This window comes from Neolamprologus brichardi, chromosome 23 (genome assembly GCF_056152115.1).
Source record: "Neolamprologus brichardi isolate AB-2024 chromosome 23, ASM5615211v1, whole genome shotgun sequence".
NCBI classification, from domain to species: domain Eukaryota; kingdom Metazoa; phylum Chordata; class Actinopteri; order Cichliformes; family Cichlidae; genus Neolamprologus; species Neolamprologus brichardi.
The window spans coordinates 18,671,448-18,813,920 of NC_142125.1; the positions used below are offsets into that span (position 1 = coordinate 18,671,448).

A 142,473-nucleotide genomic window follows, 5' to 3' on the forward strand; every position below is an offset into this window, starting at 1 on the left:
TATCATCATCATCATCATCATCACCATCGTCGTCGTCATCAGGGAGCTGTGGTTTTATGGTCTCATAATTGTTTCTTGCTAATCTGTAATGTACAACAGCAATAATGTTTCAGTAAGCTTTAATAGCTACTTTAGAATGTTTTATTTTGCTTTATTGTATTTCTTTATTATATGGGCAGCACGGTGGCATGGTGGTTAGCACTGTTGCCGCACAGCAAGAAGGTCCTGAGTTCAATTCCACCATCAGGCCGGGGTCTTTCTGTGTGGAGGTTGCATGTTCTCCCCGTGTTTGTGTGGGTTCTCTCCGGGTACTCCGGCTTCCTCCCACTGTCCAAAGACATGCAGCTTGTGGGCATAGGTTAATTGGATAATCCAAATTGCCACTAAGTGTGAATGTGCGAGTAAATGACAGTGCGAATGGTTGTCTGTCCCTGTGTGTTGGCCCAGCGACAGACTGGCGACCTGTCCAGGGTGTACCCCGCCTCTCGCCCTATGACAGCTGGGATAGGTCCAGCGCCCCCCGCGACCCTGAAAAGGATAAGCGGAAGCGAATGGATGGATGGATGGATTGTATTTCTTTATTATGTCATTATTAAAAACAGTATTTGTATAGAGACGAGCACATCTCAGACTTTCTTTCTGAAGTTCAGCAGATTTTTGTTTTATGGAGCTCTGATTGAAGCTATGCAACAGTCATCCTAATGTTTACACATCAGATTGTTTTATCGTGATTAAATTATTTTTGAATAGTGAAAAAATAAAGCAAGGCTGTAATAGTTACATTAAAGTTGTGAGTCAACTTTGTTTATTTTTGTTACTTTTGCAGTAACAGTACTGATGTTGGACTGCATGTTAGTCAAAACATAAAGATGTCATAATGATTTTCACAGTAGTCATGCAATAACATTACAGTCAGGTGGCATGACAATAAAGATACCAGTGAGTGTCATTTCTTTATTTTAAATGAACTAATGCAAGAAATAAAGGTGTGGTGCAAAACATGGTGCATATTTAGATTTTCTGAAATACATGTGAAAATCAAATCAGTTTACAGACATCATTTTTAATCATGTAAATGTACAAAATGTGATTTTGACTGTAAACAGTTTATAAAAATGTAAAACTTGAAGTCTGTCTTTAAAAAATATTGCACTAAAATTTCACACAACTCTTACATTTTTTGATGTGGGAATTATAAATATATAACAACAATGAGTGGTTTTATTATCATATACATATTAAGAGAGAGTATGTCATCACACAGCACTGAGCAGGTTAAATGAGATTAATATTGTTTAGCACTGCAGAGTGGGTTGTCTGTTAACATTATAATTTGAGCACGCCTCAAATCATAATCTATAGTTCAGTCTATGCACACACATCTGGACAGCAACACAGTTTTTGTAGTTTTGTCTCAGTGGATTTTAATTCAGGCAATTATTATGAAATTGAAATGTCATCTTTTAGCTTGAATTCTAGGGTTTTAACAGAAATGTTGTACTAACTATTCAGGATTTAGAGCCATTTTTTATACATATTGTCCCATTTTCAGGCTCAAAAGTCACTGGACACGTATAAAGGCTGTTTTAATTCCTCCCTTGAGATGCTTACGTGCTCTCTTGGATGAGATGTTGGGTTAGATGTTGTGAAAATGTTTTTCTTAACCATGGAAATAATTTTGTCATCATGCACTTTTCCTGTCTTCTGTGATCTTTCAGGCCTTTTTGCTGAGCTGGCAGTCCTTCTTTTTAAGAATGAACCAGACTGTTGATTTGGCTTTTAGAGTTAACTATAGCTAACTATGGCTTATTCACATTCACATGAAATTGCTTTTTGGTCAGTTGTTCAAATAATTTTGAGCCTTTTGGAATATGGACTGTTCATAAAAATGCCCATTTGTACAGTGTGTTTGGTTTCTGTGTGAGCTGTGGGCTCAACTAATGCATCACACATATATTTCTTGTTCCATGGATTTAGCCCAGGAGGTAGCGCAGGCATCTATTAATCTGAAAGTTGGTGACTGCTCCAGTCTGGATGCCAATTATTCTTGGGCAAGCTACTAACACCAAGTCGCTCTTTGATGCATCTATTGGAGTTTGCATGTGTGTGAGTGTTAGATAGAAAGCACTTAAATAGAAAAAAAGTGCTTGTATAAACAGTGGTTAATGGGACATGTTGTATAAAACACTCTGATGCCCCATGAGATTAGAAAAGTGCTAGATCAGTCCATTTACCCACTGTTAGACATTAGTCCCATGAGAGTTTCTGTTAGTGTTGACAAAATCTCTTCCTTTTCATTTCCTTAGTGACTATCATCAAATTATTTCAAATCATGTTTAATTCTACCAAATTAAACAAATATATCTATAATAATTTTACAGTTTTATAGTACAACCCCATTTCCACAAAACTTTTGACGCTGTGGAAAATATAATAAAAACAGAATGCAATCATCTGCAAATCTGCTAAACCCATATTTTATTCACAACAGAACGTCACATGTTTCTACTGACATATTTTACTATATCATGAAAAATATGAACCTAATACAAACAAATGAATCTCAGCTGTAAAGTTGGAGCAGCACAAACTGTGTTTGGTATTGTCACAGGAATTTGCATGTATTTGGTTGATGATGTTAGATTATAGAAATATCTGTGAATAAATAACATTAAATTCACTTTGAAGTGATTTTCACACTGCTTTATTAAGCTATGGGAGAATACCAGAGATAAACACACTGAGTAACCTTTAATGTTTAGGTGTGTGCAATTGAAAGTTTCAGATCTGTAATGTGCAGCTGTCATGTCAGAAATAAACAGCAGTATTGACATCGCACTGAGCAACAATATAGTGTTAAGCTGAGCTGATAGATTTCTTGTCCTGCTTTTTTATATGTGATGATTAAATCCCAGTTGTATTTGCAGCACAAGTGTTAAATCTTACTATTTATTTATATGTTCTTTATACTACTGTGTTTGCAGTAGGAAGTGCTCAATCAGTTAATTTCGTACAGGAGAACAGATGCTACCTTTCAGGTGAGCATACACAAACCCTGAATCAGAAAGCCTGACTTACCCAAAAAGTTAATATCCTTATCTAACAGGATGAGGCTGAATTTAAAAACACAAAGGGGTGAACTTAGGGAGGCAGCTTTATTGCGCTGTGGAAAAAATTGAATACAGGATATAAGAAACAAAATCCAAAACTAGTAAAGAAGAAGACTGGAAACAAAAAGGTTGGAACCGGGGCTGTATCCCAATTCAGGGTCTGCAGCCTTAAAGTACGCAGCCTCAACGGTCCTCAAGGGCCGCATACTCAAAGACCGCTAAGGCCGGAAGTGCGAGGCTTGCGAAATGGGACGGTCTAGCCTCCGTCGCGCTGCCCAGGTTGCCAAGCAACCATGATAGCTGGAAACGTGTGGTTGACAGAAATAAAGGAGAACATATTTTGTTTGATTGTTTGTTTCTACATGAGCTTTGTGTGATTTAATAAGTATCTGAGGCTGAGACCACAGAACTGTAAAACATGATTGCTGGGCTTCATTTCTGTACTGAACGGTCATTTAAGATTAGTTAGTAAATAACAAATAGTTAATGTTGTTCATGAGACTAAAGTCAGTGTAAATATGAGATGGCCAATATTGTAGTTATTATACTAATCATTATAAGTTATTACAGCAGTGAGTTTGAACTCTCAAAACAAATCACTTCTATTGTCACATCACATGTGCAGGTACACTGGTACAGCACATGTGGATGAAATCTGTGTCAAACACTGAGCTTCAGTAAAGATTCAAGTTGCAGCTATTCATATGTCCTATCACCTTAAATCTTCACTCAAAGACAAGTATCTTTGACAGTGTATATATAGATGTATTATATATAAGAGACAAATGTTGTTCCTTCAGTATGTTGGCATTACTACATTTGGCTCAATGCTTACACATATGTGTAAAAAGCAAATGTACGAGCTGTGATAACTGTGTCTGATAGAATGAAGAGTAGACTGATATATAAAATATTCCTTTATTGGGTGAGAAAATCAGACCATGTCATAACTGCTTTAAGTCATACAGAATAGATATCAGAGCCTTAAACAGGCTGACTTCTGCTAAATGGGCCAAACTGGGCAGAAAGTCTACAAACACATAAATCCTTATAGAATATGATGTAACACTATAGATCAACTTACCTCAGAATATATAAAGCATATAAACAATTACAGCAATATGATGCAACAAACACAGCAGTGCTACTGATCCAAAATACTCAAAGCTTCATAGAACTGAAACAAACATTTATTTTTAGCTCCATTCTGCTGCTGATACATACTTTAGGTTTCTGAATATTAAACTTGTTTCTGCCTTTCATAGTGTGTAACTTGAAGGCCCTGAGTACTTTCTCCCACACTGAAAACACTGGAATGATTATTAGGAATTATTTTATCATTACCTAATAAGACTGATTCAGGACAGACAATTAGTTATGCTAAACTTTTCTAGCAGTCCTTCACAAACAGGGAACAGTCTGTCTATTCTCTCCATCTGTCAGCTGCTGCTGGCTCTTCCTCCTCCTCTTCCTCACACACTGCTGAGTTTGTCCTGGTGGATCATCAGGGGTGCAAAGCCTCACAGATGATGTGCAGCAGTGGGTCCCTCAGTCTGTCCTCACTCTGGACACTTGCAGTTGTCACACATGGAAATCAAATGTGTGATAAGCTGCAGGATTCAAACACAAGTGTAACTTATAAATACATGTTCATACTTTTATTACACAATCAGAGAGAAAGAAACAGAGAGAGAGTGCAGGACAGACAGACAGGTGACAGTCTCAGGTGTATACACTGCTACAAAACAGCACAAAAGAAGGAGGATTTAGTGTTTGTGTTATTACGAGTGCTAAACAAAAAGAGTTCCCAGCTGGTACAGTGGACACATGTGTGACTCCTGTGATTAAAGCATCTTTCTTTCAGCTTAACGAGTGAACCGTCAGCTCGTTCAAACACTCATTAAAGTCCGTTTGGCTCGACACCACCGAACAGAGGCAGCAATATAACAATCCTGCTTGTGCCGTGATATTCAGAACTGCAAACCGAGCAGCATCACTGACTTTCAGCTTGTTGTGTTTGTGGATATATGACTGACTTTAATTATCCATAAAATCATCATATTCTCTGTAAGATTAAGGTCGACTATTGTATTATTATATTTTAAAGGCTTTAAAAGCAAGTAAAAGCTGAACGTACAAACATCGCTAATGTCACATAACTTTGCCACATGTGGCCAACAGTAATGTTTTAATGTTCCTCATTATTAAACGTTTGCACATAAATAAGTGACATAATATTCAGTACTTACTTTTCACAGTTTACTCTTCGGCCGCTCCCTTCTGCCGTCTGCGGCAAAATTATCCACGCCGACTGCCGCGCTATGAATTGTGGGATATGTTGGGCCGTGAAGTCTACACCGCCAAAGCCTTAAAATTCAGGGAAATGAAGGACGCATTTGAGGGCCGCATTTCGAGCAGCCTTTGAATTGGGATAGCCGTCGGCGCGCCACTGTGATGTAATCGGCCTTAAAATGCGGCCTTTAAGGCTGCAGACCCTGAATTGGGATACAACCCGAAAGTTGCGAGGAAACCGAGGAACACGGAGAAACACACAGCTAGTGGGACGACATGACAACGGGCCGAGGGAAACAGAGGACTCAAATACACAAAGGATAAGGAGGGAATGAGGAACAGGAGGGAAACACGGCTGGGACTAATCAGACACAATGAGACAGGAAGGAAGCAAAACTGAAGACAGGACAAAGCACTATCAAAATAAAACAGGAAACATACATAAACTCAGACTCAAGACATGCAAGCACAGTGACTTGGGAGACAATAATAAACATGGAAACAGTACTTAACATGCATGGTGGCAAAAAAGTGAAACAGACTAGATAAAAATAAGAAACTCAAAACCAGAAATACAAGTGACTAAATTAGGAACACTACTGGAACAAGTAGGACAAACAAGGAAACTGAACCATAAATAATACTAAATCCCACATTATAAATGAAATCAGAAAAACACAAATACTGGGTCACTGATGCAGTATCATGAAATTTACTTCTTTATAAATCTGAATAACAATGTTATACTTACGGTTATTAAACGAAGAGGTATCATATAAAGATTATGAGATGAACTAAACTTCAGAGAAACATAACATACAAAAAAAAAGAATCCTGGGATAATCATAGATTCCATTTTTCAATAACTGAAGTTTCCATCATCATTTAAAACATCAACTGATTGAATCCATGAATCTGAAACATGTTTTTGACTGTGAGAGACAGACATGTACTGACTGAAATGTTCAACAAGACTATTCATACTAAACTACACACAGACACACTGAAGAACCAAATGAGACCGTAAATCCAGGATAAAGAGGTTCAGTGAATGTGGTGTTGAAGGTGTGGAGGTGGATCAGAGTGTCAGAGACTCTGTAGAAGGACAGAGTGCCAGCAGGATGATCCACATACACTGCTACTCTCTTAGAGACAGAGGAGGAATGGGATGAATGAGAAATAGATGTTTTTTGCTTATTGTGCCACACAGAGTAACCACAATAATCAGAGCAGCTCAGACTCCAGGACTGATCATTTTTTCCAAACACACAGCCTGTCCTCCCCTTCCTTCTGATTGTTCTGTAACTCACTGATATGAAAACTCCTCCTCTCCACTCGACCTCCCAGTAACAGCGACCAGTCAGACCATTTCTATACAGCAGTTGAGGACAGATGCAATCAAATCTGTCTGGATGATCAGGATATGGAAGACCCTCCCACACAAATATCACCTTCCCGTTGTTGTCAGACAGTTTGAGATTTCTGTGCACTGTGTTTGTGTCGATTGTGAGTCGACAGGAATCTGATGGAGAGAACAAACACAATCCAGCTGCAGTTATTGATCCATCCTCTGTTCATTGATTGACACTTTGATGATGACTCCTGACATCAGAGATGTGAATGAATGATGTGACAGTTTGAAGATGGTTGAATGTGTGCTGCTTTGTTTTCATGAATCACATTAAAAGCACACTTACACTTCCTCAGGCCTGGTCTCAACCATCGGACTCCAGCAGGCTCCACCCTGAAAGGAGGAGGGGGTCAGGCCAGCACAGTCTCTTTCAGCATGCACACATGGACACTACATCGCTCTCATACACATACAGATAGACACTGATAAAGGAGCAGTCCAACATATTTATAAAAATTGCAGACTGAGCAGACATTTTGACTTTTTTGTTGTAAGCATGTTATTTACTTTAGTCTTCAGTTTGTGTGAAAAGTATTAAAAAAAAAAATAATCCCCAAAATGAACTCACGGTGATGTGGTCTGAAAGGTACATATTATGGGCAGCACAGCTTCACCATATAGATTCAGCACGGCCTTATAGATTCAAAATTATTATAATTCATTTATATCAAAGTACTGATACATTTTTGTTTGTTTCATAAAATAGTTTGTTTAATAAATAAGTCCATAATTTATAAAACAAACAAATAGACTAAACAAGTGATTTAACCAGTGATTAAATTAATATCAGTTCAACTGAATGATTTTTTAGAGTCCCAGTCATGACAACAGCTGCCTGTAGGCACTTTAGTTGCTAAATAAAAAACAATCACACAATCCTTGATGAGCATTTTTAGAAAGAAGCACTCCACCTTAAGAGCAAACAAATTTGGCCAACGTTACACTGCACGAGCCAGCATGTCTGTGATGGTTGTGTGAAGCATCTTCTTGGAGGGTCACACATCCACATGTTTTTATTTATTTATTAAGAACTAGGGTATGTAAACTTTGAATTTGGGTCATGTTGGTATTTTCTGTCTTCAGTAAGATTTTTAAAACAGGCAAACACAGTTGTTTAATAAATGGCTTCACCCAACCAGTAACTATGAGTGAAAGATAAGTGCTCCCTTATTCTTTTAAGGGAGCACAGTTTCAACAGTAACAGTCAGAAACAGCAGCATAGCAGTGCAATACATTTTAATTAGATGAAGTCAAATGCTGATGCTTAATTATTTCATGTGACTAATATGTTAGTTTACTCTTTTGATGGAGCTCATACATGTTTTATGTCCAAATATGATACACATCGAGCAATGAGGCAAGTGTACCAGAGGGAATAAAGGACAGAAAGAACTGTCATCTATTACTGTTATATCAGAGACAGGCTGTGGCTGCAAAAGACTTACCTAAGTCTTATACCTAAGAGTGTGGAGTCCCCAGGATGGATCCTTCAGTATAGCGGACAGCTGCTTTACTTGTTCCTGTCCTGGATGATTGTAGATCCCTCAGATAAGAAGGGTTGGAGCTCAGAGCTGAGACGAGAGAACCACAAGCTTTGTCTGTGATCAAACAACCTGACAACCTGCAGACACCAAGCATGACAGCTAATCTTCCAGAACAGCAGTGCAGTTAAAAAGAAACTGCACTAAACCACTACATTTTTATATATATATATATATATATATATATATATGTATATATATATATATATACTACAATGTTGACCAGAAGATGGCACTAAATTAAAACACAGATGATCATTTAGGTTACTATAAATCACTGAGAAAAAACATTAAAATCTAAATGTTTTATCATAGTCAATGATATGATAAACAATGAAATATAATAGTTCAAATAAAAGTAGAATAGTTAAAATGAAAGTAAAAAATAAATTTATGCTAAACTTAAACTAAGTTGGAACCTATTTTTAGCCTTTAACCAAATTTAAGTAAAAATTGGAATAATTTGTGACAATACATTATGGTGGAAAGAAGGAGAAAATTTATGAAAAATCCTAAAAACTGTCTGTCTAACAATCATAAAAATGAAGCTAACGAAAGTGGTTATTAGTAATAAAAAAAAAAGTAGAATCCTGACCTGAGTGTTTCTAGTTTACAGTGAAGACTTTCTAACCCAGAAGACAACACTTTCACTCCTGATTTTGCCAGATCATTGTTACTCAAGTCCAGCTCAATTAGACTACAGAACTGGGAACTGAGAATGGAGGATATAATTTCACAGCTTCTCTGTGATAGGTCACAGCCACTCAGTCTGGAAAGACAACAAAGCACCAAAAAATAAAAGATAATTCTTGTACATGCAAAGTCTTTACTGGCCTACTCTGAATAAATAAAGTGCTAAAAATGAAATGCTTAACTCTTTCCAGTAAATGTATATATGAGTTTGTTAGTCTCATCAAGTTGTCTAATAACCAGACTTTATAGATCTTAATAATAAAAAACATGAATATACATCTGTAAAACATCAAACATTAAATTCAAAGTCTGGAAAGTTTTCTTTTTAAATATCTACTAATTGCCTTCTCACATCAAATTGCAAAATACATTATCTGACCTGATAGTTTTCAGTGTAATGTGTGGATGCTTCAGTCCAGCAGATATAGAGTTTCCTGATTGATCTGTGAGCCATTTCCTGTCTGTGTCAGAAGACCTTGTAGGAGGGTCTGATTGGACTGCAGTGAAAGACCCAGGAGGAAGCGAAGAAACAAGTCCAGTAAACCATTTGGACTCTGTAAGGCCTTTTTGACAGCACTCTCATAGAATTGAGACCCTGTATGTTGTCTTGTTTCAAAGTTCCTGGAGGTGTTTTGTTGTTCTTCCAGCAGATTGACTCCAGTGTTGATGAAGGTCAGATGGACATGAAGAGCAGCCAGAAACTCCTGAACACTCAGATGGATATATATATATATGAGCTCAGTGTTGTGGAAATCCAGAGGAAGTCGGCACTCATCCAGACCATCAAAGATAAACAAAACCTGGAAGTCCTCAAAGTTGCAGATTCTTACTTCTCTGATTTCACTAAAGAAGAGATTAACAAGGTCCACCAAACTAAACCTTTTCTCTTTAAGGACATTCAGCTCTCTGAAAGCAAATGGAAATATGAACTGAAAGTTCTGGTTAGCTTTTTTTTCAGCCCAGTCTAGCGTGAACTTCTGTGTTAAGACTGTTTTCCCAATCCCAGCCACTCCCTTTGTCAGGACTGTTCTGATTGGTTTATCTCTTCCAGGTGGGACTTTAAAGATGTCTTCTTGTCTAATTGTTGTTTCTTTTTTGTGTAGTTTCCTGGATGCTGTTTCAATCTGTCTGATCTCATGTTTGGCATTCACATTTCCAGTCCCTCCCTCTGTGATGTAGAGCTCAGTGTAGATCTGATTCAGAAGGGTTGGATTTCCCGTTTTAGCGATCCCCTCAAACACACACCCAAATTTCTTCTTTAGGTGAGATTTAAGCTCATATTGATAACGTCGAGCAAAGATTTCTGAAAACATAAAATAAATAACCTAAATACATGAATTATTATATAGTCAACATCTCATTCCTCTAAAGAGTGAACATATGTTTGTCTAGCTCTTGAGATATTTGTTGCATTTATCCAGCAGCTGCAATCTTGAGAAAAACCCTCTTACTGTTTTGCAGACTATCAGCAAGTTCCTCTTGCTTAATTTTCCTCAGGAAGTGCAGTGTAATCTTCACAAAAGCCTCTCTGCTGTTTTCCCTCTGCTCTTTAACCTCAGCCTCCAGCATCTCTTCATCCTTGCTCTGACTTTCTAAGTATTCTGGAAAATCTGCATGTAAAACCTCCTGTAGTTCCTTCAGTTGTTTCCTCACAAAAGAGATGATGTTGTCCTCTACGAGCTGGAACAAAATGCCACACGAATGATACAATAAATTGAAATAATTGAGCCAAACATCAGATCCATGTTGTACACACTAACAATCCACTGGTCTGCAAACTGCAGCATGGAGATGACTGTGAACAAAATATATGTAAAACTGGTTATACATGTACAGACCATAAATATTGACTCCAAGTGTGTTTGACACTGATGTGCAGATTGCCCACTGGGTACCTCTGAGCTCTCCTGGTCCAAGCTATGGAGGAATCAAAATAAACCTATCACATAGGTAACAAAAATTCTAGGAGTGGCCAAATCAATAATCTGATTTTTTTTTTTTTAAAGAGAATGAATTCAATCACCACTTAAGCATTATCAAAAGAAAACAACAACACTGAATCTAACAAAGTCAAGAACACTCTTAAAGAGGTAGGAGTATAATTGGCACTCCCAAGCCCAATCTTTGCCAAATCAAACATGTGCTCATCAAGATTGTGATTTCTATACCGGACTGGTCAGGACCTGGGTTAACAAACAACTCTGCTGATTAACAGGGTAACAGTAGAAACTGCCGGTATTGGCTAACGGCAAAAAAGGGGGAGAAGGGAAAGGCATATTCAGATGCAGTGAGAGAGAAGGAAAGTAACAATATGGGCTTTAAATGGTGGGTCACAATTGGTAAACAAAGCAAATTGGTTGAGCGAAAGAAGGGACATAGAAATGTTGTTGTTTGTGGAAGGACAGCAAGGCCAGGGGCGTTGGAGGTGGATTCAAACTGTTGTTCAAAGGTGTAGAAATGAAACACAATGAAGTAGGAGGAAGGAAAAGTATGTGAATAGTGCTGTGTAGGTCAAAAGAATGTCAGACAGGACCTAAGGAGCTTGGAAAGAAAAAGGTCACGAGTTTAACACCAGTAATCAACGGGTGATGTTGAGTGTTTTTAGTGGGCATGCCCCACAGGTTGTTCCGAAATGTCATTCGGAAGAGAACGGCAAATTATGAAGTAAGCTAGGTGAAATGCAGCAAAAGAAAACTTAACAAAATTTATTTGCTTTCTATATCTTAACAAAGTCAGCATGCTTCTGCTTACTTTACAGAATTAGCCTGTCCATCTTTAAAATCAGTAGGCTGTTTCCTTGAATTATTGCTCTTAAAGGAGACATAGCTGGGTTCATCTTTATATTCATGTCCAGATGCGTCTGGTCTTTGATGAATCCTGACAGAAGAAAAGTTATTAAATTCCGCAAATCTTTACTTGCACATAAAACCTTAAAATGTGTATTTGAAGTTCAAATGAGTTAATACCAATAACAACTTACATTTTACCAAAGGAACTTTTTTGTCTGAAATTAATCACAGCTTCCTTTGAATCACTGCTTTTTAAGGACACACAGCTGGGTTCAGGTCCAGGTTGGTTCCTGTGAATAATGATGGAGAGTGATGTGAGTGCTGAGCTGTGGCACGGAGAAGAGTCGTGGACAGTTAGAGATGGTCATCTCACCTCTGAGCTTTGGTCTGGCTCTCATGTTCCCCACACAGAGAGGTTTTAGATGGAGGGACTCCCTCCTCTCTGTCCTCACACTGATCCATGCTGCTGAATTCACATCAGCTCATACACACTTTCTACCTTCACCTGCAGAGGAAACACAAATCATTCATGTGCACATCAACTGATATCCTCCTTTCCATCATGTGTGCTGTCCAATTTCAGCTGCTTCTTTCCTGCTTCATCTCAGTGTCAGCTGAATGCAGTCAGACAGCAGTGTGAGGCAGAGGAAGCTGCCATCAGCTGCTCTACTTCTACTATCAGTCCACTAGATGGAGCCATGAAGCACACACTGAAATACACTGAGTCACTGTAACTGGAAGCTTCAGTTCATTAATAATCATTTAGTTTAACACATCTAAACAGGATTTTAAAACAGTTTGGATGATCCATAATTCAGAGAGGATCAGTAGTATTTAAGGTAAAGTGAAGAACTGGATATTACTGTTTGAATATGTGATGATTATAATTATTGTGACTACAAGAAAACAATGATTAGAATAAAATAGGCTCAAGTTTGTTTAGATGATAGGGTGCAGCTGTAGATCACAAGAATAGGACAGGATTTGTGAATGTGTGTGTTTTAGGTTGGTTTAGCTATAAATAAATATAAATATAGCTATAAGCCTGGGTGTGTGTAATTGTAGAGAGAGAGGAATTTATTGACAGTGGGGGTCTGCCTGTTATATAAGGAAATAGGAAGCCACAGTTGGAGGGTGCTAGAAATGTGTGGAACAGCTAGGAAAGAGAGAAGTAGTTCGTTACCCTTCAGCCTGAGGTGCAGAGGGTACGGCATACCCCCACACATCCTGTTTTATAGGGGCCTGAGCATTGGTGTCACACACAGACACGCACACTCACACACACACATAGTGCTATGTATATTCATATATCATCATTTAGGAAAGTTGTTTTGAATATTGTAGATGACCATTAGAAAATAAACACCAAGTCTAAATGTAAGGACCTGCTGGACTGTCCCTCAGATCTGCTTGTAGGTTGCAAGATCTCCCTCTGCGCAGAGGTAGATCAAAGCATTAGGGTGTTTGTAACTTCAGAGTGATTTTTTTTAGCTGGGTGATAAAAGGACCAGCAGTATAGAGTGAAGATTACAACATTATCTACCCAATGTACAAGTTTTAGTTTAAAATTTTATTAATCATGGTAAACTAAGGTTCACACGTGTTTCTCTAAATTGTGTTTTTATATTAAGTAACAATTATTTTATCTTTTGCCTGAAGATATTGGATAGGAAGTCATACATTTCGTTCTTACACATTAGACCAATGACATCAGTATTTGCAGAAATATATGGAGGTGACTGACAAGTTTCCATGTTACCATGGCAACGTGTTTCACTTCCTTTGGTTGCATTTGTATCTGTCAGAAAAAAAGAGAAGAGAGAAGACAGGAAACTGCTGCCAGCAGCATCTTTGCAACCGTGGTTTGCATTTTTACCATGTGACGTCACATGTCTAGGATGAGTTTTAGTAAAACAGGCTGACACAGGAGAAATCAGTGTCAGCTTTGTGCATTCATCCCAGTCTTTGCTGTTTCTTCTGTGATATATGCAAGCTTACATACATACATATATACATTATATTATTAAGATTAAATATGTCTAATATTTTTGCTTCAATGTAATAAAAAATTTAATAACTTCTTTTTGACCTATGGAACAAAAGTCTTTACTGCCAGATGTAGCAGGTGTAAATCCTCAGTAACAACCCACCAGGCTGGGCAATGAGTACACAGTGACAGTCAGAAGACTAGAACCTTTAATGGTAATACATACAAATTATTATCAGTTATTATCATTATTATCAAATTATTATTATTAAGCTTTCAAATGTTGGAGCAGGATCAAATAAAGTCCATTATAAATGTGTACTACTCAAAGAAAGAATTAAAGCTTTCTGTTAATAGAGCAGGAGCGGGAATGGTTTTACAGGTGGAGGGCACTAACATTTTTCCCTCTTCATCTTTTCTGTCTGTCTTGTCATTAGTTTTGCTTTGGCTAAGGTCATTGTCCCTACTGGCACCAAGAGGTGATACCAGAATGTTTGCTGTAAAGTCTCGAGAGCATCAAGGAGATTCCAGGAGACAGTCACTCTGGTAGAGCTGGACGGGGCCATAAAAGGTCCTGAGCCATCAGCAGTATCTGTTCTTTTGTGCAAGGAGGAACAGGATGAGCACTGTCAGAGTCTTACAAAACATCCTCCAAGAGTCCACTGGTGTAAATGACCGAACAATTAGAAACAGACTTCACGAAGGTGAAGATCTTGTGGTGAAGGTCGAGATCCTCTACTGGGCCCTGTACTCACTGCCCAGCACCACAGCACCAGCCTGATTGTCATTTGCTGTGGAGTACTAGAATTAGCAGGTCCACCACTGGCACCCTGTGTTTTTTACAGATGAGAGCAGGTTCATCCTGAGCATGTGTGACAGCTGTGAAAGGCTCTAAAAAAGCAGTGGAGAATGTCATGCTGCCTGTAACATGTCAGCATGTCCGGTTTAGTGTTGAGTCAGTGATGGTCTGAGGACACAAATTGATGGAGGGATACACAGACTTCTACAGGCTGGGCAACTACACCCTGACTCCCATTAGGTATCAGGATGAAATCCCCAGACCCATGTCCTACCTGACAGTGGTGGAGAGGGTCCTGGGTTCCTCCTGATGAAAAATGTGGCGAGAGTATGCAGGCAGTTCCTGGAGGATGAAGGAACTGACAGCACTGACTGGCCCCCAAGCTTGCCTAATCTGAATCCAACAGAACAACTCTGGGACATTATGTTTGAGTCCATCTGATTCCACTACGTTTTTCCCTCAGACTGCTGAAAAGGTCAGTGATGCCCTTCTCCAGAACTGTGATAAGATCCCTCTGTACAGCCTCCACCCTCTTGTCAGGAACACACCCAGACATTATCAGGGTGGCATACAAGCACATGACGTCCATACAGACAACTGAATACCATTTTGGGTTGGTGCCATTAAATTTCATCAAAATGGACTCACCTCTCAGAAAATTTTCACTTTGGTTTTCTGAGTGTCTTTGAATTCATTAGGTTTATTATTTTCATTCCCATCAAACGACATGGCCTCTTTTCATTCCAACCACATTACCCATTCAATATCAGTACAAATATCCACTGTGTCCTTTTTCCCCACTGACATCTAATGTCAGTTGGGAAGTGTTCATTTTTTGAGCAGTTACATGTTCACTCTGTTCTAGGAAGAAATCAGCAGAAATACATAAATAAAATGTCATCTTTTGCAGAGCTATACATGATTTTATCATTTCTCCAATAAACAGAAATTTTGAGCTCTTAATAATTAGGAATAAAAACCCTTAAAGGTAGGTGTGGTGGAAGACACCAAAATGAAAGCATTGCTCTCATCTTAACAAGTGTTCTCAGACAAATGTAGTAAAAGTAAAAATACTGTTCATTTGGAACAGCTCCTGTCTATAGTTTAGTCATTGAATTATAGAAGGTGTACTTTGAGTTGAAGTAACTGTAGCAGAAAAAAAGAAGTATTCAAAGTTACTCGAAGAGAGCAGTGAAGAAAAAATATTGAGTTAACTTTCAGCACTTTCGGGTCCAGGATAAGATCAAATTTGTAAAGCCAGTTTCAAAATAAAAGACAAAAATCCTCACGGTAAAAATATTCAAATAGGAATTCAAATATAGTTAATAAGTAGGTAAGTTCCTTGGCTCACATACAAAGAAGCGCACACAGATAAAACTGTGGCTGACACATTTACCTGCTGGCCTCCTTCATTCACTCGGAGTCTGTCACTGTGAGCTATGAGCGGTAGAGTTGTGCTGGAACTAAACTGCACACAGCTGATGTCATCCAGGAAAACATTACAGACTGCCTCACTCACCTTCACACGGAGCTTCATATGGAAACGATCAACTGATACGAAATACAGGAAAGTGAAATGAAACTTTAATGAGGAAGGAAACACTCAGAGATGCGTTTAAGGCCAATCAGAATCGACAAAATCAACATCTGATCACTTTATAGTTTTAATCTTTTTGGGGAGAGAAATGTTTTTGACGCATATATCAATGTTTGTCTTACGGTGTAATTTTTTGTCACTTAAACGTCAAACACACAGGCCTATTTTTTTTTTAACTTGAAGGATTAATTTCTTCAGTGCTTAAAACATTGATTTTTTGAAGTCTGACAGTTTACTGTTGTTTTGTCTGAGCTGCATCCTTGATTAAGTTCTGAACTGAAGCAGGTTTTTGGGGAGCAGCGAAGCTTCACAGGGAGCGAAATAAATGCAGGACGTCCTACATATTTAATGAAAGCCAGTCATTTATATCAGAATGTAGTTCAAAGTTTTACCAGCAGAGAGCGACAACTCACCAATTTAGAGTCAAACTCGTTCACAGTTGATATTAGTTTTACTAGAGCTTCAGTGAACGTTCATCGTATTTTAAACAGATAATTGAGAGAGATGATGATGATGATGAAACACTAACGCGCCATTTGTGGTGTTGCAGAGCTGTGGGACTGTACTTGTGGTCATTATGGGATGATTCCTCTGGTTTGAGCAAAAAGATTTTAACGCTGGAAATCCATCAGCTCACTTTAACAGACAGTGGCTCGATTTACTAACAGTCAGCACCAGAGAAACAAACATGTTCAGGCATTAAAAAACTACGGTTGGGATTTTCAAGTGGTGTAGTGTCATTTTTGTGACTGAGAGGCATGGTCACAGCAAGTCTTTTTATGGCAGACCTATAATGTATTTCACATTTTACATTAATAATAATATTTGTGGCATGCAGTAAATTTAACACTGAAAAACCATGTGTGATTTTAGTTGTGGGATTTGTGATGGTTTGAGTGTTTATCTGGATTCACGGGGAAAGGTCAGATAAATATAAATGGGATGGGTGTATGACTCAAAGATGTGAGTGTAGTGCTAAAACTTTGTCTCTGTCCTGCAACTCTTCACAAAAGGGGTTCTTTTCTCAGCAGTGCACACAGAGTGATTTTCATATAGTTTATCCCCCACCCCCCACCCCCCCTCCAATCAGAGCTATGCAGACCATATTGAAATGCAACTGTTAATATGACTGTGGCAGATTTTAAGAAGAACCTGTAGCCTCACACAGCCTACAGAAAAAAAGAGCAAAACCCTTGTTTACCTACATTACACAGCATCAGTATGTTCATTAACATACAGAGTTTCAAACATGAAGACCACATGTTCTGGTAAACTGTTTCAAAACAATCAACAAAAACACTTTTGCTGTAGCCTATAGTTTTAAATCTCTTTATATTCCATTACAGATGCTACTGTTACTTACCCCAAACATTAGGCAATGTTATACTACTACTATTATCTACTACTGCTACTATTACTACTGTAAAATAAAAGGCAGTATAATAAATAAACAAACAAGATGGGAGACAAAATAAAACTATATGTATTAACAGTGTATAAAGAAATTTCATAAAGACAAAATAACGACGAAATAGTCTTTAGCCCAGAATTGTGAAATTATTTTCTTACAGCATTAAAACTAATTAAATTAAAATAAATACAAAATGAAGGTAAACACAACAAACATAAACAGAGCAGTGTACAGCACCTGGTTTGAAAGTCGACCTTTTCCAAGATTTTAAAGTCTAAAAGACCCTTATTATTATTATAAGGTCTGTACATTATACATATATAATATAGGCAGCTGTTGTTGTGATTTGGCACTATATAAATAAAAGTGAAATGAAAAGTTCAGTGACACTCATCTCACCCTGGGTTGTTGTTCAAACTTGGTTCTGTCAGTTTTCATTCCAAAATCATATTTCACAATCTTCATTAGTTTTAAGGTTAAACAGTATTCATGGAACCAGTGAGATTTCTGTCCATGCTTCTGGTCTACAGCATGCACAGAAAGGCTGATGAGTTCAACTTCACCCCATAACCAAACCCAGGATAAAGAGTTTCAGTGAAAGTGGTGTTGAAGGTGTGGAGGTGGATCAGAGTGTCAGAGGAGACTCTGTAGAAGGACAGAGTGCCAGCAGGATGATCCACATACACTGCTACTCTGTGAGAAACATCAGATAATGACGTTACTGTAATGGGAGTCCCGCTGTTGTTGTGCCAGGCGCTATACCCTCCATCAGTGCAGGTCAGACACCAGGACTGCTCATTGCCTCCAAATTTTGAGGCATCACTGTCTCCATTCCTTCCGATCCCTCTGTAGCTTACTGCAATATAAACCTTTCCAACCCATTCGACCTCCCAGTAACAGCGACCAGTCACACCATTTTCACACAGCACCTGAGGCCAGTAATCAAATCTCTCTGGGTGGTCAGGATACGGGTGCTCCTTTCTCAGGTCTGTCACTTTTTTGTTGCTTTCGGATAATTTGAGGAATTTGTGAGCTGTGTTTGGGTCCAGCGTGAATTCACAGAAATCTACCAAAAAGAGCATAAAAAGCTTTGGTTAATATTGTCTAAAGTTTCCTGTTTTTCATGTATATCTATATTTAAACTGCATTAAGTTGATTTTTGGCTAAGTCTATTTTTTTTTTAGTAAGTGATGTTTCCATCTGGGGTAAAACTACCTCCTCCAGTGTGTTGTAGCCTGCCACTGGGAACGTTTGAGGACATGTCGGTGGACTCATATTTGATATGACATGAGAAAATACTTAAGGGAAACAAGCTCAATATATGCAGTACTGAAAACTGCAAATGGTTTGAAAAGAATCAAGACTTTCAAGATCAAAACTCTAAATCAAAAAGGTTTGTGATCCATCCCCTCCATGTATGAATTAAAAGAACGGGACTTAACATTCAGCCCTGATGTGGTTGATGAAGCACAAATCATACAATATATAAAATGCTTGTTTTAATGTTGCATTAAAGCAGATGGGCGATCGTGGCTCAAGAGTTGGGAGTTCGCCTTGTGATCGGAAGGTTGCCGGTTTGAGCCCCGGCTCAGAGAGTCTCGGTCGTTGTGTCCTTGGGCAAAACACTTCACCCGTTGCCTACTGGTGGTGGTCAGAGGGCCCGGTGGCGCCAGTCTCCGGCAGCCTCGTCTGATTGGGACTAGTAAAGCGCTATACAAATACAGGCCATTTACCATTATACAGTAACATTTACTATGCAAGAATGCACAAAATGCTATATCATGATGAATAAGAGAAAGTAATTCAAAAGAAAAACTATGAATCATTGAAAGTGGGGGAGAGAGCTCAACAAGGGAAGTATAAACATAGTACATTAGAAAAAACAAAAAAAAAGCACTTACACTTCCTCAGACTTGATTTTAACCACTTGATTCCAACTGGGTCAGCTCTGCAAGATATGGAAGGAGAAATTATTATCTTCCTTTGTTACGTCGCAAATACTTCTAAACACTAAGATGCAAATAAAGTTAAATAAAGCAAAACACCAAATATAGAAAGATTGTTGTAATATTTGTGAAGTATCCCTTTGGTAAACACAACTAAGAGCAAATAGTCTGCAAAAGAAATCTTTGCATATCACAGAACTACTGAAAATCCTAATCCTAGTTAAGTTTGCATGTAGATGCGGATGAGGACTTGTTCATGTTTTTAATCAGGGTGATTGCTGACCTGAGATTTTCTATTCTCCAGTGTGGATCATTCAACTCAGCAGCCAAAAGTTTCACTCCTGTGTCTCCAGGGTGATTGTAGGACAGGTCGACCTCTCTCAGATGGGAGGAGGGGTTGGAGTTCAGAGCTGAGGCCAGAGCAATACACCCTTCATGCATGATCATGCAGCCTGTCAACCTGCAAACGCAAAACTACCATTAACTAGGATATATAAGATTTTATGAGATAAGACATATTATACTTCTTTTATCCTGGGTGTTGGAAAAGGGTGTCACAGGAGCCAATGCATTAAACAAAATCTATTAAAAAAGGCCATAAATGAAGTAGAATAACACAATTAAATAAAAGCAATTTAAAATAGCCCAGTAAGGTAAAAACTTATAGAGTGAAAAGAACAAGCTGCAAAGTGAAATAAAATTAAATTTAAATAATAATAAAATGAAACAACACTGCAATCTGTGAATCTTAGAGAAAGAGTTCCATTGCCTGTGCAGCAACTGTTGCAGATTGAGGTTATTCTATATTATATTACATATTATCCACACCCATTTGGATTACCTCTGAATCTGCTGATGGACAAACCCAAACAGTGTATTCAAACTGAAAAGAGCATTTCCCATCACTAGCAGACTTTTAGATGCTCCAGAATCACTGTGGACAAATACTGGGTAACCTAGTCACCTTTGCAAGTCTACTGGGCAAGACACTAAACCCCAAATTGCCTTCTCTGATCAAACAATCGTCACCCAGCTGTACAATAAAGATAAATACACACACACACACACACACACTTTTTTGTTTCTTTTTCTTTTTCTTGTTTTTTTTTTAAAATGTCATCATGCATATGACTAAACCAAATAGATTTTCTTAAATTGAGATTTTGGAAAACAAATATGAGGTGCAATGACAATAAAAAAAAGTAAATACATAAATGTTCATTTTTAAAGCAACTCAGTAAAACAGAAGATATTGAACTGACCTAAGAGTTTCCAGGGCGCAATGTGGACTTTCCAGACCTCTGGACAGTGCCTTCACTCCTTCGTCCTGCAGGTCATTGTTACTTAAGTCCAGCTCTCTGAGTCTACAGGATGGAGAGCTGAGAATTGTGGACAGAGCGTCACAACTTTGCTCTGTAAGGTTACAGCCACTCAGTCTGGAAAAACATGTGAGAATAAATAAACACATATTTAAAAGAAAAGGGGGAAAAAATCTGGTTTTAACAACTATCACATGAACCAAAATACCCAAACCAATATCTGTACCCACTTACAGAGCTTTCTTAGAGGCCTTGACCACTGGTAGCAGCCTCAGAAGTGCAACCTCAGAAGCAGAGTATTTCTTCAGGTCAAACACATCCAGATCTTCTTCTGATGACAGTAAGATGAAGACCAGAGCTGACCACTGAGCAGAAGATAGTTTATCTGTGGAGAGACTTCCTGATCTCAGGGACTTTTGGATCTCTTCCACTAGAGAACGATCATTCAGTTCATTCAGACAGTGGAACAGGTTGATGCTTTTCTCTGGACAAGGGATTTCCTCGATCTTCATCTTGATGTACTGGACAGTTTCCTCTTTGGTCTGTGAGCCACTTCCTGGTTGTGTCAGCAGACCTCGAAGGAGTATCTGATTGCTCTGCAGTGACAGACCGAAAAGGAATCGAAGAAACAAGTCCAGGTGCCCATTTGGACTCTCTAAAGCCTTATCCACACCACACTGGTAAAAAACTTTTTCTCTTTGGAAAGTTGATTGTTGTTCTTCCATCAGATTGATACCAGACTTAATAAAGGTCAGATGGACATGAAGAGCAGCCAGAAACTCCTGAACACTAAGATGGACGAAGCAGAACACCTTGTCCTGGTACAGTCCTCTCTCCTCTCTAAAGATCTGTGTGAACACTCCTGAGTACACTGAGGCTTCTTTAATATCGATGCCACACTCTGTCAGGTCTGATTCATAGAACATCAGATTTCCTTTCTGCAGCTCATTAAAAGCCAGTTTTCCTAGAGACTCAATCATCTTCCTGCTCTCTGGACTCCAGTGTTTATCTGGTTCAGATTTACTATATTGATTATACTTAATGTTGCTCAGTTTTGTTTGAACCACCAGGAAGTGAATGTACATCTCAGTCAAGTTCTTGGGCAGCTCTCCTCTCTCTCTGGTTTTTAGCACATCCTCCAGAACTGTAGCAGTGATCCAGCAGAAGACTGGGATGTGGCACATGATGTGAATACTTCGTGATGTCTTCATATGTGAGAGAACTTTATCAGCTAGCTTGTCATCTGGGAACCTCTTCTTGAAGTACTGTTCCTTCTGAAGGTCAGTGAACCCTCTGACCTCTGTCAGAATGTTAACACAGTCAGAAGGAATCTGATTGGCTGCTGCAGGTCGTGTGGTTATCCAGAGGTGAACAGAAGGAAGCAGTTTCCCTCTTATAAGGTTTGTCAGCAGCACTTCCACTGAGGTGGACTTTCTAGGGTCAGTTAGGATGTCTGCATTGTGAAAGTCCAGAGGAAGTCGGCACTCATCCAGACCATCAAAGATGAACACAACCTGGAAGTCTTCAAAGCTGCAGATTCCTGCATCTTTGGTTTCAGTAAAGAAGTGATGAACAAGTTCCACCAAGCTGAACCTTTCCTCTTTCAGCACATTCAGCTCTCTGAAAGTGAATGGAAATATGAACTGGATGTCCTGGTTGGCTTTGCCTTCAGCCCAGTCCAGAATGAACTTCTGTGTTAACACTGTTTTCCCAATGCCAGCCACTCCTTTTGTCAGCACTATTTTTGGTTCCTCTTTTCCAGGCAAGCCTTTAAAAATATCTTCTTGTCTAATTGTTGCTTCTGGTCTGTCTGGTTTTCTGGAATTTTTTTCAATCTGTCTGACCTCATGTTCATCATTGACCTCTGCAGTCCCCCCCTCTGTGATGTAGAGCTCTGTGTAGATCTGATTCAAAAAGGTTGGATTTCCTGCTTTAGCGATCCCCTCAAACACACACTGGAACTTCTTTTTCAGAGTAGATTTGAGATTCTGTTGGCACATGGAAGGAGATTCTGAAAGAACAAAGAACACCCTGTACTTAAAGAGAACTTACATCATAATACTGACACGCAAAATCTTTTACTCTTGGCTGACGCAGAATAATTGTCATTTTGAGTCTTGTTGAAGTGCAAATAAAATCAGCCTTTCATTACAAAAAAAACAACAAAAACTTGGCATAAATGAAGCATGTGACTTCATTTAAGTACATTGGCACCATTTTTTTTTTTTTTACAAATGGTGCCAATGTACCATTTGTAAAAACAAAAAACAAAAACGTAATTCTACTTAAAAGAAGTCTGTTGGTGTTATTAGCTTGCTTGGATGGTGAGGTACATTTGAAAATCTAATCTATTTAGGCTAAAGCCAGCCAAAAGCGAAGCTTGATGCTGGGAGGAGGGAGCCCAAAGCCAGAGACGGTCAGAAACAGAAAGCAGACAAAGCACAGGTCCATAGTAACTGATCAAATATGTACAGCATTTGGTGGAAATCTAGCAAAGGTAGCATAAACTAGTTATAAACTATTTATGCTGAACAAGTCTCTGTTTAAGCCTTTAGAGAAATATCCTTACTGCACTGCAAACAGTCAGCGAGCCTCTCCTTCTTCATTCTTCTCAGGAAGTGCAGTGTGATCTTCAGAAATGCTTCTCTACTTCTCTTCCTCTCCTCTTCATCCTCACCCTCCAACAACTCATCAACCTCTCTTTGACTCTCTAAGCATTGTGGGTAATCTGGATTCAGAACCTTCTGTATCTTTTTCAGCTCACTCTTCACAAATGCGATGATGTTGTCCTCCAGCAGCTAGAACACAATACTGTGTGAATATCCAATCAAACTGAAATCATCAAGCCAATCAGATTCATGTTGTAAACACTAACAACGTGCTGGTCTACAAGTGCAGCATAAAAATGACTGAACCATATAGATGCAAGAATAGCTGTTGTGCATGTACAGACCATAAATATGGAGTCCAGGTGTGTTTGATGATCCTGGGCAGACCGGCCTTTAGGAGCTCCTGAGGTCTGCTGGTCCACGCTGTGAAGAAATCATGAACAATTAGAGACAGGCACAATGTAAGGATCCCTGAAGTCATAATTATAAACTGAACATGAAATAAACATGTAGCAAACTTTGACTTCACTTAAGCAAATGTGCAGTGGGGCTTTATAAATTTAGACTCTAAAGTCCATGTTTAAAAGGAACAATTATTAGTTGGGTTTTTACAAGTGTTTGCACCCAAACAACTTACAATTGTTACATTTATGCAGACCAGCATGTTCCAAAAATGAAATGTACAATTTCACGTTTAATTTAAACTTATGTGAAATAACTAAAGACCTTACTACATTTAATGTGAAAGTATAATCCCTTGTTACTTTCATAAAAAAGTTTATTAAAATTGCATTGTTAAAAAAGAAAAATACATGAAAAAATGAATGGTGATAAAAACTTATTTAATTTTTAGTAGTTTAGGAAGAATCTTGATGCATGTACAGTCACTCCTGGTAAGTAAATCCCAAAAAGTTGAGTCTGTTCGTCTGGACGTAGCACTTTCAGTGAGAGAGACATTTTTATCACTCATCCAATGACTGAAGAAGTCACTCGGATGAGTAATGAAACTTTTCTGCTGCTGAAAGCGCTACGTCCAGATGAAGAGAATCAACCTTATGGGAGTTTAGCAAGTAATTTCAGCCAGTCCTTAAAACGCCTTTTTACTTTCTCACACTTAAATAATTTTTTATCAATTCTCAATTACAAACTTACATTATCTTATTAAAAAACCTTGAATATGTAAGCACTTATTTACAATATTTATACACTGAATTCATACATTTAAATGAATGTAGACTGCTAAGAGAGATTGGAATAATAATATTGTTTAGTAACTGTTAACAGTTCACTATAATGCATAAAAATAATAATAATAAATTTCATTTAAAAGCTCCTCTCAAGACACACAAGGACACTTAACAACAGACTAAAATACATAGTAGAACAAAATGAAGAACAATAAAAAAAAAAGACAAGAAAATAAACAATATGTTTACAGTGAATATGCAGACTTGAACAGATAGATTTTGAGTTGAGATTCAAACTGAGGGAGAGAACCAGTGTTTCTTAAATCCGGGGGTAGAGAGTTCCACAGCCTGGGTTCTACATTTCGTTGTACTATTGTACTAAGTATGACTGTGCAATGACAATAAAGACTTATCTTATCTTGCATAGTGTCCATCTGTGACGTTTAATGTTTTAAAGCATGTATAAGAGAGAAGATGGAGTGACCCCGATGTAATACACTGTTAACCTTTGTGTCCCAGCTCTCTCATTGGTTAATATAGTTTTTAATCTGGCTACTTTCACTTTTACTTACTAGTGTGACTGGATTTAGAAAAAAATACCACAACTTACAACAACTTGGGTAAAATACAACAATTTACTCTCTATTTATTGGTATTCTATGCATCGTGGGTCTAAAGGTAAAGAACACTAAGTCTCTTAGCTGCCAGAAAATTTGATAACAAAATTATTATTTCTTTATTATACCAACTAATAAAAATGAACATTACACCATGGGCCGAGGCTTTTGGTTCCTGTTTTTCTTGTCTTTAACTATTATTCTAGCTGAAACACTGCTTCCCGATCTTTGTCTCAACTAAGTGTTAGTGTTTTCTGTGTTTCCCCACCATAGTCATTATGTTTAGAGTTAAGAGTTAAATAAGACAGAAAAAATTACATCATAATTTATTTTCCTGTTGGAAATGTAAATGATTAAATTTAACGCTTGTAGTTAATATATTTATTATAGTTTTTTATTATAGTTTTTTTAATTTAATTTTTTGTTTATAATTAAGTATAGTTTCAGTTAGTTTCCACACTAGTTTTTGTTTCAGTTAAGTTTTTATTCTTGTAAATGTTTAGTTGTATTTGAGGTCTTATTGATTTCAGTGTTTCAGTCTTTTTAATCAGTCTTGTAAGGAGGACACACATCAGAGGGAAAATTACCAAAAATCAGTACAGGTGTTAAAAAAAAATTAAAACGTTTTAAAAGCAGTTTACTCACACAGACATCTAGAGTCTCGATAAACATATACATCCATGCCATCAGGCAAGTTTTAGTAATGTTTTTTTCAACCACACTAATAGACACTAAAACTAAGGATATTTCTTTATATATATATTTAATTTTATTTTAGTTTTAAACAATTTTTCAAAAGTCTAGTTTTTATTGTTTTCTTAGTTAAATAAAATATTTTTTCATGTCTAGTTTTATTTATTTTTATTTTATTTTAGTAAAATATAATAAACTTGTGTATAACATTCACGTTTTTATTGTAAACAGTAAAACAGCTTTTGACTTCATTATAAATAACTATACATTTAGAATTATTTATAGGTTACTATAAACTGTTACACATTATATAAAAAGTAAGGTATTGTTTCTTAATTTGATAAACATACACTTTATAACTACACTGTTACCTGGCGTCCACATATGTGGACATCACATTTTGGGTTATTTAGACCAAAATACTCAATTTTGCTCTATAAGGGCCTGATATCCACTTACGAGGACATTATACTGCTACTGTTCTATCAAAATTTTAAACGAATATCCTCATATGTAGCTCTTATTTTTCTTAAAAACAAAAATAAGATAAAAAAAAAAGATCTGGTAATTCTTTGTATTTACGTTAATCGTGCCCCGATATGCCCAACTATCAAAGAGAAATTAAAAGTGCATGCCGTGGAAGAGTTCGGGTCTTAGGAGGTTAAACGTATTTTACTGTGTCTGCAGGTCAGAACTGAAACAGTTTGAAGACCTCACCTCAGACTGGGATCAGGACAGCAGACTCCTGGTTTAAACAGCAGAGGGTCAGACTTTGACTCGTTGCTCTTAAAGGACAAACAGCTGAGTTTAGACTCAGCCTCTGATGATCTGTGATGGATCCTGTTAGAAGACAACCAAAGAGCATTACCCGTGATGCTTTACTGAGCTTCCTGTATTGTATTAACTATCATTAGTCAAGAAATCAACACTTAAGAAACAGTAAAGCTGATCAGGATGTCTTGAGCTAAAACGTGAATGTTAGAAATAGCTTGCCTGTGCTCAGCACAGCAAAGGCCTTCTTTAAAAGGGAGCGGTTCGGCCTTTGACTCATTACTCTTCAAAGACAAACAGCTGACTCCAGAATCTGCTTCAAGAGAAACTGACCTCTGGTAAACCCTGGAAGAGACCAGAAGATAACTGGAAAGACAGCAACCATCACTATCTGATTGTCTCTCAAGTAGCTGACAAGAAAATACATACAGTGGGGCAAAAAAGTATTTAGTCAGCCACCGATTGTGCAAGTTCCCCCACTTAAAATGATGACAGAGGTCAGTAATTTGCACCAGAGGTACACTTCAACTGTGAGAGACAGAATGTGAAAAAAAAAATCCATGAATTCACATGGTAGGATTTGTAAAGAATTTATTCGTAAATCAGGGTGGAAAATAAGTATTTGGTCAATAACAAAAATACAACTCAATACTTTGTAACATAACCTTTGTTGGCAATAACAGAGGTCAAACGTTTACTATAGGTCTTTACCAGGTTTGCACACACAGTAGCTGGTATTTTGGCCCATTCCTCCATGCAGATCTTCTCAAGAGCAGTGATGTTTTGGGGCTGTCGCCGAGCAACACGGACTTTCAACTCCCGCCACAGATTTTCTATGGGGTTGAGGTCTGGAGACTGGCTAGGCCACTCCAGGACTTTCAAATGCTTCTTACGGAGCCACTCCTTTGTTGCCCGGGCGGTGTGTTTTGGATCATTGTCATGTTGGAAGACCCAGCCTCGTTTCATCGTCAAAGTTCTCACTGATGGAAGGAGGTTTTGGCTCAAAATCTCACGATACTTGGCCCCATTCATTCTGTCCTTAACACGGATCAGTCGTCCTGTCCCCTTGGCAGAAAAACAGCCCCATAGCATGATGTTTCCACCCCCATGCTTCACAGTAGGTATGGTGTTCTTGGGATGCAACTCAGTATTCTTCTTCCTCCAAACACGACGAGTTGAGTTTATACCAAAAAGTTCTACTTTGGTTTCATCTGACCACATGACATTCTCCCAATCCTCTGCTGCATCATCCATGTGCTCTCTGGCAAACTTCAGACGGGCCTGGACATGCACTGGCTTCAGCAGCGGAACACGTCTGGCACTGCGGGATTTGATTCCCTGCCGTTGTAGTGTGTTACTGATGGTGACCTTTGTTACTTTGGTCCCAGCTCTCTGCAGGTCATTCACCAGGTCCCCCCGTGTGGTTCTGGGATCTTTGCTCACCGTTCTCATGATCATTTTGACCCCACGGGATGAGATCTTGCGTGGAGCCCCAGATCGAGGGAGATTATCAGTGGTCTTGTATGTCTTCCATTTTCTGATGATTGCTCCCACAGTTGATTTTTTCACACCAAGCTGCTTGCCTATTGTAGATTCACTCTTCCCAGTCTGGTGCAGGTCTACAATTCTTTTCCTGGTGTCCTTCGAAAGCTCTTTGGTCTTGGCCATGGCGGAGTTTGGAGTCTGACTGGTTGAGGCTGTGGACAGGTGTCTTTTATACAGATGATGAGGTCAAACAGGTGCCATTCATACAGGTAACAAGTGGGGGACAGAAAAGCTTCTTACAGAAGACGTTACAGGTCTGTGAGAGCCAGGGATTTTCCTTGTTTGAGGTGACCAAATACTTATTTTCCACCCTGATTTACGAATAAATTCTTTACAAATCCTACCATGTGAATTCATGGATTTTTTTTCACATTCTGTCTCTCACAGTTGAAGTGTACCTCTGGTGCAAATTACTGACCTCTGTCATCATTTTAAGTGGGGGAACTTGCACAATCGGTGGCTGACTAAATACTTTTTTGCCCCACTGTAAAAGATAGAAGTAACTAAGTAACTAGTTCAGTGAGTAGTGCTTCATCGCAGCTCTGAGTTACTTCTACTGCACTGGATTTGATCTTGATCTTAATTATCATCTGAAGACAGCACTTTGTGATAGTTTTTATTCAAGCAAACAAGGAATCAGCAGATCAATTATAAATCCACGATGAAATAATCATCAGTTACAGTCTGGAGTGAAACAAGGAAAAACAGCTCTGAAAAGAAAATGCTTTGTGAACACTGAAACATACAAAATAAAGCAATGTTTCTACTGTAGGACCACATACACATCAGTGAAGTCTTCTGTAAAAGATTCTGTGTGGAGTTAAAAACAAGTTACCGTTCATTATACAGAAATGCATAATGCTGACTTACATCATGTTTTCAGAAGGTTGTCTGTCAAACACAATGGGCGGACTCATGGTGGCTCCTCATGGACCTGCAGATCATCATTCTGAGAAATGATGGTGACAAAAAACAAAATGTCATGAACGCACTAATCCGACTGTCTCCATGTCACAGACATATGTAAGCTGCAGCGTTCATAATGCTTTTCATTCAGAAATATTCAGCTCATTACGTCCATAGATGTCACTGATGGTGATGGTAACAGGAAACTGCAGGATGTTAGTCTGAACCAGATAACCAGCTGTTATATATCTATTACACACATGTTGCATTAGAGCTCATGTGTTCTCCATGTTATTTCACCCAAGCTCTCCTCATAATTTCCTAAAAAATCTTATCAAGCTTATCTTGTTGCTCTGTGTGCAGTTTAATATTTTTAATCATGTTTTTAATGGAATTAGTGTCAGTAAATGTAACTGAGTTATAACCTTCATCACTCAGGCCACTCACACACGGACTTTTCGTGTCTTTTCTTTGCACTTTCTCAGAGCACTTTGCAACTATTTTGTTTTCCAAAGTTCGCCTTTCTTTTATTTTTTCGATACATTTCTCTTAATTTAATAACTATATTTCTCTCCTGATTTCCATTTATTCCCACTGTCTACTAGTAGTTTTATATTCTTGCACAGTTGGTGTGGCGCATCTACACTTTCGTTCTACATGTAAAATGACAAGAAAGGGCTCTTCTCTTGTATTTATAGGAAGCAGGAGGCAAACGTTCAGAATTTCATCATCCTGGATAAGCCCCGTGTGTTTTCCCCGCGGGCCGTCACGGGGCTTCCCCGCCCACCTCAGTGAAAACAGATCAGCGGATGTGGGCGTGAGACACTCGGTGAATTTAACAGGTGTGTTTTGTTTCAGAGAACTCGGACACCTTCAACTGCGGCTGCGCAGACTCACCTGTCCAGTCCGTTCACAACCATTTCCGGTGAGCAACCGAAACTGAACAGAGAGAGCGAGAGAGAGCCGTCTGTAGACACTGAAAACACGAAACAAGCCAAACGGAGCCCACGCACCGCGGGGCAGGTAATAGTAATAATACAGTAACAGTAACAGTAATAATATATAATATTGTGGACGCACAAAAACGGTCACTTAACATTATAATCACACCTCTGATCGCGGCCACTTACCTGCCTTTAAAAAGCTTCCCGTTGCGGGGATTCAGTCATTACAACGAGTATCGTCCCGGAAGCCCACTCACAAAACTCAGCAAAGATCGCGAATCCACCCTGTATGTTCATCCACTCTTCCTCTTAGTCCCTCCCACCAGAGCTCTGAGTGGAGGAGGCGGAGGAAGCGAAATAAAGAGGGAGGATTGTTAACTACAGCGTGGACAGTTTTGTTTGCTGTATTTTACGAGCTCAGGTGTGACACGACGTGTTTCATATTTACAGCCGCTTTAAACAGAATTCATAACATGAAGCATTGTGACATCAGGTGAGCTGTTTAAAGACTTTTCCTTCCTCTGTTCTGCCATATTGTGGAAGTAAAAACACTTCTAAAGGGTACAACTGTGCATCCTTCATAATGGCGTCATCTCCCACTGTGACACATTTTAGGACCCGAGACATCCTTCATCATGCTGTGCTGAGACTGACTTCTGCAACAGCATGCTCATCCTTTTGTTCTTTGTGCACACTGCCACGCATCCATATAGTTTTTATGCATCAGATATTTCCTGATAAGTGAACATCTTTTTGAGTTGCTTATAGTTTATCTTCTCAGTTACCACCCCATGTTGCTTACAGTGTCTTGTTCAGTGTTTTGGCCAGGCAGTGACCTCTGACACCTCAAAAGTCAATCATTTTCAGCTATTTATTAATAAGTGACTTTTATGTATATATATGCCTGTTTATTGTGCCATTCTTAGTTAGTGTATTGTCTGTCTTTGTTAATGTTTGTTTATAATGGAGCACTGTAACAAAAAATAATTTCCCCTAGGGATCAATAAAGTATTCTGATTCTGATTCTGATAACACTATAACCGTGATTTGTGATAAAACTGCTGCTGCCCTTTGGAATTTGTTTGGCAGGTTGTTTCCATAAAAATGGATGAAAATCGCCAGAGTTGCTGTCTGGGCATATCTGATACTGCAGGTGGGGTCACAGGGTTTCCGTCACTGTTACCAGGATTGTGTCGTACATAAGTACCACCATTAGAAGGACTTAAAGATGAGGGGCAGCCTGATCAGAATCTGGTTAGAGAGACAAAGCTGTTGTGATGTTTTGCTTGTGTATGGTTTGTTGAGTATTGAGTTATGCATTTGTTATGTGTGTATTTAACCAGATGATGTCAATCCTTTTGATTTTCTGATGTAAAATTAGCCCTTCGAGCCATGTTCACCAGGTTAAAAAGAACAACGTGAAAATAATTCTTGAAGTGAACTTGTGTGAATGAGGATTTCTCCAATCTAAACTATGCTGCTGGCTCTGGATTGAATGAAGCTGACTGACTGTTGTTCAGGCTGAAACTGAAACTGAAGTGGAGTGGGGCAGGCTAAGAAATAGTAACGCTAGTGCCTCTGCTGTTCCTTTGATGTTTGGTGCCTTTGTTTTGTGAAAAGCAATGCGGTATATTTTTTTCTACTTGGGACAGAGAATAGAGATCAATCTGATGGTCACTGCATGGTACTCGATCCTGGGTTCTTCTGTGATTTCGGTCTCAATGTTTATACTGTGACAGAATTAAAGCAACCAGTGAAGTGATGTTTTCTCGTTTATACCAGAAAATTAATCTGGATCTGTTCTGATAATTGTTGAATCATGTTCCAATCATCTGCATGTTGAAACTCTTAACTGTTTTGAAGTTTTTATTTTATCATCTCTGGCTGTAATCAGATTATTTGAAGTTTTCGTATTGTTGTCCCGCTAAAACAAACAGTGGGAACCTTTCAGCGATTGCTGATATTTACCAGACAAATCAATATTTTGAGTAAACAGTCTGCAGACTGATCAGTGAGGAAGAGTCTGCAGCTGCAGCCACAGATAAATAGAGAAAAAGAGACATCCAAACAGCTGATCTTTGTCATATGACACCATTTTATTGAAAAATTTAACAAGTAATAAGCTGATATAAATTCACCTTCAGTATATAAAGAAATGCAATAATAAGTGAGTGAGAAAAATGATCTGGAATTACAATTACAACATCAATTAATTAAAAATCTTAACATATTATTTTCACTGTTACTCTTTCAATCACAGAAACCAGCCAGAATAAGAAGTGGAGAAGTGTTCGGCTGGATTAATTACTTAAACCTCAGAAAGAATGAGTAGAAACAATTTATTTCATTGGAGGAAAATAAATATCGGCCATTCTAATGCAAATGTGTAAAATATTCACAGATTTTTAAAGAAAGAAAAAAGCCCTCCACTTAGGTTCAGGCAAGTTTGGGTTGAACTTGTATGGATATGTCCCTAGTTACCCCGGGTGGAGTTACATATTTGGTGATATTAGTCATTTGTGCACTTTATTTAAAAGATAACATTAGATTAAGAGACTAAAAGTTAAACATTGGGGCAAGGTAACTGTGAGTAACCTTAACTGTCATTTCTTTTCTTTTCTTTTTTGTTCATATAAAATTGATCCCTGGTTCTTTATAAACAACCGAGTCAACAGGCTGTTAAAGGCAACCGAAGGTCTCAGTTTTAAGATGTTTTCTAATTTGTTCAGATTTTGGCTAAAAAACATAACACAGCATTTTGTTTTAAACACCAAGATGCTATAAAAAAAACAGGTGCGGTGTAAAAAACAAGAAACATTGTCTACAACTGCAAAAAATGTAAACATAATTTGTAACATAATAATAATTTCCTGGTTATTTATACATCACAAACAGGTTACAGCATAGTTATCATTTAAGTATTGTAAGAGTGAGTATGAATAAAAATAGGGTGAACGAAAACATCTTTAGGTAATAATGTGTGAATGTCTCTCAGCAGTTTTTAAATTTGTCTTAATCCAGGAATCTGAAAATGTGTGTTTAAGTGAAACAGACAGATATTTACAGACTTAACTGTACTCTGATACAGATTCAACTGAGTATATTTTTACTTTATATTTATTTATATTAAACTACACACAGACTCACTGAGGCTCTATCCCAGAGTGTAAATCCAGGATAAAGAGGTTCAGTGAATGTGGTGTTGAAGGTGTGGAGGTGGATCAGAGTGTCAGTGGAGACTCTGTAGAAGGACAGAGTGCCAGCAGAAAGGTCCACATACACTGCTACTCTGTTAGACACAGAGGAGGAGGAGGAGGAGATATGTGTTTTTTTGTTATTGTAAGAGACACAGTAAGGATTACTTTCAGAGAACCACAAACTCCAGGAATGATCATTCCATCCAAATGCACCAGTATTATTTCTTCCTTTCCTTTTGATTTTGCTGTAACTTACAGATAGATCAGAATATCCTCTCCACTCAACCTCCCAGTAGCAGCGACCCCTCAAGGGATCACGACACAGAAACTGAGGCCGTTCAAATCTTTCTGGATGATCAGGATATGACTGAAATGGTCGTCCACGTGTCACCTTCCTGTTGTTGTCAGACAGATGAAGTTCTCTGCTAATTGTGTTCATGTCAATTGTAAGTTCACAGGCATCTGATGGAGGGAACAAACATAATAAACATCTGTTCATTGATTGACTCCTGACATCAGAGATGTGAATGAGTGATGTGACAGTTTGAAGATGGTTGAATGTGTGCTGCTTTCTTTTTTTCATGAACATTAAAAACACACTTACACTTCTTCAGACCTGGTTTCAACCATCGGACTCCAGCAGGCTCCACCCTGAAAGGAGGAGGGGGGTCAGACCAGCACAGTCTCTTTCAGCATGCACACATGGAGATTACATCGCTCTCATACACATGCTGTTAGACAGTGATGGCAGAAGAGCACAGCATTTGAACTAATCCAGACTAGTTAACCAAATGTTTTCACATACATCTTTTCTTATTTGTTGTACTGACCCATGGCAGATATATTCTCTGTCACTTTGGTGACAGAAAATTTAAACGTAGCACAAAAAGTGAGGAAATTTGTATTTAAATGATTATTTCCTTGTTATACAATGCTTCTTGGCAGTAAATCTTGTATGGAAAACCATTTGATTTCCCCTTAAATGGTACCATATTTGTGCCATAAGAAAAAGGTATTTGTGGGTTAAGGAGGAGAATTGAGGTTGCACCCATAAATGGCCTGCCCAAGGATATTTGGCATGCAGCCAGGAGGCAGCCTGGGATCGAACCACCGACCTTCTGATTAGTGGCTGACCTGCTCTGCCACCTGAGCTACAGCCACCCATAAAAACTTGCCAAATCTTCTTTGAGGATTTGGCAAGTTTTGCAGCATGAATTTGTTGCGGCAGCTCTCTCTATACCTCAAAGTGTCAAGACTCCAGTGTGAATCCTTCACTCCAGAAGACAGAAGCTTTACTGCTGAGTATCCTGGATGATTGTAGCTCAAATCCAGTTCTCTGAGATGGAAGGGGTTGGAGCTCAGAGCCAAAGCCAAATCATTACTTCCTTCTTCTGTGATCAAACAACCTGAAAGCCTGCAGACACATAAACCAATTCATATCACAGGTTCTCTGAAAGAATTGTTTTCTTCTGTGAATAATATAAGAGAAAACTGTTTCCAACATATAATTAAACAGTCACTGAGGAAGGGAGTTGGTGAGTTAGAAATGACTGTGAATTTATGTTTTGTAGATGATCATCTGTGTTACAGTTAAGACACATTAATGCTTTGAGCAAAATTCTACAGCCACTAAACAATGCTTATATGCTGCTTCAAAATTTAGTTATACTGACATCTAACATATATAAAGTTTAATTGCCTGCTAACTCGGTTTTGTGGACGCGTATGAGCCTCTGAATTGTATTGGTAACAATTCTTAGTGGTTAATTTTCTCAAACAACATTACCTTAGAATTTCCAATGTACATTGTGGACTCTTCAGTCCAGCAGAAAGCATCTTTACTCCTGAGTCCTTCAGGTCATTGTTGCTCAGGTCCAGCTCTTTTAAAGATGTGGGATGTATTCCAAGAATTGAGGAAAGTGCCTCACAGCTTCTCTCTGAGAGGTTGCACATACTTAATCTGAAAAAAATACAATAATATAAATATGTAGACACTTGTTTTAGCTACGTCTTAGAAACAAATGAATTTAATAGTAAAAACAATGTCTCTCTCACTCTCTCTAATATCCACATACAAACATACACATCCGACCTTAATGTTTCCAGTGTACAGTGCTGACTCTTCAGTTCAGCAAACAGCATCTTTGCTCCTGAATCCATTAGGTTGTTGTTACTTAGGTCAAGCTCTCTCAGACTGGAGGACTGGGATCTAAGAACTGAGGACAGAGCTTCACAGCTTCTCTCTGAAAGGTTACAGTTGCTCAGTCTGAAGAAACATAAATATGGAAAGAAATATAAAGAAACGTGTATATCTGGTTGAAAATGTGGTAGAATATTAAAAAACAAACAAACAAGTGATATAAACTTATTAATTTATATAAAAGACTTTAGACTGAATAAGACTATAAATTGGAACCCGCCAGTGTAGCACTGCCTACTTCCAGTATCCAATCAGGCCATGCTGTGTATTTAGTTGTGTATTGTGTAATGAAGTTTTTCTTTATCTAGAAGAGCTAGATTTGTTATTTTTTTATATATATTGTAAATAATGTTTTGTTTTTGTAGAGATTGATCTGGTAGCTGTAGGGGTGGAAAGCCTTTTTCTTTTAAAGCCTTTTTCTCCCTTAGGTTTAGGTTAGGAAGACAGGTCAGAGGCCTTTCTTTTCTTTCACTTCTTGTGATAGGTACATATGTTTGCTGAGTTTCCTTTCTAGAATGTTTTGTTTATTGTTTTTGCAATGCCCACCCTGATTTCTATGGCTAAAGGGAAATAAAATGTCCTGTGTTTGAAATTACAAGTCCTGCTGTACCTTTCCTCGGGGAGCAGGGGAGCCATCTGCATGTTGCGCTTTGGGTTTCCCCTAGGCCAGGGCTTAACATGATTTAACTCAAACCTTGATGATAATGATGTCCAGTGCCTTAATTTTCATAAAAGAACTAGTATATTCATTAATGAATATATTGTAGTATATGTGTACATACATAGCTTTGTTGGAGGCTTTGACCACTGGCAACAATCTCAGAAGAACCTCCTCTGAAGCAGAGTAACTCTTCAGATCAAACACTTCAAGAGCTTCTTCTGATGACAGTAACATGAAGACCAGAGTTGACCACTGAGCAGGAGACAGTTTATCTGTGGAAAAACGTTGTGAACTCAACGATTGTTGGATCTTCTTCACCAGAGAACGATCGTTCAGTTCATTCAGACAATGGAACAAATTGATGCTTTTCTCTGTAGACAGATTCCTACTGAGCCTCATTTTTATATACTGAGCTGCTTTTCTATTGGTCTGTGAGCTACTTCCAGTCAGTGTCAACAAACATTGTGACAGAATTTGATTTGTCCGTGAGCTATTTGATGTCTGTGCCAACAGTCCTTGCAGAAGACTTTGATTATTATGAAGCGAAAGACCCAGAAGAAAGCGGAGGAACAAGTCCAGATGTCCATTTTGGCTCTGCAAGGCCTTGTTCACGGCACTCTGGTAGAAATGTTTCTTTCCAGGTTTTCTTGTTTTAAATTTCTGGGAGGCTTTTTGATTTTCTTCCATCAGATTGACTCCAGACTTCACAAATGTCAGGTGAACATGAAGAGCAGCCAGAAACTCCTGAACACTCAGATGGACAAAGCAGAACACCTTGTCCTGGTACAGTCCTCTCTCCTCTTTAAAGATCTGTGTGAACACTCCTGAGTACACCGAGGCTGCTCTGATATCGATGCCACACTCTGTCAGGTCTGATTCATAGAAGATCAGGTTTCCTTTCTGCAGCTGATCAAAAGCCAGTTTTCCCAGAGACTCAACCATCTTCCTGCTCTCTGGACTCCAGTGTGGATCTGTCTCAGCTCCTCCATCATACTTGACCTTCTTCACTTTGGCCTGAACCACCAGGAAGTGGATGTACATCTGAGTTAGGGTCTTGGGCAGCTCTCCTCTCTCTCTGGTTTTTAGAACATCCTCCAGAACTGTAGCAGTGATCCAGCAGAAGACTGGGATGTGGCACATGATGTGGAGGCTTCGTGATGTCTTGATGTGGGAGATGATCCTGCTGGCCAGTCGCTCGTCTGTGGATCTCTTTCTGAAGTACTCCTCCTTCTGTGGGTCAGTGAACCCCCTGACCTCTGTCACCATGTCAATGCAATTAGCAGGGATCTGATTGGCTGCTGCAGGTCGTGTGGTTATCCAGAGGCGAGCAGTAGGAAGCAGATCACCTCTGATGAGATTTGTCAGCAGCACATCTATTGAGGTGGACTTTCTAGGGTCAGTTAGGATTTCTGTATTGTAGAAGTCCAGAGGAAGTCGACACTCATCCAGACCATCAAAAATAAAGACAACCTTGAAATCTTCAAAGCTACAGATTCTTGCTTCTTTGGTTTCAGTAAAGAAATAATGAACAAGTTCCATCAAGCTGAAGTTTCCCTCTTTTAGCACATTCAGCTCTCTGAAAGTGAATGGAAACATGAACTGGATGTCCTGGTTGGCTTTTTCTTCAGCCCAATCCACAGTTACCTTCTGAGTTAAGATTGTTTTCCCAATACCAGCCACCCCTGTTGTCAGCATTGCTCTGATTGGTTTCTCTCTTCCAGGTGAGGTTTGAAAGATGTCTTCTTGTCTGATTGTTGTTTCTTCTCTGTCTGGTTTCCTGGCTCTTATTTCAATCTGTCTAACTTCATGTTCTTGATTGACCTCTGTAGTCCCTCCCTTTGTGATGTAGAGCTCTGTGTAGATCTGATTGAGAAGGGTTGGGTTTCTTGCTTTAGCGATCCCCTCAAAGACACACTGGAACTTCCTCTTCAGCTTAGATTTTAGGTTATGCTGATAAAGTGGAGCAAACATTTCTGAAAAATACACAACAAATAAGTCAAATAAATGAATTATAGTACTTAAATAATTCCAACATCCCATTCCTCAAGATAATTATTATCATAAATATACAGTCCTGTGAAAAACTGTGTAAAGTGCTTCAGTGCTTCGGTCCACTTGAGAGTTGAATTTTACTGAGCCATTGTATTTGATTTGCTGTTGCCCTTGTCTATGGCCCAATTGTGGCCAAGTTTTAGCTTCTGGACAGTTATCATCATTTTGAGAATTTGTCTCTAGAATAACTTTTTATAAAGAGGAGTTCATGGCTAATTTAACGACTGCAAGGTGCCCAGGTCTGTGTTTCACAGTTGGTATGAGGCATTTGTGCTCCTGTACTGTGTTTAGTTTTCTCTAAACACAAACTGTGCCTTATGACCAAACTTTATTATTATTGTCTGTCCAAAGGACATCAGGCTTAATTTTTACTAATATTTGCATGCAAACATTCCTATCCTATGCAAACAATGGGTTCTCACACAAAATTACCATGGGATCTATTCAATTCAATTCAATTTTATTTATATAGCACCAAATCACTACAGCAGTCGCCTCAAGGCGCTTTATATTGTACAGTAGATCATACAATAATACGATCTACTGTTGTACTCTATTGTTTCAGAGCCTCTGCCTAATAATATCTAACGTGCATACTAGTCTATTTTTTTTGGTATATTTTGTTCTCATTGCCATGTGTATGTTTGTGCAACTGTGCAATCTGTAGAGAATTTAAACACTGTCTGCATACTGACCCACTCACATTTCTTATATAACAAAACACATTACGGTGAAGCAGAGAAACTGATGATGATTTTTCTAAGAGAAAAGCCTGCACTTCTAAGGCAAAAAATAAAGAAAAATTCTCACTATGGAGAACTGAATAGTACTGTCCATGTTCCAATGAGGAAGCCAGAAGAGATGCTGTTTTCCAAAGTGTTTCCATGGAAGTGATGACTGTTTAAAAAAATTCTACAAAAAAATTATAATTAGAGTATTGTGGCAGAGGTGTGGTCCCTGGCTCAGCTGCAGTGGAGGAGTGAACAAATATATAAATATAAGTGGAAATATATATTTTTTAAATATACTTGGGCTCAAATAACACATGTGCTGAATATAGGTTTCCCCAAGACATTCACTCTGACTTGAGTAAAAAAAAAAAAACTGGAATCAGTGTTCATATGAAAAAGGCTAACAGATTACAAGAAAAACAATAAAACATGTGGAGGTCTGATCTGTCAGCTTCAGATGAGAAACTTACTGCAATGAAAAAAAATCCAGATTCACTGGTATTCATGGGATCAGTGCCAAGAAATTATTCTGTAAGTGACAACATCCACAGTGTGCTTCAAACTCAACGCTAAACCCTCCAGGTTGCGCTGGATGCCACCACCTGATGTCCCCAACAGAACAACATCATCTGCAAAAAGAGGAGATGAAATTCTGAGGCTATCAAAGTGGAATCCTTCTGCCATCTGGCTATGTCTAGAAATTCTGCGCATAAGAATTCTGAACAGGATTCAAGTGACAAAAGGACGGCCGCTGGAGTCCGACCCACTCTGGGAACAAGTTCACCTTATTGCTGGCAATGCAGAACAAGTTCATGTAACTGTTATATGGGGAATGAATGGCTTGTAGCAACAAGCCAGACACTCAATACACCTGAGCTACTCCCCACAGGATACTCCAAGGGATGCAGTCAAATGCCTTCTTTAATTCCACAAAACACGAATGGCAAACTTCTACTTACCATCAAATATCCTCAGGAGGATAAAGAGCTGGTCTAGTGTTCTCTGACCAGGTTGAAAACAACATTGTTCTTCCTTTATTTGAGACTCAACTAACCTCTTCAGCGCCCTGGCATAGACATTCACAGCGATGCTGAGAAGTCTGATCCCCTCTTCCAAAGAGACTGTTTCATTATCCCAGGACATTACTAATGACATTCACACCACTAGATCAGATAATTTCTCCCACTCAATCAAAATCTCCTCACCAATAGTTCAGCCTTTTCCTGTTAGCAAGGCACCTCAAAGTCCGCCATTCCCTTCGCCTGTTCATTCTGCTCAGGTGAGGGCAGTTAATGTTCAGCTATTGCCTGTTCCTGTGCCAGCTCCTAGCTGTGACCCAGTCTACCTCCACAACCGTTCCTGTTTCTCGGGTGGGGATGACTGGTGTTCAGCCACCTTCTGTGCCTGTCCCAGCGCAGAGGGGTGAGGGCAGCCAGAATCAAGGCTGACCTCCCTAGAGGCTCGGAAGAGCTAGCCTCTCCACGTGCCAGTCTACCACTTCATCCACCTCCTCATCCATCTTTTCACACCGTAGCTCAATCCCTGGTTAAGTTAACAGACCTATTCCCAGCTCAAGCACCCGGTTTATTATCTCAGGCTGCAGCACTGTCACCATCTCTAACACAACCATGAGCTCAGCCATTAACCTCACCAACAGTAACACAGTCACTTGTAGCTCAGTCTCCCGTCCCCCAGACGCCTGTAGCTCAGTCTCCAGCCAGTCAGTTCAATCTCCTCCTGTCCTGTCACCTGCAGTCCAGTCTCCTTCTGTCCCACCACCTGTAGCCCAGTCTCCTCCTGTCCTCCCGTCACCTGTAGCCCAGTCTCTTCCTGTCCTCCAGTCACCTGTGGCTATGTCTGTCGCCCAGTCTCCTGTATTCCAGTCAGTCAGGTCTGTAGTCCACTCTCTCGTAGCTCAGTCGCCCGTTGCCCAATCTCCTATCCAGTCTCTGGCCTAGTCACTCATTCATCCCCTTGTTCAGTTCTTCAGGCAAAGGTTTCCGCCCCTGCTGGCCCTGCACCGCCAGCTCCCACATCGTCGCCTGCAGCTGCTCCGCCACCACTGGCTCCCACGCCGTCGCCTGCAGCTGCCCTGTCGCTATCTGGTCATGTTTCTTCTAGTCCGGCAATTCCCACGCCACCTCCTCGCCCACATCTGATTTGACGTTGGCGGCCACCTTGCAGGCCGCTGACTGGACCTTGTCGCCGGCGTGGTCGGCCTCTGGATCTGCTAAGTTGCCACCGCTGCCTTCCCTGTGGCCGCCCACCTGAACTGTTCATGTTTGGACTCTGTCTCTTCGTCTTGGACCCCCTCTGCCCAACCCGGTCTGGTGTATTTTCTTTGGGCCGCCGGGTACCGGCCTTTGAAAGGGGGGGTACTTCACCATGCCAGCCTTCTGTCTCAGTGTCATTAGTTCTACTTTCTGTTTCATTATGTTCAGCAGTGTTTTCACTGGTCCCCAATCATCATCATTAGCCAGTGTACTTAAGGACTGGAGCCCTTCTCAGGAAGGAAACAGGAAGGGGGGGGGGGGGGGGGGGGGTTGTAGGACACTGGTGCAGCAGGGAAGCCTCGGAGACTCCAAAAATAAGTGTGCACATTTTAAAGAAAAAGATTTTTAACCTGGCCTGGTTTTGCTTTTAAAATAATCTGAGGATGTTGGAGGGAGGACTCATTTTAATTGGGATTTGTGTGGATCTGCTTGGAGAAAAAACACTGGATTGGAGACTCTCTGTGCCCATGAAAAGGAAACTGGACAAGTTTTAGGGAAATTTCAGCTAGAGAGTGGAAGCCCCAGGATTTGATGTGGAGACCCAACCTCGAATGACACCTTTCTGAGGAAGATGCAGGATTGATATGTTTTTGGCTGCTTGTTCTTCCAAGTGACCACCTTTCCCCTGTTTGTAACCAGGCTAACAACCCTGACTGTGGTGGCTTTGGGCCTTGGATTCCTGGCCAGAGTTGTCTTCAGCCAGTAGTTTGACTCTGAGGAAAAAAATCTTGTGTACCCATTGCAGTGTGCGTGTGGTGGTTCCTTACTGGTCAATATTAGAGCTACTACTTTCTTGCACGGCAGCCATTTGGGGCCTTACGTAACATGACTGTATAAATTTTATAGGACATCCACTCTTGTTAAGACTCTGGCAACGTCTTAAAACAAACCTGAATGCTCCAGCAATAAGTATGATCATTTTTCACAGGACTGCATAGATTCTTTTGCAAACTTTCTTTATCACATTTATGGAGCAGTTTAAATATTGAGAGAAATCTTCTTACTGCTCTGCAAACAGTCAGCCAGATCCTCCTGCTTCATTCTCCTCAGGAAGTGCAGTGTGATTTTCACAAATGCCTCTCTGCTGCTGTTCCTCTGCTCTTGATTCTCAGTGTCCAACACCTCCTCATCCTCATTCTGACGCTCTAGGTTTTGCCCGTAACCGGGATTCAGAACCTCCTGGATCTTCTTCAACTCATTCTTCACAAAAGTGATAATGTTTTCCTCCAGCAGCTGGAACACAACACTGCATTAATAAACCAGTTAGACTGAAATTGTGGGCCACAATATAAGATCCATGAAACACTGACATTGCACTGGTCTACAAATAGCATCATGTAGATGACTGTGAACAGAATAGATGTAAAAGTACAGTAGTTGTTGTACATGTACAGACCATAAATATGGAGTCCAGGTGTTTTTGACACTGCTGCTGGGCAGAATGACCACTGGGAACCACTGAGGTCTTTGTGTCCACTCTGTGGAGAAATCATGATTAGTTCAAAGTGTATGTAGTAACTGATATTTTGACAAAACATTGAAGCAAGTGACTCCCTGTGGTTGTAATAACCCCACAGAAATAGTTTCCACTCCCGCTGAGATCACTTTTTTTGACTCTTGTTGCTCCACATTGATTTCCTGGTTTTAACAGTTACTGTGTTAGATCGGTTAATGATAATACAGAATTTAAAAAAAATTACAATTTAAAAAATCACATGTGTGTATATTTCTAAACTCTGTACTTTATCAGCTATAATAGGACTAAATATTAAAGCCATTATTTAGAGAGGTCAAGTTTAATGAGGGGACTCAACCTCTTTGACACATCAGACTTGCATACACTCCAGTTCATTTACTGTGTGCCCCTAGAACAGCACATCACCCAGAAAACCAGAGATGCATTCCTGCACTCCGAGGTTCTGTACTTGTAAATATATTTAATGGTCAATAAAATTATTATTAATATTTATTACTGATAATTCATTATTTAACATAATTTTTGATTGATTATTTAAAAACAAACCTAGCTGCAGTTGAAAGGACAGGCATTACTACTTATGTTTGATCAGAAAGACTAAGGTATTATTATTATTATTATTATTGTTGTTGTTGTTGTTGTTGTTGTTGTTATTATTATTATTATTATTATTCACTCAAATGTGTGTAAAAAGAGTTGAACATTTATTAAAAAAAAACAAATTACCTCACTGCTGGAGAATGCTGTTGTCTAAAATCTTCACCAATACCTTTTGAGAAGTTGCTTTTTAAAGACACACAGCTGGGTTCAGGTATAGGCCAAGGCTCAAGTCTAAGTTGGTTCCTGTGAATAATGATGGAGCAGTGATGTGAGTGCTGAGCTATGACATGGAGAAGACTCATGGACAGTCAGAGGTGGTCATCTCACACATCAGAACTACAAATGCTACTGCAGTTACACTGTGATTCATCAATGTGAGAGGCACTCCTGCACTCAAGTCCTTGACATTATAATATTTATTATTCACTATCATTATAGCTGGAAGATTTTTTTTTTCTTTTTAAAAAACTGAGTGTGTTGTGTCAAAATATGTTGATTATTTCGTTGTTTACAGCTTCTGGGAGTGAAGTGTGTTCTGCCACTGTTGAAAGGACAGACAACACAACTTATGTTTGTTAAGAAAGGCTAAGGTATTCTTATTAAAACAAAAACAACCTTTAACACAGACTGTGTAACACATGAACACAAAAATGTATGTGTGAAAAAGAGTAAAGACATTTACAGGTTACCTTTCTGGTGGAGAATGTTGTCCCATAAAATCTTCACCAATACCTTTTGAGAAGTTGCTCTTTAAGGACACACAGCTGGGTTCAGCTCCATGTTGGTTCCTGTGAATAATGAAGTTTAAGTGATGTGAGTGCTGAGCTGGGACATGGGAAAAGTCATGGACAGTTAGAGATGGTCATCTCACCTCTGAGCTTTGGTCTGGCTCTCATGTTCCCCACACAGAGAGGTTTTAGATGGAGGGACTCCCTCCTCTCTGTCCTCACACTGATCCATGCTGCTGAATTCACGTCAGCTCACACACACTTTTCACCTTCACCTTCCGAGGAAACACAAATCATTCATGTGCAAATCAACTGAAATCCTCCTTTCCATCATGTGTGCTGTCCAAATATCAGCTGCTTCTTTTCTGCTTCATCTCAGTGTCAGCTGAATGCAGTCAGACAGCAGTGTGAGGCAGAGGAAGCTGCCATCAGCTGCTCTACTTCTGCTATCAGCCCATTAGATGGAGCCATGAAGCTACTTTGACTGAATATTTTAATTTCCTCCTCATCACCTGAACCCCTAATTCGATAATCAGAAGGAAAAAAATGAAAAGCTGTACAGTAATGAGTTACCAGAACTTTTTTTTAAAAAAGTACGCAAACTCATTGCCTCGAAAAAACAAAGTTATGCTTACTTAGGATAGATCATTTAGGGCAACTTGAAGTGTCTGAGAAAAAGAGTAAATTTGATTTGTATGTAGATGTAGACCTCTCAACAACAGTAATACTCACCATCAAGAAACTGACTCAGAGCTGCAATTGGTAAACTTACCAGAGAAATTTCACAAGCAGACAGTGGTGGAAATCTAACTTCCAGCCCAGCAAGCAGATGTATTTGAACTTTTTAAAACAGATATTATTTAAAAGCTTGAATGAATGAATTGCTATGGGGAGATGTTGATCAGTAGGAAAATATGTAAAACATAAAAATACAGTTAGAAGTCAAAAGTCAAAAATTCCAAAGCCGTCCAGCAGGTAGGATTAGTCTTTGCTGGGCTGATTCAGTACCCTGGGCCTAATGCTTGACACCCCTGACTTAGAGGGAACCAGCAGGGGGCTCTCAGCGATTCCTGTTAAATATTCTCCATGAATTATGGAGAATATTTAACAGGAATGAACTATGATCCTTCATAAAACAATCTCATCATCAACATGAAATACAGGATTTTTATAGTTTTACAGTTTGATGGTGAGCTTGTTCAGAGTCCATCTTACTAAACATCACATTACAGTCAGACGTTCTCTGCTCGGATCTGATGTGACGTGCACACTCAGACACATTTCATGATGCTGTTAACAACCTGTTGTTGCCTGATAAAGAAAAACACAAGCTGTCTGTCTGATGTGATGTGAGGGGGAAAAGCTCTTCTTACATGGATTGGTTTGAAAAGCTCTAAATTGGATATCAAAGACTTTTTTGATAAAGGAATTTTGTGTATTGTTTTTATTGATTTCATCCAATACAAGATGTATCAGAGATGTAATGAGTCTCAATCTGTTCCCCAAACAAACAAACATTAACAAAGAGCAGCAGCTCTGTGATGAAGAAGAAATCTCAGAGACAAATGAATCAAAGTTGCACTTACTCAGCTTGTTCCTATGAACTTCACTCTGCAGCTCTCTGCTGCCTGGACCAGCTTTCTATTGAAAAACAGAAAATGCTCTGCTTTTCTTCTGTGATCGCTCCTCTGCGTCAGGAGACTTCTGCCAAATAAAACACTTCAAACCACTAAAGAATCCTAATCTGCAGCTCACATGTCAAAGATTAGCTTCACACTGAAATGACTTTAATGCCATCAATAATTAACCTGCAGCTGCTATGTGTTAGAGATACAATATCTCTAACAGTGCCAGCACCCACACTCTGTGCTCTATTTGGAATATCAAGGCTGCCCATCCCGTGACACAGAGCTACGTTTTTGTCCTCTATTGCATTAAATTTAGTACTTTTTTGTTTTCCCTGCCCCAAAATAATTTAAACATTTTTCTGGCATGAAATTCAGAATTTGAAAAGTTCAAATGCGAAATTAGAATTAATTAAAACTGACACTGAATGAAATGTCTTATTTGAAAAATGTAATTTAAATAATTTTTTGTTTTGTTTTTATTTTGTGCAGAAACCTTTAAGGTCACCAGTTTAGACAATTCAGAGGAAACAGTGGCAAACAAATTTAAGATGCAACCGAAACATTACAAATAATGAAAACACAGTTCACAAACAAAACACTGAATAAATTATCAGCAATAAAATGACCACATAAACAATAAATTATAAGCAGAAGACAATGCAGAAAAGTTGCACCACACGCTGCTCAAAACAAGGATAAACATGACAATCAATCAATATAAAATGTAACATATGTCTGTGAAGGTTCTCAATCATCCAGGTCATCGTAGTCAAAGGAGCTTGCAAAGAAAAGCGTCTGGACTTCTTTAAGTTGCTTGAAGACGTTTCGCCTCTCATCCGAGAAGCTTCTTCAGTTCTAAGGTCAAATGGTGGAGAGTCCCAGATTTAAGCGCAGTGGGAGCTTCCCCCCACAGAGGGACAAAAGGACCCCCTGATGATCCTCTAATCGCCTGAGCCAAGGTGTGAAAATGGATGTGGGTCCCAATCAGCCAGGGTTTCGGGTGAGCTCATTGTGAAACCTGGCCCCACCCTATCATGTGATTTCCTGAGGTCAGATAGCCCAGGATGTGAGTAGGCATTAAGGCGTCTGGGGAGGGAACTCAAAACTGGATTATAGATGGCAGAGAGTTGGTGTCGTAAACCACCGCCTCTGTTCAAAGACGGTCTCTCACAGTGGACATAGATGGCTTCTTTCACTCCTCTTTCAAACCATCTGTCCTCTCTGTCCAAAATGTGAACATTGGCATCCTCGAAAGAGTGTCCTTTGTCCTTAAGATGCAGATGGACTGCTGAGTCTTGTCCTGTGGAGGTGGCTCTTCTATGTTATGCCATGCGCTTGTGAAGTGGCTGTTTGGTCTCTCCAATGTAGAGGTCTGGCCATTCCTCGCTGCACTGTACAGCATACACCACATTGTTAAGTCTGTGTTTTAGAGTTTTGTCTTTCGGGTGAACCAGTTTTGGTCTGAGCGTGTTGCTGGGTCTGAAATGCACCGGGATGTCATGCTTGGAGAAAACTCTCCTGAGTTTTTCTGATACACCGGCTACATAGGGGATGACAATGTTGTTACGTCTGTCGTTCTTATCCTCCCTCGCTGGTGTCTGATCTTCTTTTCTGTGCCTCTTTGCTGACTTTAAGAACGCCCATTTAGGATAGCCGCACGTTTTGAGTGCTTCCTTTACATGTGTGTGTTCCTTCTTTTTTCCTTCAGGCTTAGAGGGAACATGTTCTGCCCGGTGGTGTAGGGTCCTAATTACTCTAAGTTTGTGTTCCAGAGGGTGATGGGAGTCAAAGAGGAGGTACTGGTCCGTGTGTGTGGGCTTCCAGTAAACTTCGATGTTGAGGTTTCCATTCCATTGTCCTGTCCAGGAAAGGCAAACAGTTATCCTTTGTGTCTTCCCTGGTGAACTTGATGTTCTTATCCACAGCGTTAATGTGCGCAGTGAAGGATTCCACTTCTTGTGTCTTGATTTTGACCCAGGTGTCGTCTACATATCTGTACCAGTGGCTGGGTACTCTTCCTTTGAAAGAGCCAAGAGCCTTCCTTTCCACTTCCTCCATGTAAAGGATGGCTACAATAGGTGACACGGGGGAGCCCATGGCGCAGCCATGTTTTTGTCTGTAGAAGCCTTTGTTGTATTTGTAACATGCTCATAAAAAATTTGTAACATAAAAAATTAAGAAATGACAAAAAATACTATATGAGTGTCATCACAAGTAAATCAAGACAGAACTGCATGAAGTTAGTAAGAAGCATCTTTGTGATAATCTGAACAAACGGATAAATGAGACTTGACATGATCTGATTTGTGTCCTCGGACTGGTGCTCTGGTCAGGAGCTCAGAGGCTAAGGTAGGATTTAGCAAGACTTGAAGCAAAAGCGTTTGTCTTACAGCACTCACAGAGAGCTTTCATTGGATACAATGCTGATGGAGGCGGCACTTAGAGGCTTTTACATCTAAAGACGTAATTCAAGATTCAAAGCGTTTATTGTCATTTGTACAAGAAAAGCATTTCTCTGTGTAATTTGTATTTTAAAAAAAAATAAAGCAAGGGGGAAAAGGTGTTCTTTAAGTGACTGAAAGCAATGGGAAATACACAAAATGTAACTACAGTTCAACACATCCATATGTAAAATAAAGCTTCAAATAAGAATTTTTTAATGACTATTTTAACATGTTTCAGTCAAAGTAAAGTGAAGAATAAGAGTTTATTCTATCTATTCACTGCAACTGAGAAATACTTACCTCTTTAAGATTTATGGAGCCTCATTTTTTCAAAGGGACAGAAAAGGTGACAGAGAGAAGTAAGACAAGTAAGTAAGATAAGATAGGAGAGAACAGAGAGGAGAGCCGGAAGGGGGGCGCCCGATCTGGCTTCCCACACCTCCCCGCTGGATCAGGCTGTACGCTCTACCTCCCCACTGCCTCCCAGAAAAGGGAAGAAGAGCAGAGGGGAGAAGAGCGGAACTTTTTTTTTTTCCTATTCTTTCATTCCTCCTTTTAGTTTGACTACCATGAGATTAACTGCACAGTCTCCAGGAGGCCCTGAGACAGCTGTACCAGTCAACACGCAAAACTTCTAATGTTATGTTTTACTCTGTTGCGGGAGGCCCACCACAGGTCGATCAATCCTGGGCATGTGTATCGCCGTTAGTTGACTGCCTTAGCTGCCCAAGTGATGTCAGCCCTTTTTAGCCATAGCCAGTAACTGGTCCTCTCAGCAGTGTTAGCCAATTCTCTTATAGCCTGCCATTGTGCCTGTCTTTTGATCCCAATCTTTCTGAGCAGTTTTGCTGTTGTACTGCCAACAAATCCGCCGCACTTCCACCAGGCGCACCTTGATCTTCCGATCTTCCAGCCTCTATCCTCTGCCTCAGCTGCCAAGTTGGTATACTGCAGCTTTTTACGCTCAAATACTTCCTCAATTACTTCCTCCCATGGTACAGTCAGCTCAATAACGTACAGAAGTTTTTGGGAGTTAGACCAAAGAACAAGGTCTGGTCGCAGAGTAGTTGTTACGATCTCTGTGGGAAAAATTAGCCTCTGATCCAAGTCCTCTGATCCCTGGCAACCTTCAGCGGGCCCAGGTCTGGGTTTGACGAGCTCGTCCTCAGCTTGTCTCCTTCCCGGACAAATGCTGATAAAAACGGACGCTCCTCTTGGTTCGTGGAAGGTTGAGCGTTGATGGATTTTCTTTTGCGCTTTCTCAGCTAGACACCTGAAACCTGGTTGTGTCTCCATGTGTATCTGCCCTGAGTAAGGCTCGTCCTACAACCAACCAAGATGTGCTTGAGTGTGGCTGGGACTGTACACAGGGGGCAGGATGGGTCCTTTCTGAACCACAGCTGCAGATTTATTGGGGAAAGCAGCACATCGCATGTCGCTCGGATGATTAAACTTAGTCTGTTAGACTCCATGCCCCAGATAGGATAGGGATAGGCAATGCCAGTATCCCGTCGCTGCTGAGGAATTTGGGAAGTCCGAGCCACTTCTTAATGTAGGAGCTCACTAGCCTCTCTAGTCGATTGGCATGATTGAGCAAGACCTTGTACATTGTCAATGGCCACAGTAGTCTGGGTAATAACCCGAACTGGAAGTACCAGAGCTTCAGTTTCCCTGGGAGTGCAGTGTTGTTAATCCGCTTGAGGTCATTAGCCAAGTTATGCCTTAGTTGTTCTAGTTGTTCTGCATTATACCACCATCCCAGGCTCTTCATGGGCTTCTGTAATACTGTTGGAATTGGTTCTCCACTGATATAAAATTGCTCGGCTGTCAGTTTTCCTTTTACAATGGAGATGCTGCGAGATTTACTTGGCTTAAACTCCATTCTTGCCCATTTGATGTTTTCCTGGAGCTTCTGTAGCAATTCAATTCAATTCAATTCAATTCAATTCAATTTATATAGCGCCAAATCACAACAAAAGTCGCCTCAAGGCGCTTCATAGATACAGAGAAAAACCCAACAATCATATGACCCCCTATGAGCAAGCACTTTGGCGACAGTGGGAAGGAAAAACTCCCTTTTAACAGGAAGAAACCTCCGGCAGAGCCAGGCTCAGGGAGGGGCAGCCATCTGCTGCGACCGGTTGGGGTGAGAGAAGGAAGACAGGATAAAAGACATGCTGTGGAAGAGAGACAGAGGTTAATAACCGATATGATTCAATGCAGAGAGGTCTATTAACACATAGTGAGTGAGAAAGGTGAATGGAAAGGAAAAACTCAATGCATCATGGGAATCCCCGGCAGCCTACATCTATTGCAGCATAACTAAGGGAGGATTCAGGGTCACCTGGTCCAGCCCTAACTATATGCTTTAGCAAAAAGGAAAGTTTTAAGCCTAATCTTAAAAGTAGAGATAGTGTCTGTCTCCCGAATCCAAACTGGAAGCTGGTTCCACAGAAGAGGGGCCTGAAAACTGAAGGCTCTCCCTCCCATTCTACTTTTAAATACTCTAGGAACAACAAGTAGGCCTGCAGAGCGAGAGCGAAGTGCTCTAATAGGGTGATATGGTACTACAAGGTCATTAAGATAAGATGGGGCCTGATTATTTAAGACCTTGTATGTGAGGAGCAGGATTTTGAATTCAATTCTGGATTTAACAGGAAGCCAATGAAGGGAAGCCAAAACAGGAGAAATATGGGGTATATGGGGTATAAATATAGTACTACAGTTGCCTGCTAGTACTAGGCAACTGTACTAGCAGTTGCCTAGTAGAGGACCTGGTAGAGGACCCGAGCTCGCCCGCAGGGATGAGAGGGCTTTTTTTTTTTTTCATAAATGTATGTATGTATCTATAAAATGAAAGTGATGTTAAAGTTATTGTGTCATTCATAAATACTATTGCAGTCATGAAGTGCACCATGTTAAATAACCTGGCCACATTGGGTAAAACCACTCTGACAGTACACAACACTGCATACATTGTTCAGAACAGCGAGTATAAAAAGCCCGTAACCTGGCTGTTCTAGTGACAGCGACTCATTAAGAAAGTGTATCTATTACTGCCTCCTGATAGTCGCTGTCAATAAGTACAATTTTTCATATACCGACAAGAATCATTTTCTTTCTTTCTTGACTGCCAACTCAGTCTCGTAGAGTACTGCTACTCTACGAGACTGAGTATACGAGTAAGAGGAGAGGTTTCTCTGTTGTTGTGCCAAGCAGAGCAACCTTTATCAGATATGCTGAGACACCAGGACTGATCATTAAATCCAAATTCAATTTAATTTCTAATATCTCAGTGCCCCTTTCTTGGGATTATTCTGTAACTCACTGAAATGTGAACATGTCCACTTTCCTCAACCTCCCAGTAATAGCAACCAGTCAGACCATCTCTACACAACACCTCGGGGCACCATTTATCAAATCTGTTCATTGATTGACACTTTGATGATGACTCCTGACATCAGAGATGTGAATGAGTGATGTGACAGTTTGAAGATGGTTGAATGTGAGCTGCTTTGTTTTCATGAATCACATTAAAAACACACTTACACTTCCTCAGACCTGGTCTCAACCATCAGACTCCAGCAGGCTCCACCCTGAAAGGAGGAGGGGGGTCAGACCAGCACAGTGTCTTTTATTATGGAAACATGCACATTACACATCTTTCACAAATAAAAATGTCTATACATACATGTACACTTTTAGTTCATAATGTTAACACGTTTATTCATGGAAATGTGAATTACAGTTCTATTGTTCTTCTTTGAATTTTATGTTCACAGCAGCACAATCTCAGATTTAGTTTTCTGTTTTTGGTTAATCTAAATTCATCACAAGTCTTAGTGCTAAACTAAAATGACATAGTTCTCCTTTAACAATAGTGAGCTGTCCAAACTAAAAAGCGGCTGGTTATAATTGGGGTTCCTGATATTTCTGCTACAAATGGAGCTCCTGTATACCCTTTATATTTATTTATCTGAGGCCTGAGAATCACCCTTTTATATAGCCTTTTATATTTATTTAGCCATGCTCCTCTTCTCTGAATATTTCAATATTCATATACTGAAAAATATTGAAAATATACATATATTCATATATGAATATTTCTTCTCTGAATATTTCTCTGAATAGTTCATTTCTGTTCAACAGCTCGTCTGGAAGTGCTAACATCTGCTGCTCATTCAATGCATAATCAAATCTGACCTGGAACATGCTCAGGGTACAAACATCTGTAGCAACATACACTAAGTTCTGAAATATTTTAATTGTGGTACTACTTTGGCAAAAATCAAATTAAAAAATTCAAAGGCTAAAACGAATGGTACTGAGGGTAATGAACTCTATGGTAAAAGAAAAAAGGGTAAAATTTTACCCAGACAGTATGGGACAGTATAGAAAGGTTTCTTTCACCCTCTCAAGGCAGGTGTTGCAGATTTGCAACAGTTAAAAGCTAACAACCTGATTACCCCACATACATATTTTATGAGGTTTTTTTACTCAGAAGTACCACTGCAGGTATTCTTTTGTGCATTAGCAACAATAACTTAATTTGAGCCTGAGAGGGTTAAAGTTGAAGACCATAAAATGATGTTTTCTATTTGATTACACTTATAACTTAATTCATTCATCAAAAGACATGGTGACATTAAAGTTTGGACGGTACAGAGAGAAATAATGAGACAAGACGCTATTTACACTAAACTGAACACAGAGAAGCTGAGGAATCAAGAGAGATCGAAAACCCTGATGTTGTTCTGAACACAAACCCAAATCCAGGATAAAGAGGTTCAGTGAAAGTGGTGTTGAAGGTGTGGAGGTGGATCAGAGTGTCAGAGGAGACTCTGTAGAAGGACAGAGTGCCAGCAGGACAGTCCAGATACACTGCTACTCTGCCAGACCAACAATAGGAAGAGCAGATGAACGTTTCTCTATTGTTGTGCCAAGCAAAGCAACCTCGTTTAGAGAAGCTGAGACACCAGGACTGATCGTTAAATCCAAATTCAATGTCATTTCTTTCATCTCTGTGCCCTTTTCTTGGGATTCTTTCATAACTCACTGATATGTGAACCTGTCCATTTTTCTCGACTTCCCAGTAACAGCGACCAGTCAGACCTTCTCTACACAGCACCTGGGGGCACCATTCATCAAATCTGTCTGGATGATCAGGATATGGCTGCTCCTCCTTAACATATGTCACCTTCCTGTTGTTGTCAGACAGCTTAAGATTCTTGTGTACTGTGTTTGTGTTGATTGTGAGTTGACAGGAATCTGATGGAGAGAACAAACACAATCCAGTTCCAGTTATTGATCCATCATCTGTTCATTGATTGTCTGTGAAGGTTCTCAGTCATCCAGGTCATCGTAGTCAAAGGAGCTTGCAAAGAAAAGCGTCTGGACTTCTTTAAGTTACTTGAAGACGTTTCACCTCTCATCCGAGAGGCTTCTTCAGTTCTAAGGTCAAATGGTGGAGAGTCCCAGATATAAGCCTGGTGGGAGTGTCCCCCCACAGAGGGACAAAGGACCCCCTGATGATCCTCTAATCGCCTGAGCCAAGGTGTGGAACTGGGTGTGGGTCCCAATCAGCCAGAGTTTCGGGTGAGTTCATTGTGAAACCTGGCCCCACCTTATCATGCGAATTCCTGAGGTCAGATGGCCCAGGGTGTGAGTGGGCCTTAAGGCGTCTGGGAAGGGATCTCAAAACTGGATTATAGATGGCAGAGAGTTGGTGTCGTAAACCACCGCCTCTGTTCAAAGATGGTCGCTCACAGTGGACATAGATGGCTTCTTTCACTCCTCTTTCAAACCATCTGTCCTCTCTGTCCAAAATGTGAACATTGGCATCCTCGAAAGAGTGTCCTTTATCCTTAAGATGCAGATGGACAGCTGAATCTTGTCCAGTGGAGGTGGCTCTTCTGTGTTGTGCCATGCGCTTGTGAAGTGGCTGTTTGGTCTCTCCAATGTAGAGGTCTGGGCATTCCTCGCTGCACTGTACAGCATACACCACATTGTTAAGTCTGTGTTTTGGCGTTTTGTCTTTCGGGTGAACCAGTTTTTGTCTGAGTGTGTTGCTGGGTCTGAAGTACACCGGGATGTCATGCTTGGAGAAAACTAAATGGGCATTCTTAAAGTCAGCAAAGAGGCACAGAAAAGAAGATCAGACACCAGCGAGGGAGGATAAGAAGGACAGACGCAACAACATTGTCATCCCCTATGTAGCCGGTGTATCAGAGAAACTCAGGAGGGTTTTCTCCAAGCATGACATCCCGGTGTACTTCAGACCCAGCAACACACTCAGACAAAAACTGGTTCACCCGAAAGACAAAACGCCAAAACACAGACTTAACAATGTGGTGTATGCTGTACAGTGCAGCGAGGAATGCCCAGACCTCTACATTGGAGAGACCAAACAGCCACTTCACAAGCGCATGGCACAACACAGAAGAGCCACCTCCACTGGACAAGATTCAGCTGTCCATCTGCATCTTAAGGATAAAGGACACTCTTTCGAGGATGCCAATGTTCACATTTTGGACAGAGAGGACAGATGGTTTGAAAGAGGAGTGAAAGAAGCCATCTATGTCCACTGTGAGCGACCATCTTTGAACAGAGGCGGTGGTTTACGACACCAACTCTCTGCCATCTATAATCCAGTTTTGAGATCCCTTCCCAGACGCCTTAAGGCCCACTCACACCCTGGGCCATCTGACCTCAGGAATTCGCATGATAAGGTGGGGCCAGGTTTCACAATGAACTCACCCGAAACTCTGGCTGATTGGGACCCACACCCAGTTCCACACCTTGGCTCAGGCGATTAGAGGATCATCAGGGGGTCCTTTGTCCCTCTGTGGGGGGACACTCCCACCAGGCTTATATCTGGGACTCTCCACCATTTGACCTTAGAACTGAAGAAGCCTCTCGGATGAGAGGTGAAACGTCTTCAAGTAACTTAAAGAGGTCCAGACGCTTTTCTTTGCAAGCTCCTTTGACTGTTCATTGATTGACACTTTGATGATGACTCCTGACATCAGATATGTGACTGAGTGATGTGACAGTTTGAAGATGGTTGAATGTGTGCTGCTTTGTTTTCATGAATCACATTAAAAACACACTTACACTTCCTCAGACCTGGTGTCAACCATTGTTCTCCTGAAGGCTCCACCCTGAGAGAAGGAGGGGGTTACATCCTGCACATTACATCGCTCTTTTACACACAAGGACAGACACACACATCTGTCTAAACTAAACAATGACAAAGATGTTCCTGCAGCTGCTACACACAAATATATCCAATTTATGTTCACTGCCTCTTGTAAGAGGAAAAATGCTCCTAACATCAGTGATTAACAGATCAGTCAAAATTTCACAATAGTCCAATAAACAGATCCACAGTGAGACATATTTTCAATCACTCCTCCCTCTATTAGAAATTGTCTGTGGGTGTAGCAGTCCTCTCCATACCTGAGAGTGTCCAGACTCCAGTCTGGATTCTCCAGTCCAGAAGACAAGAGCTTCACTGCTGACTCTCCCAGATGATTGTAGCTCAGGTCGAGTGCTCTCAGATGTGAGGGGTTGGACGTTAGAGCTGAGGCCAGAGAATCAGAGCCTTCTTTTGCGATCAGACAGCCTGATAGACTACAGACACACACAACATATATGAAAGAAACTCTCAGGGAATTGCTGTGTGCTGTGAAATAATATGACATATTGAAATAAGAAGAGCAATAACTGAAACAGGGAGCTAGCAGCTATCATGTCATAGTATTCTAAATATCAGTATATATATATCAGTCTATATCTGTCATTTGTGTGTTCATCTTTAAAGCCATTTCTTGTGCTGTTTCCAGATTTGATTCCACCTATTCAAATCTGTCATTGAGTTGGTTCTTATTAAGCATTTGAAGAGAGGAGGTCCCCCCGCTTACACCAATTACATGTGAGAGAGGGTAAAAGGACTCAACATCCAGCCTTGTATGTTTAAAATGATACAGAATGCTATGAATAAATTATCTTAATCCGTGGTGCTAGTTTCAGTCGTTATGCAAATGTACTGTTCATAAGGTAGGAGAAACCTTCAATCAGCTGAGACTAAAGAAGTCACTTGGGTGAGTGATGAAATGTTTCTCCCACTGAAAACACTATGTCTTCATCTTAATCAAAAATATAACCAAAGTCTAATAATATGATTAATGAGCAATACAGTTTATAATGTCTGCTCCAATGTCTGGATTTTGTGTGTAGACATGATCCAGCTTCTGCCTTGTGAAAAGAAAAAATGTGTCTCCAGCCCATCATTATATATGAATCTGAATGAGAAAAAAGGTATTAAGTATGTTGTGATTGTTAAACACAGAACCATAACTCATATATGAGTTTGCTGACAGTTGATCATACTTAACTGCTTGATTGCTTCTCACTGAGAGAGAGAGAGAGAGAGAGAGAGAGAGAGAGAGAGAGAGTGTGTGTGTGTGTGTGACATTGAGAAGCCGGGAATGAGCTAATAAAATAAACTCTAGTAAGTATATTTACTATTACTACAGTTATCTATATATTATAATTGACAAGCACAGAGTTTTGAAATGATTCCTATGTATTTGAATTTAAAAAAGAATTATGTTAAAACTGATTTTCATATGAGGATGAGTTGATGATAAATTTAACTCAAGTATCAGAAGAAATCAGCATTCGTAGTAGGCCAATTAACTTAGTATAACTCAGGTGATTTAATTATTGTTTAAAAATCTGATTAAATTAATCCCAAATTAGTTAGTAGCTCTTACAGGTTAGTCCAGGCTTTTAAAAGTTACAGACCCCTGTGGCTTAGTTTACCAAGTCACTAAAATAAAACCAGTCATATTCCTAGAGCACTGATCTAGACGGGAGCTGTCATTGATATGTGTTGCTGGGGAATCTTCCTTGAGCTACAAGGGTTCCTCAGAGATAAGACGGATAGACATCCAGAATAGATGCAGTTAGAACTGAGCAAATCCCCTCATCTGTTGGCTCCATCTAAGCTCTGCACTCCCAACTGGATAATGCTCATAGGATCAGAGACTAGACTTTATAAACAGAGAGCCAAGGCAGATTTCGTGTACTGGGGTTCTGGTTTCACAGATCAACATAGTTCACTTGATATCCTTCCCTAGTCCATCCAGCATGTGAACACTAGAATATTATGAAAATACTTTTTTGTAATTTAATGTGGTATGGTAAACTTATATGTATTCTATAGTGAAAGCGAAACATTTCAAGCCTTTGTTTTAACATTGATAATTGTAGCTTATAGCACATGATAATCAGAAATCTCAACTATGGTCATATTACAGTAAAAAAGTATTCAAACATTGTATAAGCAGTCTAGGTCAGTAACACCCAACCACAGTCATGGAGAACAGTGTTGATAGTTGACAGTTGTGCAGACTATGATGATTAACACCTTCAACAAAAGGTATAAAAATACAGACTAGCTCAAGGCTGCTATCAAATCACAGTTGGCTTTAGTAACACCAGACAAAGGTTTTCTTAGAGCTGTGGTTCATTAAACCAAAATATTGACCCGATGATGAAAAGTAAAATCATCAAACTTATTATATTTTTATGAGGACAAAGTGAATATCTAAAAGAACGTCACCGAAGTGTCATTCAGAAGTAAAAGTCTAAAAATATTTGATCATCACAGGTCAAACATTTAAATGTATTGAAGGGTGAAGTGTTTGACAAGAGTATTACTAAAAAGTTTTTTAACTCTTTAAGACCTACCATAGAACTAAGTCCACCAGAGCTTACTTTATATTTTTACATGCTGTAGTGCCATTTTTGTTGCTATACATCAATATCAACTGTTATAATAATATGTTTGCATTAAGTCCATAGTAACTACATAAATTGCAAAAAAGTGCAATAAACTACAAATAATTTGAAAATCGTTTTTGTTTTTTTTACATATATTTCTACTTGGAGAAATTTTAAGAGGTTTATCCCTCAAAACTTTATATACAAAGAAGTTGCAAAAATAGTTTACAACAACAGGAAATTTATTTTGAGTGTCTTCATAGTTTTATTTTTGAGATACAACAATTTTTATATATTGCAGAAAAAAACTAAAAACAATCCTATGATGCAAATTTGCAAAGAAAACAGCATGTGCATCAAAATAAACTACTTAAAGCAGTGCAATTTGAGTTCTAAGCATCCCAGAAACTATTCAGAAAAGCATGAAGTCAAACATGACTTTAAAAAAAAAAACAGTATAGGCTTTTAAGGCCTACAAGTAAAAAACTACATTTTCTGCGAAAATGACGTCACTTCCGGTTTTGGGCAGGTAATGGGGGACATGCGATCGTTCACGCTGATGTCTATTTTAATGTAGGAAGTGTTACGAGCTGATTGCATTGGCAAAGTGTGTTTCTGGAATATTATATTTTTCTTCCTGCAAGAGCTTTTTATGCAATTTTTGCAAAGCTATATGTGGAAGGAAACCGTGACCTAGGACAAGCTGATGGCATAAGATGTAAGTACAACTCCTCTGGTTTCATGTGCAAAAAAATAGTATTGCGCTAGCTTACGTGGTTCCGGGTTCTACAGATATTTAAAAATAGTTACACAAAACGGAGCGTGCCCGCTCCGACTGGCTTTAAAGGGTTAAATGTGAATTCACAGTCACAAGCAAGAAGCAAAAGCAGAGGAAAATAATATAAAATCTTAATAAAACTAATATCCAAAATAAAGAAGGATATGCAACAATTAATTTGCAAATCATACAGTCTTACAAATTCACCTACATGTTATGAGTTGTAACAGATATATGAATACTGACCTGAGACTTTCCAATATACAATGTGAACTCTTCAGTCCAGAAGCCAGCAGCTTCACTCCTGAATCCTGCAAGTTGTTGTTACTCAGGTTAAGTTCTTTGAGATTAGAGGACAGGGAGCTGAGAACTGAGGACAGACCTTCACAGCTTCTCACTGACAGGTTACAGATATTCAGTCTGCAAAATGTAAAAAATAAAATAAAATAAGAGAAAATGGAAATAAGAAAATGTGTAGTAAATTATTAAATACTCTCCACTGTCCACTAAGAAAGTATGTATTGTAAAGAAACACCACTGTTAACTTACAGAGCTTTGCAGGAGGCTTTGGTCACTGGCAGCAGCCTCAAAAGAGCCTCCTCTGAAGCAGAGTATTTCTTCAGGTCAAACACATTCAGATCTTCTTCTGATGACAGTAAGATAAAGACCAGAGCTGACCACTGAGCAGGAGACAGTTTATCTGTAGAGAGACTTCCTGAACTCAGGGCCTGTTGGATCTCCTCCACTAGAGAATGATCATTCAGTTCATTCAGACAGTGGAACAGGTTGATGCTTTTCTCTGCAGACAGATTCTGACTGATCTTCTCTTTGATGTACAGGATATTTTCCTGCTTGGTCTGTGAGCCACAACCTATCTGTGTCAAAAGACCTCGTAGGAGAGTCTGGTTTTCTTTCAGTGAGAGACCAAGAAGGAAGCGGAGTAACAAGTCCAGGTGTCCATTTGGACTCTTTAAAGTCTTGTCCACAGCACTCACAAAGAATTGTGTCTCTGCAAATTCTCTTGTTTCACACTTCTGGGAGATTTGATCTTCCAGCAGATTGATAGCAGACTTAATAAAGGTCAGATGGACATGAAGAGCAGCCAGAAACTCCTGAACACTTAGATGAACAAAGCAGAACACCTTGTCCTGGTACAGTCCTCTCTCCTCTTTAAAGATCTGTGTGAACACTCCTGAGTACACTGAGGCTGCTCTGATATCGATGCCATACTCTGTCAGGTCTGATTCATAGAAGATCAGGTTTCCTTTCTGCAGCTGCTCAAAAGACAGTTTTCCCAAAGACTCAATCATCTTCCTGCTCTCTGGACTCCAGTGTGGATCTGTCTCAACTCCTCCATCATACTTGACCTTCTTCACTTTGGCCTGAACCACCAGGAAGTGGATGTACATCTCAGTCAAGTTCTTAGGCAACTCTCTCCTCTTTTTGGTTTTCAGCACATCCTCCAGAACTGTAGCAGTGATCCAGCAGAAGACTGGGATGTGGCACATGATGTGGAGGCTTCGTGATGTCTTGATATGGGAGATAATTTTGCTGGCCTGTTCTTCTCTGAATCTCTTCTTGAAGTACTCCTCCTTCTGTTGTTCAGTGAACCCTCTAACCTCTGTCACCATGTCAATACACTCAGGATAGATCTGATTGGCTGCTGCAGGTCGTGTGGTTATCCAGATTCGAGCAGATGGAACCAGCTTACCTCTGATGAGGTTTGTGAGCAGCACACCCACTGCAGTGGGCTCTGTAACATCAGTCAGGGTCTCTGTGTAGTGGAAGTCCAGAGGAAGTCGACATTCATCCAGACCATCAAAGATGAACACAACCTGGAAGTCTTCAAAGCTGCAGATTCCTGCTTCTTTGGTTTCAGTAAAGAAGTGATGAACAAGTTCCACCAGGCTGAACTTTTTCTCTTTCAATAAATTCAGCTCTCTGAAAGTGAATGGAAACATGAATTGGATGTCCTGATTGGCTTTTTCAGCAGCCCAATCTAGTGTGTACTTCTGCGTTAAGAATGTTTTTCCAATGCCTGCCACTCCCTTTGTCAGGACTGTTCTGATTGGCTTATCTCTTCCAGGTGGGACTTTAAAGATGTCTTCTTGTCTAATTGTTGTCTCTGGTCTGTCTGATTTCCTGGATGCTGTTTCAATCTGTCTAATCTCATGTTCTTGGTTGACCTCTGCAGTCCCTCCCTCTGTGATGTAGAGCTCTGTGTAGATCTGATTCAGAAGGGTTGGGTTTCCTTCTTTAGGAATTCCCTCAAACACACACTGGAACTTTTTCTTCAGGTTAGATTTAAGTTTAATCTGACACATGATGGGGAATCCTAAAAGAATAGAGAAACAACATTTATGTAATATAAATAATAATAGTAATAATAATAAAATGGTCTACCACTTATTATATCTTTAGAGAAATCCTCTTACTATTCTCCAGACGTTGAGCCAGCACCTCCTGCTTCATTATTCTCAGGAAGTTCACTGTGATCCTAAGAAATGCCTCGCTGCTGCTCTTCCTCTCCATCTCATGGTCACCCTGCAACAACTCCTCTGCCTGACTCTTTATGTAATCTGGACTCAGAACCTTCTGGATTTTTCTCAGTTCATTCTTCACAAAAGCATTGAGGTTCTCCTCCAGCAGCTGGAAAACATTATTTGAATGCTACATTCACATTCAGACTGAAATCATTGAGAAACATCAGCCATGGATCAGATATATGTTGGACATACTTTTAATGTAATGGTCTAGTTCTTTCTTTATTGCCCTTTATATTGAAGCAAGCAAGTATTAGCCATGATTGCTTTTTACACAATTATAACAGTATCTGCTGATACAACATATGTTTTATGCCTCTCCGGTGAAGTGATTCTCCTGACCGGACTTACCGGCTACCTTGTTTTTCTCCTAAGTGAAAAGGGACATGGCGAATCAGCACTGGTGTGCTGGAAAAAGAACAGAACCTTGATATTCTCTGAAGTTCTGGTTATATTCACAATCCAAAGCTCTAAAAAAGGATAACTAAATATTTAAGTAAGTTGTTAATAGATTATACGAACAATAACCACATAATCGATGTGTGGTTATCATGGATTATATTACCTGGTAAAGTATTTAGAAAGATGAGACAACTAGGATTTCGATTCATTAATTGTTTTGCATATAATAACATTTACAACCACTTATAATTTAACAACATTACATAAATCAGTCAATGGTTACTTATTATTATTAACTTACAAAATATTGGCAAGATATTTTATCATCCAGATGAGCAACATAGGATTGGAATGATCAGCTGACTTTATCCACCTCATTTTGTTACATTAGACACCTTGAAATGTGTCCATACTAGCAAAAAGAGCATTAGCTAACGTCAGCCAGAAGAAAGCCACGTCAGTCAAATTCCTGGTAGCCCACACCCAGTCTTCAATCGATAAAACTTGCTTTCTTCCTGCTAAAGTTAGTTAACATTAGCTTAACTGAAAGTGCAAATAAACTTTCTCCTAGTTTTAATCTAATTCAATCTGTTTGTAGTCCTTATGTGGAGTTTCTGGCTGAATAAAGTTCCATCAGGAGCTAAATCAAATTATTAAGTTTTTCTTTTGAATTTTATTCTTTGTGAAAAATTGAAAAACTTACAATGAAATGAATAGAAAAAAAACAAGTAATTGTAAACGTACAGACCTTAAATATGGAGTCCAGGTGTTTTTTATCCTGCGGGATAGTTGGACCAGTGGGAACATCTGACCTGGTGATACTGTAAAGAAAATTTCAAGAATTGGCTTCATTCAGTTTTATGCTTGGCAAATGATTTTTACACATTTTGCCCATACAAGTATACAGGTTATATATATATATATTGTGTTGCTGCCACCAAATTCAAAATGAGCAACTGTTCTTGTTCAAATGACACATTTTTGTCATTTAAACTTTGATATATTTTCTATTTTCTGTGTAAATGTGTAAATTAACAACTACTGTATAATAAAATGGTTAAAAATCCATAAAAGTGGCATCACACTTGTTATAAATTCGAATCACTTAAACTAAACCATCATTCTTCAGTAATAAACAAAGCCAACTAAGTATCGATCCTAAGATGTCAATCAGCTACTCAGCAGGTGGAATATAAGGCAGCTTTGCTAACCAGCACATTTCTGCAGCACTAAGATGCTGAACTACAAACAAGACAGAGAAGGCTAATAATACAAATAAATATGCAGGAATTACCTGAGAAAACACTCAAACTTAACGCAGACGAACACAAGGCTAAAAAATAGCACAAGAATCTATGTATTATAGACCCTGCCAAAACAACTAATGGAAATAAACAGCCAGAAACCACAAGATATAAAGGAGAAACATAACAATTGAATGTAACAATTAAAAAAACTAGATAACAAACAGAACTTTAAATAATAAGCAAGAATTCATTACAAAACCTCACAACTCTGGATCAAAGACCCAGGATTAGGAAAAATGTTTTTTTTAAGTTATGATTGTGACAAAAAGTAAGTGGTGCTAAAAAAAACAGAACCATTGTGCAATAATTAGTTAATTAATTAAATAAATATCATCTTGGAGAGGCAGAGTTTCTCTGAAATAAAAATGGGCAGAGTTTACTGGTCTGCAACAAAATGCATCTACAAATTACTGAACAGTTTCAGAATAATGTTCCTCAATGTAAATTTGTGAAGTCTGTGACTATCTCATCATCTACTGCATCATCAAAGGGTGCCAATTGAAGATCATCACTTGTTTCATTGGCAGATTTATTTCACTTATTTCAAGCAAGAATATCTTGTACTAAGTGAAAAAACTGCCAATGGAACAAGTGAAAATTCTCCAGGTCCAAGATGCACTGTCTAAAACAAGTTCCTATATCTAACTTAAATGTTACTCTCCAGCTGACTTTCTTATTTTAAGTGTAATGAGATTATTTTGACTAGAAATTAGACAAATATACTAAGATTTTAAGTTTTTGCAGTGTAGGCATGACATGAAAATCACTGGATGAGCTAAGGAACACTTCCCCATGGCATACGCAAATGCAGGTTAAAGCTTTTTCATGCAAAAAAATAAGTAAGAAGTGAGAATAATCCAGAAATAGCACTGCTTTCTCCGGGCCAAAGCTTATTTAAAATGGACTGAGGAAAAGTGGAAAACTGTTCTGTCATCAGACAAAAGGAAATTTGAAATTCTTTTTGGAAGACATGGATCTTTCATCCCCCAGACTAAAGAGGGGGAAAAACATGCAGCTTGGTTTCAGTTTGACAGCCTGGGCCTCTGATGTGTGGGCGTGCACTGGTGCCTATGGAACTCGCAGCTTGCAAATCTTAAAGGCACCATCAATGCTAAACGGCTTTAGAGGAGCCTGAATGTAGAGCTGGCCTACCTGCAGTCCAGATCTTCAACCAACTAAAACCTTTGGTGCATCATAAAATGAAAAATATGACAAAGAAGACCTGGGACAGTGAAAATACCATATCAAACAAGAATGGGACACCATTGCTCTCCCAAAGGTCCAGCAATTGGTCCCAGATGTTTATGGACTGTTGTGTAAAGAAGAGAGAGTTCTACACAGTGGCAACCTTGTTCCACTGGGCTGTGCTGCTGCCATCAAATTCAAAATGAGCTACTGCTCTTCTTAAAATGGTACATTGTCTTATTTAAAGATTTTATATGTTTTCTGTATTCAATTGTAAATAAGATGTGGATTTATGAGATTTGAAAATGATCAAATACTAATTTTATGTACATTTACACAGCATCTTTAATGCAGTTAACTCTTTATTAACTTGGTTTTTCTGAGCTTTTCTTTTTTTCAACATGTTCGTAAATCTGTTTTTCATTTCAAACACACACTAGACTCATAAACTCCGTCATCAGCAGTAAAAATTTCCTCCTGTTATAGTTTTGTCTTCTTTGACTCACTAAAAACAAAAACCCATCAAGCTGAGCTCATGTTGAAAAATTGACATATTCCTTTGTTAGACATTTCGGAGCTCTGTATGTGGAGCAAAGCTCATGTTTACCTCTCCGCAGTACAGGGCTGTCCTTTAAATTCAATGACCCATTCAGCCGAGGCAGTGCTCTTCAAGGACACATTGCTAGTTTCAGGACTGGGGTCAGATCCAGCTGTAGTCCTAACTGTATTTCTGTAAATAAAGACGGTGCGTTGATTTGAGGGCTCAGCAGTGCCATGGAGGTCAGAGAGTTTGTGGCAGTTGGTCAACATGGTCAACTCACATCTGAGCTCTAGTCTCGCTCTCATCCTGCTTTCTAATAACATCAATATGATGTTCAACTGAGGCAGCAATCTTCAAGGAGATGTAGCTGTGCTCAGGTTCATGTTCAAAATACAGAGTTTTTAACAGTTTACATAGTATGGAGGAAGCTAACAAGAAATGCATTCTTCCTACACTAACAACTTTCTTTGTTTGCAGTAGTTTGTACTCATTTGATGACGACAAAAAATGCTCAGCTGATGATTCCTGCCCTCTTTGCTCCTCCTCTGATGGTTACCCTTGAATCTGAGATCATGTTGTGCCTTCAGTTTGGGGCCGGTGCTGGTTCACATGGTTCACACAAGGGCTGCCACAAACGATTATTTTGATAGTCAACTAGTCACTGATTATTTTTGCGATTACTCGACTAATCAGATCCATTGGACATAAAATGTACAGGATATTGCACCAGCATGCATCTGCTCTTATATAACTATCATTAGCTTAGTGTTTAAAGTGTTTAAGGTATGTGCTAACCAAAACTAAAGATAAGATGATGGTTTATTAAACTTTTAATGAAATTTACAGATTGTCTTGGTGGAGTTTAATAAACTCAGCCGTCTGCTCCTTGCTATCTAAAATATGACAGGACACTGGAGTAAATTCTCTACCATCTCACACTTCTGTTTAATTGGTTTTCTGGTTGACGTTTATTCAACTGTGTGAAAACTATAACTTTAATCTCAGCTAAACCGATTTACTCAGGAACAAACAAAACACTAGCAATAGCAATAGCATTTTTAAGTTATCTAAGTGACTTATACTGTATCATGTTAAACCTGAGTAGCGAAAGACCGCGGACGGTTTGAAAACGATGTGCCGGGAGTTGAACCTTGACCTCCCGGCCAGCTCGTCTATGAAAACGTCAGATCACTTTTGCAAATGTGTGATGTCTTGATAAATTGAGCAAATATTTGAAGTTTACACAGCTACATTCTCGCCTGAAAATATCTGAAAACTTTATTTTGCGACCAAGAAAGAGTAATAACAGTAACATTAAAACTAAGTAGCTGCCGCCATTGTTGGAAACGGGAATTGACTGAGCCGCGCTATGAATTCTGGGATAGGTTGTGTCACGAATGATACACCCGACCAATCCTTCAAATCTGGGGAAATTAAGGACGCATTTGCCTGCCGCATTTGGAGAAGTCTACGAGTTTGGACAGCCTTTGTCACGTTGCTGTAACGTAATCGGCCTACAAATTAACGGGAACAGGAACCATTCAGATTCTGTGGGTAGCTGTTTTAGATGATTTACCTCTTCAATTCTTCAATAACTGTGTTTGTATCTTTTTAAAAAATGTTCTTAAATATTTTAAATTGTATTTGTCATTTTAAACTTGTGGTAAACTATTAAACTCTGTCATGTAAATAAGACCCAAAAAAGCCCATGTTCATGTTTACCTCCCTGCAGCAGGGGGTTGTTGTTTAAATTCAATGTGGCGTTCAACTGAGGCATCACTCTTTAAGGACACACAGCTGGGTTCAGCTCCAGATTGGTTCCTGTGAATAATGATGGAGCAGTGATGTGAGTGCTGAGCTGTGACATGGAGAAGAGTCATGGACAGTTAGAGATGGTCATCTCACCTCTGAGCTGTGGTCTGGCTCTCATGTTCCCCACACAGAGTGGTTTTAGAGGGGGGGACTCCCTCCTCTCTGTCCTCACACTGATCCATGCTGCTGAATTCACATCCACATCAGCTCACACACACTTTCTACCTTTACCTGCAGAGGAAACACAAATCATTCCAGAACATACAGGATGCATTCACTGACACGAGTATCTAGTTCTAATCTGACCCTCTGTGTTTGAATGAAGTGTCTAATGTTCTAAACTGACCAGCCTTTAGGGTCAGTGGGTTATAAATCCCTCCAACAGTGAGTAACTAAAATCTGTGAACATGCATCACCTGTTTTTGACTGATAAGGAGGAAACTTCAAAAACAGATACCCCACCCTACATTAAGAAACCAGTACACATGTAGACACCCGTCCCAGAGTGTGACAGTTTTCAGGTCGGATTTAAACTGGACCAGTGGATCACTTTGACTGGAAAATTCAGTCAATCCAGCAAATATTTTCAAACACTTCAGCTGATTGGTGAAGAAAGTAAAGTGTTTAAAAAAGACAGATGTTACAGTTCATACAGAGTAAGACACTGATTAAAAACAACAAAAAAAATGCAAACTGCAAGTCATGTTTCCTTCCAAAGGTTGTGTTTAGGATAATCTTTCCACCAGTAACAATCTGCTTTCATGAGCATTACAGACTATTTCTTAATTTACGTCTTCCAGCTGCTGAAAATGGTGAACCTGGTCACTACTGTTATTAATGGGCATGTAGTAGGCACAGAGTGGACCCATTAATTAATCATTTCCTCTAACCTTTACATTTTGTTTCTATTTCATACCTTCACAGTGTAATCCAGGATAATTTCGACCCAGGCAAGGTTTCCCACATCATGTCTGCAACAAATCTTGAGCTATAGATTTTTATGTATAAATAGCATGTCTGACATTATTACAAGAAGAAAGAAGGGAGACTGTACAACACTTTGTTTAGAAGGAAAAAAATATCTACTATCCCATAATATCATGCCCTGTTTCACCTAAGACATGAAAACATGTAAGGCATAATAATTTAAATGAAAAATGTATGTGAAAATAAGGAATGACCATTTGACCTTTACCTTCACTGTTAGGTCAAAGTTCACTTTGTCAAAGTTCGAGGTCAAAGGTTACCTTGATTTTTTTTAACCATATTGAGTAATATAGCATATGAAAGGCCATTGAAAGGGCTGTAAAACACTATTTTTTTCAATATGACGCCCTACCACGTCACAATGACGTCATGACATGGTGACGCCATCCTACTGTAATTAAAAACATTATTAAACATCATTTTACTTTTGCCCTCCTGTATAGAGCGCTTCTGAGGTCCACCTAAGTAATAACCAGCATTCAGTAGTGATGTGCGATACCACTGATTTCCTTTCCAATCTGATACCAAGTAATATTCAGGGTGGTATCGACGATACTGATCCGATACTGATACTTTGTACAAAAACGTATTTTATTTATTGTATCTCAAATTATAGCATCATAATGATTACAGGACATCAGATTACTTGTTCTTATCACTTAATAATGCAGAGTTATCATGTAGAAATTAAAAAACTGAAGTTGTGCCTATTTGAACACCTTGCCTGCCTGCAGCACGAAAGGACTCCGTGAGAGACGTCTGTCCATCTCCTCCTCTTCAGTTCGCCTCAACATACGCTCGTCATATTCTGTGATATGATTTACTCTGAGGTGTTTGACAAGGTTAGTGATGTTGCCAGAACCATACATGCCAACCCTTCCGATTTTTCCGGGAGAATCCCGAATTTCAGTGCCCCTCCCGAAAATCTCCCGGAGCCACCATTCTCCCGAATTTCTCCCGATTTTCCACCCGGACAACAAAATAGAAAAACCATATCTCAGAATTCATAGCGCGGCCCAGCCAATTCCAGTTTCCAACAATGGCTGCAGCTACTTAGTTTTAATATTACTCTTATTTCTCTTTCTGGGTCGCAAAAAAAATAAAAAAAAAATCATTATGTCGCAAAACAACTTTTAACATATTTTCAGGTGAGAATGTAGCTGTGTAAACTTCAAATATCTGAGCCGACCGACACATCGTTTTCAAACCCCGTGGTCTTTTACTACTCGGGTTAAACATGATATATAAGTCACTTTGATAACTTAAAAACGTTATTGTTTGGCTTTTTCAGTGTTTTACTTGTTCGTGAGTAGATCGGTTTGGCTGAGACTAAAGTTATTAGATTAGATTAAATTAAAATTAACTTTATTAATCCCTCGGGAGGGTTCCGTTACGCCAGCGCCCGGTTATATTTTAGATAGCAAGGAGCAGACGGCAGTTTCACTCCACCAAGGGAGCTCATGACGTACTACCCGGCTTTCTTTAGACAGCGAAGGCCGGGTCCTCAGGTGGAAGCAGCCTCTGAATTTGGACACCCCGCTCTTTCCGGGCCGGCCAATAATAACGGTGACATTTAACGTATTTTATCCGATAAATAAACAATGTAAAATGTATTTATCACCCCTCCCCAACAGCCCTTTTGAATGTCTCCCTAATTCTGAGGTGTCAAGGTTGGCAAGTATGGCCACAACACCTCACTTTTTTGCCACATGTATTGCAAACCACGTCTCAGCTGTTTGTGGAGGTAAAATACGTCTGCACAATTACTCTCAGCCATTGTTGTGAGTGCGTACGCCAAGGGGCTGCGAGTTATTATACAGCCGTATTTCGCACATGACTATGAAAGGCGGAAGAGAAAGTAGTTCCTTTGAATGTAGACAATCCGAATGTTATAGTTTCTTTCCACTGTGTTCCTGTTAATGATAAACTACAAATTTACCCTAAATTACTAAAATATCGATATTTTAATGTGAGAATCGATTCTAGAACATAAATGATTGGTATCGGAGGAATCGATATTTCAGGATCGATCCGCACATCACTAGCATTCAGTCGAGAGCAGCGTCTCAAAGGCCAGCGTGGATGCTGCTGCGCCCACAGCTGGCAACACTCCATCACTACAGGTATCATAACAACACGCATAATTTTGTAATTCTGTAATTAACATTAACATTAACAACATCCTCCTTAAAGTGAAACTGTTGTAAACATAACTTCTCACACGGCCAACATAAGAGGGTGGCTGTAGCTCAGGTGGCAGAGCAGGTCAGCCACTAATCAGAAGGTCGGTGGTTGGTCGGTGGAAGGTCCCAGGCTGCCTCCTGGCTGCATGCCAAATATCCTTGGGCAAGATACTAACCCCATGTTTGCCTACTGGTGGTGGTCAGAGGACACGGCCTGTGTCCGGCAGCCTCGCCTCTGTCAGTGCGCCCCAGTGACTACAATGTAGCTTGCCATCGCCAGTGTGTGAATGGGTGAATGACTGAATGTAGTGTAAAGCGCTTTGGGGTCCTTAAGGACTAGAAAAGCGCTATACAAATGCAGGCCATTTACCATTTACACGCAGGAATTTGACACACAATGAACCTGCTCTCAAACTTGTACAAAGTATGTAAGGATTAACATCCCGACGGAAAGCAGAAAGTAAACAGAAACAGATTTTATTATTTACCGACTTTTAAAGTTGTGAGTGGTTGGGGTGACTGAGGTTGGGGTATTTAAAAACAGCGGTCGTTAGAGTTATTTGGGGAAAATGGCTGTGTTGCCTCATATAACGGAAACCAGCTGGAAATGCTCCGCCCCGACTAAAGTTATCAAAGTCACTGGAAGAGACGAGCGGCGGCTTTCTGCTGATTCTATATGTAGCAGAGTGAAAGCAGACACTTCTCTGACAGCGAGCATACAGTTTAAAATAAGGGAAAACTTACAGTCCCGAGCACACGGTGAAGAAATCCAGCTGCTCTACCAGTGGTCTTCTTCTTTGCCTATTAGAAACCGGCGCAATAGCACCAACTGCTGGATATGAATAAAATAAACTTTATTCTGATGAGGACAAATCAGCTATGACCACAAACTCATTTTATAATGAAATAATATCTGTAAGGGAACCTTGAAATATTCCTATTAATAATTAATGTTCATTATTAATTCACTACCTGCCGTCACTTCTTCCTATAATCAGATCATTTCAATTTGATTTGATTTGATTTGATATACCTTATTAGTCCCACAAGGGGGAATTTCATAATTTCAATTTTATTTTATTTATTCACTTTATTTACTTTATTTTATTCTTCACTTTGAGGTGCTTTATATTTATATGTACAATAATACAGAGAAAACACCAATGATCAGGCAGCTCACTATGAACAAGCGCTTGGCAACACCAGGAAGAACTCTCCAGCAGAACCAGGCCCAGCTGCCATGGCTGGTTTGGGAAGGATGTGCGGAGGACAGGACAAAAGGCATACTGTGGAGAAGTTACAGGCAAGACAGCACAAATTATAATCAGATTTTCTTTTTCTTTCTTTAATTCTTTATTAAATCTTTATGGAAAGCAGTGTGAAGAAACTACTACTGCTTCACTTACAGCTTTCAAGTGTTAGAAGTTACATGTCAAATAAAGCATCAGAAAAAGCCACTTTGATAGTGTCGTCACAGAGGGTTAATAACACTTAATAACACTGTAACATCTATTTTAGTTTTATTTAACAATTTGAACTAAAGTCCTTTAGCTTATAACCCATTTGTATTTGTAGAGGCTAAGCTTACGCTTGAAGCCACTGAGGTGTTTCTTGGTGGGGGTGACGCGATGTCACTGGTATGCATTAACTTATTAAACTTGATACAGTCCAATAACTCCAGCCATACTTATCTTGTTCTTTAGATTCTTTATTCCAACATGATTTAACATAACAGTGCAGCGGTCACAAACTGTTTGCTTCCTCGCAATCAACAACACACCTGGCGTTAATTATGTGCGTCTACCTTTAATACAATCACCATACAAACAAAAAACACAAACGTGACCCCTAGCAGCATGCATAAGATAACAACCCAAAAAAATCACTCCAACGGTATTGTCACATTATAATAAATCCAGTGAGGGACACAAATAAGCAAGCGAATTCATTATGAAAACAGAAAAAAGGCATGACAGTCTCAGAACACCGGTGGTCCCCTTTGAGACAGGAGTTAAGACATAAAGGCTGATGTATTTTATTGAAAAATATTAAAATAAATGGAGTATTCCACCAGGCTCAGGAACCCAATTTCCAAAACACAGTCTGATTTGGCAGCAAAAGGTGTTTGTATGAAATTACAGTTTAATGATATTTTGAAACCCCTTTTTATTAGCAAGTAATATAATTTGAACATGATCTTTGGTATTATTTAAAGACAAAAAATCATTATTATTTAGTATAATTACTGATCAATCACGAATTACAAAATAACTACTTTAACTAAGACAAACAGCAGGAAAATTTGATGGAACTTTGGCAGGCATTGGTGCAATGTCTGACTTTTTCAATAGGGGCTGCTGCATCCATGCTTCCATGCTTTCAATGCACTACTGGTGCAGGGCTGCAGTTGATACAGAGTTAAGCAATTTTTGTGTCTGTTCACAAAAACTGAATCATATCAGCTTAACTCGGAGAAACACAACATACTGATGTTGACGGTAAAGCTTTAAGTGGAAAAAGACAGAGAAGCAATATGTTGCTCTTGGAATAACTGGAGCATCTTTGTTTTTTTTTAACAGTCTAAATTTTGCCTAACAGGGGGAGAGAAACAGAGGAATCAGGGTTGTACCTTAACCTAAATCCAGGATAAAGCGGTTCAGTAAATGTGGTGTTGAAGGTGTGGAGGTGGATCAAAATGTCAGAGACTCTGTAGAAGGACAGAGTGCCAGCAAGACAGTCCACATACACTGCTACTCTGTTAGAAACAGAGGAGAAGGAGGAAGAAGAGGAGATGCGCATGTGCCGCTTACTGTGCCACACAGAGTAAGCATTGTCAGAGCACCCCAGACTCCAAGATTGATCATTTAATCCAAACCCACAGTCTTTTATGTGTCCTTTCCTTCTGATTCCTCTGTAACTCACTGATGTTTCAATGTCTCCTCTCCACTCGACCTCCCAGTAACAGCGACCAGTCAGAGGATCTGTGCAGAGCAGCTGAGGACAGTCATCAAATCTGTCTGGATGATCAGGATATGACTGAATCTTCTTCACATGTGTCACCTTCCTGTTGTTGTCAGACAGTTTGAGGTTTTTATTTACTGTGTTTGTGTCGATTGTGAGTTGACAGGAATCTGATGGAGAGAACAAACACAATACAGCTGCAGTTATTGATCCATCATCTGTTCATTGATTGACACTTTGTTAATGACTCCTGACATCAGAGATGTGAATGAGTGATGTGACAGTTTGAAGATGGTTGAATGTGTGCTGCTTTGTTTTCATGAATCACATTAAAAACACACTTACATTTCCTCAGACCTGGTGTCAACCATCGGACTCCAGCAGGCTCCAGAATGACCCTGAAAGGAGGAGGGGGGTCAGACCAGCACAGTCTCTTTCAGCATGCACACATGGACATTACACACATTTTCAAGGAATGTAAGTTGTTCTTTAATATAAACTTACATTTAAAATGTTAAAAATAAGTAATTTAGAAAATAAAAAAACTTCTGAACTGTTACGAAATAGAAAAATTCATACCAGTTCAGTCTGTTTTATTATGTACAAATGGCCATAACTCTGTTGATTTTTTTTTTATATTAATAACCAGTTTTTTCCAAGTTTGTCCCCTACTATCCAACAACAAAATTCAGATGTAGAAGAAGGGCTTCAAATCACTTTCTCTATTTTTAAGTGAAGAATAGCAACAACAGTTTTTCTTGTCATGTTCAGAGCGCATAACAAATGAACCAATTAAGTGTAATCTGACTATATAGACTAGACATAATGAGCCAGCTTTATTGTATACTAGAGATGTGCAGAGCAGCCGGTATTTATATTTGTTGAGGGGGGGAAAGTATTTGTATTTGTATCCGAGTAAAGTTCAAAATAGGTGTAAAAATCCATTTTTTTGTGTTACACTTCAAATAAACATTATAGTGTAAGTATTCTTCAATTACATCCATTATAATAATTATGGATATGCAGTATTAGTTGATGTTTTTCCATAAATCCAGCAATGAACATGTAACATCATTGAAATGAAAATAACATATAGCCATGGCCTCATCCAGGGTTAAACCAACAACTAATAAAATACCATTGCAAACATTATGAACCCCCCCCCCCCACACACACACCACCACCACCACCACCACCACCACCACCTGTCCTTGTTGGAGGATGCTGAACAGACAGCAAAATTGACTCGCAGGGGCAGAACATGGTTATGATGATGAATTGGTGCTTGTGGGGGGGTTGGCAGACCGTCTGAAGAGTGGATGCTTTAAGTGCATGTGATTATCCATGGCAGATGTTGACAGATGTTTGATATTTCTGCGTCTGCTGATTTGACTTTTGCACACATTACATATCACTTTGGCTTCTTCTGCAGCACTGACTGTAAAATGCTTCCACACAGAACTTGAGTTTTTTTGCCTGGTGGAGGACCAAGAGATGGCTCAGCAGCAGCCACACTCTTTTCTATTTGGTTGCCCAAATCCATGTGGGGAGTTTCAGCTAAGTTAACAAGTGACGCGAAGCTATGCTAAGGTTAACTGGCCTATAGCCTATATCTTGCTGTCTGCAAAAGACAAAGTAACTTAAACGTACCATGCAACTCGCGTAAGTGCATACAATTCGACACAACTACACAAGCATTGTTTTAACCTTTTTAACCAAACGTTAACGTTACTCTGTCAACAGCCTTTTGTCTAAATTACAGAGCTAACAGAGCTACATAAACAGAGCAAACATGAGACCACCCGACCCGACTGCAGACGTCAATAATGCAGTGTAATGGAATAATCTACTGATCTTCGCAAAAGTTATAAACTGCCTCCAGAACCCAGGTAAGGTACAAAAACAAAAATAGTGATGCAGTTCAGTCTTTTTTCGCTCAGCCGAGCCTTCTCTGTTGCTGTGTGGAGCAGCCAGTGTCAGTCACTTCTTTCACACGTCACCCACATGCACTGCGGTCTCATAAGGAAACTCAGATTTTTGATTTAAAGTTTTCCCTTGTTCCCGAATACAAATATATATTTTAAAGTATTTGTTCGAAATAAATATTTGTAAAAAACACGTTATTTGTGCCTTTCCGAATACTGTATTCGGGTTCGGCTCCACCCCTACTGTATACCCATCATTTTTAGTTTCTTAACAGCTTATTGAATTTGGGGCTATCAAAGAGGGATATGGTGTAAAACACCCTGGACAGATTACCACACATGCACAGAACTAACAGAGTTACACTATCATATCCACACCAACAGTCAAGACTATTCCATCGTCCTGCCTGTGGCTGCACCAGGCCTCTCCATACCTGAGAGTTTCCCATCTCAGCTGCTTCAGCTGCTTCACTCCTCCCTCTCCTGGATGGTTGTACCTCAGGTCCAGCTCTCTCAGATGAGAAGGATTGGCGCTAATAGCTAAGGCTAGAGAAATACAGCCTTCCTCTCTGATCAGACAGCCTGACAGTCTGCACAGAACATCAGAAGACAGACACTTTTAGGGCACTAATCTAACACTAGGGTGCTTCAACTGTCTAATTGTAAACTATCCATATCAGGCTTTTGTCACTCAAAATTCACTGTGGTTCACATTTTTGTCTTTGATTTGCATTTTCTATACATGCAACATGTTCATGCTGAATGAGCAATAAATATTCCTGTGAAAATTTAAGATTAGTTTACAATAATGCAAAAAAGGAAAACCAAACAAAACACAGGAGGTAATGTATGTAGCTAAATTACAGTAAGTCCTGTTCTTTGCTTTTGGTTTTGTAGTGTGGCTTGTAGCATAAGTAACTACATGAATGCAGCCACAAAGGTCGCAAAGAGAAACAAGGTTTAATTTTTTCTTTTTAAAAGGAAATACGTTAATAGATTCACACAGTTTCTTTTTGCCACATTTCAATATGATATTCAAGTTTCAAGTATTTAAAAAAAATAGTATCATTAGTCTTAGATCAGCTGCTTTTGTTATGCAGTTTTGTCTGCCACTAGCTACTGGGTCTCTCTCAAAAAATTAAGCCTTGAATCTTCAGCTAAAATTGAAGTACATATCACTATTGAATTCCCCAGATGTTACTATTAATTTAACCCAGTTAGATTACATCAAGGACTGTGCAATATCTGGGAAAAACAAAACAAAACGGAACCTCTCCTCATTTCTTATTGTTCAAGGATGGAAAAAAAAGTTAATATGAGTAAGACCAGATAAGATATTTTGAAATAAATGGCTTTTATTTAAAGAAGCTAAAGAATTTTTACCGAAGAGTGTTGAGTTTGCAGTGCAGACTCTTTAATCCAGAAGACAGGATCGTCACACCTGAATCCTTCAGGTTGTTGTTACTCAGGTCCAGTTCTCTCAATCTAGAGGATTGGGAGCTGAGAACTGAAGACAGAACTCTACAGCTTCTCTCTGAGACATTACAGGCACATAGTCTGAAGAGACAGTAATGACAAGCTCTGAAATGGTTTGCATTATCCTTATCTGATAGACACTTCAGAATTCATATTAACAACTGCATGTCCTCATCAGCACTTCTTGAGGACTTCTTGAACCAGTTATGTAATAATTAGATCTGCCAGGGAGGTTATGGTTTTGGTAGTGTTTGTGTGCATGCATTCATGTCATTTTGTCTGTAAACATGATGGGTCGAAAACATTTGAATCAATACCGATAAAACTTTGCAGGGGTTTAATGTGCGGCCATATTAACAGCCCCCAAGGTTTTCAAGATCAACTTAATGATTTATTGGTTGAAAATTGACAAAAAGTAATATAACTCAGAAACTATGATTCTTATAGGTCTAGTAGGTATTATCAACATATAGAAATTTCCATATAAATTTTCAAAATATCACATCACATTTGACCTATGACCTGTATAGGAATTTATTTAACTTATGTATTAATCACATTATTTTATTGTATAATGCCTTGGTGCCACTGGATTTTAACATGTCTCACACTCATACAGTAAGACAAATGGTGGGGGTCTAGTAAGGAAGTTGGGGGAAGCAGACAACTCCACAGGAAGAATCTTTTGTCTCTCTTTGAGGACTCTGGGAGTTAGCAAGGGGGTGTGAACCTTAATGTGTGAAACAGCTGTGTACTGCCTTTTGTTCCTGAAGAAGGTATTTAACTGAGAGCCATGTTAGGCTCAGAGAGACTCTGCTGACCGTCTGCCCTGCGGTCATGCAGGCTCTCCACCAACTTGGTTTTCTGTTCTTTGTGTGTTTTGATTAAAGAATGTTAGCTACCGCTCACTGCTCGTCTGCAGGCTTTATTTAATGGAAAACTTCCACAACAGACCTCTCCTATAAGATCAATAAACTGATCAAGGTCAAGGTGATAATAAAGCTGTATAGCTATTTTAAACAATGTTGCATTGACAACATATTGGTATTTAGAAAATGATATATATGTGGATTTCAAATATTCTGTAACTTTACATCGCTGACCTTTTCTTCAAGAACGTGTGTTTGGGTCAGTCCATATGCAGGTAATATCAAATCATCTGAAAGTTTTATTATTTTTGACTAAAATCTGAATTTTGAATATCATGTCTCTAAGACCATCTAGTCTCATTTCTTTCATTTAAGAAACATTGCAAAAATCAAACCTTTACTGATGATATGGAACTTTTAGTAGTCACTACTATGATTTTCTCCTGTCTCAATTTTGGCTCTCTCAGTCCTCCTTAGCCTGGCTTCACTTGGTCAAGAACACAGCACGTATAATGCTTAAAACAGCACGTATAATGCTTAAAACACTGGCTTTCAGTGAAATTCAGAATGTGTTTTAAAATTGTATTAATCACATACAGAGCCAGGTTCCTGCCTTTATAGCAGAGCTGCTGAGACCGTATTCCAGCAGTCACCCTCTCAGATCGTCCAATTAGTGTCTCACTGTGTAATCGAACATGTATACCTGTGTGGTTTTATCCAAACTGTGAAGAACCTTTATATGTGTGTATTTTGAAAGTGCCACACAAATGAAGTTATTACTAATAAGTGTGATCATTTTCATTTTCGTCAGTTTCTAAAGATGACAGTGTATTTAATGGTAACTTACAGAGCGTAGTTGGAGGCTTTGACCACAGGCAACAGACTTAAAAGGCCTTCTCCCGAAGCAGAGTATTTCTTTAAGTCAAACTTATCCAGGTGTTTTTCTGATGACAATAAAATGAAGACCAGAGCTGACCACTGGGCAGAGGAAAATTTATCTGTGGAGAGACTTCCTGATTTCAGGGACTGTTGAATTTCCTTCATAAGAGAACGATTATTCAGTTCATTCAAACAGTGAAAGAGATTAAAGATTCTCTCCTGACCAGGATTCTCCCCAATCTTCTGCTCGATGTACTGCACTACTTCCTGATTGGTTCGTGAGCTGCGTTTTCTTTGTGTCAGCGGGCCTTGTAGGAGAGTCTGATTGGAATGTAGTGAAATACCCAGGAGGAAGCGAAGGAACAAGTCCAGGTGTCCATTTAGACTCTGTAAGGACTTGTCCACAGCACTCTTGTAGAAATCTGCCCCAGTTTGTTGTTCTTCCAGCAGATTGACTCCAGAGTTGATGAAAGTTAGATGGACATGAAGAGCAGCCAGAAACTCCTGAACACTCAGATGGACAAAGCAGAACACCCTATTCTGGTACAGTCCTCTCTCCTCTTTAAAGATCTGTGTGAACACTCCTGAGTACACTGAGGCTGCTCTGATATCGATGCCACACTCTGTCAGGTCTGATTCATAGAAGATCAGATTTCCTTTTTGCAGCTGCTCAAAAGCCAGTTTTCCCAGAGACTCAATCATCTTCCTGCTCTCTGGACTCCAGTGTTGATCTGTCTCAGCTCCTCCATCATACTTGACCTTCTTCACTTTGACCTGAATCACCAAGAAGTGGATGTACATTTCAGTCAGAGTCTTAGGCAACTCTAGCCTCTTTCTGGTTTCTAGCATATTCTCCAGAACTGTAGCAGTGATCCAGCAGAAGACTGGGATGTGGCACATGATGTGGAGGCTTCGTGATGTCTTGATGTGGGAGATTACCCTATTGGCTTTTTTCTTATCCTTGTATCGCTTTCTGAAGTACTCATTCTTATGTGGGTCAGTAAATCCTCTGACCTCTGTCACCATGTCAACACACTCAGCAGGCATCTGATTGGCTGCTGCAGGTCGTGTGGTTATCCAGAGGCGAGTAGTGGGAAGCAGATGCCCTCTGATGAGGTTTATCAGTATCGCATCCACGGAGGTGGACTTTCGAGGGTCAGTTAGGATTTTAGTTTTGTGGAAATCCAGAGGAGGTCGACACTCATCCAGACCATCAAAGATGAACACAACCTGGAAGTCTTCAAAGCTGCAGATTCCTGCTTCTTTGGTTTCAGTAAAGAAGAGATGAATAAGTTCCACCAAGCTGAACTTTTTCTCTTGTAGCACATTCAGCTCTCTGAAAGTGAATGGAAATATGAACTGGATGTCCTGATTGGCTTTGCCTTCAGCCCAGTCCAGAGTAAACTTCTGTGTTAACACTGTTTTCCCAATTCCAGCCACTCCCATTGTCAACACTGTCCTGATCGGTTCATCTCTTCCAGGTGGGCCTTTAAAGATGTCTTCTTGTCTGATTGTTATTTTTGTACTGTGCCATTTCCTGGATGCTGTTTCAATCTGTCTGACCTCATGTTCATGATTGACCTCTGTGGTCCCTCCCTCTGTGATGTAGAGCTCTGTGTAGATCTGATTCAGCAGGGTTGGGTTTCCTGCTTTAGGAATTCCCTCAAACACACACTGGAACTTCTTCTTCAGAGTAGATTTGAATTTGAGCTGACACTTCTCAAGTGCTGCTAACAGAAAAAAACAACACATAAAATATTCTGACTAATATGGTTGGTTTATTTAATATAAATTCCTAAAAAATTGCTAATTGTCTTGCCACATAGTGTTTCCCGGTGCCGAGTGCACTTTTAAATATCCTAATGCTTGAACAACGGGTTCATTATAGATAAACTCTCTTTAGTACAGTCACACCCCAGGTCTCACTGTTATTGCCTACATGATCATTGAAGTCTCCTAGTAGGACATTGTAGATTCCACCTGAGGCATGTTCCAGCACGCCAATAGAGCATTTCAAGAAGACCAGGTGCTCTGATATGGGCAGAACTTTTTGCCATCAGAAACTGAATTTGAATAATTCATATTTAAATTTGCATTGCTAAGATTGAGTCTGATTTGCTCAACAATAGATAAAAAAAAAAAGCTTCTAAAACTGAATTAACCTCAATTTGAAATCCAGTGTGTTGGTTTGGAGATGATTGTCACTAAATTGAAACAGAATGAATTAATTTTCTTTGATTCAGTAAGAGGATTAGATGTAACAATCCCTGATCCTTTTATTGAACCAAAGAAATTGTATTTTATCCTTTAAATTTAGCTCTTGAATATGTTCAGTTTCCCCTCTCACTTCTCAGTTGCAGTTCTGCCAGCTCTGCAGGCAGTCTGCTGGATGACCTCAATTCTACACCTGCTTCGAGACCCTCCAGATCTGGAAAACAAAGACTCATACATCAGGGTACTTTTTGTTGATTACAGCTCTGCCTTCAATACTGTCATCCCGCACAATCTCACTCAAAAGTTGGCAACACTCGGCCTACACCCCACCCTATGTGACTGGCTACAGGACTTTTTGAGTGGCAGGCCCCAGTCCGTCAGGATCGGCAATAGGACTTAAGCCAGCATTATTACTAACACTGCCGTTCCACAGTGTTGTGTCCTCAGTCTCAGGTTGGTAATAAATATATTACCTCTATAAGAAAAAGCTTAATATAAACAAATTATAACCAAAATAGTTACTGTTGTGCTTTTGTGGCTGTTAGCTTAAAACGCCAATTTAGGTTAGTTTGCCCTGGGTTCCGATTTGACAAACAAATATGATAGTTTGTTTCCAATAGAATTCCAAAGTTGTCAACTTGTACCCTCTCAGAGCCCCGTATGCTTGCAGAGACCCTGACAGTAGAGAAGCTACTAACTCATCTGATCACCTGATATGACTATCACTGAAACAGCAAACTGTGTGGAAAAAAAAAAACAAAACACTTCTCATTCTCCAAACATTTGGCCGCAGCTGTAGATTACACAATCAGTGTTTGTTCACTCTTGTCAATAATTACATTTCTAAATTCTCTTTTTGCAGTTACAGATGAACAATATCTTATATTTTATTTAAATGGCTGCTTTGTCTTTGAACAGGTGAAAAATTTTCAAATTCAGTTTTGGAAGCTTTTATTCAAGTTGAGAAATTCAGATCCAATCTGAGCAACGCAAATTCAAATAAAAGTTATTCAAATTCAGTTTCTGATAGCACAAAGTTCTGCCAGTGCTCTGAGCTGTTACTGTGTAAGTTAGGATAATAGTCAAGATCAATTCTTCAACCCAGTGGTTCAGGGAAACAACCTTTTCATCCATCAGGGAAAACAACAATATGCAGGAACCAATTGGGATGATATAAATATCCCAACTGCTCCTTTCTTTTCACAGAAGGTAATTCAAGAGTGGACTGGACGCCACTTCTCCAGATAAATTTATAGTAGTTTAAAAACCAAGTAAGGCACTCCATAAATATTTAAATGAAAACTGACCAAAGACAAACGACAAACGATTTACAATAGAAAAAGAAATGCATCATACTCTCACCGTTCAAGCAAACTGTGCAATGATAAAAATCATAACAGAAATTTTTTTTTTTTCTCACCTAACCGAACAGATGGCCCAGAGGACAAACCTAGCTGACAGAAAACTGTAGGATCAATGGTTTGAAGGTGACTGATCATTATCCTGCAGGCTTTTTCTCCCTTTTTCTTCACGGTGTCAATGAAGTCGCGTGCCTTGTCTGCTCTAGTTTGGTTCATTTCCTGTATCCTTTCTTTCTCCAACTCATTCAAGACATTGTCTGTTACAAGGGCTTCAAGTAGCTGTGTGAGATCTTCTGCTGTCACCCTCTGCACAAACTGTGTTCGCATTCTGGCAAGCTCCTTCTCTGTGGAAAGAAAGAAATTGATGTGAGGATTTCAAATTTCTTTTCTTTTTCATTTTTTTCTTAAAAAAGAAAGATGAAAGAAAGAAAGTTGATTGACCATAAAAATTTAATAACAAATACATCTAATTAGTGTAGTTCAGATAGCATAGGTTTCCTAGTTAACTCAATATGAGTAGACTCATATATTGAGTAGCTGGTGGTCCACCATGGAACGGCACAGATATAAAAATATTCTATGTGTATGCTACTTCTCTCTGAGTACTGAAAATGAGCAAATTTTAGAATTTTTGAAAAGTAAGCATGTAAAGATTGATATGACAACCATAAGCATATTATATAAGCAGCTGCTCATTTTTGTTCTTCTGTTTGTTTGTCTTTTATTTGGCTGAGACATAAATTTCACATTATTTTTTTAATCATGAAATATGTTTGGTTTAATGTTTAATGTGTTTTATGGATTAGTCTTTCTTTTACTGTCTGAGCGCTTCTGCCAATGCTTTAATGTCATTCCTGTATATGGAGTTAAGCAGAGAGGTCTTTTGTGTTCACTGGAAAAATCCTCTTTGTGATTCATGTTTGTTTGCCTTGATTGACATCTCCCCAAACATTCTGCTGAACTCGTACCTGCAGAGCGAGACGCTTGGTTTGGTGAATCCATGAGCTGCTGCTTTAAAGCCTTCTCCAGCTTTGCTCTTGGGAAAAAACAACAACAACAACACAAAGAGAGAAAACACCAGAGATTTTCAACATTTTGTTACATCTATGCATTTTATTTATCCATTTATTCATAATATAAACAATATATATTGCTTGTACTGAATTGCCACTTATTAAATGATTAGACCTAAACTTACCAAACCAAAAAATATATATATTAGATTTAAGTACAGTGGGGCAAAAAAGTATTTAGTCAGCCACCGATTGTGCAAGTTCCCCCACTTAAAATGATGACAGAGGTCAGTAATTTGCACCAGAGGTACACTTCAACTGTGAGAGACAGAATGTGAAAAAAAAATCCATGAATTCACATGGTAGGATTTGTAAAGAATTTATTCGTAAATCAGGGTGGAAAATAAGTATTTGGTCACCTCAAACAAGGAAAATCCCTGGCTCTCACAGACCTGTAACGTCTTCTGTAAGAAGCTTTTCTGTCCCCCACTCGTTACCTGTATGAATGGCACCTGTTTGACCTCATCATCTGTATAAAAGACACCTGTCCACAGCCTCAACCAGTCAGACTCCAAACTCCGCCATGGCCAAGACCAAAGAGCTTTCGAAGGACACCAGGAAAAGAATTGTAGACCTGCACCAGACTGGGAAGAGTGAATCTACAATAGGCAAGCAGCTTGGTGTGATAAAATCAACTGTGGGAACAATCATCAGAAAATGGAAGACATACAAGACCACTGATAATCTCCCTCGATCTGGGGCTCCACGCAAGATCTCATCCCGTGGGGTCAAAATGATCATGAGAACGGTGAGCAAAGATCCCAGAACCACACGGGGGGACCTGGTGAATGACCTGCAGAGAGCTGGGACCAAAGTAACAAAGGTCACCATCAGTAACACACTACAACGGCAGGGAATCAAATCCCGCAGTGCCAGACGTGTTCCGCTGCTGAAGCCAGTGCATGTCCAGGCCCGTCTGAAGTTTGCCAGAGAGCACATGGATGATACAGCAGAGGATTGGGAGAATGTCATGTGGTCAGATGAAACCAAAGTAGAACTTTTTGGTATAAACTCAACTCGTCGTGTTTGGAGGAAGAAGAATACTGAGTTGCATCCCAAGAACACCATACCTACTGTGAAGCATGGGGGTGGAAACATCATGCTATGGGGCTGTTTTTCTGCCAAGGGGACAGGACGACTGATCTGTGTTAAGGACAGAATGAATGGGGCCAAGTATCGTGAGATTTTGAGCCAAAACCTCCTTCCATCAGTGAGAACTTTGAAGATGAAACGAGGCTGGGTCTTCCAACATGACAATGATCCAAAACACACCGCCCGGGCAACAAAGGAGTGGCTCCGTAAGAAGCATTTGAAAGTCCTGGAGTGGCCTAGCCAGTCTCCAGACCTCAACCCCATAGAAAATCTGTGGCGTGAGTTGAAAGTCCGTGTTGCTCGGCGACAGCCCCAAAACATCACTGCTCTTGAGAAGATCTGCATGGAGGAATGGGCCAAAATACCAGCTACTGTGTGTGCAAACCTGGTAAAGACCTATAGTAAACGTTTGACCTCTGTTATTGCCAACAAAGGTTATGTTACAAAGTATTGAGTTGTATTTTTGTTATTGACCAAATACTTATTTTCCACCCTGATTTACGAATAAATTCTTTACAAATCCTACCATGTGAATTCATGGATTTTTTTTTTTCCACATTCTGTCTCTCACAGTTGAAGTGTACCTCTGGTGCAAATTATTGACCTCTGTCATCATTTTAAGTGGGGGAACTTGCACAATCGGTGGCTGACTAAATACTTTTTTGCCCCACTGTACATTTTTCTTGGTATTTTGCTAATGGATCTGAACAAATACAAGTAGCATGTCATGTTTTTCTGCAAAAAATCAGGCAGGAGAAGAAATTTGAATTTATTGTCCATTTTAACCACTTTATGTTGCTCATACTCACAACAACTCTGAAGAAAACACAGCACCTCACATTCAGCATCACTGCTGGACACATTTATTTATGCTTTTGCCATAAACTCACATCATCTTCTTTAACTAGACTACTGCTAACCTGACACGGATTCAGCCTTGCTAAAATAAAGACAGCTGTGATGTCTATAAGCATGGAAAAAGTGTCTTCATAGAGTGACTGGATTGTGCACTGCCTAACAAGCACACTCAGCATTTTCCACAGTCAGCTCATAGTGGGATTATAGCATAGTGAACGTGACACTAACTCAGCCATGAAGTGGTAGACCATGTGAATTCACAGAGCAGGTATGTTTCAGCATGCCAAGACATTTAGGACAATTTCATCCTCACAACCTTGTGGTAGCAGTTTGGGGATGGCCCGTTCCTGTTCCGGCATGTCTTCACACCAGTGCACAAAGCAAGGTCCATAAAGCCATGGATGAGCAAGTTTGTTGAAGACCTTGACCTGTATAGAGTCCTGACCTCAACCCAACAGAACATCTTTGAGAACTGTTACGAGCAAGGACTTGGTGACAGTGGGAAGGAAAAGGCACGTTTCAACACAAAGTAACAGTCAGACTCAGGGAGGGGAAGTCATCTGCTGTAGGTCCTAATAACGAAACTCGTACAGTAACAGACCCTTTGTGTTGAGATGAAAGCAGTAAAATTACAGAGTTCTAGTTACCCTGTGGCGGACTGCTGACATGTCCAGGACACTTACATGCAGCTTTATGGCACAAAGCCGTGTTTTTGTTGCTTCAACATGATAATTATTTGTAATAAAGGTTCTAGGACCATCACTGAAACAGACCAATCACTGTGAACATGCTGTGCCAACATGTCGGCATTCTTTTAATGAGTAAAAGAAAAACAAAGGTTGTCCAAATTGTTACTGAACGTTTCCGTTGGGACTCCCCTTTTTAATTTTTCAATTTATTTTTGAACACATCATGGTTCAGAGGTTGATCAGCAGAGGCATGAAGAAAAGTCTTGTGTTTTCCTTTTGAGCTGTGTGCCTCTGTGGCATCTGCTCATGTGTGACTCAGCAAGTGGTTTCTGTTCAAACAAATTAATAAATGTCAAGCGCAGTGCAGCATTCTTCCTGTGCTGATATGAATCATTATGTTCAACCAGTTGTCTGTTTCTCTCTTTCTTGCTCACCTTTATAACCAAAATCGTTTTAGCAACAAAGTCTTTATTTAATACACTTTGCATCTCCATCTTAAAATAGTTGCAGAGGCCACGTTAGTCTTCACGAGTCCCAGCAAAAGCAACAAAAATGTCTTCTTCATCATCTTTTGGCTGCTCTCTTTAGGGGTCTTGACATTGGATCATCAGCCTCCACCTCACTCTATTCCTAGCTCGGTCACCAGTCCTGTCAGTGTCCTCTTTCACTACATCTATGAACCTCCTCTGAGCTCCTACTCTTCAACATCGTTTGTACAGTACATCAACTATCCCTCCTCTGCACATGTCCAAACCATCTCAACCTTGCCTCTCCGACTTTGTCTCCAATTCACTCAACCTGAGTTGGAAACAGTGATGCCAACAAAACGACAGGAGGGCAATGAAAAAAAATCTGAGCACTGTGTCCAATCTGTCTCCACATCACAGCAGGTCTCACTTCTGCAAACCTTTCCATTTCATTCTTTCTGTGATTCTTCTTTCACAAATTCCCCAGAGACATTCGTCTCCACCCTGTTTGTGCTCTCTTCTTCACAACTAAATTAAATCAAGTATTGCAAATATAAATATATATTTTAAAACAAAAAACATTCAGTTCCAAACCCAAATTACACTGGTTCATCCAAAATAGAAATCCTGGTGTTTGCATGGATGAAAAATAGTCCCAAAGTGACAGCAACCAGCTCTAGGGTCAACAAGACTTTGTGGCAAAAGGAGGTTTGTGTTTAATATTTGTTTTCTGCTCTCATGCCTTTGCCGAGATATTCAGTTGCTCTTTATCGATAGAAGAAAAAGATATACTGTATACAATGTGAAAATAGAATTTTCAACAAAAGAACAAGGGGCGCAGTTTGTTTCAAATTAGAGCTCACAGCCTCGCACATGTGGGTCTGTAGAATGACCACTCGGTAGCTTTCTTATGATGCTGCTTTATTGAACATGTGTCCAGCATGGGTAATAACAGCACAACAACAAGTATGGCAGCTAAGAGAAGAACTGCACATCGGCAGCCCTGCCGCAAAGCATGCCATGGTGGCGTAAAGCCTCAACGCCCACCCGCTCGACACAGGCAACCCAGTATATGACAGGTCTGCAGCTTATTCTTCTGAGCTAGTTGAAGTGGTAGAAAAGGAATAAAACGAGGACGCGTAAATCAGTCAGTGAAGTAAATCAAAGTGTTGTTGCGATTCACTGTTGCGATTCGTCAGAATGTGTCTGTGATTTTTTTTTTTTTTAAATGCTTTCTTTAACAAATAACTCCCACGGGCAGCCGTCTGTCCGTCTACAGTTCAGCTTGTGCCAAAAAGTCACTTCCGAAGTTTTTTTATAATAATAATAATTTTCTATAGCGCTTTTCAAGGCACCCAAAGCGCTTTACAATGCCACTATTCATTCACTCTCGCATTCACACACTGGTGGAGGTAAGCTCCAGTTGTAGCCTGGGGCAGACTGACAGAAGCGAGGCTGCCATATCGCGCCATTGGCACCTCTGGCCAACACCAGTAGGCGGAAGGGTAAAGTGTCTTGCCCAAGGACACCTCTCTCTCCAAGAGAGAGAGGCCGGGGATTCGAACCAGCGACCTTCCGGTTTCAGATACGCATCCCAAACCCCTGAGCCACGGTCGCCCAGTAACCTTTTAATGTCTGTCTTTACTTCTGTTACCAAATAGACTAGATTAACGAAAGGGTTTTATATAAAATTAAGAAACTACCTGTTTTACAAGTATATTTGTGGCTATGCGTTATTGTACCACACAACTTGCTCATAGAACTCGGATCTTATTGTGGGACGTTTTCAGCATCCCTCCCGGACAGATCGCTCTTAAAAGCACATTTTTTTAATATCTAAAAAATGTGCTTTATTTAACATTTTTAATATCAAAAATATTTTTTTACTTTTTGATAAAAAGAAAAAGTCACTTTACCATAAACTAACTGCAGCTTTTGCAAAAGGAATATTCTTTCTGGTTCAGTTTTTTTTTTTTTTTTGGCAAATACTACAGGTGGTCAGGGTTTCAATCACATTTTGCTGGGCTGTTGCTGTCTAAAGTTGAACTATTTTGTATGAAGGATTTGTATGAAAATGAACGATTTTTAGTATCATCCAAAGAGTGCGAGTTTGTGTGTTCTGTCTTTGTCTGATCTCTGTTCGTTTGTTTGCTTTAAGGGAGTGAAACACCCACCCGCAAACAGAAACCACCTCAGTAACCGGCAACGGTCACGGCCGACTCTATCGAATGTGCCCCACTTCAGGGCGCACCGTCTCTTTCATCATTTCTTGTGTGTCTTTTTTTTTATTAACTTTTACCAGCAAATGTTAAGCGGTAACCTCATCGAAAAGCTCACCTCTTTTAAATTGTTGCTTTTTTTTCTTTGTTTTAAATTGTATCTCTGATAACATCGTGATTGTGCCAAAACCCCTGGAGGCAAACTGTTGCCAAAGCCAGGTGTGTTTGACTTTATAAGACGGTTAAAGGCAACTTAACTCCGAGTAATAAAACAGGATCTCAAAGCACTGCACTCAAACAACATAATATATTAAACATATAATAATATAAAACTAACTTTAAGTATGACGTATTTTTCTTATACTCTTTCTGACCACATGGCCCTTTAGAATAAAAGTCACAGAAACGTTCCAATGAAACACAAGCTGAACAACTCCAAACATTAATTAGATCAAGACGTAATTAACGAAAGAGAAAAATTAAGCTTACTGTTGATTCATACAGTGAAGAAGAGAAAGAAGACTCTGCGCTCCACATCTGAAAGACTGAAAACGCGCGTGAGCTGCTCAGGAGGCAGAACAGGTGGGAGGGGGGAGGAAACCACCCCGGTTCACCAACGATATTCTGCCCTCTCACGTCCCTCACTTTAATATAAGCAAACACGTTGGAGTGGAGCACAGGGCATAGATGCTGATAGATACCACAGTTGACTCTAGATTTGGATAAAATAAAACAGTCAAAGTAGCCAGTAGGCTTTTATTTTGAAGGGCCAGAACCAGAAGCCAAGGTTTTTACATGCCATTTTTATGGAAATAAGAAGCTTTCTTAGATTTTTTTTTTCTAATCTAATTAAAGTTTGCCTAACAGGGGGAGAGAAAAATCAGACAGTGATAACACAACTAAACACAAAATACAGGTTCTACATGAAGGCGTTTAATATTAACGGGGGGGGGGGGGGAATCCAAGCCTACACGGCACTGTGTGAAAACATTGTTTGTTTTAATCTAATAACTGATTGGGCCACCCTTAACAGCAACAACTGCATTCAAGCACTTGTGATAACTGGCAAAGAGTCTTTTACAGCACTGTGTAGGAATTTTGGACCACTCATCTTTGCAGATCAGATTCAGTCACATTGGAGGGTTTTCAAGATTCCAGTCAGAGCTTGATTGACTAGGCCACTTGATAATAAACACCTTCAGTTAGAAACTCCATGCTGTGTTTGCGCTATCTTTGTCTGATATTTAAATTTGTTTGATGAGATGATGTGAAGAACATGCAAAGAAAAGAAAAGAAAAGAGCAAATCAGGAAGGGGACAGCGATTTTATGCAGTGGATCACAGAGATGGGATCGTATTTTGTACTGGCTTTTTGATACATAAGGACATTAAAATGGCAGGTACAACTGCAACTGTTATGAGCAAGGACTTGGTGACAGTGGGAAGGAAAAGGCACGTTTCAACACAAAGTAACAGTCAGACTCAGGGAGGGGAAGTCATCTGCTGTAGGTCCTAATAACGAAACTCGTACAGTAACAGACGCTTTGTGTTGAGATGAAAGCAGTAAAATTACAGAGTTCTAGTTACCCTGTGGCGGACTGCTGACATGTCCAGGACACTTACATGCAGCTTTATGGCACAAAGCCGTGTTTTTGTTGCTTCAACATGATAATTATTTGTAATAAAGGTTCTAGGACCGTCACTGAAACAGACCAATCACTGTGAACATGCTGTGCCAACATGTCAGCATTCTTTTAATGAGTAAAAGAAAAACAAAGGTTGTCCAAATTGTTACTGAACGTTTCCGTTGGGACTCCCCTTTTTAATTTTTCAATTTATTTTTGAACACATCATGGTTCAGAGGTTGATCAGCAGAGGCATGAAGAAAAGTCTTGTGTTTTCCTTTTGAGCTGTGTGCCTCTGTGGCATCTGCTCATGTGTGACTCAGCAAGTGGTTTCTGTTCAAACAAATTAATAAATGTCAAGCGCAGTGCAGCATTCTTCCTGTGCTGATATGAATCATTATGTTCAACCAGTTGTCTGTTTCTCTCTTTCTTGCTCACCTTTATAACCAAAATCGTTTTAGCAACAAAGTCTTTATTTAATACACTTTGCATCTCCATCTTAAAATAGTTGCAGAGGCCACGTTAGTCTTCACGAGTCCCAGCAAAAGCAACAAAAATGTCTTCTTCATCATCTTTTGGCTGCTCTCTTTAGGGGTCTTGACATTGGATCATCAGCCTCCACCTCACTCTATTCCTAGCTCGGTCACCAGTCCTGTCAGTGTCCTCTTTCACTACATCTATGAACCTCCTCTGAGCTCCTACTCTTCAACATCGTTTGTACAGTACATCAACTATCCCTCCTCTGCACATGTCCAAACCATCTCAACCTTGCCTCTCCGACTTTGTCTCCAATTCACTCAACCTGAGTTGGAAACAGTGATGCCAACAAAACGACAGGAGGGCAATGAAAAAAAATCTGAGCACTGTGTCCAATCTGTCTCCACATCACAGCAGGTCTCACTTCTGCAAACCTTTCCATTTCATTCTTTCTGTGATTCTTCTTTCACAAATTCCCCAGAGACATTCGTCTCCACCCTGTTTGTGCTCTCTTCTTCACAACTAAATTAAATCAAGTATTGCAAATATAAATATATATTTTAAAACAAAAAACATTCAGTTCCAAACCCAAATTACACTGGTTCATCCAAAATAGAAATCCTGGTGTTTGCATGGATGAAAAATAGTCCCAAAGTGACAGCAACCAGCTCTAGGGTCAACAAGACTTTGTGGCAAAAGGAGGTTTGTGTTTAATATTTGTTTTCTGCTCTCATGCCTTTGCCGAGATATTCAGTTGCTCTTTATCGATAGAAGAAAAAGATATACTGTATACAATGTGAAAATAGAATTTTCAACAAAAGAACAAGGGGCGCAGTTTGTTTCAAATTAGAGCTCACAGCCTCGCACATGTGGGTCTGTAGAATGACCACTCGGTAGCTTTCTTATGATGCTGCTTTATTGAACATGTGTCCAGCATGGGTAATAACAGCACAACAACAAGTATGGCAGCTAAGAGAAGAACTGCACATCGGCAGCCCTGCCGCAAAGCATGCCATGGTGGCGTAAAGCCTCAACGCCCACCCGCTCGACACAGGCAACCCAGTATATGACAGGTCTGCAGCTTATTCTTCTGAGCTAGTTGAAGTGGTAGAAAAGGAATAAAACGAGGACGCGTAAATCAGTCAGTGAAGTAAATCAAAGTGTTGTTGCGATTCACTGTTGCGATTCGTCAGAATGTGTCTGTGATTTTTTTTTTTTTTAAATGCTTTCTTTAACAAATAACTCCCACGGGCAGCCGTCTGTCCGTCTACAGTTCAGCTTGTGCCAAAAAGTCACTTCCGAAGTTTTTTTATAATAATAATAATTTTCTATAGCGCTTTTCAAGGCACCCAAAGCGCTTTACAATGCCACTATTCATTCACTCTCGCATTCACACACTGGTGGAGGTAAGCTCCAGTTGTAGCCTGGGGCAGACTGACAGAAGCGAGGCTGCCATATCGCGCCATTGGCACCTCTGGCCAACACCAGTAGGCGGAAGGGTAAAGTGTCTTGCCCAAGGACACCTCTCTCTCCAAGAGAGAGAGGCCGGGGATTCGAACCAGCGACCTTCCGGTTTCAGATACGCATCCCAAACCCCTGAGCCACGGTCGCCCAGTAACCTTTTAATGTCTGTCTTTACTTCTGTTACCAAATAGACTAGATTAACGAAAGGGTTTTATATAAAATTAAGAAACTACCTGTTTTACAAGTATATTTGTGGCTATGCGTTATTGTACCACACAACTTGCTCATAGAACTCGGATCTTATTGTGGGACGTTTTCAGCATCCCTCCCGGACAGATCGCTCTTAAAAGCACATTTTTTTAATATCTAAAAAATGTGCTTTATTTAACATTTTTAATATCAAAAATATTTTTTTACTTTTTGATAAAAAGAAAAAGTCACTTTACCATAAACTAACTGCAGCTTTTGCAAAAGGAATATTCTTTCTGGTTCAGTTTTTTTTTTTTTTTTTGGCAAATACTACAGGTGGTCAGGGTTTCAATCACATTTTGCTGGGCTGTTGCTGTCTAAAGTTGAACTATTTTGTATGAAGGATTTGTATGAAAATGAACGATTTTTAGTATCATCCAAAGAGTGCGAGTTTGTGTGTTCTGTCTTTGTCTGATCTCTGTTCGTTTGTTTGCTTTAAGGGAGTGAAACACCCACCCGCAAACAGAAACCACCTCAGTAACCGGCAACGGTCACGGCCGACTCTATCGAATGTGCCCCACTTCAGGGCGCACCGTCTCTTTCATCATTTCTTGTGTGTCTTTTTTTTTATTAACTTTTACCAGCAAATGTTAAGCGGTAACCTCATCGAAAGCTCACCTCTTTTAAATTGTTGCTTTTTTTTCTTTGTTTTAAATTGTATCTCTGATAACATCGTGATTGTGCCAAAACCCCTGGAGGCAAACTGTTGCCAAAGCCAGGTGTGTTTGACTTTATAAGACGGTTAAAGGCAACTTAACTCCGAGTAATAAAACAGGATCTCAAAGCACTGCACTCAAACAACATAATATATTAAACATATAATAATATAAAACTAACTTTAAGTATGACGTATTTTTCTTATACTCTTTCTGACCACATGGCCCTTTAGAATAAAAGTCACAGAAACTTTCCAATGAAACACAAGCTGAACAACTCCAAACATTAATTAGATCAAGACGTAATTAACGAAAGAGAAAAATTAAGCTTACTGTTGATTCATACAGTGAAGAAGAGAAAGAAGACTCTGCGCTCCACATCTGAAAGACTGAAAACGCGCGTGAGCTGCTCAGGAGGCAGAACAGGTGGGAGGGGGGAGGAAACCACCCCGGTTCACCAACGATATTCTGCCCTCTCACGTCCCTCACTTTAATATAAGCAAACACGTTGGAGTGGAGCACAGGGCATAGATGCTGATAGATACCACAGTTGACTCTAGATTTGGATAAAATAAAACAGTCAAAGTAGCCAGTAGGCTTTTATTTTGAAGGGCCAGAACCAGAAGCCAAGGTTTTTACATGCCATTTTTATGGAAATAAGAAGCTTTCTTAGATTTTTTTTTTCTAATCTAAATAAAGTTTGCCTAACAGGGGGAGAGAAAAATCAGACAGTGATAACACAACTAAACACAAAATACAGGTTCTACATGAAGGCGTTTAATATTAACAGGAGGGGGGAAAATCCAAGCCTACACGGCACTGTGTGAAAACATTGTTTGTTTTAATCTAATAACTGATTGGGCCACCCTTAACAGCAACAACTGCATTCAAGCACTTGTGATAACTGGCAAAGAGTCTTTTACAGCACTGTGTAGGAATTTTGGACCACTCATCTTTGCAGATCAGATTCAGTCACATTGGAGGGTTTTCAAGATTCCAGTCAGAGCTTGATTGACTAGGCCACTTGATAATAAACACCTTCAGTTAGAAACTCCATGCTGTGTTTGCGCTATCTTTGTCTGATATTTAAATTTGTTTGATGAGATGATGTGAAGAACATGCAAAGAAAAGAAAAGAAAAGAGCAAATCAGGAAGGGGACAGCGATTTTATGCAGTGGATCACAGAGATGGGATCGTATTTTGTACTGGCTTTTTGATACATAAGGACATTAAAATGGCAGGTACAACTGCAATGAAGAGCCACAAAGGTTTGCATTACAAAATTCATAAACATAATGAACCTCAAATTAGTCCAAAAATCACAAGAGGACAACATGAAAGCCTCACAAAATTTAAATTACAGACACAAAGAGATGAATTACTATATGAAGGATGTTACAGTCTATCCAACAGGTGAACATAATGCAACATTTCGAGATATGAGGCAGAAAGAAGCCACTCAAAATTTTAGAAAGGTGAAAAAATACATTTAATATACGTTGACCCTTTGTTAGCACCTGAAACAAATTTTATCAATGGAAGATTCTTATTTTTGAAGGCTGGAAATATTAAACTTTGTGAGACAGTGAATACCAGCTGGTAACAGTAAAGTACAAATGTACTGTTCACCAGCCGCAGATAAACATTGTTACTACTAATGATGGCAGTCGCTTCCAGAGCATTAAGGATGGATCAGCTCCCCAACTGCTCCACGTTTCATCCTACTTTGACTTCAGGAACTTCATGCAGTACGTATCCCACACCTCCCCAGTGCACCAAAGAAAGAAAGAAAGAGGGCAAACACGGGATTGATCTCTCCTTAAACATAGGAGACACATCATCTCATGGTTTTTTTTTTGTTGTTGTTGTTTTTAATTCTTACTAAAGAGATGTACCAAAGGTGCTATCAGTGTTGTACTGCAAGTATTCACCAAAATTTAACTTCATTGGCAGCTGTCATGTAGTGGAGAGCCAACATTGTGATTTTAAAACGCTGCATAAACAAGATAAGGATCGCGTTTACAGTTAGCCGCATGGTAACAGCCACCAACTGGTTGTTTGGATTCTGGTGGCATGTCATTTAATCTCAATTTTTCAAATGAATCCACTAAAACTTATCCAAGTACTAAAAACTATATTAAATTCTTGTAAATAAAAGGACAAGAATTATCAGCTACATAAATATGTAATACATTTCTGATTAATAACACTCTTTTCTAATTCTGTCTTGTTCCCAGTTTGGCTCAAGCTGGCAACAAACAAATGAGAGTTCACACACAGCTTAATTCCATTGTCCAGTTAAATTAAATGAACATGCAATACAGTGTGCTTTATTCAACCTTTAAAATCCATAGTCGGTGGCCTAGTGGTGATCGTTTTTCCCAATCATCCTGCAAGACAGCCTGTGGGACACGAAGTGGCGGTTTTTGATATGGGTGACATGGGCTGTTACCAAGGGCGGTGTTCTGGGAATCTATCCTACCTCACAAACCATCCTACCCGTTGTTTCTGTGCATATGCTGTGCGTAACACAAACCCCTAATTTACAGGGGGTTAGGGTTGATTAGTCAGAAGTCGCGTCAAATTATAATAGGGGTAGGAAAGATGTGCCAAAGTAGGTCGGTTTCTCAGAACAGCGGCATCACGGGCATCGGCAAAAGAAGTTTCTTGCACCCATGCTGCCCTGACATCATGCCAGCGCATTTTGGGGATTGCATAGGCACCGATCACCGATCGGACAAACCTGAATTCATGAACTAAATCATCTGTAAACTTTGGAAACGTGTTATTTTGAACTGAAAAATAAAATGTTTTGGATTTAATCTAAAGATTTATTTGAACTTAAGTACAGAAGCCATTTTTAATTTCCTATTTGCACATCGTTTTTTGTTTAAATACTAGTAGCACTTTAATTTGTTTTACCTAACATTTGTATTCTTTTAATTTTTTATTCTTACAGTTCTATTGATTAATGTTAAAAATATATTTGTCTATCTTTAAATTCTTATGTTTTATCATTAATTTAATTTGCTGTGGGATGAGACAATAAGGTAGCATCACGGTTGGGCACACTTGAGCAGGTGAGGTGGAGCCTAGAACAGGAAGTTTGTCTACAGGAAGTGGCAGATGAGAGTTAGTGAGATAATTATTGACTAATCAAAGAGTTAATAACCTGAAAGGAGCACAACTTGAGATGTCACATGATTCAAATCAGCCAGGCCTTTATTTTGAATGGACCCACAAGCCCAAGCTTTTTCTTAAATGCAGTGTTTTTCTGCAAATAAATAAACACAATTATAGATATGGTTTTTACACTATTAACAAACCAAGCATTGTGTTTGGCTTTATTTACAGAAAAAACGTATTTATTTTACTCCATTTGGTATTGTAATCGATTAATGGCAATTTCCTAAATAACTAATTTCTTAGACAAACATCAGGACAAGTTTTAAGCTTTTAACACTTTAATTCATCTATTTTCTTGCATTTGGTGCTGCACCACTGCTTTACATAGCAATGCTGTTGCAGGGAGAAAAATAACTGGAAGAAGCATTCTTATATCTTTAACAGTCTAACAAAAGTTTGCCTAACAGAGGGGGAAACAGAGGATACAGTATTGGACCGTAGCCTAAATCCAGGATAAAGAGGTTCAGTAATTGTAATTGTAATTTTAAAGGGTCTGAAGGTAGATGAGATTGTCTGAGGAGATTCTGTAGAAGGACACAGTGCCAGCAAGACAGTCCACATACACTGCAACTCTGTTAGAAACAGAGGAGGAGGAGATGCTGCATATTTTTTGCTTACTGTGCCACACAGAGTAACCATTGTCAGAGCACCTCAGACTCCAAGATTGATCATTTGATCCAAACCCACAGTCTGTATGTGTCCTTTCCTTCTGATTCCTCTGTAACTCACTGATGTTTCAATGTCTCCTCTCCACTCGACCTCCCAGTAACAGCGACCAGTCAGAGGATCTGTGCAGAGCAGCTGAGGACAGTCATCAAATCTGTCTGGATGATCAGGATATGACTGAATCTTCTTCACATGTGTCACCTTCCTGTTGTTGTCAGACAGTTTGAGGTTTTTATTTACTGTGTTTGTGTCGATTGTGAGTTGACAGGAATCTGATGGAGAGAACAAACACAATACAGCTGCAGTTATTGATCCATCATCTGTTCATTGATTGACACTTTGATGATGACTCCTGACATCAGAGATGTGAATGAGTGATGTGACAGTTTGAAGATGGTTGAATGTGAGCTGCTTTGTTTTCATGAATCACATTAAAAACACACTTACACTTCCTCAGACCTGGTGTCAACCATTGTTCTCCAGCAGGCTCCACCCTGAAAGGAGGAGGGGGGTCAGACCAGCACAGTCTCTTTCAGCATGCACACATGGACATTACATCGCTCTCATACACATAGTTTATTATTCTCTAAAAGTAATAGTAAGTGAGGAATAGAAATAAATGCTTTCATCATGGCCAGAGTGCATAAAAAAATAACCACCTAAGTGCCAGATTTACTAATGTGTTGCTTCAGTCCAAACTCAACAAAGTACTGTCAAGATTTGCAAGATTGCATGTAAGACGTGGGAACTGATATTTTTTGCACTAACCGCCTTGCATATAAACTTCTGGAAGTTCCTTTCTAAAGCTGCAAAATATGGGTGAAAAAACTACTTAGATCAACTGTGCAAACAGGTGTACTAATGTTTGCGTCATGCAATATACTGCTGTTTGCGCCAATATTTATTTGACATGGCAGCAATTATTGCTTGCACACGTAAAAGTGTGTTCTAGAAAAGAGAGATGTTTGTCCACTTGTGTCAGTTTATTTGAAATGCCAGAAAAAGCTCTTTTAAAACATACATATTACGCGGCGACCTAATTCTAAACTCGCTCACTGAACTCAGAGATGACTTGGGACCTCCGATTAAAAACTTTCAACTCTTTCATTTTTGGTATCAGATTTTCTGTGGGAGAAATTTCACAGCATGAACAGTGAGGTTCAAAGTGAAATGGCTGAAGAAAAGAGGATGATAACAGTAACGACTTTGGACCCTGTTCTAAAAATAATAAGGCCCTTATTAGTCATCATGCAAATTCAGCTGCTAGCACTTTGTCAACATGTGAGATATTAATCACACACACAAACTTACAAAGAGGTCTGCAATCTGTAAATCTTTTTTTTTTCATATTTCATCTTTTTTTTAAAGATCCAGCATGGAAAAATAGTGGTGGTACGTTAAACACACAGTGTAGAATTAAACTTTTGTCAATCGGGGATTCACACAGGCAATCGCATCCACACCTACAGCAGATTTAGAAAGCCCGACAACATGACAGTATTTCTTCCTCCTTTAGACACTGTATGTGATTTCAACAGGCATCTCCATACCTGATATCCATTCTCAGCTGCTTCAGCTGCTTCAGCTGCTGCTCTCCTGGCTCTCCTGGATGGTTATAGCTCAAGTCCAGCTCTCTCAGTTGGGAGTTGGAGCGCAAAGCTGAGGCCAGAGAAGTGCAACTATGCTCTGTGATTAGACAGCCTGACAGCCTACAGACACACAAAACAACATGACAGTGATTGCCCCATGTTATTGTCCAAGTCTTCACTGTGGTTCACATTGTTGTGTGTTGTGTACACAATTAATAATGTACAGATACAGATATATCATCTTTACCCAAGATGCAGCACCTTCCTGTTAAAAGTTCTCCACAATCTCACAATATTGTGACAAAAATAATCTTATATTGCATGCTGTTGTCATACCCCCAGGAAGTAGGTCCAATCTACAGACTATGGTGTGTATATATATATATATTTGGACAATGACACAAGTAAACTATTACAGATATATAATGGACATGGACATAATGTGTAGACTCTCAGCTTTCATTTCAGGGTATCCACATTCAAACTGGATGAAGGGTTTATGAGTTTCAGCATCCTTAACATGTCCCAACATCTTTTTAAAGGGAGCAAAAGTAATTGGATAATTGACTCAAAAGCTATGTCATGGGCAGATGTGGGCAATTTCTTCAATAAGTCATTATCAGTTAAGGAGATAAAAGGCCTGGAGTTGTTTTGAGGTGTGGTGCTTTCATCTGGAATATTTTAATGTAAACAGACAACACGCAGCCAAAGGAGTTCTCCATGAAGGTGAAACAAGCCACCTTTAAACAGTGAAAACAGAAAAAACATATCCAAGAATTTGCTACAATACTAGGACTAGTGAAATCTACAGTTTGGTTCATCCTGAGAAAGAAAGAAAGAAAGAAAGAAAGAAAGCAAGCACTGGTGAACTCAGTATTGCAAAAAGACCTGGACATGCACAGAAAACAGCAGTGGTGGATGATCGCATGATCATTTCCATGGTAAATAGTAACCCCTTTCACAACAGCCAATCAAGTGAATAAGACTCTCCAGGAAGTCGGCGTATCAATATCTACCATAAAGAGAAGACTGCATGAGAGTAAATACAGAGGATTCACTGTAGGGTGGAAGCCACTCATAACCCTTAAAAATAGAAAGGCTAGATTGGACTTTGCTAAAAAACACAAAAGAAATCCAGTACGGTGCTGTAAAATCATTCTTTGGACAGATGAAACTAAGATAAACCTCTACCAGAATGATGGCACGAAGAAAGTATAGAGAAGGTGTGGAAGACCTCATGATCCAATCATACAACATCATAAAACATGGCAGAGGCAGTATGATGGCTTGGGTGTGCATGGCTGCCAGTGGAACTGGGACACTAGTGTTTATTGATGATGTGACACAGGACAGAAGCAGTAGAATGAATTCTGAGGTGTTCAGAGTCGTACTGCCTGCTCACATCCAGCTAAATTGATTCAGTCAAATTGATTGGGTGGTGTTTCATAATACAGACGGACAATTACCCAAAACATACAGCCAAAGCAAACCAGGAGTTTATTAAAGCAAAGAAATCTAATATTCTTGAATGGCCAAGTAGGTCACCATGAGTTCAAGACTTTGGCATTTTCCTGCCAGCAAATGGGTTTCAACCAAGCATTAGAAATGAACATTTTATTTTCAATTATTTCATTTGTCCCATTACTTTTGAACCCCTGAAATGAGAAGATTGTGTTAAAAAAACAATTTAGTTCCTCACCTTTTTTATGCAATCTTTTTGTTCAAACCACTGAATTAAAGCTGAAAATCTCCTCTTAAACTGCATATGATTTGTTTCATTTAAAATTGATTGTGGTAATGTCTGGTGTCTGTGGAGGGAACTGAAACGTTGAGTTGCCAAGTAGCAGCCAAGAAACTTATAAGATTTAGAGAGTTTTTCTAAAGAGGACTGGAACAAAACCCCTCCTGAGATGTGTGCAAACCAAGTGACTAAACTACAAGAAACATCTTTCCACTGCCTTGCCAACAAGGGTTTGTCCAAATACTAAGTCATGTTTTGCTTTTGGATTGAATACTTATCTCACTTAATTTATAACTCTAATGTAATGTGTTTTTTTTTTATTTTTTTTAAAATTTTTGGTTGATATTCTGTGTTCATTCATTTAATCAAATGACAATACAATTATAAACTATTAGTTTTTTTGTAAGTGAACAAACATACAAATTCAACACATAATTAATTCCCCTCAATGTATATCAGTTACCCCTAACCCTTGTTTTCACTATGCAGTTTTATGTAACAGAGTCTCACGGGTCTCTCTAAAACATGTATATTTGAATGTGCAACCAAAAGAGGAATTGGACAGAATTTTTAAACTGCCAGAACGGGATAACTGGAAATTCTTGGTGGTAAAGCTGCCCTGTCTTGTTGTTTAAGAATGACAGAAGGTTTAGATAAGCAGAAATATTTATAGACAGATAATTTCAGAAAATAGCTCTTGTTTGAAACAATCTGCTGAATTCTTACCTGAGAATGTGGAGATTACACTGCAAACTCTTCAATCCAGAAGATAGTAACATCACTCCTGAATCCTTCAGATTGTTGTTATTCAGGTGCAGCTCAATTAAATTAGAGGACTCCAGGCTAACTGAGGATAGAGCGCCACAGCTTCTCTCTGAGAGGTTACAGCCACTCAGTCTGAAAAGATAGTAATGTAACTTTTGTACATTTTTATTCATTTATAAAGATGGCAATGCATTTAAAAATATATATAACTTACAGAGCTTTATTGGAAGCTTTGACCACTGGCATCAGTCTCAGAAGAGCCTCCTCTGAAGCAACGTATTTCTTCAGGTCAAACTCATCCAGATCTTCTTCTGATGAAAGTAAGGTGAAGACCAGAGCTGACCACTGAGCAGGAGACAGTTTATCTGTAGAGAGACTTTCTGAACTCAGAGACTGTTGGATCTCCTTCACTAGAGAACGATCATTCAGTTCATTCAGACAGTGGAACAGGTTTATGCTTTTCTCTACAGACAGATTCTCATTGAGCTTTTTCTTGATGTACTGAACTCTTTCCTCATTGGTCTGTGGACTTCTTGTCTGTGTCAGCAGGCCTTTCAGGCGACTCTGATTGGTCTGCAGTGATAGACCCAGAAGGAAGCGAAGAAACAAGTCAAGGTGTCCATTTGGACTCTGTAAGGCCTTGTTCACAGCAGTATTGTAGAAGTCTGCCCCAGTTTGTTGTTCTTCCAGCAGATTGACTCCAGAGTGGATGAAAGTCAGATGGACATGAAGAGCAGCCAGAAACTCCTGAACACTTAGATGGACAAAGCAGAACACCTTGTCCTGGTACAGTCCTCTCTCCTCTCTAAAGATCTGTGTGAACACTCCTGAGTACACTGAGGCTGCTCTGATATCGATGCCACACTCTGTCAGGTCTGATTCATAGAAGATCAGGTTTCCTTTCTGCAGCTGCTCAAAAGCCAGTTTTCCCAGAGACTCAATCATCTTCCTGCTCTCTGGACTCCAGTGTGGATCTGTTTCAACTCCTCCATCATACTTGACCTTCTTCACTTTGACCTGAATCACCAGGAAGTGGATGTACATCTCAGTCAGGGTCTTAGGCAACTCTCGCCTCTTTCTGGTTTCTAGCATATTCTCCAGAACTGTAGCAGTGATCCAGCAGAAGACTGGGATGTGGCACATGATGTGGAGGCTTTGTGATGTCTTGATGTGGGAGATGATGCTCCTGGACCGCTTCTCATTAGTGAATCTCTTCTAGAAGTATTCCTCCTTTTGTGGGTCAGTGAACCCTCTGATTTCTGTCACCATGTCAACACAGTCCGAAGGGATCTGATTGGCTGCTGCAGGTCGTGTGGTTATCCAGAGGTGAGCAGAGGGAAGCAGGTTGCCCTTGATGAGGTTTGTTAGTAGCAAAACCACAGAAGTGGACTCTCTGGGGTCAGTCAGGATTTCTGTATTGTGGAAGTCTAGAGGAAGTCGACACTCATCCAGACCATCAAAGATGAACACAACCTGGAAGTCTTCAAAGCTGCAGATTCCTGCGTCTTTGGTTTCAGTAAAGAAGAGATGAATAAGTTCCACCAAGCTGAACTTTTTCTCCTTCAGCACATTCAGCTCTCTGAAAGGGAATGGAAATATGAACTGGATGTCCTGGTTGGTTTTATCTTCAGCCCAGTCCAGAGTAAACTTCTGTGTTAACACTGTTTTCCCAAAGCCAGCCCCTCCCATAGTTAGTACTTTTCTGACTGGTTGTTCTTTTCCAGGTGGGTCTTCTAATCTTATTGTTGTTTCTGGTCTGTATGGTTTTCTTGATGCTGTTTCAATTTGTCTGACCTCATGTTCTTGATTGACCTCTGCAGTCCCTCCCTTTGTGATGAAGAGCTCTGTGTAGATCTGATTCAGAAGGGTTGGATTTCCGGCTTTAGCAATTCCCTCAAACACACACTGGAACTTCTTCTTCAGGTTAGATTTAAGTTTATTCTGACACATGATGAGGAATCCTAAAAGAATAGAGAAACAACATTTTGTGTATTCAAACACATGCTGGAACTTGTTCTTTAGAGTAGATTTAAATTTAAGATGACACGTGTCAAGTGCTGCTAATAGAAACACACAAATATGTATGATTTTTGGACTGTTGTGGTTGTTTTATTCAATTTCGGATGAGCTTTTTTTGTTGTCCATCCATCTATTTTGTGCCACCTATCTAGGTCCAAACCATGGGGGCAGTCTAGGTGCAGATGCTCATCCCACCATCACCTCAAGTTCTTTTGTGGAGACACCAAGGCTTTCCCAGCCGAACCCTGATGATGGTGCGTGCATATACATGATCTCCACGTCTGTAGATTCTACAATGTAAACTTTGTAAGCGGCCAGTACCATTTCCAGCGTGTATATAGACTGTGCAAATGCAAAAGTTTCCACTTCTCCAAAAATACGTAGAAGTTAACAACAGTAATAAATGGACCAATCACAGTAGTTGCAGGCTGCATCAGCACAAGTTGTAGGTACATTTTTAGGGAGATGCATATCAAGTTATGGCTTAAGTTATAGTGTAGGGTTTCGGAAATGTTGTAATGTACCTACAACATAAATTTAAGATAGAGACATGATTTCCACTTAATGTCAATATAAATTTTGATTCTATAGCACATTTAAAAGCAAAATAGGCTTTTTTAAAGCAAAGCCCATGAGGGAGGATGCCAGTTTCCATTACTTGTATCCACAGTTTTATTCTTTTAGCCTCTTGGCTTGCCTACAACTGTCTTGGACCTGGGTGTCTTCCAGATAGTGAACACTGTTCTGTTCCTCATAGATAAAGTCTGATAACCACAACAGTCCAATAAGAGAACACAATTCAAGTTCAGATTGGACAGGCCATTCCGCCCAGTAAAATATAAAAATAGTATATGAACAGTAAAATCCAAGGGAAGTACAATGAAGTCCCCAGCTGGAGTAGGTTTTAGCACCATGAAAAGGCATTTCAGGACAATCCCTCATAAGGAAACATCATTTTCATTCATCAGGGGAAATATCAGTGAACCGGGACCTAAAAGCCAAAGAGGGCAACTCAAGAATGGATTACAGTCAGATCACTTCTCCAGGGAAAATTTCTAAACTGGAAATGGTTAAACATAAATGGACACACACACACACACACACACACACACACACACACACACACACACACACACACACACACACACACACACACACACACACACACACACGAGAGACAAAGGTTAGTGCTCTAACAAATAACGCAATAATTGTATTAATAACAAATTATTTGATCTCACCTAAATGAGCAGATGGCCCAGAGGACAAACCTAGCTGACAGGAAACTGTAGGATCAATGGTTCGAAGGTGACTGATCATTATCCTGCAGGCTTTTTCTCCCTTTTTCTTCACGGTGTCAATGAAGTCGCGTGCCTTGTCTGCTCTACTTTGGTTTATTTCCTGTATCCTTTCTTTCTCCAACTCATTCAAGACATTGTCTATTACAAGGGCTTCAAGTAGCTGTGTGAGATTTTCTACTGTCACCCTCTGCACAAACTGTGTTCGCATTCTGGCAAGCTCCTTCTCTGTGGAAAGAAATATAATAAACTGAAATGAATAATTTGTTTTTGTTTTGTTTGATTAAATAGTTGATTTGTTTTTGAAATAACAAGTTTAGTAACTCACTCAGTCAGCTCAGCCAACATGGATTTAACAGTTAACTCTCTATGAGTAGCCTCTGCAAACCTCCAGTGTAGTGGAGTCTGCTTATATGTATCATAATTTTAACAGATAAACTAGTTCAGTGTTACAGGAGTTTATCAAAGTGAACCTTGCAGCAGGCCAGTCTAACCTTGATAGTACCAGTTTTTAAGTAATATAGTCAGTCCATAGCTAAATAAAGGATTTATATTATAAGTGTATCCCACTTCTTTTTGGAAAATGGTAAATAGACAGTTCTTATACAGTGCTTTTCTACTTTACCCAAGCACTCAAAGTGCTTTACACAACTATAGAAAGCAGAAAATTAACAAGTAACTTTAGAAAAAGGCATGAAAATAATGATATGACACCACACGCACATAATGATTTGTGCTGGAGTCCTGGCATTTAATTTTCATATGGATGAGACCCAAAAACTTCACATTATTTTACATTTAAAATATATTTAATGTAATTTTAATGTGTTACACAGGTAGGTCTTTCTTTTGCTGTTCATGTACTTCTGGCTCTTATCTATGAATTATTACTGTCAATAAATTCCAGTCAACTTGCCAGTAACTGCAGATAAAAATCAGCCTGCACAGCAGAAAATGGAGTATTTATTCATGATGCACCTAAGTACTTATGTTAAAGTGAACTGCCCCTATTAAATAAAAGGCACATAAACATAAATTTGATTTCACTGAAATTTAATACACAGTTGCTCCTTTTATAGATAGAGAATTTAACTGCTAACAAACACGGGCAGGAATAGCTCAATAGGTAGAGTGGTGGCCCCATGATCGGAAGGTTGGGGGTTTGAATCCACTCAATAGCTACCCTAGGTACCCCTGAGCAAGCTACGGTCCCTACACAGTGCTTCACGGCGCCCTATGGCTGCTTCAACTAGTATGTAGTTATTTTTAAAAAGTTGCCTTATTTAACTGTGCCAACTTTAACTCTCTCATGTATGGTAAATGGTAAATGGCCTGTATTTGTATAGCGCTTTACTTGGTCCTAAGGACCCCAAGGCGCTTTACACTATACACAATCATCCACCCATTCACACACACTGGTGATGGCAAGCTACAGTGTAGCCACAGCCGCCCTGGGGTGCACTGACAGAGGCGAGGCTGCCGGACACTGGCGCCACCGGCCCCTCTGACCAGCACCAGTAGCCAACGGGTGAAGTGTCTTGCCCAAGGACACAACGACCGAGACTCTCGGAGCCGGGGCTCGAACTGGCAACCTTGCGATTACAAGACAAGCGCCCAACTCTTGAGCCACGATCGCCCCATGTATGTATGTTTATGTATTTTGGTGAATAAACCATAAACAATGTCTGTACACGAAGTACAGAGTGCTCTATTATTCTAAGAAGACTTTTTTGTTTCATCTTTATTTGTCTTACTTACATCTTGTCAAATAGCCTACTGGCTCCTACCTGCTGAGCAATCTGCTTGGTTTGGCGAATCCATCAGCACCTCCTCTACGGTCTGCTGCAGCTTTGCTCTAGAACAGAACACCACAGGAGATTTTCAGATTGTAGAGCTATTTAAGCTGCTTTGGGATTCTACTTCTATCGCACTCTATTCTTATTCATTCAGTTTTATTTATATAACACAAATCACAACAACAGATGCCTCAAGGTGCTTTATATTGTAAGGTAGACCCTACAATAATACATACTGAGAAAAACCCAGCAAACATCTGAAAATTTTTTCCACATTTAAAAAAATAAAAAAAACCCTAATTGTCCTATCAGGTCTTTCCCCTCAGATCCTGTCTTATATCACGTTGTTCATCCTGTTTGCCCAGTTTTCTTTGTGAACTTTGAGCAGGTGTCTCTCTCCTTTTTAATTGAAATAGTTCAGCATGTGTGCCGATCTGTTAAGGTGACAGCTTCCTACCCTGTCTCCTCAAGGATGTTTTTAATAGGTCTAATTAATGCCTTTCTGATGTCTGGCTCTGTCCCAGTTGCCTTCAAACATGTTGTAACACAGCGTGTTTGTAGATCTGCAGACCTTAGCACTCTTCTGTCTCATCTTAAATTGTATTATTAAATTTATTGCAAACACAGTCTTATTTATTTTTGAGTCTTGTTCTTTCTAGAGCACAGGACAACTTCCTTGCACCAAGGAGCCAATTAAGACCGTGTACCATAAAGCCTTCCAACATGACAATGACCCAGCTGTGGCGGGGGCTTGGTCTTTGGCCTGCTGCAGAGGAGGGGTGATGCAGTGAGCTCACAGGGCGGCGCAGAGGTGGGAAGGAAAGGTGCGCAGAAATGACTTGATGAGGAGAGACTTTTCTTATGTCTTGCAGTGAGAAGAAGCGGCAGAGTGACAACGGGAGTGACGGAGGGGCAGGAGCCAGAAACTGCAGGGACAATCCTGATTGTAAATAAAGCACTGTTGAACTGACACACGCAGAAGTGTCCATCTGTGGGTCGTGTGTCACAATCCTACTGCTGTGCTTCATTCACTCAGTGACATGCAAATCAAACCAAATCATGTTGCAGGAACCCTCACTCATCCGTATGAGCCACGCTGTCAGCTTTTTGCCTCCTACACTCATAAAAATTAGTCATTGGATTGAAGTTTTCCACGTAATACATTTATTTTGGTTCAACCAAATCTACATACATCATGACAATTTAATTCAATTTAGTCAGTAGAACACAATGTTTTAAATACATTTAAAAGGAAAAAAATACATTAACAAGATGTGAAAGGATATATCAGGATACCAGAGTTGCTGCCGTGAGAGAGACTGATCGTTAAAGCCAGGCACAGCCAGCAGTTGGTTGCAGTTACTAATGTGTACTAGGTAAATAAAGACCATGTTTTATTTGCAGACTTCATCCTTCCTGATGCGTGTGGTGTCAGGTCGGATCCTCTCTGTATCACACCTTTCATCATGCATCTTGTTTTCATTTCATTAAGCTGAATTAAGTTTTTAGTTTCCATTTGATTCCAGTCTTAGAGGAAACGAAACTAATGACACCAGCACAGAGAGGCTGTGTGCTGAAGAGCCCTAAAGCCAAACTGGCCCTTTGCCAGGTGTGTTTAACTTCCACAAAGCATCACAGTGTGAAAATACTTCGTTATAAGTAGTATTTATAAGTATTTTTCTCAGCCGCTGACACGTAAACAATCAGCATAGTGTAATATGAAATAACCTACATTTAAACTTAATGTACTCATATTGATTTTAAACTTGTCTCAGTAACAAAAGTGATCCAAAAGTTCCAGTTGAACAACTTACAAACATTACAGACTTTAGCATTGTTAAAGTACCATTGTGCCTATGTCTTATTGCTACATGCATTAAATAATTAAAGTGTGAAATAAAAAATAAAATAAAAGCTTACAGTTTATTTAAACACAGGAGAAGACGATGACTCTGCACTCCTCACTGATAAAGACTGGAACATGTGAGCTCTTCCCTTGAATGAGAGACTCCTCCTGTGAAGGAAGGACGGGTAAGAGGAAGGAACATTTCCACAGACCAGACAAGACAGCGTCTTGTTATGGACATTTAGGTTACAGGTAAGAGTGCACAGAAAAGCCACAAAATTTTACACCAAAGAAGTCAAAAATATATATACAAATATTAAACATCGTTAACCACATTGACTACCAGCTGGTGGCGGTAAAGTACAGAAGTTCACCAGGTAAAGTTCACCAACAGCCGTTAAACGCTGTAGAAGAAGAAACAGCGCCACTACTGCTAACAATGGCAGCCGCTTTCACGGAGTTACGGATGGATCAACTGCCCACAGACCCGCTGCTGCACATTTTATCCTACTTGGACTTCAGGGACTTGATGCAGTACGTATCCCACACCTCCACGGTGCAGCCAGGAGAGGAAGAAGAAAACACGCCATTGATTTCTTCTTACACAAGCTGCAGGAGGAAACGCAGGCTAGAGGCTAACCACTAATAACAACGACAGCAGCTCGTTAGGCGAGCCCCTTTATTTTAATTTTTGTTCTTGTAATTCTGTGTAAAGAGTTGTGACAAAAGGTGCTGTCAGTGTTTTACTGCAAGTATTCATGAAAATGTAACTTTAATGGCAGCTGTCACGTAGCGCAGAGCCAACACAGAGACTTTAAAACGCCCCATATACGACATATATTCGCGTTTACAGTTAGCCGCATGCTAACAGCTGCTAACTATTTGTTTACGTCCCCTACTGCGCATGTCTGCTAGCCTCAACCCTTTTCATGTTAATCTACTGAAGCTTATTATCAAAGTACTAAAAAGCGCATTAAATCCATGTAATAAAAGTACACACACATCCGATTCTTTCAGTGAAATCACACAAATATGTTCTGATTATTATAGCAGAAGGGTTATTACAGTTAAGGTACACTGGTTTCCTGCAGTAAAGGTACATAAATATGTCGTAAAACTTTTCTAGTTGATAAAAAAGTTAAATATGTTGTTCAGGTTTAAATAAAATTATTGTTTTAAATAAACATACATTTTAAATAAAGTTGAGTAGTTTTCATGATGTGTCATTATATCTGTTTGCTCTCGTGTAAACCATGAGATGTGTTTGAGATAAAACTCCTCTCTCTGTGTTTGACTCCTCCCCCCTCTCCCTCCTCCTCAGCTGCAGCTTTGTCAGCAGGCGCCTGAACGAGCTCTCTAAGCACAATCCTCTTTGGAAGTCTCAGTGCTGCAAACACTGGCTGCTGACAGAGTGAGTTCACCCCGACACATTTTACACCTCGCCACAGCCTCGCCGCACTCTGACTTTTCATCTCTCTCTGTCTCTCTCTCTCTGTATGTACGCTCGCTTAGTGACGACCGACTGCAGAGCGGTTTGTCCTGGTTCTGCCTCTTCAAGCAGTACTACACTGATCTGGGCCGGTACATCCAGTATTACGCAGTGCTGAAGAGGGCGTGGGAGCAGCTCAAGAGCTTCCTGCAGCAGAGGTGTCCACGAATGATCGCATCACTCAAAGGTGTCACACAACAGTTCAACAGCTGGATGCACCACAGCTTGCACAGATAGCACATGGTTCAAACTGGAAATAGCCAGGCTTTTTGTTTGAAAGGCAACACCAGAATTCTAGACTTTTAAAAATATAGGTTTGAAAATTAAATAAAAATGTCGTTCTTCATTAACAAAAAGATTCTTTCCGAGTTTGGCTTTCTTTGTGCTCACTGCATCAACAAAGCCTGAAGTTTACTGCACGTCACCACAGTGGATTTTACACGAAACAATCAATATGTGATTAAAATCCAGACTTTCAGTTTTGTTTCAAAGGGTTTACCTAAAGTGCAGAATTAGCTGTTTATGAAGTACAGCTATTTTAAACACGGCCCCCTGTTTTCAGAGGCTTAAGTAAAGTCAACAGACAGTTGAGTAATAAACAATTTCATGGCTCGCTTCACTTGTTACTAGGGCTGCCACAAAGGATTATTTTGATAGTCGACTAGTCACCGATTATTTTTGCGATTAGTCGACTAATCAGATCATGCATCCATTGGACGTAAAACCTACAGCTTATTGCATCAGCAGCATCTGCTCTTATATAACTATCATTAGCTTACAGCTTTAAGTGTTTCAGGTATGTGCTAACTAAAAATAAAGACAAGATGATAGTTTATTAAATTTTAATGAAGTTTGCAGATTGTTTCGGTGAAGTTTAATAAACTCTTTGCTATCTAAAATATAACGGGACACCGGAGTATATTCTCCAGCATCTCACACTTCTGATAATCAGTTTCTGCTTGACGTTTATTCAGCTGTGTAAAAACTATAACTTTAATCTCAGCCAAACGATTTACTCAGGAACAAATAAAATACTAAATAAAAAGCCAAACAATATTATTTTTAAGTTATCTAAGTGACTTATATATGTTTAACCTGAGTAGTGAAAGACGGCGGTGGGTTTGAAAATGATTTGCCGGGAGTCCGCTGTTCTCACAGGCTCTAGTGAGCCTTGCCCCCGGCTAGCTATCGAGCTAGTGGGTAACAGACATCTCCGAAATCGTCGGAGCGCTTTTGAAAATATGCGGTCTTGATAAACTGAGCAGATATTTGAGATTTACACAGTTACATTCTCGCCTGAAAATATGTTAAACGTTTATTTTGTGACCCAGAAAGAATAATAAGAGTAATATTAAAACTAACTAGCTGCCGCCATTGTTGAAAACTGAGCAGGGCGCTATGGATTCTGGGACACAGCTTCTTCTTCTTCGGAGTTTAACGGCAGCTGGCATCCTTGTACATGCAGTGCTGCCATCTTCTGTTTCAGTCCGTTATTACACTCCTAAATCCTACTACTTATTCCTGCGTCTTTTGGGATCTTACAAAGCCTCAAACGATGCGTCGACTATTAAATTAGTCGTCGACGATTTTGATAGTCGACGTAGTCGTGACTAGTTGACTAATTGTGGCAGCCCTACTCGTTATTTTATGAGAGATGAAGCAGATGGCTTCAGGCTTGCCTTCACTGCTCTGCCATTTTGAGTGTAACAAGGAGAAATCTGCATGTTTCTGCCAAATTTTCTTTGTTCTTGAGCTAAAAGGATCAAGTTCTTTTGTTTCTGCTTCAGTAAAACAAAGTTCTGCTGTAAAGTGTTTCTTGATGTTTGAAAGTTCTTGGGTTGCTCTCTGCTCATGTTTCCCAGTCATTCACACATCTTGTCACCTTCTTTCTATAAAACTTGATAATCAGTAATCGCATGTAAAGTCTGAGCTCTCCTGAAGATAAACTACAAGAAAACCTTTTCTGTTTATATCTGTCAGCCCATTAGCATCGCCTTTAAAGGTGATGTTTCCTGTTTCTGTCTTCAGAGGGCACCACCGAGGTGGAGCTGAATGACATCGAGGCGCAGATCGGCTGCAAGCTCCCAGACGACTACCGCTGTTCCTACCGCATCCACAACGGTCAGAAGCTGGTCATCCCAGGGTCAGTGTCAGCCTGAGAAAACAGACTGTAGCCACGCCCCCTTCTACCTGTCTCACCTTCCTCTCCACCTGTCTCTCTGTCCTCAGGCTGATGGGCAGCATGTCTCTGTCCAACCACTACCGCTCGGAGGTGCTGCTGGATGTGGAGACGGCGGCCGGCGGCTTCCAGCAGAGGAAGGGGATGAGGCGCTGCCTGCCACTCACCTTCTGCTTCCACACAGGCCTCAGTCAGTATATGGCGCTGGAGCCTGCTGAGGGGCGCCAGATGTTTGAGAGCTTCTACCCCTGCCCGGTCAGCACATTTACTGCTTATTCTTTCAAAGTAAATGCTCTGTAGCATTCAGTGGACATATTTGGAACTGTTTCTTCTTTCTGTGTTTCAGGATCAGACGGCTCAGGATCCTTCAGCCATCGACATGTTCATCACAGGTCAGCGCCAGTCTTTATCTGCAACTGTGTTAGAAATGTTATATTCAGAAAATGTTATTTAACATTTTAAATTATGAATTGTGGTTTTAGGTTAGGAGGTTCCTCAACTTGCAGATGACTCCTGTTTTCATTTTCCTGTCACTGATCAGGTGACTTTTTAGGCAGACCATGTGTATAATTTCTGGTCTAAGCACTCTTACTTTTCCTAAAATCAAAAAACACTTAGAGGTAAGAGTCCAGATTCTTTCAGCTTCAGTAGAATTGCTGTGATCAGGATGTCTGTTCTCCAAAGTTCATGAAACGGAAGATTTACAAGATTTAGTGAATTGCAAGTTTGACATGTTAATCAAAGCTGACATCAATGCCATCTAGTGGCTCAATATTAAAACTACATCACATACTTAAATTATTAAAATCTTAATTAAACATTGCTTAGAACCAACTGTGTCTTCAAATCAAAATCAGACTGATGCCTCAATTTTGCTTCAGCAGGAAATCTACATTTGTGTACATCAAATCATGATGTACACAAATGCTATTTTTAACCCTACGCTGTAACCTTCTACACCGTTTAGTCGTTGTGGGCTGCGTCAACCCGACGTGTAGTCCCATTTCTTGGTGCATGTCAGGTTATGCGGAAGTTTATGACGCTCAAGAGGGGTTTTCAATTAAGCCGTACGAGACCAAACTGAAACATAATTTAGGTATAAACCCGTAAAACAGCCTCCAGTTTAATCTCATATTATTTTAAACCACAAACAGAACAGAAACAGGAACCTTTTATGATCATTCTGAGCACTGCTGTTTCAAGTTTCAAGTTTTATTGTCATGTACAGATAAACAGTGTAGCCACATTTACCCATAACGAAATTCTTTGGCTCGTGTTCGTCGGCGTTACACGAGCATATAGAAGTATGCAGTTAAATTAAGAAGAAAATAACAGAAAATAGCAGTAATGATAAAGAGAAAACAAATATTTAAGACAAGTTGGTATTTACAGTTTGTGAAAAACTTGTGCAATGAGTATTTAAGTGATATTTAAGTTTGAAGAGGAAGTGTTAAAAGGTTTTTAGGATTAATGCTGAATCAGTTTTAGGGGAAAAAATCGTTTCATTTACTTTTTGTCTTTTTAAACCTCTATGTTGAAGTATCCTGTAAGCTTTCCAGTAGAACATTTCTGTACGTTCAGTCAGTTAACTACATTTGACTGGTTGGTAATATATTTGAGTGCAATTGTATTATCACATAGTTCTTCAGAGGAGTTCAGATGAACATTATTAAGTGTCTCACCGTGCACTTTCCTCTCAGTTTTAACTGCGACAGCTCGTCTCTCTGTTTGATCTGTTTGTTTTTGCTGCCCTGCTGTCAAACTCTAAAGCTGGATGTCGCAAGATTTTCTGTAACTTGTCTTCTCGTTCAGTCTGATGTCATTAAACATTTCCAGGCTCAAAAGTCCGTCAAACAAAACAGTCCAATTCTCTCAGGTGTTACAATAAACTTTCTACCTGTAATCACAATTACGTGAAAAATTTTGAATTCTGCTTTGTAGAAGTGCAGAGAAAGGTCATGTTCAAATATTTCTTACATCCAGTCTTCATGGTCAACTCAGCGTGTAATGTTAATATATAGAAGGTTGTGTAAAGATTTAAAATGTCATGTTTGACCTCTGACTCAGTATTTTTTTTTTTTTAACAAATGAATACATCTTCTATATCCACATAAATAAAAAATAATCATACTCAACATTATGTCAGGTGTGTTAAAACGGATTTAAACAGAGCAAACAAACCCTGAACCCTAACCCTGCTCTTGTTTTTACTGCAGTCCAAACTTCTTAAAGTAGGCGGACGTTTGTGCTCTCAGAGTGCTTTGTTCGATGCAGTTTTTTTTTTTTTTTAATAGAACCCATTTTTCTTTAGTTAAATTCGTTAACAAAAACTCTGCTTCGGGTCTTGGAGCCACACAGCAAACGGAAAACCAAAATTGCCCTGAAATTCACATCATTAAAGGAAACACGATGCCCGAGGTCTTAACTATACTCTGTTGCGGACATGGACAGCTGGAGATCCGGCGGCCAAGAAGTCATTCCTGTTATGCTTTTTTGAAGTCCGCTGCCTGGGGCGTGGCATAGTTGTAAAGTAAATTCTCCACAGATGATACTGTGCGGTCGCAAAAGTCAGGCAGACGGACCTCCTCCCTCACACTCACTGTGTGAAGATGGATGCAATGAGAAGGAAATGAAGGCAAGAGGTCGACCAACTTGACAGACTCACTGCAGGTTTCTTAGTGGTTTAAGGTTCTCGGGCTGATAGTTCGAGAGATCTATGAGCTGAACAAACTGTCAGACGGCAAATATAGACATTGAAAGTTTCAAGGTGGAAAAAAATGCCCAGAGCAGATAAAGATGCAGGTGAATTTGAGTGTTTCTGACGGCTTTCTTGCTGATGTCACCTACACTCAGGGTGGAGCCCATAAAGAAAGAAACAACAGGTCTAGCAGTGAATCTGAGTAATCTCACAGAGTTAAAGACAACATTTGAATTCCCTACATTCAGTTCAGCATCACAGTGTGCTGGAACACATCACAGCTGTCATCATGTGAGAGGCGGGTCTATCACTGGGCTTACTCGTCTTTGCCGTGGTTTAACTAAACCCAGGTACTGTCCACGTATCCAGCTGTGAAATGTGATTTGATAGATTCAGGTTTGCAGGAACATTTGACTCAAGTTGTCCACTCTTCATTCATTTGTATAAAGTTGAGGTATAAGCTACTTTAGACCGAACCGAAAGTCCTAAACACAAGACCGCTTCAGCAACTGCTTGATTTATTTCTCTCCTCCACTTGGATAAATTACCCAGACAGATTATAAGTTTGTGTCAGTTTGTTCTCTGTGATTCTTTAACTTTGTGTAAAAGCTGCAGAAACCCTGAGCATGAAAACGTGGGAAACTGTGAGTGTTTGTGTGTTCAGGCTCATGTTTCTTGGAGTGGTTCACGACCTACGTGCACAACGTCGTCACGGGAGAGTATCCAATCATCAGAGACCAGATCTTCAGGTAACTACGAGTCGCGCACATGTAAATGAGTGTTTTGTGTGTTTGAGCCTCTGTGAAGCTCAAAGCTGATTTTGCTCTGCAGGTATGTGCACGACAAAAGCTGCGTGGCAACCACCGGTGACATCACCGTCTCCGTTTCTACCTCCTTCCTGCCAGAGCTTTCATCCGTCCATCCTCCACACTTCTTCTTCACCTACCGCATCAGGTAACTTCCTCTCTGCTCGCCATGTCTCTCACCGCCTCTTTCCAGCGTTTTAATGACCCGGCGTGTGTTTTCAGAATAGAAATGTCCAGCAGCGCCTCGCCTGAAGCCGCCTGTCAGCTCGACAGCCGCTACTGGAAAATCACCACCTCTGACGGCAACGTGGAGGAAGTCCAGGGTCCCGGCGTGGTCGGTACGCTGCCCGCATCACACCTGGGCTGCTCCACTGTGATTGGCTGAGACCAGCTGCTGAATGTGTGTGTTTGTGTGTGTATCTGTGCAGGGGAGTTCCCGGTCATGACCCCTGGAAAAGTACACGAGTACGCCAGCTGCACGACCTTCTCCACTTCGTCAGAGTACATGGAGGGTCACTACACCTTCCACAGACTCGGTAACTACCTCCACCTGTAACAGAAACGCCTCCCAGATGTTTTGCTGCTGTTCTCATATTTGTTTCTTTCATAGCCAGTAAAGAGGAAGTTTTCCAGGTGGCCATACCTCGTTTCCACATGGTCTGCCCCCCCTTCAGAGAGCCTGTGGTCCGAACGGTAAGAGGTTCTGCAACGCTCTGAAAATCAAAAGACACTTTCAGGGGGTTTTAGACTGAAGTCAAAACTGAAACGTAATTATTTGTTTGTTTTCAACATCTGGCATTGATGCACATGGCTGGTTAACTGGAGACAAATGAACTACAAAGACAGGATTACTGCAAAGGGAAGTGGCTGAGAAGGTACTGCAGGAAGACGAAATGAAAAGTCAAACTTCCAGGTTTATGCAGCACAGCTTTACTCTAGTGAGCTGAGGGCAGTAAACATAAATGTAAGAGGATGAGGAGAACACCAAGATGATATCAAGGACAAGAGCAACTTTAAGGTCAAGAAATTGTTTGTTTAATGCTTTAAGATATTCTTAAATCTTCCACTCTGACAATTTGTTTGTGCTTAATTGGAGATTATTCCAGGTAAAAGGTGCAGCAAATGTAAACTGTCAGGAATCAAACACAGGGAGAAGGAAGACTTGATTATGGTTTCTACACATGCATGTACAGAGATAAGAAGTAACGTACCCGAGCAGAGCTGTGTATATTAGAAGAATCAGTAGGAAGCTCTGTACGTATACAGTGATGTACATGATTTCCACAGTGCTGTCTTCAGGTGTTGGTCAGGTGTATTCATAAAGAACCGATAATCCAATAAAATGAACAAATAAATAAATCAAGTTACCAGAATTACTAGTTTCCTTACCTGGAGGGGGAAACAAGATTCCTAACAAACTTGGAATCTTGGAAACATTAATGAAGCCTCAATACTTGGCTGTTGTGATCGCTTCAGTTTCAGGTCCCAGAACAATTTTGATCTTCGGAGATCTGATAAATTAAAAGTCCCCTGTACTCTGGAGGTTTGTTGCATCTTGCATCTCTCACTCTCTGCAGTCTGAGTTTAAAAATGTAAAAGCTGCAGGCTGGGCTGCTGGTGATGGAAAATCATTAGCTACACTGAGAGAGTCTGACTGTCATTAGTCCAGATTTTAGTTTCTGTTTGATTTTAGCTGCTGAGAGCACCCCTGCTGCAGACAGCGGACATCAGGAGCTGACTTCACGGCCAGTTTGAAGTGTTTCCGTCACACAGCTTCACCGGGGTTGGCTGGCTCGCCTTTTATCAAAGAAATCAAGCCTAAAATTAATTTAAAGAGTTTACTAATTACACTGTTTACTACTTACAGTCGCTATCTTGCACAACTCACTGAGCTCAGCATACTGTTCACTGCTGAGGGGGTGCCCTCTAGCGGCTTTTTAGTGAAACATGACTTTAGCGTAACATCTGTGTCAGTGTAAGTGACACTGTTAGGCTTTCTAAATATCTTGGTATGGTGTGATACCAGTATGGTGTCCAAGCGCACCATAAAGTACCTGCAGAAACCACCAAAAATTAAACGCATAATGGCTGAAAAGTGACCCAAAAATTTACTGAAAACAGGTAAAAAACTGGTACAGACGTGCAGATCAGCCACCAACACCGTGTCTTGCTTCTGTATTGGAGGGTTAAAGAAGGCGTCGCCTCCTTTAATGATCTCAATGATCAGCTTCAGACTGTCCAACCTTCAGCACTTGCTGCTCACGCTCTCTTTTGTCTCTTCTGTTTTGTTCCCGACGACATCTGATCCAAGCAGCAGAAGGCGTTGGCTAGCTACACGCCTCGCTTCGACGACCACGACGACGACGACCACGACGGCGAGTACTGCGACGGAGACGGCGACGACTTTGACGATCTTAGGGGAATAAACATGGCTGCCTTGGAGGGAGCATGGTGTCCTCGACACATCTGACCTCTGACCTCCCAACATCATAACATGCTGATGTCAGTTAATTGGGTTGATGAACATTAAAAGCTTCCGTATGGCCTTTGATTGACTCGCAGCAGGGGATTATGGGACGGGTTGTACCAATGAACCCACCAAGCAGAGCCATACGGGGACCGAGTCGCACCAACTTCCAGCTGCCAGTGAAACAAAATCAAAATGTGAAAGTGCAGTTTTATAGAAATGGTCTTTTTCTGTTGGGTGTTTAAGCTTTTGTCAGGACACTGTTTGATAAGTGAGGATGAGACGGGCTGGACGCCACTGGCGTTGGCCTTTTAAAGGAGCACCGTGGTGATCTGTGGCTCCCAAACAAACACAGCAGGGAACAAACTGACGCCGGTGGCTTCAGGTTCCAGTTTAGAATGAGAAAAAAGCCGATTTGTGTCGACTACAAGACTTAAATCTGGAGTTTTTTTGTGAAATGGAAAAAATGTGGGTCTGTTACTTTTGTCCATAAGATTTTAGTTCTCAGAGGGATAATGCTTCTCCTTCTTTAAATGAGAAAAGCCGTGGTTTTTTTTTTTTGTTTTTTTGGGGGGGGGGGCAGGAACTTAAGCCTAACTACTGATAGATTTTGGTTTTTTATGGCTTCCTAGCCAAAATTTAATGAAAGACAGATTGTTTTCCAAAAAATATGTTATTCTGCAATATTCTGCCCCCTAGCGGTAAGACTTCACAGTATCTGCGGGTAAAAAGATGTTATGCTGCCGTCTTAAAGTGTAATCTGAGAGACGCTGCAAGCAAATTTCAGTATGTGTGTGGTGATTTAATCCTAGCATGCAGTCATTTGGTCTAGAAAACACCAACCAGCCCAATGTGGCCTCATCGAAAGGATTTTTTCATCCAACAAAACCATTCAACACCTACAAAGGTAAACAAGGAAAATCTGAAAACCTGAAATCAAATATTCCGAATTTTTCCTGTGTTAGTAAACAGCAGGTATATCGTTGGATTAGCGATGAGCAACCACTCAAACATCTCACATGTCTGAAGCCTAAACTTTTGGGAATTATTTGAGGCTTTCATATGAGACGCTTTTTTAATTTGAGAGAGGCGATTCAACATTAGCCTTCCCCCTAGTGGATAAACTGAGCAGTGCAGCTGTTATATGTGTGTTATTAAAAAGGAAAGATCTCCACAGCCAAAGGTTTTATTGCATATTTTTATGGTTTCTGCTCCTTAAATCTGGTGCTTATCCTTTGTCATGTGCCAGCAAATCACACCTTCAGCCAGTATTAAAACCCGAGAGAGACACAATAAAGAAAGTAAATTAATACAATAATAAATACTTGCAGCTATAGATGATATGTTACCTTTAAGATGAGTTGTAGTCATACAGCTTTAAGTTGGTGCAGTGAAAAAGAAAATCTGGGTTTATTGTGGTTTTTCCAAAAAGAAAAAATTATTTCAAAATAATGTGTACACGCAATGGCAGGCAGAGTGTGGTAAGAGAAGAGGACTTGGGTTTCTTTTATCTGGGGGTTAAAGTTGTATGCTTCACGCTGCTTTCTTAGACTTGAGTTGGTATCTTAAAGCAGGTCTCCTTCCTTTCAGTCCGGTGGAGGCGGGACAGTCAGCGGGTTTGTTTTTGTATGTTTGGATGAAATAAATCTCTTATATTCACTGCTACTGAGTCTCTTCACTTTTACACGCTCGCTTCAAGGTGATTTTCTCGCACACTGTAAAAAGATTAATTCCAGAGCTTTAGTGAGACTTCACCAGCCTTTTAAAGATTGAGTTTATTTCAGATACCTGCCCTTTTTACAGCTTTCATTAGATTAAAACAAATTGTTTCAGCTCCCTTAAAGTTGATTTTATTCTGATTGGCCGGTTCCTGGAAGCTCTTAGACTTTTCCAGAGGCGTTTCACATGTACCACAGGCTGTCTTAGCCGCCGGTTTTTCCAATTGGCTGCACCTTACAAACCGGTTTGATCAGCAGGTAGGCGGGGCTTCTTTGTGCCTCATGTGATTTGCTCTCTGTGATGTCATCCAGATCCAAAAGTAGAAAAAAAGTGTTTTTGTACATACACTGACCTCTGTCAGGTAGCTCCTCTCTTCTCCAGGATGGATGATAAAAATCAGTGTAGTTTGGCAGCTAAATGGACACAAGTCAGATGAGAAATCGTGTTCAGAGACACAAACTGCTGTGAGATCACAAACAGTGACCTCACAAACATGCATTTAAATTCAAATCTTTAAGACCGCTGCATTAAACTTTGAATGAAACCGTGAATAATAAAGTTTAAACCAGCGGTTACATTCAGCTGAGCGTAATTAAACTCAGTCTGTTAAAGAGTTGGATCCAGATGCTGATGATGTGAGCAGTCTCCACAAACGCCATCAAATTCATTTGCAGTCGGTGATTTGAAGCTCTTTTTACAGTCGAGCTTCAAACACCCGAATCTCCAAATTTAAGACACGAAGCTTCATTAAAGCAGACAAATCGTAAAAAAAGAAGTTTATTCGGACTTGGTGAAACATATTTGTTCTCTGCAGGTTAAAAATGTTCAGCGGAGTATCGCGTGCTTCTGTAGCTCCTCCTCCTCTTCAGTCTTCGTCATCTTCGTCCTGATCGTCGTCCTCCTCCGCCGCCGCCATCCCCAGACTTCTGCGTTTCTTCTCCCCTCTCGTCTCCTTCCTGTCCTCTCCCTCCTCCTCCTCCTCGTTGTCCTCCTCCTCCACTGCCCCTCCATCACCCCCATCCCCCTCCTCCTCACGGGCGTTGCAGCGGCTGCAGTGTCTCCTGAAGCCTCCCAGGAAGTGCGACCTGAAGCAGCAGAAGGGGCAGGCGTAGCGGCCGGGCCGGTGGGCGGAGCTGATGTGCCGCTGCAGCCGGCTCGGCAGGAAGAAGCTGCGCTTGCAGTCCTTGCAGCTGTACGGCCGCTCGACGTCGTGGCAACGCACCACGTGACTGATGGCAAAACCTGCGGCGACACAGATGACAATAAAAACATAAATCTATAGTTTTTGATGTTGGATTATTTTTAGTTATCCGTTTGCTTGTTTGGTTTGAAAAACAATTAGATAAAGATTTTTATTTTTTTTTAGTTTTGTTTGCTTAAAAAAAACAACCAAAAAGATACAATTACCAAATATAAGCTGATTAAAATTCTTTTGTTGTTGCTGTTGTTATAAAATATAATAATTCACATAAAATAAGTCAAAAAAGTCATATCTACCAGTAATCTTTTTAAAAGTCCAAAAGAATACTATAGAAGTCAGCTTAAAGAGTAATTAAAATGTAAAGATTGTGTTTACATTTTCTGGCATTTTATGTCTGCTTTTCTTCATTTCTGGGATTTTAACTCACATTTACAAATTTAAAGCAACAGCCCGATGTGGTATCTGTGCCATGCATACAAGCTTTAAGACGTAAATATCACATTAAAAGGTCATTTTTGTAGTTACGGTAGTCTCTTCTAAATATATTTTAAAATGTTACCACCAGGGGGCAGTGTATCACCACAAAGTTTTATTGTCCCAGTTTAGTGCAGTCCTCCAGGTAACAGTCTGTTAAACAGCTACAAAACACAGAACGCTAAGTAGTACAGAAGTGTTACATTACATATACATGTAATAACTGCTTTCTGCCCCCTGCTGGTCATTACAAAAAATAGCAGGTTCAGGGATTCGTACCTGGGACCTCGAGTTCATGTCTTTTATCTGCATCAGTTTGATTTGAGCTGCGTGCGTGGGCGGGTACCTTTGAGTTTGGTCTTCCAGCCGCACATCAGGCACACAAAGCGGTTGGAGATGAAGCGCACCACTTTGGCCGTAGCCTCCATCTCCTCCTTCAGCAGCTCACCGCTCAGCCCGGCCACCGATGCCTCCTCCTCTTCCACCCCCCCGCCACTCTGCGTCTGGTTGGCTGCAGCAACGTCACGTCTGATGGCCTGGTTGGCGTACGCTTTGGGAATGTTGTGCTTGCGCACCACGTGGCTGACACCCACAGCTTTCAGCTTGTTCTTCCAACCACAGATTAGGCAGCGGTACCTGGCGCCATCAAACAGTAGCACACTTTTGTCTTCATACTCACATTTAACCGACTCCACCCCCTCTCCTTCCTCCTCTTCTTCACCCTCACTGCTCCTCTTTCTTTTCAGGACGTCCCTGCATCCTTCCTCCTCTTCCTCAGTCTTGATGCTCTTTATTTTAGATTCATCTTTCCCTCCTTCTACTTCCTCCTCATTGCTCTTCTTTCTTTTGGCGTCACCTTTCCCTTCTTCTTCTTCCTCTTCCTCAGTCTTAATAGTTTGCTTTCTTTTGGTGGCATCTTTCATTTCTTCGTCCTCCTCGTCACCCTTCTCGCTCCCGTTGTCGCCTCCCTTGTCCCTTTCATCCATGCAGTGTTTGGTGATGATGTGCTTGTAGAGCTTGGTGAAGTCTCTGCTGGTGTAGAAGCAGTAGGAGCAGTGGAAGAGCCGGGCGCCGCTCTGGTACATCAGGATGTTCCCGAGGCGTCCCATCACCACACCGTCAAGGCAGGAGGGGTGGGATGCCGCAATGTGGGAGAGCTGGTGGGCGTGGCTCTTGGAAAAATGGCCACAGTGGGGGCACTGGAGGTGAGCCGCGACACCCCCGCCTACTTCACCACGAGTCTGTATGATAACAGACATCCCTGCAAAGATAGTACAGAGCAGGTCAGGACCAGGTGAGCTCAGAAAACTGCCACTAAGATCAAGATAAAAAATTCTTAAAACTGAATGTAGAGTGCGTTCTGGTGGACAAACTATGCAACACCAACAGTCATAACATGGTTGAACGGTGTTTCTCTTGTCTCTTCTATATTTTTGTTTTCATTTCTTTATTGCTTGTTATAAATAGATTGGGAAATAGCAAAATATATGTCGGGCTCGATTTATCCAATTTCGAAATATTTGCTCAGTGTGAATTTGTAACAACTTTTTTTTTCCAACAGAAAGTATATTTTATGTCTGCTTCAACCAGGAATACAAAACTTCAAAAACAGCCAATGTTAGACCTTTACCGAAACCAAATTGTGCATGTTACATGTAAAAATCTGTGCTGTGCTTTAACTTGTGGGATGAGAATCATCTTCCCTCGTGGTGTGAACTCTGCTGTCACACAAGCAGCAGAAATGTGTGGGGTTTTTTTATTTTATTTTGTTTTTTACTATAGTCCGATTTAAAATAGCAGCTCTAAATATATATAAAAAATAAACAGATTCCATTAAAATAATCTAACACTTCAGGAAATCACAACCAGGTACTTTGGACGTCTCTTTACTTCCATCCCTCCACAGCCTGTAAACTTATCTTCATCAAATACATTCAACCTTTAAACGGATTCTTTTAATATTTAATCTTTTTTCCCCCATTAACAGTGATACAATTCCAACACTTAAGCACATTTAGGAGTGAGATTTGTCTCCAGAGTAAGTCACCTTATCCTGGTTCATCCCGGTTTATCCTGGGACTGGGATAACGGTAACCCTGCTCCTGCACGCTGTTCACATCAATGGGATAGAAGAGCGCAGCTAACAGGCTTGCCTGCACTAAAAACTACACATTTAACCAGTTTTTTCCACCCACCTGACTCCACCGCCGGCTGTGTTAGTTTGTAACAAAGTTCCTGAACCTGAAATGACAATAAAACCACTCAGGAGAAACATTTGAACCGGATTAAATCTCTATCTTTTAGGCTAACCGCCAGCCTGCTCAGCAGATTCTCCGCTACCGCCCTTTTCCGTGTTTACCTCCAGCACAGCCAATCAACTCACTTCAGCCGTCCGCCACTGACCAATCACAAAATTCCCTTAACCAGGCTCTCGTCTAGCATTCAATTGTCGCGAGATCTCTGGGGTGTTTTATAATTGTCGGACATTCCTTCGTTTATAGAGGAAAAAAACATAAAATCTTCCGGCTCTGGTGAGACAAACTAGCCTACACTTTCAAGTGAACTAGAAATAAATGAATAAAGATAATACAAGAAACTGATACATAAATTTTATTGAATATTATTTATAATCAGGCTGAAACGTGTGCTCCTTAGTCTGTGATTAATAAGGCTGATCCTGTTTCCAGAAACCCACCACCTGCTGAGGAAGCAGGGCACTACATCTCTGTCATCCACTGCTTCGTCATCACTCATAAAGGTATTCTTGTTCTTTATTCTTCTTTTTTTCTTTGCTCGTTTTGTTTTGCTTGTTTTTTCTCTTCTCTTTTTTTAGGGGGGGGGGTCAATAAAGTCGGTGTCCTGGCTTCAGTTTCGCTTGACTGGATTAGTTTCGCTGTGTTTTACTTTGTAACCCCTCCCCCACCCCTTTTTAAGAAATCTGAATTTATGTGTTGATTCCACCGGCTGTGGCCAAGATGATAGAGCAGGTCGTCTACCTATTGATCTCCACACCATCTGCTTCAAATTCTTCTTCACTGTAACATCACTGTAGTTCCATCACATCCTTTTTTCAACAATATGTGTTTTTCTTAATGAAGGAATATTTTCTTTTCTTTTTTTCTCTTTTTTTTCTCTTTTTTTTTTTTTGCCTGTCCCATTTGGTTCTTTAGCCGTCAGAATTGTTGTCTGAAGACCAACAAGGATACCCAATGGATTTACATTGCCAAATGGATCATCACGGCCTTGCCGTATTGGTCCATTTGATTGACCTTTGTTGTTATTGTTTATTTTATTTTATTTTCAGTTGTTGCAGACGGGACAGACATGGCTGGGGGATAGGAAAGGGAGAAAGAAAGATGAAGGAAAAGAAAAACAGAAGGGAAGAGGGACAGTGAGAAAGGGCACTTAAAAAGAGAAAGAAGAAAAAAATCTCCTGGATCACCTGTTGAGAGAAAAAGAAGAGAAAACAAGCAAAAAAACCAGAGCAACATACTAAACACAACACCATCGCATCAATCTAGCTAAGTGTAAACAGCAGTAAATACTAATTACTGAATGTTGTTGTGCAGCACGCAGGACCGACAGCGCACAATGTGCTTGAAAGTAGCAGCCAAGAAAGGTGTAGTTTATGTCCATGAACAGTGAACACCCGTGTGCACACCTGTGTGGATCAGCGCGCTTGTATTCAAAAGGTTTCCCCATGTAACGGTCTGCTAGAGGGTGTAGAGAGCCATAGCCCTGTCCCCCAGGGCATGAAGCAGGCATGGAGGAGATCCAGGCTCCAGACATCCAGAGGCCCCAGAATGCAAGAGCCCAAGGAGGACCACCGGAGGGGCATCCGTGCCACCCTCATGGGAAGGGCTGAGGAGAGCCCCAGACGAGGGGTCACCCAGTAGCCATGGAGCAGAAGCCAGAGGGGGCTGCAGTGGCGTGCCCGCCGGCTCTGCTGGCAGCCAGCTGAGCCAGAGTGAACCGAGCCGCAGGCCCAGAGGCCAGAGGCCCGAGGGACCCCTTTGCCCCGGAAGAGGCCTGACCGAGCAACAGGTGCCAGGCCCCGCTAAGTAGCCACCGCGAGTGAGCTGGTACATACCTGAGCGCCCAGCCCCGGACACCAAGAACTACCAACGCACCGACCCTTGAGGGCATCAGTCACCAGCAGGGAGTGTGGTGAGGGGAGATAGGCCTCTACACTTTGGAGGGCCTTGGAGTTCCCAGAGAGGTGGAGTCTAAGACCCGAACTGACATATAGACACAGACAAACAGGCACACATTGACACAATCATACATTCCCACCCTCATGCACACATATACAAATACTCAGCACGCACCCAACGTAAGGATAGACATAAATGGACACTGTACACACAATCACACTCCCCAAACATACACTATATCCCGGGTCCAGGTATCCACGCCCCCAGAGGGGGAAACGGCATCTAGACCCAGGAGATGTTACCCTTTCCCCCGGGGTGGAGGCAAGCAGACCGCCCCAGGCTCCGCAGCAGCAGGGAGGCCCCGCATCCCAGATCCCAATCGGACGGCCAACACCTCCTCCCAGCCCCCCCGCCCCGATGGCCAGCAGAGAACGGGGGGGTGTGAAGACCCCAAACCTCCCTCCTCTTGCTCATGTGTAGTGTTGCTGCGTGTTGTTCTACAATGCATTTAAAACACGGGAGAGATTTAAAATTGAGAGGTGGGCTCTAGCGCCAGAGGTGGGGTTGAAAGAATAATTATATGTTTTAAAATATAAGCAGCAATACATTGCGCATATATATAGTATTATAATACACAAGACAGCGATTTATGTGGCTGATTTCTCAGAAACACGTTAAACAATAAATGAAACCAAGCCAGATGACGCCAGACCGGGCTTTTACTTTGAAGTGAGTGGATCAAAGCTTTATCAAAGCAGAAATACTCATCTTAATGGGGAGGTTAAAGGTCACCTGTTGAGCGAGTGAGAGGGAGGAGTAATGGGAGAGTAATTTCAGGTTGAGTGAGGACTGGTTTGAGAGGAGGGAGAGAGGAGGAGAGAAGGCTTTTATTGTGGTAGAACGAGGGAGGGTAGACAGAGGGAGAGAGGGAGGTATCTGAGTTTGAACTTGTGTTTTCCTTTAGTCTTTGTCATCTCAGATTCACAAACGCAGACACACACATACACACAAATATACTGGGTGTCATATTGAGAGACGCCGGGCGAGTGAGGACAACATGCTCTGCTTAAAAGGTAAGAGAGAGAGATAGAGAGAGAGGGCATGAAGTTATGAAATGTGGGTCATTTTGTTCTGTATCTATCAACATTAACACACACACACACCGTTATCTTCATAACCTTTTTGCAGTGTGAGTGAGAAAGAGTGTGAGTGTGTGTGTGTGTGTGTGTTGGGGCACTGAAGAAGGTTGAGCAAGCTTTATTTTGAGCACAGAGAGAGAGAGAGAGAGAGATTAATGGAGGGAGTGAAGAGTTGACTAGATGCACTGTTTTCATGATTACAGCTGCAGGAGTCCTTTGTGCAAGTGTTACTATGGTTACTGCTCCTAATAGCACCGCTAGTATTTCAACTACCACAAGTACTTCTGATACTGTAAGTACTGATAATGCTGGTTCATCCAAGTTTTGGGTCAGAGACGTGTGCAGTCTTGAGTCTGGCACGTGTGTGTGTGTGTGTGTGTGTGTGTGTGTGTGTGTGTGTGTGTGTGTGTGTGTGTGTGTGCGTGCGTGCGTGCGTGCGTGCGTGTGTGTGTAAGTCTTTAATGACTGTCGGCCTGTCGGGGCAGGCTGAAGCATCGCATTGAGCCTCCATAACACAGCTGTCCTTCTCCTGCAGCTTCAGACGTGGCTGTGGAGCTTTCCTTAATGAAATCCTGCAAGCTGCACTTCCTCAAGCAAACAAAAACAAAAAGAGCACACATAAAATTTGCTAGAATGTTTATCGACTCATGATGTTTCAGTTTTAGCTACAAAACAAATTAGCAGTTAATGTTTAAATGTTTCACCCATGATCTTATTGTTCCTCTTTTTAAGATTGTTTGCTTTTATCTGTGGCCTCATTCTGTATCATTATAAGCTACATTTGCATATTAGAGCTCAATTCCATTTGTATTTGTACTCATGATGCATATTGAAGCAAATCTTGCAGTATTTAGTATTCGTATTAGATCGTATTTACATGTTTTGCAAGCTCAATATATTAATCATACCTGTGTGAAGTGGTTGAAAAAATAGGAAGACTTAGAAGCACAAAATATAACAACTGAATGCGCCAGGACAAGATTGATTGATTGATTGATTGAATCTTTATTTTGAACATGTTAAAAAAGTACAACAACATAGAATTAAAAGAGACAAATAAACAAAGCAAAACAAAAAGAAAACGAGCAACCACAACTACAAATATCTTTTATGTTCAAAAAGGAGCAGGAAGAAGCATGAGCTTATTTAATCCCACCCCTTTTCCACTATCTAGTAATTTATAGACTACCGAAATACCTCCTTGCAATCACATTATGTGTCATGTGTATTTTTTTTTTTAATTATTATTCTTTTTTTTTTTTTTTTTTATTTATTTTATTTTATTTTTTTATTTTTTATTTTTTTAATATATATACATATATGTTTCTATCTATCCATACATACGTATTTACACATATGCACATATACACATTTTCAATAACCCCATTAACACCTCAAAGGATACACAACCTACAAATATATATATACCCATACCAACATACCCGTGCACCCGCACACACATGAAAATATTAGACAAGAACACCCTATCAAATCTCTACCTCCTCCCTGTACCCTGTAAAAACCTTTTCCTTAAACCGCTTTTTAAACTGTGCCATGCTCGGACATTGCTTTATATCTTTACTTAGTCTGTTCCACAGTTTCACTCCACACACAGAGATGCAAAAACTTTTTAATGTTGTACGGATACGAGGATGTTTTAAATTTAATTCCCCCCTCAAATTGTATCCCCGTTCCCTTTTAGAAAACATTTTTAGAATATTGTCAGGAAGCAGGTTATTTATTGCTTTATATATAATTTGTGCAGTGAGAAAATGAACCAGATCTGTGAATTTGAGAATTTTTGATTTTAAGAATAGTGGATTTGTATGATCTCTGTAACCGGTTTTATGGATTATCCTTATGGCCCTTTTTTGTAATATAAAGATTGATGATAGCGAACATTTGTAAGTATTGCCCCACACCTCTGCACAGTAATTCAAATACGGTGCAATCAGGGAACAATAGAGAATGTGGAGTGATTTGTGGTCCAGAATGTGTTTTACTTTACTCAAGATTGAGACACTTCTTGAACTTTTGTTATGTATATGATTTATATGAGACTTCCAGTTTAATTTATCATCTATAATCACACCAAGAAACTTATGTTCAAGTACTCTTTCAATTTCCACACCATCTATATGAATCTGCACTTGTGCATTTCTAAGGGAATTCCCAAATAAGATTATTTTAGTTTTACTTAGATTTAGCGATAGTTTGTTCCTGTTAAACCATTTTTTAATTTTGCACATTTCTGATGTAATTGTATCCAGCAGCTCCTTTAGATTCCCCCCAGAACAAAAAATATTTGTGTCATCTGCAAATAATACTAATTTTAATATATCAGATGCCTTACAAATATCATTTATATAAATAATAAATAATTTTGGACCCAGTACAGAGCCTTGTGGAACACCACAAGCAATGTCCAAGCATGATGAGGAATGGACACCCAGCTTCACAAATTGTTTCCTGTCACTTAAATAATTTTTCACCCATTGCAGTACAACCCCCCTGATCCCATACCGTTCCAGTTTATTAATTAATATGTCATGATTGATTGTGTCGAATGCTTTCTTGAGATCCAGAAATACTCCAGCTGCGTACTGTTTCTGATCTATAGCGTTCGTAATCTCCTCAATTGATTCGATTAATTTTTTGATCTGAATCCATATTGACTGTCAGAAAGTAATTTATATTTATCTAAGAATTTGTCTAATCGTTTATTAAACAGGTTTTCTAGGATTTTGGAGAATTGTGGTAATAAAGAAACAGGCCTGTAGTTTGTGAAGTGGCGTCTATCCCCAGTTTTATACAGCGGCACAACTTTAGCTATTTTCATTTTGTTTGGCACTTTTCCCATCTGAAATGATAAGTTGCAAATATATGTTAGAGGTCCTACAATTCCTTCAATGACCTTCTTGACGATTTTCATGTCAATATCATTACAATCAGTTGATGTTTTATATTTACACATGTGTACAATGTCAATTATTTCTTTTTCCTCCACTGATGTGAGGAACATTGAGTTAGGGTTCCTATCAATCAGGTTTTCACTACAGTCTACTGATGGCAGTGACTCAGGAATTTGTTCTGCCAGTTTTGGTCCAATATTTACAAAATAATGATTAAAGCTGTTGACCTTATCAGCAGTGTTTTCCATAATATTGCCATTGTCGATAAAGTATTGAGCATAACTTTGTTGTCCAGAATTATTTTTAATGATACCATTTAAAACATCCCATATTCCCTTCATATTATGTTTATTGTTGTTCAATATTTTACTATAATACTCCTTTCTACATACACGTATAATATTGGTCAACTTATTTTTGTATTTTTTATATTTATTTTCAGCATCTTTTGTTCGTTGTTTTAGGAATTCCCTATAGAGTGTATTTTTCTTTTTACATGCATTTTGTAAACCCTTAGTGATCCATGGTCTATCTGAATATTTGTGCTTTCTGTTGTATTTTATTGTTGAACAGTTTTTATCGTACAATTCCATGAATATTCTTAAAAATATGCCATATGCAATATCAATATCAGTTTCTTTGTACACACTGTCCCAGTCCTGATTTAATAGATCATTCTTAAGTGCATTCATAGTTTCTTCTGTCCTTACACGTCTGTATCTCAGTTGTTCTTCATGCTGATTTTTCTTATAATTAGTGTCATAAACTGCAAAAACTGGTAGGTGATCACTGATGTTATTAATTAATATTCCGCTCACAATGTTGTTTTCCATATTGTTAGTGAAAATATTGTCAAGTAAGGTGGCACAATGTGGTGTAATTCTACTAGGCCTGGTTATTTTAGGGTGTAAACTCAAACTGTACATAGTGTTTAGGAATTCGTCGGTCATTTTATGCTTTTTCGGATTCAACAGGTCAATATTAAAATCCCCACAGATAAACATAACTTTTTGATTTGTTTTAGAGAACATTTCCTCTATGAAGTCATTAAATACTTGAATACTAGAGCCAGGTGTTCTATATATACAGCTAATTATTACATTTTTCTCTTTTTCCTTATAAATTTCAATTGTTATACATTCTAATAAATTATCAATTACAGTTGTCATGCTTTCTACCACCTTGTAATTTAGGTTTTTATCCACATACACAGCTACTCCCCCTCCACTCTTGTTCCTTCTATTTACAAAATTCACTTCATATCCCTCCAGTCCAAAGTCCAGTCCTTTCTCCGCATTGATCCATGTTTCAGAAATGGCAATAATTCCAAATGGATTTGTCAACTCATTTAGATATTCCTTTATATTGTTGAAGTTGGCATACAGACTTCTGCTATTAAAATGGATTATTGATAATTTATTTTCCGTGTTGATGGTGTGCTTAAACTGTTCATCAGTGAAGTAGCAGCAGTTACTGCTGATGTTGTAGAAGAAGTTATTTTCCGGGTCTATATCCTTTTCTAAGTCTAGAACATTATGGTCTGTGTATCGAAATGTTTTCAGTTCAAGATTATCATAAAGAGAATTCCAATGAGTTATATTGATATTGTTGTCGGATGCAGATGAAGTTCTTTTGGACTGTGCCATGTGTTGTGTTGTGTGTCACGTCACATGTGTATTCATACCTCCAGAGTAAGTTGAACCTCAGTATTTGTCCAGCTCCTCCATATTTCTGATGACCAACACTTTGGCTTGTTCCGGTGTTCCATTGAGTTTAATGAATACTTTGCAGTTGGTGGTCCATGTATTTTGAATTTTTCCCTGTTTCTTCAAGTAACGTGCCTTCCTGGCAATGTCCACATTTCTTTTTGTCAGATGTTCATTCATGAAGACATCGGATCCTTTCAGTTTCTTTCCTTGTTTTAACAGTGCTGTTTTGTGTTTTCTGTTTGCAAATCTCACAATGATGGCTGGTTTGTCACTGTCATTTTTTCGGGGTAGAGGGTGGCAAGCCTCAATGTTGTTATAATCCACTTCCACACCTTTGGACCGTAGAAAGGTAACCACTTGATGCTCCGTGGAGTTGACATCTTCCTCTCCTGGCCCTCCTACATTGTCGGCGGCGACCGCCCGGGCGTATGACCGGGGTTTGATGCGAAGCCCCGTGATGATGACATCGTTCATCCGGGTGTACTGCTCCAAATCCGCCACTCTGTTCTCCAGGTACGCCAGCCGCCGATCCTTCTCGGCTTCTTCTGGATGCGGAGAGCCTTAACTTCCTCGACCAGGTCCAGGATGGCTTTCTGCTGCAGTTTGACAGTAGAAATCTCCTCTGTCATAAACTCCAGCGACTTCTTAATATCGTCACCTTCCTCGGCTGACAGAACTTTTTTCGGGCCCATGCTTGTAGCGTTGCCGTGACGACCGGCTAGCTAGTTGATGCTAGCGTCCTTCCTCTCTCTCACCGCTACGGTTCAAAAACGTCAACTTGTGAGTTTTCGAGAGGTCGCAAATGACGAGCCACCACTTCTGGACGGTTTCCCACACACGCTCTCAAAGTTTAGTATCCGCGGAGAGCTGCCGTTTTCAGGAGATATGTTAAGTTTGTCAACGTTTCTGCTCAGAGAACCTGTTGCTGACAGCTCGGTGTGTCACTTCCATCACATCGCATCAGTTATTTTTGTCCCATCATCCGTCAGAGTAAACACTTTCACCCTCGGGAGAAATTCCCCTGTCAAGTACCTGACATTCACTTCAAAAACACAACTGAACTGCCAGGACACAGATGATGGATGACGTAGGAGAAAAGCTAGGGGAGAGGAACTGAAGATTGATGGGACCCTTCTCACTTTCTCTTCTTTTTTTTTTTGATGGCCAGGTGAATCTCTGAGTCAATCAAGCGTTTGATCACGGAGACCTCCAGGCAGAAAACGAATGAATATTATTATTGCTTTTATATGAAGCACGGATACCTTTAAAAATTGGTTAAAAACTCATGTTTTTGTTTTAGAACTGATTTCATAATTAAACAATAAACATTTTTTAACTTTCTTTCTGTCTGTGGTCCTCACCTCCCTGTGACTCATACACCTCAAAGGAACACCTCACAGTTTTACCAACAAAATACCAACAGCCTCCCAAACTGACTGAAAACAGAGACATTTATTATTCTGCTGTTATTTGTGAATATTTCTTCATTATGTTTATGTTTTGTTTTGTCACTTTGGACTCTTCTCCCGTCCACCAGCTGGAACCTGGGATGGATCCAACCTCTGAATGTACCAGCACAAATCAAGGCCTTTCAGACCAGGGGACATCTTCCAGTCTTCTCTTGTTCAAGTTCGGTGAATCCACATGAACCATAGCCTCAGTTTTCTATTCTTAGCTGACATCAGTGGCACTCGGTGTGGTCTTCTGCTGCTGTAACCAATCTGCTTAAATGTTTGATGTGCTTTGCATTCAGAGATGCTCTTCTTTAGTTGTGATAAGTGGTTTTGAGTTGCTGTTGCCTTCCTATCAACTCAAAGCTGTCTCTCCAATCTTCTGTGAACCGCTGCTCACAGGATATTTTCATCTTTTCAGACCATTCTCTGTAAATTCCAAAAACCATGGCATGTTCAAAGGCGTTTAGATCACCTTTCATCACCAATGTGGTGCTCGGCTTAAAATTCAGCAGATCGTCTTAAACATGCCTAAAGACAATGAATTGATGCCATGTGACTTGCTGAATAGATTGTTGTGTTAACAAACAGATGAACAGCAGCCAGTAGTGCATTTATGCTATGTGTGACTCTAAAGTTCCAGTCAGGCACTGACTATCAGCGTTTGAATTTTCCCTTTATGGTAATATAAAGTTTGTTTTTTTCTTTTCTTGGGTAATCTAAGATATTGTTCAAGTGGTTTTAACACAGGTCCTTCTTCAGGACTTCCTGGTTGAAGGTTTGTGTGCACAAATGAGGCAGTGTGGTTTATGAGAACACTATAAACCACATTGGTTTGTGGTGCTCCTTAATGTGCTGCAACTGCTGACTGTCCCCTTTCTTCTTAACATTTTATTTAGCAGGATCCAGTTCTGGTAGTGGATACCTGACTGAGGCGTTTATTTACTTTCAGTATGGAGGTAATGGAATACAGATCATGTTGCATGTAGCTGAGGGTCAGCTACATGCAACAGCAAAACCAAGCTGAGGTGCAATAACACACAATGAAAAAGCAAGATGTCAAAATAAAATCTAGTAGAGATTTAGTGTCCAGTCTGCAACTTTGTATTTTCAAACTCGAGCAAAGAATATCAAGATCACTTCAGTTATAATGATGGTTGTTTATCAGTCCACCCAGTCCTTTTGTAAGCCATCATATTCCTCAGATTTAAGTGTCATAAACACCTGAATGAGCGCTCAGCACTAGCAGTACATGTTGGCACATGACACTAATGGCAGTCTCTATAGTTCAAGCTCCACATCATTATGTCCATTCTGCGTATTTGCATGCTGATCATCAAGATAAGAAGTGTTGGTTCTGAAGCATATTAATTGGTCAAAGAATCCAAAGAGGATTTGCTGCTGTCAATGCCGTGATTTTGTGGCTGTAATAAACGTTATCTGGCTCAGCGAGTTCCTATAACTGCTAACTGTAGCTATAGAAGTAGGATTTGGTGCATTTGTTGCAGTTGACAGGTGTGTATTAACCCACATCGTGTGGTGTGCAGGTGAAGTTTAACTAAGCTGTGAAGGATGTTAACCTTCTGTTTAAGATCTAAATTTAGAGATGCCCAGTTTGACACAGTAACGCATTACTGAGCAACATGTGTTGTGAGTGTGGTGATAAATACCTGTCCCACATCGGCCATCTGCAGACCTGGATAATCCCTGTTAGTAGATTAGAGTTAGAGAGAGGAGAGGAAAGAAAGCAGCACTATGTCAACACCTCTGAAGAAAAATCACATTTACTGTTGGACTGTAATCATTTCTGGATTCACATCGGCCGAGAGAGACTTTTTGGTTTGTGGTTTGGAGGTCTGAGGTATTTATTGTGAAGGAATAAGAAGAAGTTGGACAGAGCTCCTAAAGGTTTTAACTGCGTTCATTCCAGGGTCACACCAAGGTTTTCTTTTTTTTTTTACTGTGAAATGTTGGGATTGTTTGTTTTGAGAAATGGACATTTGCACATGTGGACATGAGGATCCGGAGATCTGTCACTTATAAACGACTGAGCACATTTTGGACTTTGTTTTAGAGCATTTTTTAAAATTATTATTTTTTATCAACCTTTTGTGATAATACAAATTTGCATAGTTGTTCTGAACCCGAAGGTGCTATTTGTGAAGATATAGCATTTTAAGACTTTTATTGTGAAATGCTCAAGGCTCCTTTTGTGAATAACTGGAAAATATATGCGTCCGATGACATTCATTTTTCTCTTCAACTAAAAAAGGCAAAAATTATTTTTAATGCTTATTTTGCAGAATCAAACTATTTTATAATGGAGGGCTAACTAAATTTGGGGGAATTTTAAAGGACCTTTTCTGGAACTATTGATCCTCTTTGGACATTTATTGTGAAGGACCTGGATAATACACATCTCTTTATGAGTTTGAATAATAAGGGGTTGAAAAAGGTTGCAGACTTTTACTGTGAAAAGATGATAATACTATTGTAGTTTAGTCGTGGTGAGTCACCTGTAATCTGTCAGCCCATCAAACTCCTAATCACAGCTCGAGAAACAATGATTTCATATGTGGAATGCCTGGGTGGGGAGGGGGCGGGGCCTGGTGTGACGTCGCATTGTTGGAATTCTGGTCCTGATGAAGAGCGAGATGAGCTTCTTCCACGCAAGATGATTGCCTTGCAACCAAAAACAGAGGGCAGCCTGCGCCGGCGCCTGCTCAGAGCTAAAATCTACCAGCACCATGACGCCATCTATGGGTTAAATGCAGGTGGCGTGGGACAGCTTGCATCAGCCTCAAGTGAAAAAAAGCCCCTCCCAGCTCACCTGCAGTATCAAGGAAACAGTCCCTGGTTCCGCCCGCAGCAACTCCCACCACGCTCCCATGTCAACCCTTCTTTCAACCCAGAGGGTCGTGGGAAACTGTTCCTTACTCCAGAGGCCTGCGGTAAACCCCATCCACAGTCTCCGCCGCTTCAGCTGCAGCGCCCTAACTGCCCAGTTCTCACCCAGCGACGCAGAACTAGTTCCTGCCCCCCAACCCCAGAGCCCCGTCCCGGTTACACCATGCCTGTGCCCTTTCATCTTAGAACTACACCCCCATTCAAGGAGCCAGAGCCGCCACCACAATATCGCTACAGGCCCAGCAGGAAGTGCAAGACAAGCTTCTTGTGCTTTAGACGTCGCAAAGGGAGAATGTCTGGGAAGGAAGCAACCCAAACTACACCCCTTCTACACAAAGGTACTACCAAGAAATTTGGGTAATCAGAATACTGCTACTAGTACTTGGTATTACACTGCTAGAAATATACTATCCAAGCTGGGAATCCCGAAATGGTTCTTTTGGTTTTGAATTGTGCAACTGGACCATTTTGGTCCTCAAAGATTTCAGATGATAGTCAAATAGACACATGTATTTGGGTTTATGTGGTACTCAATCATATAAGGCAGCATAACACACTCCGAATTACCTCCTTCTTTGAGACCGTTAATTAACCAACCAGGTCTGGGTTATCCCAGTTTGGTCCAGGGTAGCCTATAGCTTAGTTCAGTTTTGTTCCCACAGATCCCAGTCAGCCTGAATTGACTTTTAAAAGTCCCAAATACACTGTGACACTGTGGCAAATTGGAACAGTTACTTTTTTTGATATTATGAATGGTACCATTTGTTATCCTGGATTATCTATTTGAGGTTGCATAATCAAAGGTTTTGCTTGTATTCAGCCCAGAATAGTGCTAGATTGTGGGACTTGAATGGTTACTACCACTCTAGCTCTGTTTAGTTTGGTCCCAAATAATCTCAGTTTTCGTGATGTTCCTGATGTTTGACCTCCTGAATATTCTCAACTACTCTTATTTGACCATTTGACTCACTTTGGTCTCCAAGATTCCAGCTTGAGGTCCTGAATTATCCCATTTAGTATGGTCTGGCTTTATTTGGCCCTGAAAAGCTTGGTTTGATATTCTAAATGGTCCCAGCTAAGTTTTGTAACAAATAATAGTAACTCACCTAGTTTGGCGTTATAAAGCCCTGGATGTTCTCACCTGTCATGTTTTGGTTTGATATAGTCTTAAATTGGAGTATCCAAAAAGTTGATTCTGTTCATCTGGACGTAGCGTTTTGTGGGAGAAACATTTCGTCACTCATCCAAGTGACTCCTTCAGTCTCAGCTGACTGCAGGTTTCCCCAATCTTATAAACAGTACATTTGCATAATGACTGAAACCAGCCCACTAAAGGAACAATGGGCTGTGAGGTCAGTTCCTTAATCTTAATTATGCAAATTCTCATGACCACTGACCAAAGCCCACTGATCAATGGCCATGAGTACCATTCACAGAGAGTTGGGGAATGGCTGCAATCACAGCATTGTAAGATGGTGAAAGATGTACCCTTAGGCCCCCTCCTCGATTCAGAGATGGTCTTTGATCATCTCTGGACCATTCAGTGGTCTTTGATCAATGGGTTTTGGTCAGTGGTTGTTGATCAATGGTCATGAGAATTTGCATAATTAAGATTAAGGAACTGACCTCCCAGCCCATTGTTCCTTCAGTGGGCTGGTTTCAGTCATTATGCAAATGTACTGTTTATAAGATTGGGGAAACCTGCAGTCAGCTGAGACTGAAGAAGTCACTTGGATGAGTGACGAAATGTTTCTCCCACAAAACGCTACGTCCAGATGAACAGAATCAACTTTTTGGAGATTTACTTTCCTGGATGATTGAGAATCCATCAAGACATTAAATTGCAGTAGTTACTTTGTTTTGGTTAAGTTGGTTCTTTGATATTATGAATGTTTTTCAGCCACTAGTAGATGGCTTTATCTGGCTCTCTTTGCTTCTAAATCTCGCACAAATTTTAATGTGTTTCTTCTCATCAGGGCAGACTAGGATCCACTTAAACTCAATTCAGTTTGCTCCTGGATGACTTGGGAAGAGATTTCTCATGACAGATATTCATAATTAGTGCTATCAGTAAAATTAAAGTGTGATACAATAAAATCTTCCAGATTAGCTCGTCCCAGTTTGGTTCAGTCTTTGCCTCACAGTTTCTTCATGTTTAAATGAGAATATTAGAGCAGTAACTCAGTGCCTGCACGTCTCCTGTGGCTAAGTAAACACACTTTCTCACACCCTGTGTGACTGTCTGATCAATAATGCATCACAGCACCAGTCAGCTATTATTCTCTGATAACATGCAGAAGAAAATCACACCAGCTCTCCATATTCTTGGTTAATTATCTCCCCTGTGTGCATAATCTTCTTCATGTGTACGTGTGTGTGTGCGCGCGTTAGGATTAGCTGCCGCTCCACGCATTGGCCTAAAAGCTAATTCCACGAATAACAGATAATGAACAGGCTTTTTAGCTGCAACAGCTGCTACCTGTTAGCTTCCTAACATGTACCTTCAGTATCCCGCCCTCATGTTGCCTTTGTGGTGACGTCTCAGCATTTAAAATGTTAAAACAAAGAAAACTGAGCATCAATCAGTCAGTGGTACGTGACTCTGTCCTCATCCTTCCTCTTTCCTGACTGGACAGCTGACAGAGTTCAGAGTTTAACAGATTCAGACTATATATAAGACTATGACATAATGATAGTGTGTCCTACTTACTGTCTAATTAATGAAACTAATTAAAACAGTGAGAAGGTGAAGATAGACAGACAGGCTGTCAGCCATGAAGACAGTAATTAGCTGCTCCACTGGCCCACATAGTCGGCACAGTTACAGACTGGAACTGTCCCAGTTGGTGATGATGAAGGTGACTGTCGACTCTATCAGCCATGGCCAGTGTTACCACAAGTACTTAGGGTTGCACACGTTTTTACTGCGGAGTTCTGCTGTTGGAATATGTGCAGAATATAGTCTTGCTGAAAAGCAAGATTTTCCCTAAAAAAAAAAGAAAAAAGAAAAAAACAATTCCACAAAATTTGACAAAATGCCAACATTTTATCACGAAAACTATGAAACTGACATTAGCCAGTGTCCAGGCCATAAGGAATGACAGTTAAAAAATGATGTTCTTGTTGAAATAAGCAATGCTTTACCTGAAAAAGATACCATCTTCATGGCAATATATGGTATATAGCCCAAAACCTGTGGATATTTATTAAGGATTAATAAAACCTTCAGGAGTGTACAAGTTACCCCCGCTATGTCCATTAAACACATCTACTAAGACAAGTAGGCATTTTCAACAATATGTTACAAATTTAAAAAAAAAAAACAAGTCTCCATGATGTTATGGTTCTCAGTCAGAAAAGTGTGGTGGGGCTATTCAAGGCTGGGAATGGCTTCTGCACTAAATGGTGGAGTTATTTTGGGGTCTGGTTCATGATCGAGGCCAGGAAGGAGTAATAGACTACAGATGGATTGATGCAGCAGTGATGCAGATGTTTTTACAGTCTATTGCAGTGACGAGAGAGCTGAGTATGAAAGCGAAGCTCTAGAGATACTACATCTACCTTCCCATCCCCACCTATGGCTATGAACTGTGGTCAGTGACCAAAGGAATGGGATCACAGATATAAGCAGGGAAATGATTTCCTTCTCAGGCTGTCTGGGCTTTCTGCTAGAAATAGGATGAGGAGCTTGGTCATCCCAGAGAGATTTAGCGTCTCCTGTAAAGCTAGCTCAGAATACCGTGCCGTCACTCCAGAAGACCTGGATGGCAGGCTGGTTAGAGGGAGATCTGGGCTTTTCTACATAGACTGTTGCCCCACATTCAGAAAAGCACCACAAGACGGATGGATGAATGGATAGATGGATGGATGGATGGATGGATGGATGGATGGATGGATGGATGAACAAGAAAATTGTATTCTGCTGTATTTATATCATTCTTTTGAAAGGTTATTGTTAAAAATATATACAGATCTGACTGTAAAAACATGAAATATGCACCACCTGCATCTATTCAAATACTGGATCCGGTTATCTCTTTGTGCATTAGCACCTGTTATACCCTGAAGGTTTTTTGGTGTTTTTTGTTTTTGTCTTTTTTGGCATTTTGCCTCATTTTATCCCTCAGATGCTGATGTCAAGGCTGATGTCCGCACTTTGACAGCATGTCCTCACTCTCTTCGGACCTCACAAAGATAGAAACATGAGAACACAGAGAATAAAAGATGAACAGGGATACATCAGAGGCGCGGACACACTTTGAATTCTGTTTCTTCATCTCCCTTCATCTACAAAGCATCGTGTTTCATGTGTCGTTGTGATAATGCGGTATTTGCGGGTAACCTTCGTCACCTGGCGACACACATGAAGGACACACACGTGTGCTGGCTTCCTGCCAACGGTGTGTGTGTGTGTGTGTGTGTGTGTGTGTGTGTGTGTGTGTGTGTGTGTGTGTATGTGTGTGGATAAGAAAGGAAGAAAGAGGGGGGAGCGAGTGACATAAAAAGAGAATAAGAGAGAGAGGAGTGGGAGGAGAGTAGCATTGCAGCGAGTCGAGCTGCATTACTGCTGCTGCTCGCCCGCTCTCTTTCTGTTTGCTGCAGCCTCAGGAGTGTGTGTGTGTGTGTCGGTGTGTGTGTCTATCGAGTGTGTGGCGTCGTTATGGTTCTGATCGGAACGGCAATCAAATCTGTCCTCAGATATCTCAGTAAGACCAGAGGTGAGTGTCGCTGTATTGGCGAGGGATTGATTTACCTTTGAGCTGTACAGGTAGAGTGAGTTATAGCTCTCTAAAGATGACCTCATAGATACCACCCCCTGATTGGTTCTCAGGTGCATGTAAAAATCATGTCAAACGTATTTTAGATCAGCAGTTTAATGAGCATTTGAAATGTGAGTTTATATTACCTGTAACTATAGTCTAAAACATTAGAGACCCTATTCAAGGTCTCCAGGACTGTCTTTAAATGCCTTGTAATAATCTTACTGACTTCAAGAACCCAATTTAGGGATCATTTAAAGACCTTTTTGGCATTTGTGTTCTCAAGGGGTCCTGGAATATCCACAAGGACCCTTAGGATGTCTTCTCGAGGTTTTAACCTTTTAACCAGTAAGGCTTATTTAAAGGCTTTTGTCAAGACTTGTGGACCCCTGGAATCTCCACAAGGACTCTCGGAAAAGTTATTCAGAGCTTTATAACCTCGTAGTGACCTCTAGAACACCCTCAAGAACAATTTAAATCTCTTTACAGACCTGTGTTATTTCTCAAGGACAATTGGAAAAAATAATTAAGGAACCATAGTATCTTCTTGATGATCAGTGTGGACATTTATTATGTCCTCAACATACAAGAGCAGCTTGAATCACGGGAACATTTGCAATGACTCACTGAAGCTGCCACAGATGTCTACTGCCTGGTCAAGGACCACTACCTACCAAGAACTTCTGGGATCCCATTAAGAACTAAGAAGCTTCTTCAGGTTCATATCAAGGACCAGCAGAAGCACCTCAAGAATCAGGATGGTCTCTTTATCATTCCGGTACTCCTTGGTGGTTCCTGTGATTCTTTTATGACTTCATCAAGGGCCTCCTTCTAACATAAAGAACCTCCTCAAGAACCTGCCACAGGACTCCCTAAATCTTCTCAAAGACCTGTGGTCCCTTCTCAAAAATTGTCACAACTTGTCAGACCTCCTTGAGGATTACTTGGACCCCGTAAAGACTGTTTAAGCCTTCCTAGAAGAATTGCATCTTCTTTTTCAGAGCCAGTGAAAACTCCGCAAGCCTTATATTGAATCTCTAATGTTTTAGAACTTCAAGCACCACTGATGCTTCTTGAAAACCCGAAATACCTTCTGACACTTCTGGAACTGTCTAACTGTCTGCTGCTCTTTCACAATAAAAGCCCTGTGATGTGGAGGTCACCTTGAATAGTGCTGAGTGCAGCAGCTCTCATCATCACTGCTCCTCTGAGTGTGAAAAGATTTGCTGAAACAAGATTAAAATCCAGAAAGTAGCCTCACTCTCCCTCTCTCTCTCTGTCTTTGTTTGTGCTGCAGGGGACGGGGACAGTAAGTGGTCTGTTCACTACACTACCCAGAAGCCTCAGCAGGGTCTGCGCTTCATCCCTGGCAAAAGGCGATCAGGCAGTGCTGATGACCTGCGAGGTGAGAGTGGTACTTTAGTGTTTCATCAGTTAACCTTACAAAAATGTGAGATTAACTGGATCTGTGGGGAAACACATTTAGAGTAATGCTAAGAGACTTGAGAAAGTCTCTAGATGAAAATAAGTAGCCACACTTTAAATCCTTCCCTGATTTCTGGTCCTGTCTCACTCTAATGGAACCATACTTTCCAAAAGGAACGCCATGTTATCTTCAATAAGACTTAAAAGTAGCTATTGAGACCATAAACCAATGAAAAAAAAACATTTACTGACATCAAGAACCAGCTCTGGTTACAGAGAGAGGGTGAGAACCTTCATTAACTCAAATATTTAGAGAGCCTGGATTAGTCCAGAACAGCAATCAGACTGTTTTGTGAACTGAGACGTTCACTTAAAGAAGTCTGTGTATAAACTCGATCAATAATACTTGAGTCCCACGAGGAGAAACTGCAATGCGGCTGCGGTAGAAATGACTGAAAACACTAAAACCACTGCTCCACATTGTAGAAGCATCTCTGAAGTGGCTCTGCAATCCAAGTTAATTATAAGTCCTTTCCAGCCGCACAGAGCAGATGAGGAGGGCAGGAAGTCGGACATATGAATGACATGGAGCATCTGGTCAGGCTAAATGACGTCTGCTTCAGAAAACATTCACAGCGTGAGTTAATGGATTGTATCTGTATCCATTCTTGGATGTAGGCCCAGGTGGAAAAGATTTTTGATCAATAAGTAGATTATAAGTATTTAAACAAATTGAAAATATTTAAGTTAAATGTTTACAATAAATTAATGAATAAATAATAAATGTGTTTTTCCCTATTTGTTGTCTTCCTTATGTCATATTATATATTCTGTAAAATAATTAAAAAAGAAAATTGAAAATTATTTTGGGTCAAGTTCAAGAATTGTGTGAACCCCCAGAGCCTCAGAAGTCTGTTACACACAAACCTCGAGTCCTAAATGTGTGTGTGTCCTGTAGGATTAGCATTGGCTGACAGATGCCAGCAGACAGTGACCTTCTGACCTGACACACTCACAGAATTGCTGCTGAAAGAATACGTACTCTTCTCCACTCTTGATATTGCTCTTTATGGGCTGAAGGTGGAAATGCTCACAGTCTTCCTCACTGCAGTGGCAGATCACTAATAACTGTTATAACACTGTCATGGCGGTAAGGCTAACATTGTTTGGGTGTTTACACCAACAAATCTGCCAGGAAAGACTGCAAAAGCAGCTGCCTGTTCAAAGAGATCCTCATCATTTGCTCTTTAAATGTTTGTCTCTGAAATCTGCAGTAAATCCTCAATCAGCCATCAGTCCTGATAAACAGCCTCCTGTCTGTTTTTATAGCTGCTGAGCAATAAAGGCCTTTTACACTGTGTTTGATTCCATAAATTTTCAATGAAGTACTTAAGCTTTATAAATGATCAGTTTCCTTCGCTTGAGGCCATAAATCCTGGTTCTTTGATGCTTATCAGAGAAGTAATTAAGCTTAGAGGTGACAGCAGCCTGTGAGCAGACTGCAGAGTGCTGCAGGGCTCTGCATGCAGCACGCTCTGCAGCATCGCAACAGCTGCAGCGCCACATGTCACTGTGAGAAAGCACAAATGACGAAGGCTGAGCTCTCCTGCTGATCTCAGCTGATCACTGCACCACAATCATTCTCATGTACTCAACTCACTATTTTCTATCATCATGGTGTGTTTGTAGCATGTAATGGGCTGACTCAGCATGGCTGCAGCATCCCAAGTGGTTCTCAGCCCCACCCCCCCAGCCCCACCCTTCCTTCCTTCTCCAGCATCAACCAATCAGACGGAACCGCACGACGAGGGTGGAGGGACAAAAGCAGGAAGATGGTGA

General features: G+C 40.1%; 9 protein-coding genes and 1 pseudogene across 18 annotated transcripts in view; 2 read left to right on the plus strand and 8 right to left on the minus strand.

Moving 5' to 3' along the window:
• Positions 1-10,683: 10,683 nt before the first annotated feature.
• Positions 10,684-12,539, minus strand: LOC118454873 (uncharacterized). Its single transcript, XM_087836809.1, has 4 exons — positions 12,210-12,539; positions 12,028-12,126; positions 11,799-11,924; positions 10,684-10,727 (listed from the first exon to the last, which is right to left on the minus strand). The coding sequence occupies exons 1-4, from the start codon at positions 12,296-12,298 to the stop codon at positions 10,721-10,723; spliced, it is 321 nt and encodes a 106-aa protein (XP_087692935.1). The 5' UTR covers positions 12,299-12,539; the 3' UTR covers positions 10,684-10,720.
• A 4,943-nt stretch (positions 12,540-17,482) lies between these two features.
• LOC102793488 (protein NLRC3-like) lies at positions 17,483-30,445 on the minus strand. 3 transcript variants are annotated; one of them, XM_087836788.1, is made up of 12 exons: positions 30,354-30,445; positions 30,121-30,162; positions 29,188-29,266; positions 26,995-27,117; positions 26,719-26,841; positions 23,849-23,927; positions 23,465-23,693; positions 21,130-22,906; positions 20,839-21,012; positions 19,860-20,036; positions 19,532-19,578; positions 17,483-18,696 (listed from the first exon to the last, which is right to left on the minus strand). In XM_087836788.1, the coding sequence occupies exons 3-12, from the start codon at positions 29,232-29,234 to the stop codon at positions 18,155-18,157; spliced, it is 3,318 nt and encodes a 1,105-aa protein (XP_087692914.1). In that variant the 5' UTR covers positions 29,235-29,266; positions 30,121-30,162; positions 30,354-30,445; the 3' UTR covers positions 17,483-18,154. The 3 variants fall into 3 exon arrangements, with proteins under 3 accessions (XP_087692914.1, XP_087692913.1, XP_087692915.1); XM_087836787.1 differs by lacking the exons at positions 30,121-30,162; positions 30,354-30,445 and having other exon boundaries at positions 29,188-30,085; XM_087836789.1 differs by lacking the exons at positions 17,483-18,696; positions 30,121-30,162; positions 30,354-30,445 and adding an exon at positions 19,045-19,340 and having other exon boundaries at positions 29,188-30,085.
• Positions 30,446-32,263: 1,818 nt separating this feature from the next.
• On the minus strand, positions 32,264-51,729 carry LOC102782166 (NACHT, LRR and PYD domains-containing protein 3-like). Of its 2 annotated transcripts, none has more exons than XM_087836783.1 (12): positions 51,708-51,729; positions 44,230-44,361; positions 44,048-44,146; positions 43,485-43,601; positions 42,678-42,759; positions 42,286-42,514; positions 36,347-38,198; positions 35,457-35,630; positions 35,151-35,324; positions 34,605-34,778; positions 33,969-34,015; positions 32,264-33,826 (listed from the first exon to the last, which is right to left on the minus strand). In XM_087836783.1, exons 2-12 carry the CDS (start codon positions 44,316-44,318, stop codon positions 33,294-33,296), a joined length of 3,570 nt encoding a protein of 1,189 aa, XP_087692909.1. In that variant the 5' UTR covers positions 44,319-44,361; positions 51,708-51,729; the 3' UTR covers positions 32,264-33,293. The 2 variants fall into 2 exon arrangements, with proteins under 2 accessions (XP_087692909.1, XP_006800395.2); XM_006800332.3 differs by lacking the exon at positions 51,708-51,729 and adding an exon at positions 45,673-48,328.
• Positions 51,730-51,762: 33 nt separating this feature from the next.
• LOC102793190 (NLR family CARD domain-containing protein 3-like) lies at positions 51,763-70,489 on the minus strand. Of its 2 annotated transcripts, XM_035911848.2 has the most exons (11): positions 70,430-70,489; positions 66,609-66,746; positions 66,426-66,524; positions 64,770-64,892; positions 62,419-62,491; positions 61,161-61,374; positions 59,275-61,060; positions 58,972-59,145; positions 55,617-55,790; positions 55,272-55,318; positions 51,763-53,426 (listed from the first exon to the last, which is right to left on the minus strand). In XM_035911848.2, exons 2-11 carry the CDS (start codon positions 66,695-66,697, stop codon positions 52,855-52,857), a joined length of 3,351 nt encoding a protein of 1,116 aa, XP_035767741.2. In that variant the 5' UTR covers positions 66,698-66,746; positions 70,430-70,489; the 3' UTR covers positions 51,763-52,854. The 2 variants fall into 2 exon arrangements, with proteins under 2 accessions (XP_035767741.2, XP_087692912.1); XM_087836786.1 differs by lacking the exons at positions 64,770-64,892; positions 66,426-66,524.
• A 1,227-nt stretch (positions 70,490-71,716) lies between these two features.
• On the minus strand, positions 71,717-88,306 carry LOC102792888 (protein NLRC3-like). The gene is made up of 8 exons (XM_087836812.1): positions 88,258-88,306; positions 82,339-82,406; positions 81,430-81,714; positions 77,764-79,522; positions 75,955-76,128; positions 75,006-75,161; positions 72,992-73,044; positions 71,717-72,816 (listed from the first exon to the last, which is right to left on the minus strand). Exons 1-8 carry the CDS (start codon positions 88,266-88,268, stop codon positions 72,266-72,268), a joined length of 3,057 nt encoding a protein of 1,018 aa, XP_087692938.1. The 5' UTR covers positions 88,269-88,306; the 3' UTR covers positions 71,717-72,265.
• A 13,094-nt stretch (positions 88,307-101,400) lies between these two features.
• LOC102781885 (protein NLRC3-like) lies at positions 101,401-103,713 on the minus strand. The gene is made up of 2 exons (XM_087835851.1): positions 103,446-103,713; positions 101,401-102,146 (listed from the first exon to the last, which is right to left on the minus strand). The coding sequence occupies exons 1-2, from the start codon at positions 103,711-103,713 to the stop codon at positions 101,401-101,403; spliced, it is 1,014 nt and encodes a 337-aa protein (XP_087691977.1).
• Positions 103,714-107,564: 3,851 nt separating this feature from the next.
• fbxo3 (F-box protein 3) lies at positions 107,565-116,867 on the plus strand. 2 transcript variants are annotated; one of them, XM_006800330.3, is made up of 12 exons: positions 107,565-107,678; positions 108,466-108,555; positions 108,657-108,820; positions 110,662-110,776; positions 110,863-111,067; positions 111,159-111,204; positions 114,175-114,259; positions 114,342-114,464; positions 114,539-114,654; positions 114,745-114,852; positions 114,927-115,009; positions 116,628-116,867. In XM_006800330.3, the coding sequence occupies exons 1-12, from the start codon at positions 107,584-107,586 to the stop codon at positions 116,784-116,786; spliced, it is 1,389 nt and encodes a 462-aa protein (XP_006800393.1). In that variant the 5' UTR covers positions 107,565-107,583; the 3' UTR covers positions 116,787-116,867. The 2 variants fall into 2 exon arrangements, with proteins under 2 accessions (XP_006800393.1, XP_006800394.1); XM_006800331.3 differs by having other exon boundaries at positions 116,631-116,867.
• A 1,107-nt stretch (positions 116,868-117,974) lies between these two features.
• Positions 117,975-122,537, minus strand: LOC102780909 (uncharacterized). 2 transcript variants are annotated; one of them, XM_006800329.2, is made up of 3 exons: positions 122,225-122,344; positions 120,524-121,438; positions 117,975-119,744 (listed from the first exon to the last, which is right to left on the minus strand). In XM_006800329.2, the coding sequence occupies exons 2-3, from the start codon at positions 121,434-121,436 to the stop codon at positions 119,368-119,370; spliced, it is 1,290 nt and encodes a 429-aa protein (XP_006800392.1). In that variant the 5' UTR covers positions 121,437-121,438; positions 122,225-122,344; the 3' UTR covers positions 117,975-119,367. The 2 variants fall into 2 exon arrangements, with proteins under 2 accessions (XP_006800392.1, XP_006800391.1); XM_006800328.2 differs by lacking the exon at positions 122,225-122,344 and adding an exon at positions 122,373-122,537 and having other exon boundaries at positions 117,976-119,744.
• Positions 122,538-125,137: 2,600 nt separating this feature from the next.
• LOC148096084 (uncharacterized) lies at positions 125,138-131,103 on the minus strand (annotated as a pseudogene). The gene is made up of 2 exons (XR_015717227.1): positions 130,067-131,103; positions 125,138-126,049 (listed from the first exon to the last, which is right to left on the minus strand). The product of XR_015717227.1 is annotated as an uncharacterized LOC148096084 (transcript).
• A 3,002-nt stretch (positions 131,104-134,105) lies between these two features.
• The window catches only part of nhsl1a (NHS-like 1a), a 19,524-nt gene continuing 11,156 nt past the window's right edge, over positions 134,106-142,473 (plus strand). For 2 of the 3 annotated variants that reach the window (XM_087836775.1, XM_087836776.1), the window contains exons 1-3: positions 134,106-134,787; positions 140,507-140,614; positions 142,324-142,469. In XM_087836775.1, coding sequence (XP_087692901.1) covers positions 134,106-134,787; positions 140,507-140,614; positions 142,324-142,469 — 936 coding nt within the window. Of the gene's footprint in view, positions 134,788-138,999; positions 139,168-140,506; positions 140,615-142,323; positions 142,470-142,473 lie in introns of those variants that run through there. The other variant, XM_006800327.2, reaches the window with a different exon arrangement.

Bases quoted from the DNA above. Each gene is read 5' to 3' on its own strand.
- LOC118454873 (XM_087836809.1), bottom strand. From the start codon at position 12,298: ATGGATCAGTGTGAGGACAGAGAGGAGGGAGTCCCTCCATCTAAAACC. The intron at 12,127-12,209 runs GTGAGATGACCA...CATTATTCACAG, and splicing joins AGCCAGACCAAAGCTCAGAG to GAACCAACCTGGACCTGAAC. The intron at 11,925-12,027 runs GTAAGTTGTTAT...TTCTTCTGTCAG, and splicing joins AAAAGTTCCTTTGGTAAAAT to GATTCATCAAAGACCAGACG.
- LOC102793488 (XM_087836788.1), bottom strand. From the start codon at position 29,234: ATGAGTCCGCCCATTGTGTTTGACAGACAACCTTCTGAAAACATGAT. The intron at 23,928-26,718 runs GTGAGGTCTTCA...ATTTCTTCACAG, and splicing joins TGTCCTGATCCCAGTCTGAG to CGTGGACCAGCAGACCTCAG. The intron at 18,697-19,531 runs GTAAGTGCTTTT...TCTTTTTGGTAG, and splicing joins AAAATCAAGTCTGAGGAAGT to ATTTCTGTGAATTCACGCTG.
- LOC102782166 (XM_087836783.1), bottom strand. From the start codon at position 44,318: ATGGATCAGTGTGAGGACAGAGAGGAGGGAGTCCCTCCATCTAAAACC. The intron at 44,147-44,229 runs GTGAGATGACCA...CATTATTCACAG, and splicing joins AGCCAGACCAAAGCTCAGAG to GAACCAACATGGAGCTGAAC. The intron at 33,827-33,968 runs GTAAGTGTGTTT...TCCCTCCATCAG, and splicing joins GAAACCAGGTCTGAAGAAGT to ATGCCTGTGAACTTACAATT.
- LOC102793190 (XM_035911848.2), bottom strand. From the start codon at position 66,697: ATGGATCAGTGTGAGGACAGAGAGGAGGGAGTCCCCCCCTCTAAAACC. The intron at 61,061-61,160 runs GTAAGAGGATTT...CTATTCTTTTAG, and splicing joins GGCTCAACGTCTGGAGAATA to GATTCCCCATCATGTGTCAG. The intron at 55,791-58,971 runs GTCAGTATTCAT...GTGTGTCTGTAG, and splicing joins TGTATATTGGAAAGTCTCAG to TCTATCAGGCTGTCTGATCG.
- LOC102792888 (XM_087836812.1), bottom strand. The intron at 76,129-77,763 runs GTAAGTTACCAT...CTGTCTCTTCAG, and splicing joins AAAGCCTCCAACTACGCTCT to ACTATGTGCCTGTAATGTCT. The intron at 72,817-72,991 runs GTAAGTGTGTTT...TCTCTCCATCAG, and splicing joins GACACCAGGTCTGAGGAAAT to ATTCCTGTCAACTCACAATC.
- LOC102781885 (XM_087835851.1), bottom strand. From the start codon at position 103,713: ATGCGAACACAGTTTGTGCAGAGGGTGACAGTAGAAAATCTCACACAG. The intron at 102,147-103,445 runs GTGAGATCAAAT...CTATTCTTTTAG, and splicing joins TGGGCCATCTGCTCATTTAG to GATTCCTCATCATGTGTCAG.
- fbxo3 (XM_006800330.3), top strand. From the start codon at position 107,584: ATGGCAGCCGCTTTCACGGAGTTACGGATGGATCAACTGCCCACAGAC. The intron at 111,068-111,158 runs GTCAGCACATTT...TCTGTGTTTCAG, and splicing joins AGAGCTTCTACCCCTGCCCG to GATCAGACGGCTCAGGATCC. The intron at 114,260-114,341 runs GTAACTACGAGT...TTTGCTCTGCAG, and splicing joins ATCAGAGACCAGATCTTCAG to GTATGTGCACGACAAAAGCT.
- LOC102780909 (XM_006800329.2), bottom strand. From the start codon at position 121,436: ATGTCTGTTATCATACAGACTCGTGGTGAAGTAGGCGGGGGTGTCGCG. The intron at 119,745-120,523 runs GTACCCGCCCAC...GTGTCGCCGCAG, and splicing joins CTGGAAGACCAAACTCAAAG to GTTTTGCCATCAGTCACGTG.